Source organism: Marmota monax, unplaced genomic scaffold (assembly GCF_021218885.2).
Source record: "Marmota monax isolate L192 unplaced genomic scaffold, Marmota_monax_Labrador192_F-V1.1 WCK01_AAM20220418_F8-fsc00031, whole genome shotgun sequence".
Taxonomy (NCBI): domain Eukaryota; kingdom Metazoa; phylum Chordata; class Mammalia; order Rodentia; family Sciuridae; genus Marmota; species Marmota monax.
This window is the reverse complement of record NW_026695197.1, coordinates 3611306-3755484: the sequence shown is the minus strand read 5'-3', so window position 1 is coordinate 3755484 and position 144179 is coordinate 3611306. Positions and strand designations below refer to the sequence as shown.

Below are 144179 nucleotides of genomic sequence, written 5' to 3'. Positions count from 1 at the left end.
GTCCAACCTGTAGGCAGCATGAAATGAACAAAAGGGATATCTGTCTTCCAAGATTTGCCTAAACCAAGCCACACCCTGGCACACGGGCTTCATGTCTCCTTTTCCTGCTCTGTGTCTATTTCTGTTGACCTGCATCCCCATCCCCAAAACCAGTTCACTGTAGTTTCTCTCTTCCCTTTTGACTCAGTGCATTTGAACTGGGCACATATGAATCAGTCTCTGGCTTCACCTCCCGAAGTCTTCTGGACCAGAGCTCACAGGTAACTCAAAATCTACAGACCAGGAGACCCATGCCTGCCACATTCCCAAGGTGGGTTGAATATCAATTTCCTTCCTTCCTTCCTTCCCTCCTTCCTTCCTTCCATCCTTTATTTCTTTTTGTGGTACTGGAGATTGAACTCAGGGGCACTCGACCACGGAACTGCATCCCCAGCCTTGTTTTGTATTTTAATTAGAGATAGCCTCTCAACTGGGTTGCTTAGGGCCTCACTAAATTGCTGAGGCTGGCTTTGAACTCATGATCCTCCTGTCTCATCCTCCTAAGCCACTGGGGTTACAGGTGTGCCCACCACACCCGGCTAAATATCAATTCTTGATTATGATGGTAATCACTTACAAATTAGATGTGCAACAATATCAAAGAACATCAGCAAATAGTACTTGAGCAATGATGAAGGCAGACACAGAGAGAAATAAATGTTCCATCAAGAAATCCCAGGTTTAGAATAATGTAGACACAAACTATGTTGATTTCATCTAAATATGTCCAACACAAGATTAAGTGATGTGATGCCTCAAAGGCAATTCTAAACTGTTTTAAAATAAATAGATCCTTTCCTGTATTACAATTTTTACAAACCTCAAATCAGTTTGCCTCCTCATCATATTAGGACACATCACATAATAATCACCATGGTATTTATCAGGAATATGCAAGAAAGAAGACTTACAAATACAATCTTCACTTTGATGTAGACATGTTTGCACTGAGGAGTCTCACTCATGACATCACGGGCCTTCAATAAGCACTAGCCACTCAGTATTTAGGACAATGGATTGTGATCAAACTTCTAATTTTTTGGTGAAAGGAATACTTTCAGGACTACAAATGTCCTCCCCAATAAAAACTTCTAGCTCTATTGAAATAGTACACCCATCACTAGACAACATTCTATATGTAGTCCCTTTTGATAAAGCATCTACAATAGACCTCTTTTTCCAAAGATAGTGCACACTCTGGAAATTAACAGTGAGAATCATGTAGCCTGATAAAATTCTAAAATATCTGAATTGTAAGCAATTAAAAAAGGAATCAGCAATTAAAGGATCCAGGATATATTCACTAAGTCAAATTGAACTCGATACACTTCCTATTTTTAATATATTTAATGTGATAGAAGACTAAGAATTGTCAGTTCTGTGAACAACATGCTGGAGCCCAGAATATTTAAGCATAAATATAAGCAACAGTTCATCAAATAGATGGATGTCAGCCTAAAGCAGCACACAACGGTTTATTACTAGGTTGTCCTGACCCTCTACAATAAGATGAAGGTCTTTCTCATAAATCTAAAAATGAATCGTGGAGTGGTAGTTAATATGTTATAAACCAAAATCAAAATTCAAATGTCTTCATAAGGTGGGGACGAAAGATGAGAGTCATAATGTAATACCTTAAATTGAGGCTGGCCTCAAACTTGTGATTCTCCTGTCTTAGCCTCCCAAATCACTGGCATTACAGGTAGGCACCACCACCCCCTTCTAAAAACATGGTTTCTAATACATATGTACATAATGGTACCAAATTATTCTTTGCTTATCAGAAAAAAAATTTAAACCACTGGATTGGGATCAAGGAGCCAACAATTTAGTGCATTAATAAAATTAGAGACCAGATAATGAAGACCAGATAAATGACTCTAAAATCAGGCCATAAGAAGTAATCACAGAAAAAGGATTTTTTCACTGAAAATGAAGTAAAATTTTGCTGATATTGCAAAAGTCTCCTACAAATTCAAAAGCAAAGAAGATAATTATATATTATTTATATTTTAATCAAACTAGATTTGAAATTATGAAATCATTTTATGGAAATCATTTTGATGGGATGTCATCATGCTGCAGCATGAAAACATTCTGTAAAAGCTCACTAGCTCAGAAAGTACTTCTCTCAGCTCCATGGCTCCAGTTCCACAGACTTAATTACTGTTTTCTTTTTGCTAAGCCGTCATCTCTGCTCTGGTTAATTTTCTTCATAATCTGCTGGCATTCTTCAGCTTGCAAATTGAAAGCATAAATTTCAAAAGGCACAATTTAAACTTTTTTCTCCTAATAAAACTACTTCATTTAATATTACCACACTTTGTAATCTGTTTTAAAAAAAATTCAAACCTAAAGAAATTTTTCAAGACTGTTCCAATAAATTCTCTTATTATCTATTGTCTTCACGCATTAGAATTTTCTTACATTTGTTTATCTGTGTGTCTTTCCTATTAGCTTAACCATTTGAGAACAAATTGTAAATGTCATGACCTAGTATTTCTGATGCATCTCCTAGGAATAAGGACATTCGCTTGCCCGTCCACTATACATACTGGTGGAGAAATAGATACATAGATCGATGGAATGGAACAGAGAACCCCCAAAATGACACACAAATAAGTTTTTTTTACAAAACTGTAAAAGCAAATTCAATGCAGGATGGATAAATTTTTCAACAAATGGTGCTGTACCACATGGATACTCATAGGCCAAAAAGAAAATAAAAAAGAACTTCAGCCTAAATACCATCGTTTATACAAAAATTAACTCTATACAGAGTATAGATTTAAATGTAAAGCATACAATTTGGTGGGTATAGTGGTGCATGCCTGTAATGCCAGCTACTTAGGAGTCTGAAGCAGAAGGACCACAAGTTCAAGGCCAGCCTCAGCAATTTAGCAAGATCTTGACCCAATATAAAATAAAAATGGCTAGGGATATAGCTCAACAGTGGTGCCCTCCTAGACAATGCCCAGTGCCAAAAAAACAGTAAAGCAAACTATTTACAACTTTTAGAGGAAAATAATAGGAAAAAATTAGCAGGACATAAGGCTAGGTGAAGAGTTCGTACACACGACACCAAAAGTATAATCTATAAAAGAAAAAAAATTAATAAATTGGACTTCATCAAAATTAAAAACATCCCTCTGTGGAAAAAAAATCAGAACAGTGAGGAAAACTATAGCTAGGAAGAAAATATCTGCAAACAAAATACCTGACAAAGTACTTGGATGTAGCATATATGAAGAATATCTAAACTCAAGAGGAGAAAAATAAATAATCCAATTAAAATATGGGCAAAGGATATGAACAAACATTTCATTGAAGATAATATACAACATGTTAAATAAACATGTTAAAACATATTCAACATCATTAGACATTAAAGAAATACAAATTAAAACTACAATGAGATATCAATATATGCCTATTTAAACAGCTATAATTAAAAAGCTCATAATTCCAAATGCTGGCAAAGGTATGGAAAAACTGGAACTCATACATTGCTGGAAGAACTGGTATAGCCAATCTAAAAAATAGTTTGGCAGTTTGTTATAAAACTACATATACATACCTACAATATAACTACTAAATTCAAGAAATTTTAGTTTTGTCACACTATTATCTAATATCAATTGGCATTTGAATTTAACAGTTGTCTCAATTAATGTCCTTTTAAAGATAATCTTCCCCCATGAATTCATATGTTCTTAGCCAGTTAGAAACAAGTTGTTTTTACCATGTACACAGGGTTAATTTTAAATTGTATTTTGTTTTAGATACCTTAGTAATTTAATAATACAAAGATGACTAATAAGTAAGGTTTTTTTACAAAAGCTGAAAGAAGTAATGAGACCTGGCTTTCTGATTTTCAAGGGGAAAAGAAATAAAAGTAGATTGGAAATGACTGAAAGAGTGCTTGTTACATATTCATATTGTCTTAATTTATGAGGAAGGACATATCTACATTTTTTTTTTTTTGGTACCAAGTATTGAACCTAGGGCCACTTAACCACTGAGCCACATCCCCAGTCCTTTTTTTATTTTGAGACAGGATCTTGCTAAATTGCTTAGGACTTGACTAAGTTGCTGAGGCTGACTTTGAACTTGCAATCCTCTACCTCAGCCTCTGGAGCTGGTGGGATTATAGGAATGTGCCATCATTCCTGGCTCTATCTTCATTTTGTAAATAAAGAAATCTGGACTGTATTATAGAGATTAAATGACTTAGCCAAATCAACAGTAAATGGTGGAAGCTGGTTTCAAACCCAAGATCAAATGATTTAGAGCTTATGTTCAACTATTCTGCCTTTCAAAAATTCCATGAACTTACATTTTATGTTACTTTTGGAGGAACCTGAATCCCTTCAGTTAAGTTTTTTTTTTTTTCTGTTTAGAATGCTTTTCTAGCAGGCTTGGTTGTTTGCTTTCCAGATTAGTGGCTAGGTAGATAATAAGAGCAAGATCAATATAGAACCATTACAGACACATAATTTAAGAATTGAAAGCAATCAAAATGTGTAGTACACCAGTAGTACATCCATACATTGGAATGTATGAAACTAGCTGGGCATGGTGGTGCACACCTGCAATTCCAGCTACTGGTGAAACAGGCAGGAGAATCAAAAGTCCCAAGCCAGCCTGGGCAATTTAGCAGGTTCCTATCTCAAAATAAAATTTTAAAAGGGTGGGGGGTGTAGTTCAGTGGTAAAATTCCCCTTGGTTCAATCCCTAATACCACCAACACCACTAAATAAATAAATAAATAAATTAAAGAATACATAAAAAACTTAAAAGTATCACTGCCCATATACTGTGGGAAGTGGTGCATGCCTGTAATCCCAACTACTTAGGAGGCTGAGGCAGAAGGATCCCAAATTCAAGGCTAACCTGGACAACTTAGTGAGACTGTCTCAAAATAAAATAAAATAAAATAAAGGAGTAGAGGAAAATGGCGAACTAGAGGAACCCACTTGATAGAAGCAGTTCTCTGAAACTGAATCAAAACAACAGTCCCGGTGTTACATTGAAGTAGAAAGGCTGTGGGAAAGCACCTGGAGGCAAACAACCAGATGAAAAACAGAAATATTGATTTTTAGGGGCTGGGGGTATAGCTCAGTGATAAGGCGCTTGCCCAGCTTGCATGAGACCATGGGATCAATCCCCGGTAACACACACACACACACACACACACACACACAAAATGTTGGTTCTTGGAATAGAAAAAACACTGAGATTGTTGGGACTGGCCCCAAATGGCAGTTAGACTCCCTCTCCGAAGCCTCTGTGTTATGTTTTATGTGTGTGACCAAGGCCATGAATCAGATGTTATGGTAGTGTGTAGTCAAGGTCAGAAACACTCTGATTCAGTGCATATACTCAAGGTCATTAACATTTGCTTGTGGGGATGCATCTGCTCATGTAACCTATTGGCAGTGGGCCTTCTTTGTTTGGCCTGCATGTAAAGAAGGCCTATATAAATGGCTTGGGGGGCTGGCTAGGGGCTTTTGACACCTCCAAATAAAGGATGACCAATATTCCCACCATGCCTCACATCTTCTTTCAACTGCTAGATATTGTTTCTAGGGGCTGGGATGTAGCTCAGTGAAGTAGACCTGCTTCTCGGGTCTGACAAAGATACTATCAAGAGAGCCAGCACATGAGAGTCAGCACTCCTCAGCAGTGTTAATTTAAGAGGGGAAGCAGGACCAATTCAAAAAGACTCTGGTTGGACTTTCTAGTTGAGATTAGAAATCCTTTCAATTTTCCATTTTTCTGTCCCTGTTTCTTATTCCTTTTTTTTTTTTTATCTTGTTCGTGGTATTTGTTCTTTTTGATGCAGGATCCAACAGCCACTTGTGCTTTGCTTTTCACTGGATAGGTACATGCCCAAGCCATAATTCCATCTGGACACAGAAGTGAAACTATGGCATGGACTTAGGGGAAGTTCTGGGGAGCAAAAGGGGAAATGGCTGTCAGTCTTCAGAATGGAGAATGAAGGATACTTTCATTTCAATCTGACAGTCTGAACTCTAATGATAAAGGAGTGAGGCTGACAGGCTGTAGAACTGGGATGGATCAAGGTCAGGTGAAAAGAAGTGACCTGCTATATCTTAATATGGACCCCACCACTTCCTCTTATGCCCAGAAGGATCTAGAGGATCTGCTGATGCAACCTGAACACTCTCCACCCACCTCCCCCAAGCATATGGATAGAGATTCAGAATGAGGGGTATGGTACAATTGAGATTGGCCCACAGACTGGTGCAATCCAAATTGCTTCACAGGCTTTCTAGGTGAGGAGGATGGCTAGAAGTGCCCACCAGAGCTGCACTCCCATCTCTGGTTGAAATAATAGCCATTTGAAAGCAAATTCTTCTCTGAAACAGTCTACATTCCCCCAATACTTGCTGCCAAGCAAAGAGGGGATGGAGGTAAGGATATGGACTTTCTTAAATTTGATGGGTTTGGGTCAGAGCTGTACCAATAGTACAAAAATTGTGTCACACCTCATCCCATAGCTGAAGGATTCTAAAATCAAAACCTCTAGAAAGGGTTAGGGTTGTGGCTCAGTGGAAAAGTGATCACCTAGCAAGTGTCTCACACTGGATTCAATCCTCAATACCACATAAAATTAAATAAAGGTATTGTGTTCCATCTACAACTAAAAAAATGTATTTTTTAAAAAACCCCCTAGAAAGATGTCAACCTTTTTATGATCGTTGTTGTATTAGCTGCTTTATGTAAAGTGATTTCAAGTGGCTTCTGGTTATTTTTTGTTTTTTTCAGACTTCTACCTAATTTTATCTACTTGGTCTATTAAATGGTTCCTTTTCAATACCTCTTTTCTTCTTTCTCATCTTCTTTCCTTTCTCCTTTTTCTTTTCTTATTTTATCTGTCTCCCTTCTCTTCACTACCCTTTATCCCTCCCTCTATTTTTTTCCATTCTTCCAGTACAATTTAGTATCAATAAGTATATTACTATATTTAATGCTTAACTTTTCAGTCTATTCTATATTATTTATCATTCAATTTTCTCATTGGTTAATAGATTGTAGAAGACATTAGTAGAAAGTTTATAAATATATATTGATATATGGTTTAATAGTAAGTTACCACTGTTACTGGCAATTACTCTGTCCTTGAAAGTGGTACTAGTGGTTGAATTAAGCACCTTGATTATAACTACTGGATGTTTTGAAGCTCAGATATATCCCCCAGCTCAGGAAAGATTTAAAAACTGCTCACTAAAAGACCCTCACATAATAGAAGAGGAATCCAACACAACAGATGCTCAAACAATGTGGAATTACTGAAAATATGAAGAAACAAGCCAACAAAATGATCCAAATGTTGAAAACAACCAATATCTGAATCCACAGATATAAAAATGAATGAAATCCCAACAAATTCAAAAACTTGATTGTGAAAATGATTAATGAATTTAAAGAAGGTCTAAGGAATGAACTAAAGAAGAAATACAAGATATGAAAGAAGATCTCAATAAAGAGAGAGATTCAGAAAAACAAACAGCTTAGAAATGAAAGGCTTAACAAATCAAATAAAAATTCAGTTGAAAAATCTCTCCAATAGTTTGTATCAAGTAGAAGACAGACTATCAGAGATCGATGACAAGGTAGCTGAAGGCTCACCTTGAACATTCAGATAGTATTAAAAAAAAAAAAAAGAAAGAAAAATAATGATTATTGGCATATGCAATATATTCTGGGACGTTAAGGGACCAAAATTAAGACTCACAGGGATTCAGGAAGGAGCAGAAATACAAGTTAATGCATTGATAATCTATGCAGTGAAATAATAACATAGAATTTTTCAAACCTTGGGAATGAGTTGGACATTCAAATGCTGATGAGCCAAAAATAGGTAGGAGAAGAAAAGAACCTCTCCATGACACAAGTACAAAATGAAGATCAAACAAAGAATTTTCAAGGCTACAAGAGATGGCAGGTCACATTTAGAGGAAAGCCAATCATAATAACATCAAATTTCCAAATAGAAACTCTGAAGTCTAGGACTTGGAACAATGTATTACAATCTCTGAAAGAAACTAACTGCCGACCATGATTGGTATATTCAGCAAACCAATCCTTCAGAATTGAAGAAATTAACCTCTACTAAAGGAATTCATTGACTAATCAGAATTGCAGAAGATATTCAAGGGAAGCTCCCACCGGGCGCCAAGCCATCCCGAACTAGGAAGGCTCCCACCACGCGCCAAGCCAGACCGGAGGAGGAAGTCTGGCCTCGCCCCGTGTGCTGGTGTGGAGGAAGCCCATCAACCCTTAAAGCCCATCAAAGGGGGTGTGGCTTCCAACACCTTCTGCAGCTGATCCAGGTACCCGGTTTCCAACTCCCCCACCCTTAGCTGCGATAACTCAAAATATTTCCCACAAGTTTTTGGGGGTTGTAGCTATCAACGCAAAACAACAGCTGTACAGGCACCTGGTTTCTACCTCAGAGACTAGAGTAGGGAAGATACAGGTGGAAGCTCATGTCCTTTCACACTGGCTATACCCACCACCCGGAATACAGAGGCTCAAGCTAGGAATAGACAACGTCATCTACTGGAAGCCAAGGAAAACAGAGTTCTGAGAGACTTTTTTTTTTCTTTTTTTTTCATCTTTCTTTCTCTATTTTCTTCTCTCTCTTCCACAACTTCAACATATGTGAAACCAAGAACTGTGCATGAACAACCGAATTACCAAGTAATATAATATAGAGGAAATTCATATACCCCACCTTCCCCCCCTTTTTTTTCTTTATTTCTATCTTACTTTCCTTTTCCTTCTCTTATTTCTCTTTTCTTCCTTGTTATTTTTTTATCTCTTCTCTTTCGTATTCTCTCTATCCCACTTTCAATCTCCTAACTTTTGCTATCTATACGTAGGGTAACTATCTAAATACAGATAGGAGGTTGAATCTAAACATTCTTCCATAAATTACCAGCCTATTGGTTAGAATTCTCCAAAGATGCTAAGTTAGTTTAACCTCATACCCTCACTCCTTTCCCTCTAAGTATAACATCCTTCGTCTGAAATTAAGTTTTCTATATGCCACCAGATATGGTACGCCTTTTATGAAACTAATGAATATATTCTTAAGTAATAATTAAAACCAATATCTATAGACTTAGAATCTAACTATAAATGTATTAAGAATGAAAATTTGTGCTTAGATAATGTGCTGTTGATATTGGGAACTGTTAATATTGTCTTTCTCCGCAAAAGAGGGATTTTGGAGCTAAACAAGAACAATACAAATATATAAGGGGAAAAACATTAACACAACAGTTTCACAAAACTAGAAAGAATCATGAGCAGTATGAAAAGACAAGGAAAGAAAGGACCACAAACAATACAGGTCAATTCAACAATAGACGAGGTAATATCTGCAGCAGATGGAATGTCAGACAAAGAGTTCAGAAAATACATGCTTCAGATGATCTGGAATTTCAAGGAAGACATTATACAGCAAATTCAGACAATGAAAAATCACTTTGACAATGAACTACATAAACAAATCCAAGAAGCAAAAGATCAACTCTATAGGGAGATAGAGGATATAAAAAACACACAGAAATCCTGGAAATGCAGGAAACAATAAACCAAATTAAAAACTCAAACGAGAGTATTACCAGCAGAGTAGAACACTTACAAGATAGAACTTCAGACAATGAAGACAAAGTTTTTCAACTTGAAAAGAACATAGACAGCTCAGCGAGAATGTTAAGAAATCATGAGCAGAACATCCAAGAATTATGGGATAACATCAAGAAACCAAACCTAAGAGTTATTGGGATACAAGAGGGTATAGAGGTCCAAACCAAGGGAATGAGCAATCTATTCAATGAAATAATACTAGAAAACTTCCCAGGCTTAAAGAATGAAAAAGAAATCCAAATACCAGAAGCCTACAGGACACCGAATGTACAAAATCGTAAGAGATCCACACCAAGACATATAATAATGAAGATGCCCAACATACAGAATAAGGAGAGAATCTTAAAAGCCACAAGAGAGAGGAAGCAGATTACATTTGGGGGTAAACCAATCAGGATAACTGCTGATCTTTCAACACAAACTCTGAAAGCTAGAAGATCCTGGAACAACATATTTCAAACGCTGAAAGAAAATGGGTTCCAACCAAGAATCATGTATCCAGCGAAATTAAGCTTCAGGATTGAAGATGAAATAAAAATCTTCCACGATAAACAAAAGGTAAAAGAATTTGCAGCTAGAAAACCAGCTCTTCAAAACATCCTTGGCAAAACATTACAGGAAGAGGAAATGAAAAATAACAAACAAAACCAACAGCAGGAGGTAGTACAGTAAAGGAAAAACTAAGCATAGAGGAAAAACAAATCATGTTAAACAACTTACATAATCAAATATGGCTGGAAATACAAACCATATCTCAATAGTAACCCTAAATGTTAATGGCTTAAATGCACCAATCAAAAGACATAGGCTACTAGAATGGATAAAAAAAAAAAAGATCCAACAATATGCTGCCTACAGGAGACTCATCTGATAGGAAAAGACATACACAGACTGAAGGTGAAAGGTTGGGAAAAATCATATCACGCATACGGACCACGGAAGCAGGCAGGGGTGTCCATACTTGTATCAAATAAAATAGACTTCAAGCCAAAGTTAATCAAAAGGGATGAACAAGGACACTACATACTGCTCAAGGGAACCATACACCAACAAGACTTGACGATCATTAATATATATGCCCCAAACAATAGTGCAGCTACGTTCATCAAACAAACTCTTCTCAAGTTCAAGAGTCAAATAGACCACAACACAATAATCATGGGAGATTGTAACACACCTCTCTCACCACTGGACAGATCTTCTAAACAAAAGAAGAATAAAGAAACCATAGAGCTCAATAATACAATTAATAATTTAAACTTCATTGATATATACAGAATATACCACCCAACATCAAGCGGATACACTTTCTTCTCAGCAGCACATGGATCCTTCTCAAAAATAGACCATATATTATGTCACAGGGCAAATCTTAGCAACTACAAAGGAGTTGAGATACTACCATGCACTTTATCTGATCATAATGGAATGAAATTGGAAATCAATAATAAAATGAGAAAGGACAAATCCTACATCACACGGAGATTAAACAATATGCTACTAAATGAACAAAGGGTTACAGAAGACATAAAGGAGGAGATAAAAAAATTCTTAGAGGTAAATGAAAACTCAGACACAACATATCGAAATCTCTGGGACACTATGAAAACAGTACTAAGAAGAAAATTCATTTCATGGAGTTCATTCCTTAAAAGAAGGAAAAGACAACAAATAAATGACCTCACACTACACCTCAAAGCCTTAGAAAAAGAACAAATCAGCAGCAAATACAGTAGAAGGCAAGAAATAATTAAAATTAGAGCTGAAATCAATGAAATCGAAACAAAAGAAACAATCGAAAAAATTGACAAAACTAAAAGCTGGTTCTTTGAAAAAATAAATAAGATTGATAGACCACTAGCCATGCTAACAAAGAGAAGAAGAGAGAGAACCCAAATTACTAGCTTACGGGATGAAAAAGGCAACATCACAACAGACAATTCAGAAATACAGGAGATAATTAGAAATTATTTTGAAACCCTATACTCTAATAAAATAGAAGATAGTGAAGGCATCGATAAATTCATTAAGACATATGAACTACCCAGATTGAGTCAGGAAGATATAAACAACCTAAATAGACCAATATCAAATGAGGAAATACAAGAAGCCATCAAAAGACTACCAACCAAGAAAAGCCCAGGACCTGATGGATATACAGCAGAGTTTTACAAGAACTTTAAAGAAGAACTAATACCAATACTCCACAATCTATTTCGGGAGATAGAAAAAGAGGGAGAACTTCCAAATTCATTCTATGAGGCCAATATCACCCTGATTCTCAAACCAGATAAAGACACCTCAAAGAAAGAAAACTGCAGACCAATATCCCTAATGAATTTAGATGCAAAAATCCTCAATAAAATTCTGGCAAATCGGATACAAAAATATATCAAAAAGATCGTGCACCATGGTCAAGTAGGATTCATCCCTGGGATGCAAGGATGGTTCAATATACGGAAATCAATAAACGTTATTCACCACATCAATAGACTTAAAGATAAGAACCATATGATCATCTCGATAGACGCAGAAAAAGCATTCGACAAAGTACAGCATCCCTTTATGTTCAAAACACTAGAAAAACTAGGGATAACAGGAACTTACCTCAACATTGTAAAAGCTATATATGCTAAGCCTCAGCCTAGCATCATTCTAAATGGAGAAAAACTGAAGGCATTCCCTCTAAAATCTGGAACAAGACAGGGATGCCCTCTCTCACCACTTCTATTCAATATAGTTCTCAAAATACTGGCCAGAGCAATTAGACAGACAAAAGAAATTAAAGGCATTAAGATAGGAAAAGAAGAACTTAAATTATCACTATTTGCGAATGATATGATCCTATACCTAGAAGACACAAAAAGGTCTACAAAGAAACTACTAGAGCTAATAAATGAATTCAGCAAAGTGGCAGGATATAAAATCAACACGCATAAATCAAAGGCATTCCTGTATATCAGTGACAAATCTTCTGAACTGGAAATGAGGAAAACCACCCCATTCACAATATCCAAAAAAAATAAAATAAAATACTTGGGAATCAACCTAACAAAAGAGGTGAAAGATTTATACAATGAAAACTACAGAACCCTAAAGAGAGAAATAGAAGAAGATCTTAGAAGATGGAAAAATATACCCTGTTCATGGATAGGCAGAACTAACATCATCAAAATGGCGATATTACCAAAAGTTCTCTATAGGTTCAATGCAATACCAATCAAAATCCCAACGGCATTTCTTGTAGAAATAGATAAAGCAATCATGAAATTCATATGGAAGAATAAAAGACCTAGAATAGCAAAAGCAATTCTAAGCAGGAAGTGTGATTCAGGAGGTATAGCGATACCAGATTTCAAACTGTACTACAAAGCAATAGTAACAAAACAGCATGGTACTGGTACCAAAATAGGCAGGTGGACCAATGGTATAGAATAGAGGACACAGAAACCAATCCACAAAACTACAACTATCTTATATTCGATAAAGGGGCTAAAAGCATGCAATGAAGGAAGGATAGCATCTTCAACAAATGGTGCTGGGAAAACTGGAAATCCATATGCAACAAAATGAAACTGAGTCCCTTTCTCTCACCATGCACAAAAGTTAACTCAAAATGGATCAAGGAGCTTGATATCAAATCAGAGACTCTGCGTCAGATAGAAGAAAAAGTTGGCTCCGATCTACATATTGTGGGGTCGGGCTCCAAATTCCTTAATAGGACGCCCATAGCACAAGAGTTAAAAACAAGAATCAACAAATGGGACTTACTCAAACTAAAAAGGTTTTTCTCAGCAAGAGAAACAATAAGAGAGGTAAATAGGGAGCCGACCTCCTGGGAACAAATCTTTACTCCTCACACTTCAGATAGAGCCCTAATATCCAGAGTATACAAAGAACTCAAAAAATTAAGCAATAAGAAAACAAATAACCCAATCAACAAATGGGCCAAGGACCTGAACAGACACTTCTCAGAGGAGGATATACAATCAATCAACAAGTACATGAAAAAATGCTCACCATCTCTAGCAGTCAGAGAAATGCAAATCAAAACCACCCTAAGATACCATCTCACTCCAGTAAGATTGGCAGCCATTATGAAGTCAAACAACAACAAGTGCTGGCGAGGATGTGGGGAAAAGGGTACACTTGTACATTGCTGGTGGGACTGCAAATTGGTGCGGCCAATTTGGAAAGCAGTATGGACATTCCTTGGAAAGCTGGGAAAAGAACCACCATTTAACCCAGCTATTGCCCTTCTCGGACTATTCCCTGAAGTCCTTAAAAGAGCGTACTATAGGGATACTGCTACATCGATGTTCATAGCAGCACAATTCACAATAGCTAGACTGTGGAACCAACTTAGATGCCCTTCAATAGATGAATGGATTAAAAAATGTGGCATTTATACACAATGGAGTATTACTCAGCACTAAAAAACGACAAAATCATGGAATTTGCAGGGAAATGGATGGCATTAGAGCAGATTATGCTAAGTGAAGCTAGCCAATCCCTAAAAAACAAATGCTAAATGTCTTCTTTGATATAAGGAGAGCAACTAAAAACAGAGCAGGGAGGAAGAGCATGAGAAAAAGACTAACATTAAACAGGGACGAGAGGTGGGAGGGGAAGGGAGAGAGAAGGGAAATTCCATGGAAATGGAAGGTGACCCTCATTGTTATACAAAATTACATATAAGAGGATGTGAGGGGAAAGGGGAATAAATATCAAGGGAGAGAAATGAATTACAGTAGAAGGGGTAGAGATAGAAGATGGGAGGGGAGGGGAGGGGGGATAGTAGAGAATAGGAAAGATAGCAGAATACAACAGTCACTAGTATGGCAATATGTAAAAACGTGGATGTGTAACCAATGTGATTCTGCAATCTGCATACGGGGTAAAAATGGGAGTTCATAACCCACTTGAATCAAATGTATGAAATATGATATGTCAAGAGCTTTGCAATGTTTTGAACAACCAATAAATATATATATATAAAAAGAACATATTCAAGGAACTCATACACACAGAAATAGAAGATAACAGCAACGAGAGAGGCTGGGAAAGAAAGGAATAAAGTTCATTAAGAGTAAACAAGCAAATAAGAATCAGGATCAAATTAAACATTAGAATAAATCAAAATGGCAGGAAACAATAAAAACCTCTATAATAACACTGAATATAAATGGTCTCAATTCTCCAATTAAAATACAGACTGACAGATTGGATTAAAAAATAAAGCTCAACTATATCTTGCCTACAAGAAACACACTTCACAGAAAAGACATCCAAAGACTGAAGTAACAGGATGGAAATTTATATTCCATGCAAATGAAACCTGAAAGCAAGCATCAGTAGTTACTCTCATATCTAATAAAGCACACTAGAATTAGAACCAGAATTAGTCTGAAGAGACCATAAAGGCCACTACATTCTGGTAAAGGGAATAGTCCATCAAGATTTCAATCCTAATTATATAAAATAAAGATTTCAAGAAAATGATCCTTCTTATATAAAACAAACACAACTCCACTTAAGGCTCAGATGGATCCTAATACAATAACACTAAGTGACTTCCATACACCTCTCTCACAAATATAGGACATCTAGACATAAAATCAGCAAAGATGTTTTAGACTTAAAACATGCTATAAATCAAAACAGACTTAACAGACAACTACAGAATATTTCATCTGACAGGTGAATACACTTTCTTCTCAACTGCTACATGAAACTTTTTTCCAAAATAGTTCATGGTTTAGTCCACAAAGTAAACAAAATATTTTAAAAATGTAATTCCTTGCATCTTACCACGTTCTAATGAAATAAAATTAGAAATCAAAAGCATCAAAAACTAGAAAACAATTTAAACACATGGAATTAAACAATATATTTTTTAAGGTGTCACTGAAATAATCAGGAAAGAAACTTAAAGATTCTTAGAATTAAATGAGACTAGAGATGCCAAGATAACAATCTCTGGAACACCTACAAAAGTGGTTCTGAAAGGAAAGTTTATAGCTTTGAGTGCCTACATAAGAAAATGAGTCTTAAGTAACTTACTGAGACCCTGTCTCAAAATAAAATATTAAAAAAGGGCTGGGGATATTGGCTCAGTGGTTGAGCAGCCCCTGGGCTCAATCCCTGGTACAAAAAAAGAAGAAAGAGAAAGAAAGAAAATCAGAAAACAAAATAAACAACCTAAATTGATTTGGAAAAATAACAGTAAACCAATTCCAAAGCTAATAGAAGAAAGGAAATAATAAAGATCAGAGCCAAAATTAATGAAATAAAGAATAAAAATTATAAAGATCAATTGAACAAAGATTTGGTTCTTTTAAACACTAAACAAGATTGATACACCCTTAACCAAACTCACCAAGAGAGAGAAAAGAAAAATCAATAAAAATAGAGATAAAACAAAGATATCACAACAGACATCACTGAAATCCAGTTGAGCACGAGGGACTATTTTGAAAATGTGTATCCCAATAAATTAGAAAATCTAGAAGCAATGAACAAATTTCTAGACACGTATAAACCTTCTAAAATCAGCCCAAGAACATATAGAAAACTCAGGCCAATAATAATAATATTGAAGGAATAATAAAAAGCTTCCCAACAAAGAAAAGCCTAGGACCTGATGGGTTTTCAGCTGAAATCTACCAGACCTAATGCCAATGTTTCTCAAAATATTCCATAAAACATAAAGAAAGGGAACACTTCCAAATTTTCTTTCCATGAAGCTAGTATCACAGTGATATCGAAACCAGAGGCTATGTCAAAGAAAGAAAACTAGACAAATATCCCTGATGAACACAGATGTAAAAATCCTTAATAAAGTATTAGCAAATAGAATATAATACCACATTACTATGATCAAGAGTTTCATTTAAGGAATGCAAGAATAGTTCAATATACACAAATTAATAAATATATCACATAATATAACCAAGGACAAAATCACGTCATCTCAATATATGCAGCACCCATTCACGATAAAAACATTGAAGAAACTATATAAAAGGAACTTATCTCAACATCGCAAAGGCCATATACAACAAACACAAAGCCAAGGCGATACTGATTAGGGAAAAACTAAAAGCATTTAAAATCAGGAACAAGATAATGATGTCCACCCTCAGCACTCCTTCCCAATATAGTACTTGAAACTTCAGCCACAGCAACTAGACAAAAGAAGAATATTAAAGGGATACAAATAAAAAAGAAGTAAAATTATCACTGTTTGCATATGACATGATCCTATACTTAGAAGATCCTAAAAGCTCTACCAGTAGACTTCTAAAGCTCATAAGCAAATGCAGCAAAGTAGCAGGATACAAAAATCAAATACTAAAATCAACAGCTTTTCTATACAACAATAATGAAATCATTGAGAAACAAATCAGTAAAACAATCCCATTCACAATAGCCTTTAAAACAAACAAAACTTAGGAATAAATCTAATCAAAGGTGAAAGACCTCTACAATGAAAATTACAGAACACTAAAAAGAGAGGAAGACACTAGAAGATGAAAACTACTTTCATGTTCATGGCTAAGCAGAATTAATATTATTAAAATGGCCATATTACCGAAAGCCCTATACAGATTCAATGCAATCCCCATCAAATTATCAATGACATTCTTCAAAAAACTACAAAAAAAAAAGTGCTACCAGGTGTAGTAATGCACGCCTGTAATTCCACTGGCTAGGGAGGTTGAGGCAGGAGGATCTCGAGTTCAATCCTCAGCAACTTAGTGAGGTCCTAAGCAACTTGGCAAGACCCTGTCTCTAAATACAAAAAAAAAAAAAAACGGCTAAGGATTGTGGCTCAGTGGCTAAGCGCCCCTGAGTTCAATCCTTGTTACAAAAAAAAAAAAAAAGGGGGTACTAAAATTCATTTAGAAGAAAAAAATGACCCAGAATAGTCAAAGCAATTCTGAGAAAGAGACATTATAATACCAGATTTCAAACTATGCTACAAATGATTATACAAAATTATATTAAAATAGCATGGTACCAGCATAAATAGCCACACAGACCAATAGAATAGAAGACACAAAGACAAACCCATGAAGATACAGTCAACTGATTCTTGACAAAAATACCAAATAAATACACTGAAGAAAAGAAGGGCTTTTTAAAACAAATGGTACTGGGAAAACTGGATATCCATATATAGAAGAATGAAACTAGATCCTTTTACCCTGCACAAAAGTCAATTCAAAATGGTGAGAGCGCTTCTAAGTATAGGATCATGTCATATGCAAACAGTGATAATTTTACTTCTTCTTTTCTATTGGTGAGAGTGCTAGAAATTAAAGCAGAAACTTTACAACTGCTAGAAGAAAACATAAAATCACCTTTCAGCATATAGGTCATATAGGTGGAGGCAACGATTTCTTCAATAGGACCCTAAAGCTCAGGAAATAATACTAACAATTAATAAATGACATAGCATTAAATTTAAAAGCTTCTGCACAACAAAGTAATCAATAGTGTAGACAGCCTACAGAAGGGGAGAAACTCTCTGCCAGATACTCTTTCAACAGAGGATTAATATCCAAAATATACAAAGAACTAAAAAAAAAAAAAAAAACTTCCCACCAAAAATAATAACCCAATCAATAAATTGTCAAAATGAACTAAATTGACATTAAAAGAAATGCAACATAAATGAAAAAATATTCAACATCTTTAGCAATTATGGAAATGTAAATCAACACTACCCTGAGATTTCATCTCATTCCAGAGAAAATGCCAACCATCGAGAATTTAAGCAACAATCAATTCTGGCGAGAATACAGGGAAAAATAAACTGTTATACACTATTGATGGGAAAGTAAATTAGTATAATCACTGTGGAAATTAGTATGGAGTTTCCTCAAAAGACTAGGAATGAAACCACCATACCAGCTATACCTTATATTGTATCAGTTGATGGTATTATCCAACGATTTAAAGTCAGCATCAGCATATTATAAGGGATACATGCATATCCACATGTATAGCAACTCAACTCACAATAACCAAGTTGTGGAATAGCATGATACCAGCATAAATAGCCACACAGATGAACAGAAGACACAGAGACCAGCCTAGGTATCCATAGAAAGTATACACACACATCATGGAGTTCTATTCAGCTACAAAGAATGAAATGTCATTTGCAAGAAAATGAATGGAATGAGAGATCATCATGTTAAGCAAAATAAGCTAGACTCTCAAGGGTTGGGCTGAGGATGTAGCTCAGTGGTAGAGTGCTTGCCTAGCACGTGTGAGGCTCTGGGTTCGATCCTCAGCACCACATAAAAATAAAAAAACATATTGTGCCCAACTACAACTAAAATAAATATTTTAAAAATAAAGTCAATGGTTGTTATGTTTTCTCATATGTGGGAACTAGAGAGAAAAAAAGGGGGGAACTGAGGAAGATCTCATGGAAGGGAAACCAGTAGAGCAGGGGAAGGGACTCAGGGGAGAGAGGGAGGGAGGGAGGGCAAGGGGAGGGACTGGGGAATAAAATGTCAAATTATCTGCACATACAAATATAGCACAATGAACCTATTTTGAGTAACTTATGCACTAATAAAAAATTGCACTGCTGAATGGATCAAGTCAGAGGCATCAAATTTACTATCAGTCTTCACCAACAAGTATAAAAGCATCTACACTTAAAAATGCCCTTGATGAAACAATGATGTCTTTATATCAAAATCTGACCCTTAAGTAGGTAAATATCCCATGACAAAATGGGATGTACAACAAAGCATGTTTCCTGCTCTGCGAGATGTCTATCTCAAGGAAGTGTACTTATTCAACTGTTTTGAGTTGTGAGCTCAACCACCTTTTTTCATGGCATGGTCATTTTTACTTAAGAGTTTGACAATCATGTTTATTTAGATTTGAGATTTAAAAGCAATGAGTCTGCTGTGCAAGGAAACAACCTTTTTTTTTTTTAACCAATGATAACATTCGAAATTAAGGAAAAATCAGAATTTTAGTTTTCAACTACTCAATTTTTAAAAACTGATAAGATCAGTGGTGATACGATATAGTATAAAAAGTGTTAACATTTGGGAGATGCACATAACTCGGTGCACTATTTTCTGAGGGGCCATTACAGAGTTATAAAATCATGCATAGGTAAAAGATTCACAGCATGTGTGTTAAATTCCAGGCTCTGAAAAAAGAAAAAGATTAGAAAAATTAAAATTAAAATACCAATGGTAATGCAAGGAGCTATTTTAAATCAACAAAGATTTTCATCTTCTTAATTTCAAATACAACAAGTATACCCACAAAAATAAAACCTCTATGAAGTTCTCAATGATTTCTAAGTGTAAAGGATTCCTGAGACCAAGAAATTCTAGTTCTAAGTGAACATAAAACTACTTCAAAAACATTTTAAAAAATGACTGTGGTGTAATATATCAATTCTATCAGGAAACAGAAAAATGCAGTTGGTATAAAGTAGCAGGCTCTTTGTACATTACTCAACCCTCAGAAAACATAAATGGCGAGAAAGTTGTCCAAAACCACACAAATATCCACAAGTTGAATCAGCAAAACCAGCCTGGCCCAAGAAATTAGGCTCTGTGTTCTAATCGCCCAACAAAGCTCTTTTCGTTCTTTTCTACTGCAGTCCCTTTAGTTTTTACTTGCTTTGGCTTCTATTCCTAAAAAATTTAGTCCTTATACACTTAAAATCACATTCCACTGGGTAGAACACATGCCTAGATTGTACCAAGGGTCTGCATTCAAACTCCAGCACTGCAAATGAATAAATCCTATCCCTAAAAAAATGCCTTCATAACATATAAAAACAGCTTATGGAAAAGGTCAGGTTAGAGCAGTGTAAGGTCATTTGGTTAATAAGACTCTCCGCTTGCCTTTCCTGAGATTATAAGGGGAAGATCAGTTTTCAATTTTTACCTACTTTGGCAACCCCAGAGTCAACAAGATGAACTATTATTGGATGGAATACAATTTTCACAAACATTGAAACCTAACTTCAGAAAAACCGTTTTTCTATTCTGGACAGTTACTGCAGGTAGCTGTAAGGAAGGAAAAAACTGAGAAAAATCTCAAAAAACAATCTTGAGCAAAAAGTAGCTAGATTAAAAATACTTTGTACTTCTACTTATAGAAAGCATAAAAGGAGGAAAAACCATCTGAGCTATTACAGATTGTGTACTGACAGTGGAAGTTGTGACCAGAAATAGGAAGGGGACTCAAGGGATTCCAGTAGTGATTTTCCTTAATGAGTGATTACTCAGGTTACTGTTCACTTTACTACACTTTCAGAATCCCTCACATCCTGTGTTTTTCCTCTCCATATCCTCTGGTGAATGGCTATCTCATCTATCAGTGTCCCATACTCCATACTCACTCCCTTGCCCTGATCATATTAAATCCTGCACAATAGGACTTTTCATTATCAGACTCTTAAAAACTCCTGTTATAAAGTGGGCACGAGGGCACACACCTGTAATCCTGCAACTCTGAAGGCTGATGGAGGAGTATCACAAGTTCAAAGCCATCCCTAAGCAACTTAACAAGATACTGTCTCAAAAATTATAAAAGGCTGGGGATGTAGCTCAATAGTAAAACTCTTCCAGGGTTCAATCCCTGGTACCAAAAAAAAAAAAAAAAAATCCTGTTCAAGCTAGGCAGAGTGGTACACACCTGAAATCCCAGCAGTTTGGGAGGCTGAGGCAAGAGAATCACAAGTTCAAGACCAACCTATTCAACTTAGCAAGAACCTGTCTTAAAATAAAGGGCTAAGAGGATAGCTTGGTATAGAGTACCCCTGGGACCAAACCCCAGGACCAGGGTGGTGGGGAGAATTTCTGTTATATAGGGGTTAGGGATGCAGTTCTGTGATGAGTACATGCTTAGTATGCAGAAAGCCCAGCATCAAAGAAGAAAAAAATATTATCAAGAAAGCTGCATAATCTAATGCAAGTTAATAAGTACACAATAAAATACAGCCATTTAAAAAAAAATACTGCCATTTATCTTTCTCATTTCACCAGTGGGACAGAGTGTAATGTCTATCTTCTCTGTTCCCTAAGATTTAACTTGGTGTTGGGGTAAGATCATGTGGCATGTGCGCTGCAACATGGTTTCCCATTCCCTGTAATCCCCCTTTAATCACATAATTTTCTAATATAACTTCCTCATATGCTTCATTTTCTGCAACTGTGTTGCAGAATTAAAAAAAATATATATTGTACACTAGGTGGCATGGAGTGCATGCTTTATTTCTATCATGAATTTCACACACGTTTTCTGGGTCATACCATTTCTACACAGACTAAAATAGCACCCCATTCTAAAAAGGATTTAGTAGTAGACTTAAGGGGTTTCCATAGAAGTTATAGTTTACTAAAGGTAGTACTTACCAAGCAGCCCAATAGGCATATGACATTGTACCTGCAATAGATTCTTATAGCCCTGGTATCTTGAGAGTAATTACTCCAAATAAAGGTATTTAATTAACCAATTAACTAGCTTTCTGCCTATCAGGGCTTAAAAAATCTTGCTAGATGACCTAGACACTTCATAAAATAGCTTTATAATGTGTTTATCAACATTTAAAATAGATGAAAGGTTTATAAAGTTAAATTCAACAGTATGAGCATGTGATAACTTTTGCCTACTCACTTTTTTAAAACGTACAAAATGGGTTATCATCTATGTGTCTTTCAGGGTGAGTTACGAGAGTTAGATGTTATATTTGCCTCTGGATAAAATTTTCATTAGACACACAGTAGGAGAAAACCACTTTTAATTGAAAAATAAAGCAATACATCTCAAATAAGACTCTGTTTAAACGAACAACATAAACTGTAATTTGTTTAAAGAAAAGGCTTTCCTAAGTGGTATTGTGAAATTTAGGTATCAGTATTAATAGCTTCCCTCCTTTACCCTGACAAATTATTTAAAATAAGAACCTTTTCCCATGAATTTAATTTCCATGAATTAAATGTGTACAGGTTTATCCCTACTTCAAACCCAGTGACAAATGGAGGGGCTATTTTAAACAATTATTTCTATACTTGAACTCCCAGAGAAAAGCAAATACCAAAGTCAATATTTTCCTTATGAAAAAGCTTATATGTAAAACACACAAGACTACTAATATTTAACTCATTCACAAAACTTCAAAATACAATTTCATCAAGATGATCTCTACCAACAATTTTCCTTTAAAGAAGTTTGCAAATTTCAGAATGGTTTAAGTTGACATACACCGGACCCGTTAAACTTTGAAAGAAACTACTAAATTATTGCTTTAAACTGGAAAAAAACTATGGTCGAAAGTATCTTTAAAAAGAACTCATCCTGCTGTTCCTAAAATTACACTCATGTTAGCTGCAGAAAAAAATGTTAAAGCATACAGTAAACATTACTCTTAGAATAACAGAACAAAGGCATTAAGATGTATGGCTTTCTGTGTGATTGTTATTACTATCTATAAATAAAGTCATTGCTGTTTGACTGAAAAAGGTTTTTACAAAACTTCACTTCTAAAATTAACATTTTTATTAAATCAAGTTTAAAAAAATGTTCACTGTAGAAAAGTCAACAAGGGTTTTAAGAAAACCAAAATATACCTTTTTATACAATATATGTATATATTAGCAGCAAACTACTTCTGAGATTTTGATCTTTTAGTAATTTTAAAGAAAGCATAAACATTGTGTATTAGTATGGAATGTCAGTGAATTCACTTTATCCTTTTTTTCTGTGATTTGGCCCTTCTACAAAATACTTTATGATTCTCAATATTAAGAAAAAAACTTAGTTTTGACTTTGAAGTAGTGAAACTGTGGCTGGTAAAATCTATTTTCACTACCCTCATAGTCACGAATTATTTTTGAGAATAACAAATGAGCACCATATAAATAGGTAATTGTGTGTAAACTCAATTTTTAAGGTGTAATAGCAACCAACTTATATCACTTAGCATTTGTTACTTTTTAAAAAAATTTGGTGATATACAAAATTTTAATCAAATCAGATAATTCAATCCTATATTGCTTGTTCATTTTTAAATCCTTAATAAAAGTTCTGTATAACCTGACAAACTGCATGCAAAGATATATATGTGTATGTATGTTATGTATATACATACAAAAGTATATGTACATATATATCTTTAGCTTTGAATTTCTTTAAATTTCTCATTTAAGTATATCTGTAGAATATATCACCAACTGAAAGTTTCTAGTAAGTTTCATCTCAGCTAATGAGAAACACTGGCTATTGAAAATTCTGTGGCAAAACAATTGTTATTCAGCTTGGTATTTCAGCTTACAAATTGGTCAAACACACAAAATTGAATTACCAATTGCTCCAAAGAAATAAATTTTTTTCTTGATATTTCCTTCTAATAGCAAAAAGGAAATGTCTTTGCAATGAACTTTTACTTTTAAAGAGTTAAAATTATTAAAGAAATCTCACTAGTTTTCAAAAATACTAAATGTTATATAAATACAATTTTCTTATAGTTGAATACTTCAGCTATAATCTGTGTTTAAAAAATTTCCTTTGGATTCTTCCATTTAGCACTTCAAGTTTTCATTCTGCAACTCTGACAACTGGCTCAGATTTGTTACGTTTATATCAATCACGTCTTTCAGAATTTGCTACTGTGTGTTACCTGTGTACAATAAATAGGAAAAACTGCACCAAAATTTCAAAAGCAACATAATAATAATGAAAAATTCAAAAATATGTAATATAAAAAAAGATAAGAGTACAACAGGGATTCCCTTTTCACTACATTACTGAGATATAATCCTTTTTATGCTTTTAAAGTAATGTTAACTTTCATTTTTTAACTTGTCAAGAAGATGAAGTTTTTAGGTGGCCCAACCTTTACTTTTCAATTAAAAAATTTAAAACAATAGACTGAATTACTTTTATTAATATACACATCAAGTTACTGAAACTGTGACTTCGTGTAGTTTTCCCCTTAAAGATGGCACTTGCAGGTACAAAGATGTAGAGATGTCTACAGGCTTCAGATGTTTACTTGAAAAGATTCTTCAACAGCAGTTTGATATTGGGTTTCCTCATCTAGCTGAAGATTCTAGAACACACACATACACATACACACACACACACACACACAAAAAAAAAAAAACAACAAAACATTAAGTAGTCAATAAGAAAATACTCAACTATTCCACATTTATCCAGTATATTACTGATCTTGATGTACATTACATTCAGGACAATTTATGTACAACACATAGTATACTTTAAAATATAAGATTAAGATGGATTTAATGGCACCTATCTGTAATCTCAGCAACTCAGGAGGCTGAGGTGGGGAGATCACAAGCTTGAAGCTAGCCTGGGCAACTTAGTGAGATACTATCTCAAAATAAAAGCAAAATATAAAAAGGGCTGTGCATGTAGCTCAGTGGTAGAGCACCCCCAAGTTCAAATTCCAGTGTGAAAAAAATAAATAGATAAAAGATTAAAAGATCTAAATACTTAAGCTTTAATTAAAATTAAGTTCAACTGTAAATTATTTAGGACTAATAAGATCAACAGAGAATGAAATATATATTTCCAATCATTAATCAAAACTATGCTTAATTGTAACCTACAATCATAATCGATAAATTTGCCCAAAGAAATAACAGCATCGAATAATTAAAATCATAGTTTTCAATAGCAAGGTAAAACAATACAACAATTAGACCAAAAGTAGCTCAGTAAACAGATTTTCATTTTTCCAAATAGTCTTCCAGACATAGTAACCTTTCCTAGGATGAGAATAATAATCTACAAGTACTTCATAAAATTGCTAATGAAACAGTGATTTTTATGTATATCTGAATTGTTTTGAAAGGGCCACCAAAAATGCCAGTTCCTCAAAAACACAACAAAAAACCCATTTATCAAGAATGCAATTTCAGCTGGATGCAGTGGCTCACACCTAGAGACTCAGCAGTCTGAAGCAGGAGGATCACATTTTCAATATCAGCCTGAGCAACTTAGCAGAACCCTCTCAAATTAAAAATGAAGAGGGAATGGAGCTCATTAGTACAGCACCCTTGGTTTCAATCTCTAATACTGAAGATATGGGGGCAGCAGGGCTGGGGGTGGGGGATGACGGAGGGGTTATATAATTTCAAAACTGGAGAGAAAAGAAAAATGTAAATTTTGTTCACACCCCCTGTGAGAACGGTACATGTCTGGTTTTATTACCTAAACTAGAAAATAGTCATTTTTTTGTCAGGATTAATGCTGAATTAAATAACGTCTCAATTACACTGGAGATGAATAAAATGTAATGTCACATTTAACACAGAAGTCATTAACTAATTTTAAAAAACTATGACACATTCAGGAAAGAGAAATTAACCCCACAGTTTTGCTTTAAGGAGCCATTTTTAAATTATGTAACTTCATTGCTCACTTTCCTAAGTAATCAACCTGGCTTTGCCTAATACTTAAGCTCCTCCATTAAAAAAAAAAGTTTCATGTGCTAGATGTGGAGAAATCTCTAATAGTAGGTTTAACAACAACTTATAGTATATGATAAATATATCCTTTCATATGTTGTACCAATTGTACCTCAAGTAGTATATCTATAATCTAAAAGTTTGCCAATGTTGTCAGCAAAAATAAAAGAACTTGCTATATATCTAACCAATATGGTATAACAGCTTGATTCAAATTCAAGTCTAGCCAGGCATGGAGATGCATGTTTAAAATTCCAGCAACACAGGCGGAATTCAAGTTTGAGACCAGCCTTGGCAACTTTTAGTGAGACCATCTCAAAACAAAAACTAAAAAGGGCTGGAAATGTAGTTCAGTGGTAGAATGTCTTGTGTTCCATCCCTAGTACAAAACAAACAAAGAAAACCCCAAGTCTAGATTGAAAAAATAATTTAACTTGAATATTTAAATAGTACTTTATTAAAAGAATTTACTTACCACAAATTCTCCATAATCAAACTGATGTCTTTGATTTAGATGACTAACGAAATTTCTAGTAATCTGGCTAGGATCTCCCCAAGGAAGAGACACACAAATAGGACATGTCTATGAAAAACAGATTGTTTTATATAAAAAAATTATGAAAACAATCAAACTTTATATAATGGAAGGTTTAAGCAACTTTTATTGGCACCATTTTTCCAAAAGTTCAAATAATATCTGCTTACACTTTTTTTGCAAAAAAAGATTTTTAAACTAAGCTATGCACATTGTTTTTTATTTTGACACAGTAAACACATAATAATAAGCTTTTATATACAATGGAAAATCAAATATTTTGTGTGACTTGTTTTATTGCAATATTTGCTGTACTTCAGTGCTCTAAAAAAAAACAAAACAAAACTGAAATATCTGAAAAGTATTTCCTTTTATTTTAATGATGCTGGTATCCAACCTAGGGCTTCAAGCCTGCTAGGGAAGCCTTCTACCACCAAGCTACACTTCTAGCCCTTGAAGAAAAACATTTCTAAAGGCCAGATTTCATAACTAGATTATTTCCCAAAGTACCTTAAAAAACGCACTAATAAGAGACCTTTTATATTCTATTACTTAATTTCCAATTACACAATTATTTCAATAGAAACAGAGTCTATAAAAACACCAACAGTAATGATAGTTATCATTAATTGCCTATGTAGTAAATAATCTCATTCGATCTACATAATACCATGATATTATTAGCTTCATTTACATGTAAAATGAAAATTATGTGAATTATGAAATTTAAATTGCATTCTTAAAATTTTAATGAAGTACATCTTTAAAAGCAAATGGATGACATACTAAATAATATAAAAAGGAACTTTTGTAACTGGACTCTAGTCAAAGCTTACAATAGAGTGACTATTAAGCAGAAATGAATAAAAATTGCTAATTCAATATAAAACTAAGTGTAATTTCTTATATATGAGATTTCCTGAAGACTTCTTGGCATTATTATTTAACAGAAACTGATCCCCTTCTAAAAAAGCAAAGTAGGTATGCAAGAGTTGGAAGGAATTCTCGATAGTTATTGGGGCATGCTTTTTTCACAAATTTTTCTAGTAATCCACTAAGCTTAAAAATATCTACAAGTTTTTACTGATAAATTTTCCTCCTATTCTTATTTCTGAAGAGAATGTTTACGTATCAAAATGCTTATGGGCAGGGATATATATATAGTTCAGTTAGCAGAGTGCTTGCCTCGCATGCACAAAGCCCTGGGTTTAATCCCCAGGACCACACACACACACACACACACACAAAGCTTAGCTAAAAAAGAAATATCTCTTCCAGTTCTGTTCATTCTATTCCATTAGCCACAGTTAAAATCACTTATTAACTGTGTTCAAAATAAGCTGTTCTGAGACCATTAACACAATGTTGGAATCCTGCACACTGCTACTCTTTTATTTTCTTCATTCACTGAAAAGGTCTCATCACTTTCTAACTCACCCTCAAAATGACATCAAAATGATTTGTCTGCATCAAAAAGAAAGTATGGTTCTTTTCCTTCCTTGCTTTATGCATTCATGTATCAGATTCTGCAAAGCTTTAGAATTTAAAATACCTGCTGGGGGGCTGAGGTTGTAGCTTAGCAGTAGAGCGCTCGCCTAGCACATGCGAGGCCCTGGGTTCGATCCTCAGCACCACATAAAAAAAATAAATAAAGATACTGAGTTCAACTACAATTAAAAAATAAATATTTGTTAAAAAATACCTGTTGGGTTTATTCTTTCAACAAATCCACCTGATTGGACCCTGTCATCTACATCCTATAGAGAAAAAAACTGAAAGGACCCAACAGATTTAGGTTCTGTCACTGTTTAACAATGAATTTCCTGTTCACCTCATTCATCACTTTACTCTTCTCCAGGCTGTCCTATCCTATCTCATAATAAGCATATCCCTTGGATTTCTAAACATTTCATTTTGGCTCAAATAAAATTTGATTTATCAATCATTTATTGACAAAAATCTACCTTACTGATAATGCTCTATATCCCAATTTATATCAATGGCCTTCCCTTTTGCATATATAAAGTAAAATAAATGGAGCAGCATACTTTAAGCAGAAGACTATCTTAAACATGTACTTACCACAGGAACTATCTGAAATAGGTGGTTACTGTTACAGTGATCAAGTAAACGCTGTCTAGTAAAATTTGACTCTTGACACAAGGGACACTTAAAGGTGGGATTCCCAGAACTACAAAACAATTGTAAATGAAGCATATTTAATTCAATACCGTAACAAAAAAATTAGCTCTACTATATTTTGACTAATGTGAGCTTATTTTTTTAAAGTTATAATCATTAGACTATTGAAGGATTCTCACATTTTCAAAATGTTTTCAATAAATGATCTAGAACAGAACTTCTCAAACAAACTCAGTTAACAGAAATAGTATTAAATTTTTTTCATGGACTCTGCCTAGATCAAAACAATAACAACAAAAAGACTTAGCTTTTTTTAAGTAGTTAAGTCCAAATTTTTAGAATCAAGCATTAATATGAAGCTAATAGATGTCACTCTTGTGTTCCTTGAAAATTTTTTTAGGGCCTCACTAAGCTGCAGAGGTTGGCTTTGAACTTGTGATCCTCCCTCAGCCTCCTGAGTCACTGGGATTATAGGCATGCACCAGTGTCTGATGCTAAAATTTAAAACTTCTAAGATTTCTACCAAAATTATACCTTTAGCCAGGCACAAAGGCCCATGCCTGTAATCACATTAACTCAGAAGGTTGAAGCAGTAGAATCTCATCTTTGAGACCAGCCATGAGCAACTTAGAAAAAACCCTGTTTTCAAAATAAAAAATAAAAAGAAGTGGGCTAGGGCTCAGTGGTAAAGCATGCCAGGGTTAAATCCTCAGTAGAAATAATAATAAATTATATCTTTAATATAATCCAGGTCCTAGGAATTAAACATACAAAATTTACAGATAAAGCAAAAAGACACATTGATCACTAGAATAAAGCACTTCAAAACAATCTGAGGATCAAGCATTATTAGGTTTTGATACCTCTCAAAGTCATCAAGGAACAATTCAACATTGAAAACTCTATATGAATCATGCTTGGAAGAAATTTAACCACAGTCAAAGAGAATAGCTAAACTTTCTAAATTTAATGAAATTATTAAAAACAAAAATTATACTGTTTATTTCTTAAACTAACAACTTCTAGTTGTTAAGTTGATTTAAGCAAATAAAAATTTATTTTACAAATTTATTATTTAATAAATAATAGATATTACCTGCTAAATTAGCAAAATTTTTAAAAAGCTTACCTTGTATTCTCTTGGTAAGTTTCTGTGTTATCAGATGTGGATGTTTCACTCCTATTACTTAATAAGCACAGGGGGGAAATGGTTAAAACCTCAAGTAATGAAACCATCAGGGATTTGTTAACTTGAACTGTTAATAAATTTCAAATGTTCTGAACATACAATAATTATGGTAATTACTTTTCAAACAAATTAAGACAGAACTGCTTATTAGGTTCTTATTCATGTCTTTTAATATTAGTATGCAGTCACAAAAGTACAGATTAGACAATTTTGCAATTACCTTAAATCCTACTCCTCTACCTCTACCAGTAAGATTTTAAACATGGATAGACTTCAAAAATTCATCAACTTTTTGACATGTGGTAGGATACTGTTTAAGGTTGTGGCCTCCAAAACGGAGTAGGCTTAAGAAAATACTTATTTACTACACTTATATTTGACTCCCAAACTTCACTAATATTTAACATATACAACATCTTGATATATTCTCTTCACTTGTCAGTCATGTGTCGTATAAAATATTAGAGAAACCGTAAAGGAAGAATGGACATGCCATATGGGAATTGCCACTTATGTGAGAGAGAATTTCACCCATTTGGTCAATTTTATAAAAGCAAGGTCCTTCAAACGTAGAAATCTTAAATAGTAAAGAGATAGGTAGCAGTCCTAAAGAGGTTTGCTCTATATCTCAACCCTAAACTTAAGGGTTGTTGAACTTAAACAAACAAACAAAAAAACCTTACTATTCAATTTTCTTTTATAAAAAGACAAACAATAGTGTATCACCTACCTAACAGATGGTCTTTTTTAAATTTTTCAAAATAAAGTTGCATTTAACAATATATACTCAATGAAAAGGCACCCTCTGTGAAGATAACCACCTCTCCACACGCAGTTGAATTACATACCCAAATAGAAGACTTTTTAAAAAATATATTTATTTTTTAGTTGTAGTTGGACACAATACCTGTATTTTGTTTATTTATTTTTATGTGATGCTGAGGATCAAATCCAGGTCTTGCAAGCACCCTACTGTTGCTCCACAACCCCAGCCCAATAAAAAACTTTTAAGAGTATTTTGCATATATTTGACAGATATTAATCTGTCTGTTCCAGTAAAGGTGGCATTTTAACAACAAAAACACTAAAAAAAAAATTGCTCTTTAAAATAAACTCAAACTATGAAGAATACAATTATTAAGGAAACACTGTATGATTTTTGTGACCAAAATCAGTATGTGACACCTATTTTTTAAAAATCTCAAGTGGGGCACACTTGTAGTTCTAGTTACTCAGGAGGCTGAAGAAGAAGAACTGCTTGGACCCAAGAGCTGGAAGCCAGTGTGGGCAATACAGGGAGACTCTACCTCTGTATTGTTTAAAAAACACTCAAACTCAACTTGGTAACAGGTCTTTCTAATCAGTTAAAAAATCTCCTACATAAATAAAATCAATGAATTTTGAATGTTCCCCTTGAAAATATAACAATTTCTGGTTGATTTTTAACAGTTTTTATCAGGGAAGATGAAAATGTCAATAAAAGCCCTTTTGATATTTAGTGAACAGAACTAAAAATTTTAGTAATTTGAACTTATGTGACATATCTCCATTTGAAATCTACATTTTTTATAGGAAGGTATCTTTTCCAGTCACAATAATCATCAAAACAAAGTGAACCTGCATCTAAGCTTTGAATACTGTATCAGTAGCATTTAAAAAAAAAAACAAAAAAAAGTTTTTAATTTTAAAGTATTGCTTCTAGCCCGATTTTGGAGGTTGAGGCAGTAGGACTCAAGTTTGATACCAGTCCCAGCAATTTATTAAGACCCTGTCTCAAAATAAAAAACTGGTATATAGCTCAGTGGTAGAGTGCCCCTGAGTTCAATCCCCAGTTCAAAATTAAAAAAAAAAAAAAAAAAAAAAAAAAAAACACCAAAATTTAAATATTTTATATCACCAAAATAAAACTTACTTTTCAAATAACTTTTTCATTTTTATCAAAAATTTTGAAGGAAAATGTTTTAATAGTATATTTTACTTTAAAAATACAAATGATAAAAAAAAAATCCTAGTTCCCCAAACAATTCCCATTTCAATTATAAAAATTATACTTTTAACAACAAAGGTTGCTTACCTATTCCCTACTGAATCTTGAGATATCTGAAAGTTTGGAATAATAGAAGAAACACCATATTCATCCTGATACTTCTTACAAGATTTATAATGATGTCTCATACGATAGAATTTAATCTGTAAATAGATTAAAATGTTTTTAGTTAAAAAAAAACAACATTTGATACTCTCAACGAGAAAAAAGATTAAAATAAATGATGAAATTAAACAAGATTAAATTCATTTAAATAAACAGTATATGAAAACATATTTTTTAAAAATATTATTTAATTCTTAAGCAAGAGTTGAAAATAGGTAATACCTTTCTATTAGGTGCTGACCTTACTTCTATAAAGTCACAGCAAAAAATATCAACAAATAATTTTATACTTGAGATGATGATACTACTAATATTAAAAAAGTCAAAAGTACTAAGAAGTTGTCTCATTCTATTAGGCATTTCTTTATTTAACTACTTATAGCACAAATAGAAAGCATTTTTTTAAAAAATTAAGTTCCCAGGTCAATATATGAAACATTTTTCAGTTTCTCACTGAGGAGTAAAGCCAGAATCTCTCAAGTATGTTTTCTAGCTTCACTCCATTGCTCTATCACCTTCTTTAAAGTCATAGAAAAACAGATCTGATTTATGTGCATGCATGAAATGGTAACAGTTTTGTTTACTGACTATTAGTTTTCAGAAAAAAATCCATAGACACATAAATCTACTCAAAGTCTAGCTACTCCACATCATTTTACACCTTCTCTGAATAATAGAACAATACATTACAGATAAGAAAATAAATGCCAGGGCTGGGGATGTGGCTCAAGCGGTAGCGCGCTTGCCTGGCATGCATGCGGCCCGGGTTCGATCCTCAGCACCACATACAAAAAAAGATGTAGTGTCTGCCGAAAGCTAAAAAATAAATATTAAAATTCTCTCTCTCTCTCTGTTAAAAAGAAAAGAAAAGAAATGCCAGTTATTTGCCAACACCTGATTTTTCTACCTGTTACTTAAAAATTAACCAAAGTCTTCTGCCAAATACTTTGTGATTTCTTAGATAAATACATAAATAAAGCAGGACCCTAGAGAATTTGTTGACTTCAATTTGGCCGAATGATTAACATTTCTATGTACAAAGCTGCAATACTGATGCTATTGTCAGAAAAACTATTTAAACATTAAATCCACCACAATGGGTATAAATGAACTAAGTGCTCAATTAATTTTGCAAGTAATTAATGAGCTATTTGCAAGAAATACCATGCTAAAAAGTATGACAATTCAGAGATTTTATCTTTCAATCTCTGTTCTCAATAAGCTTATAATCTAGTAAAATCTACAGCCACAACTTTTTTTGGTCTTTTCTACTCAATTCCAAAACTAAATAATATCTTTCTCTTTAAAACAGTGTAAGCACCCACCAAGAGCACTCAAATGAAAACTTCAGAGTAGAATTTTTAACTTTCAAAGAGCATTTACTCTACCTGTTTTGCACAGCATCTACAGCTACCAGAAAACTTCCTCATGATATTTTCAAGATCTAAGGCCCGTTCTGGACACGCTCTTTCTCTTCTAGTCACATTTCCACGACACAGGGGACAATGTATTCCACTTTCTCTCATTGCAGTCAGGAAACATTTTCTACAGAAACTAAATCAAACATTTGTGACATGTTAATTACAGAAAAAAAGTACTCTTTTTATTTCTATGATTAAATAAGTGACTCTGGACAAATATTTATGCTAAGTACATTAAGCTATTCATAAGTACATCTCAGGATTTTAAGAACTATATATGTTATTTCTCAGAGAATAAGACTAATAACTAGATTAGATGAGAACATAAAAGCAGCTACAGATCTACTTTACAATTGTTTAATAGTATATGAAAACATAAATATTACTATGTAACATTATCACAGGAAGCATGGTACAAAGGAAGAACTGAGTCTTATCCTGGCGCTGCCATTTAGCAGGTGTGTGAAACACACCTATACTGGATCTCCATTTTCTCCCCTTACAAACTGAAAGGATGGACCATATCATCTTTTGCCTCAAACTGATATAATATCAAGATGTTCCCACAAAATATGATTAGGTCTATTAAACAAGACTGCATAGGGTTAGAAGTAGAAAGTACAGTGATAGAACACTTGCCTAGCATGAGTGAGGCAGTGAGTTTGATCCCCAGCACCACCAAAATAAGAATACATAGATTAATTAGCAAAGCTGGAAGAACAGACTGTTTCCTCTGCTAAGGAAAAACATAATGGTTGCCCAAACTTATGTGGTCAGGAAATATAAAAATTTCCCACAATGATATACAAAGGAATACAATTTAAGAAATATTTAAGAACACTTCTAGCATTAACATCCACAGCCAACATTCTAAGTGGAACCAAACTAACTAAATAAAATTTTAATTTATTGTCCTCTGATCACACTAATTACCACATTTGATCATTTTGCTTTTAAGAGAGCCAGATAAATCACAGGCTCTTATCCTGGCTCTGCCATATAGGTGTCTATATTTGGGATCAAATGTATCAACATTACTAATTTATACCAATAAAAGTGAGGGAACAATGAAATAAAAAATGAGAATCTGAGTTCCCTAACTATGTAGTACTGAACAATCATTTTTCCCCTCTAAAATCAGTTTCCTAATCCATAAAATAGTAAAAATATTTACAATTGAGTTATTCACATGATTTCAATACTGAGTCAGGAAAGTGCAAACAGTAGAACAGTAGCTAATATCATTAAAGACATTAGAAGTGATTATCAATTAAGACCATAAATTAAAACACTAATAATATTCACCAGAACAAGGAATCAAAATAATGCAAAGCAAATAAGACCAAGACATCAGTTTTCACTTGTTAAACTAGAAACTAGTCTTAAAAATTATAAAAATAAGCATCTAATTATAGCCCATAATTATGCATAATTATAAAATGTCAATAAATTAACCAATATAACTGAGTGTGTTAAGTCAACTTTTTGTCACTGTGACCTCAACTCACAACAACTTAGAGGAAGAAAAGTTTATTTTGGGCTCAGTTTCAGAGATTTGGTCCATGGTTAGCAGGCTCCAAGACAAAACACCATAGTGGAGGGGCATGATGGAGGAAAGCTGTTCAATTCATAGCAGCCAGGAAGCAGAGAGGAATGGGCCAAGGAAAGACATAGTCCCCAAGACTGCACCCCCAAGTGGCTACCTCCTCCAGGCAAACTCCACCTACCCAGTTACCAACACATTCAAAATATTATACATCAAGTAGATTTAAGTCAGAACTCCATAATCCACTCTTTCCAACTTAGAACACTGCTGCATTGTCCAACCAATGAGCTTTTAGGGATATATCCCAGATAAAAACTGTAACAGTGAAGATATTGGAAAATGACTATTCAACATTTCAGATCACGATATATCAATACTTACCAAAGTTCCTAGGGTACCCCAAAAGTCTTAAGTGCCATTTGAGCTTTGATAACTCTAGAAGCATAAATGCTCAAATTATAAAATAATGTTACAAATTTGTTTAAACTAAAAATTTTAAATTTATTATCTGTATGATTTATAATTTTTAAATAAGTTTTTTATTTAAATACTTTGTTTGCTCAGTATTTGTATTCTTCAACCTGAGGGACTATAAAGAAAAAAAGAGGGGCTGGGGTTGTGGCTCAGTGGTAGAGCGCTTGCCTAGTGTGTGTGAAGCTCTGGGTTCGATCCTTAGCACTTCATAAATAAAATAAATATAAAAATAAATAAATAAAATAAAGATATTGTGTCAAACTACAACTAAAAAATAAATATTAAAAAAAAAGAGGGAAGGAAGCATCAGATAGCTCCCTCACTTAAATAAGCAATAATTAGAAACAACAGTCTAAACTACAATAAGGTCTTCACTAAAACAGGTTTTAAAAGGGAGGAACACAAATAGCTCTGTTTTAGAGAAACACTTCTTCTTTTTTTTTTAACTAGCTCTTTTACCTAACTATAGGACTCATTTTGACATAATTATAAAAGCATTGAAATAATTTGGTCTAATTCAGTTCCCAGTACTTCCCTGCCCTCCTCCCTCCCCCGTTCCTTTCCCTCTATACTCTATTGATATTTCTGCTATTTATTTTTTTAATTAGTGTATGATAGATGTACATGATGGTGAAATTCACTGTGATATATTCATATACATAAAGTTAGGTTAGATTCATTCCACTGTCTTTCCCTATCCCAAGCCTCCTTTCCCTTCATTCCCCCCTTTGTCTATCCCACTATCTTAATGTTTTTGCCTGCATTTGGATAGAGCTTCCTGTTTAAAAAAAAAAAAAAAAAAAAGCCAGGCACTGAGGTGCATGCCTGTAATCCCAGGGATTCTGGAGGCTGAGATAAGAGGATCACAAGTTCAAGGACAGTCTCAGAAACTCTGTGTGACCCTATCTCAAAAGAAAAAAAAGTAAAAAGGTCTGCAAATGTAGCTCAGTGGCCCCTGGGTTCAATTCCAGGTACAAAAAAAAAAAAAAAAAAAAAAATTATAATTAGTTGTAGGAGAGAAAGGTAGGATTTCTAACTTGGAAGACTGAGTAAAAGGTGACTGTATTCACCAAGTTAATAAATATTGGAAGAATTATCTAGCATAGAAAGTATAAGTGTTAATTTCAAAGTACCACAAAAATAATCTCAATGCACAATATCCAGTAAACAATTAGAAATATGATCTTGAAATTGGAGGGAATATGAAGAGCAGACAAGGTGGAAGAGTACTAAAGAAATAATTTAAACATATACAATTCAAAGGAGTTTAAGAGTAAGAGAAAAGGAACCAAGACTTAAGTACTGTTGTGGAAGCTACGTCTACCAAAGCTATAAAAGAGAGATAATATTTAGAGATGAAGGTAAAACTATCACTAAGCTAAACCTTCCTCTTTAAATTCAGAATCGAAGCTGTTAACAAAGTCCATATCAGCAAAACTCACTGCTAAGAGAGAATTGTGCATAAAAAAGATGGAATCAAATGCAAGAAATAAAGTGAAATAGCAATTAAAAATAGTTAATTAGTAAGCTGGATAACTTAATACTTCCATAAATAGAATATTTAAAAATTTTAATATGTACAAATAAAAGTTATTATTTAGGAAGAGGAAAGATATCAAAATTTCAAAATCCACTTATTCAACAAGACTAAAAAAGAAATAACTTCACTAAAAATGAAAAGGGAGGTGTAAACCAACATTTATTTGATGGTAGAGAGTGTAAACTGATACAACCATTTGAGAAACCAGTTGGCAGTATCTACTACAGCCCAGAAATTCTACTCCAAAATACATACCAAATAGCATTGTATATGTAATAAAAAAAAAAAAATTCCCAGAATGTTTGCAGCCCACTATATGCAATAGCTTAAAACTAAAAACTATATAAATGTTATCAATAGAAGAATAAATTGTGGCTTATTTACAAAATGAATTACAGTTCCTATAATGAGAATGAAAATATAAAAAGTAGGTAGGGCCCAGTGGCACACACCTTGTGGTACTGAGGATTGAACTCAGGGTCCTGTGCTGGGCAAGTGTTTTGCTTGTTTGTTTGTTTGTTTGTTTTAAGCATTTTTTTAAAGCCCAATCAGAAGATAAACTTAATTTTTCTATTTTATAACAATTAAATATAATTCTTAATTAAGATGTAAAGGATACCTCTAATTAAGACCTTAAGTGTAATACGCATATGAAAAAGGGCCCCTATTATAAATGTCCAGCTCAATGAATTTTGGGGAGGCTGAGGCAGGAAGATCACAAGTTCAAAGCCAGCCTCAGCAACTTATTGAGGCCATAAACAACTCAGCAAGACCCTGTCTCTAAATAAAATTAAAAAAAAAAAACAAAAAAAGGCGCCTCCCCTACCCCACACTGGGGATGTGCAGAGGTACTGGGTTCAATTCTCAGCATCACCTATAAATAAATAAAATAAAGGAACACTGACAACTAAAAAAAATATTTTCAAAGTCATCATTGGGGTATCTTGGAGAATGTGAGATTTTCCTTGGAGAAAGATACACTGGGAAATTTTCAGTGTGCTCTCAATGTTCTTTTGTTTGATGACTATACAGATATACTCAGTTTGGAAAAAATTCATTGAGCTAGACATTTACAATAGGGACCTTTTTTCATATGTGCATTACACTTACGTTAAGGTCTTAATTAGGTCTTAATTAAGAGTTATATTAAATTGTTAAAAAACAGAAAAATTAAAATTATCTTCTAATTGGGTTTAAAAACAAACAAACAAAAAAAACACTTGCCTAGCACAGGGCCCTAAATTCAATCCCCAGTACCACAAAAAAATTAAAAAATAAATAAATAAATAAAGCTAGAAAGAAAATAAATTTCTTTAGAAATAAACCATAAGATTCCCTAATTCTGTAGCCCAACAACCACCAAACAGAAGACAGACAATGGAAAATTATTTTGGGAAAAAAAAAAAGGGGGGGGGGGCTGGGGATGTGGCTCAATCGGTAGCGCGCTCGCCTGGCATGCGTGCGGCCCGGGTTCAATCCTCAGCACCACATACAAACAAAGATGTTATGTCCGCCAAAAACTAAAAAATAAATATTAAAATTCTCTCTCTTAAAAAAAAAAAAAAAAGAATGTCAGAGTCCAGCAGTAAGCAAACATGTCTGCAGAATAAGAGACAACTGGGAGCTGTGGTTGTGGCTTCACGGTAGAGCATTCACCTAGCATGTGTGAGGCCCTGGGTTCAATCTTTAGCACCACATAAAAATAAATAAATAAAATAAAGGCATTGAGTCCAACTACTACTAAAAAATAAATATTTTTTTAAAATAAAAAAAGAATAAGAGACAAGTGAATAACCTGTACAATGAATTTTAAAAGACTCACACCTACACAGATCACTGGAAACTTTTAAATAATCTTTTTTCAACTTCCAATAGCTTTCCAAGAGGGAGTAAAAGATAGACCATTTACCAAGGAATGAAAATTAGATCAGCATCATACTTCATGAGCAATTACAGATGACAAAAGAATGGAATGATGCTCAAAGTTCTGACAGAAAATGATCAACAACCTAGAATCCCAAATTAAAATCATTTGCTGTACATACTTTAGACATTTCTGATATTACACAACATATGAAATACTGAAAATATGTGCATTCTGTATAGCTCCACACTAAAGCTTTATAAAGTACTACATTCCTAATAAACACTTTACCCTGAACTTTAAAAAGGGGCAGAGGAATAAATAGTTAGAGCTAATAAATTATGAAAGCAGAGTAAAATGCACAAAGGAAAGGCAAAAATGCAATAGGTATTCCAAGAACTCAAGACCAACTGAACCAAGAAGATAGTTGTTGCGCATTCTGTGTGGCTTGTTACATTCAATTACTTTTAGTATACTTTGCTTCCAATGCCTTTTGATGATGGGATAAAACATTAACGTTGAGTGGGGGGGAAAAAAAAACATGTAAAAACCTATCTGATACAATCTGTTGTACTTGAACAGACCACATCACTATTCTATCATTTGTCTTTAACATTGTCTGTGATCCTCTGATATAAAAAATTTTTAAATGTTACTATAGTCTAAATTCATCACTCTTCCCTAAAATTTCAGTTCGTGATTTAGCTTTCTTAAGGACTTTGCTATTTCAAGATAAGACATTCCCCGCATTTCTTACTAAAAAGTTAAAGCTTTGCCCTTCATTTTTTAATCCATCTGAAAAACATGTATGCAGTGGTTTCATGCAAAGCTGCCCCCAAACTATCTTAATTAGTCATTTTTTTTCATTAATTTGTGATCCTATGCCTATCAAAAAATAAAAGTTCCCAGGCACCCCTCTTGTCATTCACTACCCTCAGTGGCCTTGGAACTATCTCCACCAGCAAGAAGACCCTCATAATATGCAGCCCTGCCATCTTGTGCTAAGAGCCATAGCCAAGTAGTAATGATGCATGGCATTTTTGGTTGAAAGGTGATGCCAACAAGCCATTGAGATGATATGATTATGTTAAGATCTGCATTCAAATGGATATTAGACCCCTGCTGTCCACCTCTGCCTGCTATGGGACTCCTGGAGAGTTCCCATTGGTTGGGGAAGTGCGGTAGGAGGGAATTCCGGGGGAGTTTCAAAAATAAAATTTGTTCCTGTTTGAGTGGCTCGTGATTTTTGTGCCCAGCCAGACTGCGGCAATCTTGGACCTCACAATCTCCAGAATGAGATTTATACTTCATATTGACAGAACTGTAAAAATCATCAGTTTCACCAATATAACCGAATTCACTCTTTTGGAATTAATTAACCATTAGGAATGATCCTAGGATGACATGTTTCAATTTTAAGAAAACAAACTGCTGGTCGTGGTGGTACACACCTATGATCCCAGAAGCTTGGGAGGCTGAGGCAGAGGATCTCAAATTCAAAGCCAGCCTCAGCAATGGCGAGGCACAAGGCAACTCAGTTAAGACCCTGTCTCTAAATAAAAATACAAAAAAGGGTTGGGGATGGGGATGTGGATGTGGATGTGGCCAGTGGTCAAGTGCCCCTGAGTTTAATCCCTGGTACCAAAAAAAAAAGAGACAAGACTGTGCAGTTTGCACATGCCCCTGCCACTGACTTCAGTTTGACTAAAGAGTGAATATAAAGTTCATGGTTGTTTTTTTATCCACATGAAAATACCTCTCATAAGGTTACTTTAACTAAATGTCTATACCAACTTTCTTTTGAATGACACAGAAATGTAGATTCGTAGACTTGGAAAAGTGAACACATACAGACTCTGAAAGATCTATTACAAGATTTATTATAACACAATTCTATTATCACCCAACGTATGTATTCCTAAAAATCACCACACCATGCAAAATCAGATAACCACAGACCTATAGAAAAAGTGGAATTGAGGCAGCCTCCAAATATCACATACCCAAAACAATAGCTTATATTGGTTATAAACACATTCATGTTAAAAAGTTTAAGCTAGGGCTGGAGATGTGGCTCAAGCGGTAGCGCGCTCACCTGGCATGCACGGGGTACTAGGTTCTATCCTCAGCCCACATAAAAATAAAATAAAGATGTTGTGTCCCCTGAAAACTAAAAAATAAATATTAAAAAATTACCTCTCTCTCTCTCAAAAAAAAAAAGTTTAAGCTAGGCACTTGCACTCTCCCTTGCCCCCCAAAATTTCCAGGCTATGAGGTAAACTATTCCCCCAAGCCTTTGTGCCTTTCTGCCATGATATGCAGGCTTACCACAGGCCCATTAACAATGGACTGAAATCATGAACCTAATTAAATCTTTCCTCCTTTAAAAACAACAAAATTTAAAATGTTTAAGCTGGGTAAGCCAGACACAGTGGCACAAGCCTATCATGCCAGTTACTTAGGAGGCTGAAGCAGGAGAATCACAAGTTTGAGGTCAGCCTGGACAACTTAGCAAGACCCTGTTTCAAAATTAAAAATTAAAAAAGGGCTGGGGGATGTAGATCAGTGGTAAAGTGCCTCTGGGTTCAGTTTCCAGTATTAAAAGTGAAAAAAAAAATTCTGATTTAATCCCACAAAATTATGTAATAAATTAGTTGAACAATTTATAACACTTCAAATATTAATCGCATTACTAAAAACTGGAAATTTCACCCAAAACACAATGAAAACATTCATATAAGAAATAAAGCAGGTGTCAACATACTTCATATACAACCAGAGATATGAAAAACTGTGCTGTATACGTGTAATAAGAAATGTAATGCATTCTGCTGTCATTTATTTTTTTTTAATCAAAAAAAAAAAAAAAGAAAGAAAGCAATAGGTTTAAAATTAACTTAGGACTAATTAAAAATACAAAGACATAAAGGAAAAAATATCAACATTTCCAATTGAAATAAACTATATAATAAAATAATTAATGCAAAACTAATTTAAAAGTCTCTAAAAATGGTCCTGGGCTCAATCCCTAGCACCACCAAAAACAAAAGGTCCCTAAAAAGCAGCTGCTCTGTAAGTCTCTATAAAGTAGATACTCTAACTTTCAAAGAAGATTCTAGAGGCTGGCAAAAATATATCTTAGTTGCAAAATTGATTAACAAAGAAGTAAAAGCAGTTCAATGAAAGACACTTTTCATAAATAATGCTGGAACAACCAGACATCATAGGCAAAAAAATGAACCTCAATTTGTTTCCAACCTTAAACAAAACTAACTCAAGGGCTGGTGATGCAGTTTAATGGCAGAGCACTTGCCTAGCACACTGGAGGGCCTGAATTTGATCGCCAGCACTGCAAACAAAACAAAAACCTCAAAACAGATCACAGATAGTATTAAAGTCAATAATAGCCATCCGAAGATACATGCGCTTTCTAACTCGCCAGAAAAGGCAATGTTATGGTTAAGAGATTTGATTCAACTGAGAACTTTGAGATGAGGTAATTAGCCAGGTTTATCCAAATGAGCCCTAACTGCTATCCTAAATATATTTATAAATGAGAAGCAAAGGGAGATGTGACATAGACACACAGAACTCATGCGAACGTGAAAACAGAGATCTGGAGTGTTATCAGAGCCTCAGAAGGGAAGAGGGCCCTACTACCACCTTGATTTTGGCACACTGAGGTTGATTTGAGATTTTTAGCTTCTTAGACTTTTTAAACTTTTGTTCTATGAACAAAACCATAATCTGAGAAAATATATTTGTAAATCCATTTATCTGATGAAGGACTAATATCTAGAACATATAAAGAAGTTTCAAAGCAACAGTTAAAAACCAAACAATCCAACTAAAACAAGAACAAAAGACATGAAGACATTTTTACCTAAGGTAAAGAGATGGCAAATAAGCATATCAAATAATGTTTGACATCATTTGTCATTACAGAAACACAAATTAAAACCAGAAGATATCATTAAAACCTATCAAAATGGCCAAAATTTAAAATAACACCAAAAAATGTTGGTGAGGCTGCAGAGGAAACTGCAATATAGGTGCAGACACTATGGAAAACAACTTAGCATTTTCTTGAAAAACTAAACATGCAACTACCATATAACCAACAATTATACTATTGGGCATTTACCCCAAAGAAACAAAGGTTTATGCTCACATAAAAACCTATACACAAATATTTACAGCAGAATTTACTTATAAATAGTAAAAAATTGGCCATTTCAGACTTACTCAATGGGTAAATAGCTTAGCAAACTGTGTTACATCCAAACCATGTAATATTACTCAGCAATAAAAGCAAATAACTACTGATACACACAAGAAACAACTTGAATCTCTACAGAACTATGTTCAGTGAAAAAATAAATTCTAAGATTTGTTTAACTCAATTTATAACATTAATATAATATAGTTAGCAGTAATAACATTCTATTTTCTAACAGCTAGACTGAGATACAATTTGTATCATCATAAAATTTCTGTATAATTAAATGGGGACTGGGGTAGTGGCTCAGTGGTAGTGTGCTTGCCTAGCATGTGTGAGGCACTGGGTTCGATTCTCAGCACCACAAATAAATAAAATAAAGGTCCATCAACTAAAAAATATTTTTAAAAAAATAATTAAATGGGTTGTATTACATTTACACAGAGGAGTAATATATAAGATTTTGTTCCTGTTGCAATGGTGGAGAGATCAAACTCAGAAACTATGTTGAGCTACACCCCAGCTATTTAAGCCTTTTTTTTTTTTGAGAGACAGAGAATTTTTTTAATATTTATTTATTTTTTTAGTTTTCGGCGGACAGAACATCTTTGTTTGTATGTGGTGCTGAGGATCGAACCCGTGCCGCACGCATGCCAGGCGAGCGCACTACTGCTTGAGCCATATCCCCAGCCCCCATTTAAGATTCTTAAAATGACAAAATTACAGAATCATAACAAAAAGAACATTAATGTTTGCCAAGGGTTAAGAAGGAAGTTACAGGTACAGGAAGGAGGGAAGCTGGGGATGGCTACTAACAGGCAAAGTTATTTATCTTTTTGGTGGGGTGGGGGCTCTGGATTGAACCTGGGGCACTTAACAACGAAACTACATCTGCAGCCCCCTTTATTTTTGAGACAGGACCTCCCTAAGTTGCTGAGGCTAGCTGTGAACTTGTCATCCTCCTGTCTCAGCCTCCCAAGTCACTGGGAATACAGTCATGTACCTCTGTGCCCACCAATGTGAAATATCTTTATGATGGAAATGTTTTGTATCTTTATCAATTTAATATTCTGGTTCTGATATTTACAAGATATTATCAGTGGAGAAAACGGGTTCAGAATACAGAGATTCTCTGTATTATTTCTTAAAATTGCACAGGAGCCAGGAACAGTATCATCCTCCTATAATCAGCTGCACATGTAATCCCAGCTACTAAAGAGGCTAAGGCGGGAAGATTCCATTTTGGGGACAGCCTTGGGCAATTTAGGGAGCCCCTGTCTTCAAAGGAAAAAAAAAAAAAGCTGGGGATGTAGGTCAGTGGTAGAGTAAATGACTACCATACAAGCATGCAAGAGGCACTGGGTTCAATCCAAGTACCACAGAACAACACACATACTAATAAAAATAAAAATAAAGTTGCACACACACACAAAATCTGCAGATCTAAAAAGATCCCAAAACATTTAATTTTTAAAAGATTATACAAAAAAAGGCAAAATTATGAGCTTAACTCACCAGATTTTTAAAAAAATTATGTCCATATACTGTAATGCACGTTCATTTGAAAAATATGTGTTCAGTACTTACTACATAACAGATAGTAGGTAAACAACTGACAACAAAAGTGACAAAAATTCCTGCAAACTGGATGTGCAAGCACACCAATGTACAAATTTGTGTGTATATTATTAAGTCATATTAAACTGTGCTAAAACAGTAAAATCACCAAGTGAGATTCAAGAATCCCTAAAGAATCAAGTTTTTTAATAATTCAAATATACTAAAAAGATACATAAAACAATGGCAAAGGAATCCCCTCTAATAAACATGAGATTAACTGAATAAGAATGGCAAATTATCTAAAATTCAAATGGAAATGTAGTATAATTCAATTGCAGATGGTCCAAAAACAAGATCATTTTTTAAAATATTTAACAAACAGAATTAAACAGCACAATAACTTACTTCATCTAAATACTCAATCATCTCAAATCTGATCATAGGAAATGTAATAATATACAAAAGGAAAGTAAATGAATAGAAAAATAACCTAAGTTCAAAAAACAAGCTATCACAATAATCATCACTTCAGACATATCTTAGAGGTATCTATGATTTGAATGGAAAAATAATTATGTAACAATTTAATAAGAAATACTAGACAAAGCTTTGCTAGCAAGTAAAGAAATGGATTTTAAAATGATTTCTAGTCCAGCTTGGTGGTGGTGCACGCCTGTAATCTGGCAGCTCAGGGGGCTGAGGGAGGAAGATCACAAGTTCAAAACCAACCTTAGCAAACTTAAAGAGGCCCTAAGGACTTAGTGAGACCCTATCTCAAAATAAAAAAAAAAATTTTTAAAGGGTTGTGGCTCAAGTGCTCTGGGTTCAATCACTGGTACCAAAAAAAAAAAAAAAAAGATTTCTAGGCACCATTATCAACTTTATTAAACTAAACAAAAATGATTTGTCAAAGACAATGGAATGTGGATATCTTCCATAAAAATACCAGTTACCTTTTACTGAGTGCTTCATGTGTACCACGCAGGGTCCCCAAAACTTTACATATGTTAAGTTCAAGTCTTAAAAATAAGAAAATATTTTTCAAAAATTCCTTTAGTCATGGCACGGGTCTACAATCCCAACTAGACAAGAAGCTAAGGCAGGAGGATCTTAAATTCAAGGACAGCCTGGGCAACTCAGCAAGACCCCACCTGAAAGTAAAAATTTTAAAAGTGATGAGGATATAGCACAATAGTGGAGTACTTTTTAGCATAAGAAAGGCCCTGGGTTCAATTTCCAGTTATCTTAAAAATAAAAAATAAATCCTTTGTTTTATAATGAGGAAACTAAGGCTTAAAAACAAAAAATTAAGAAGCCTATAAAAGGTTTCTATAAAAGCCTAGAAGATACTTCTATCATTAAAATACAAAGTCCTGCATATTCCTTTCTACCTCAGGGTTTATGCCCAGAATGCTTCCTCTTCACAGAATGTTCTATACACAAAGCACTCCACAAATTAACACCCACACATCACTTAGATTTGAACAACAATATCATTTCTCCAAGAAAGGGACTTTGACTGTCCACTCATTAACACACCAACCCACACTAGGTCTGTTCCCCATCTTATACTTTTGCTCTTTCTCTCCCTCCTACCATGGATGCATTTGTAATTACACCCTGAGTGCTTATTTTAATCAAAATGTATCTCACCAACACCCAGCTCCAAGAGGGAAGGGATCATACCTATTTTTTCACCACAGCACTATAATAGTACCAAGTACCTAACAGACATTTGTTAATATTTGCTAAAGCAATAAATGTCAATTTATCTTATTCTAATCCAAAACTTATTAAATCCTTTAACCCAAAGATACATAATCCACAGTCCTCAAATCAAAACTATAAGCATTTTTCATATAATACACTTCACTAGAGCTATTATCATATATGACAAAGCTGACAAATTCCTTTGTATTTATCCTTTTTGACCCAGCAACTGAACCTATCAGGATTTACCTTACAATAAAAATTTTCTATAGAGTAAAATGATATATATATAGTATTCCCCACCACCACCTTATCCATGGTTGCAGGTTCTGCCATTTCAATTACTCATAGTCAACTGCAGTACAAAAATATTAAATGCAAAGTTCCAGAAATAAACAAATCTTAAATTTTAAATTTTGCATTGTTTATTCTGCAGCGAGATCCAACCATACACACAAACTGTCTACCACTAAGCCACATCCCCAGCCTGATCACAATGTTCTGAACAGTATGATGCAATCTCATCCTAGCCCACCCAGTATAATACTATATACACTATTAGTTACTTTACAGCCACCTTGGTTATGAGATCAGTTATTGAATATGGTAGTGTTTGTGTTCAAATAACATTATTTTACTTAATAACAGCCCCAAAACACAAAATAGTGATGCTGGCAATTTACATATGCCAAAGAGAAGCCATAAAGTGCTTCTATTAAGTGAAAAGGTAAAGTTCTCAACCTAATAAGAAAAAAAAAAAAGTATATGTTAATGCTGAAGATCTAAGAAACTTCTATCCCTAAAACTGTGATGGAAAAGAAATTGGTGCTAATTTTGCTATTACATCTCAAATTATAAAAATTATGGCCTCAATACATTACTTAGTTAAGATGAAAAATACATTAAATTTATGGATGGAAGACATACACAGAAAAGATGTTCCAACTAATGGCAATGTGTCACAACAGGAAGTACAGGGCTCAAGCCTGGCAAGGTGTTGAACACCTGTGATCCCAGCTACTGGGAGGCTAAGGCAGAAGGATCCCAAGTTTGAGGCCAGCCTAGGCAACTTAGCAAGACTGAAAATAAAATTTTAAAAGGGGCTAGCTAGTGGCACAGTTCAGTGGTGGGAGTGCTTACTAGCATATTCAAAGCCCTGGGTTCAATCCCTGGTACTGGAGGGGTGGTGGGGGGGAGAAAGTACTGGGCTCAATATTATCTGCTGTTTCAGGTAATGACTAGAGATTTTGAAAGGCATCCCCCTCAGATGTGGGGGACTATTGTACAATTTTACTTGTTGCAGCATTTCTTTTAGAAACAACCTAATGTTCATAATAAGATTGAATAAATAAGCAATGATGACGTATCAAACAATGAGATATTAGAAGACTAAATAAATATATTCCATAAGGTACTTTCATTTGGTTTGTCGATCACTATATAGTGTTGGTAAATTGAATGAATATTACATACCCACCAAAAAAAAAAAAAAAAAATGTGAGACCTTCTTTTCTGTTGTTGGTATTAGGGATTTAACACAGGGACGCTCTACGACTGGGCTACATCCCTCAGCCCTTTTATTTTTATTTTGAGACAGGGTCTCATTAAGTTGCCAAGCCTAGCCTTAGACTTACAATTCTCCTGCCTCAGCCCCCAAGTCCTTTTATTATTACAGGCATGTGCCCCCATGCCTGGCAAAGGTAGCCCCTTTTATGTATTAATAGGAATAATCTCTAGGATAGTATATGAAAATATTAAGGCACAGAGAATATATACAGATTGCTGTCCTTTGTATGAAAAACCGGAAAATAAAACATCTACAATCTTGTTTATGTACATATCTCTGGAAAATATGTAAGGTTAACGGTGATTATTGAAAAGTCGTATTTCCCCTAATCCTTTAAAACCATCAATTCTCTATTCATGATTCACTTTGGCTTTAAATATCCAAGTCAAAAAACAAAAGATTTCTTTTGATTTTCAAAAGCAACCTAACTTTTGATATTAGATGTTACAGTTTTTAAATAGTAATTTATTTGTTTTGAAAAATATAAAACACAGGGGCTGGGGTTGTGGCTCAGCGGTAGAGCGCTTGCCTAGCACATGTGAGACCCTGGGTTCCATCCTCAGCGCCACATAAAAATAAATAAATATCTCCCATCTATGTATGTTATATCAAAGTATATAAGTGTATTCTACTGTCATGTATAACTAATTAAACAAATAGAAAATTTAAAAATAAACAAATAAACAAAGTATTGTATCCAACTACAACTAAAAAATATTTAAAAATAAAGAAAAATATAAAACACAAATATAAGATTAGTATAAATAAACATTACCTCATTTTGTCTGTGCAAAACCCCAGTGAAAACAGGTGATTTGTAATCTTTTATATGCAAGAAAAGCTGAATGGGGTTAACTGACTTAGCCAACTGATACAGCTATAGTTAAACTGTGTTGTGTCCCAACACAAACCAATTCATTCCTTTACCCAATAAATACTGAAATGTATTTATACTGAAATTTTTTAAAAGTATGCCACTCTATATGTCAAGAGAATTTAGATAGTCTTAAAAATCTTAAAAAAAAAGGATAGATTAAAGCAACAACTTATTAAATCAATAAGAACCTATATAAGCTTGACTTTCAAAATTTTAACATATCTATAGGAAAGAATAAATTTTAAAAGTACCTATTTAGAGCATAACTATTCCAATAAGATACCAATAAAGCCGCTCAAATTTTTAAAAAATATAAACTGAAAATTCAGGGACTGGATAACCTAAGCAGGTCAATGTAGGGAATCATACAACTCTGTGCTGAATGAGAAGTGGAAGCTAATTTATATTAACTTATTTTAAAAGATGCTCCTTACAGAAATGCCCCAAAGCAAACACTAATTAGATTTCCATTTCACTAGGTCCAATGGCACCTGTAATCCCAGTCCCTCTGGAGAATCAAGCAGGTGGACCAGAAGTTCAAGGCTAGAAGATCCTGTCTCAAAATAAAAGTAAAATAGACTAGGAATGGAAAGCTCCTGGGTTTAACCCCCCGTACGTACTGCAAAAAGAGAAAAGTTTTGCAAGAAATCAAAATTTCTTGTTAAATGTAATTTTCTTGGGATTGCATTTTACTTCTAAATGGTGTATGAGAGGTACTTCCTTGACTATTCAGAACAGTGTAAATAGAGGTTCAAAAAACCTTTAGTTTTAATGATGCTTTAATGGAAAACATCAAGAGATAAACATCTTACCACTTCAACATTGTGAACCTTCGTCTGAAGCCTTATTTTGAATATCTGTTTGATGTTAATATTCTTAATTTGTCTTTACATGTTTTTCAAAATATTTTATCTGACCATTCTAAGGCACCTGATGCTGCTGGTTTCTTAATAGTATTTATATCTCAGTCTCCACTGTCACATTCAATCCTAGTTTTCTTCCTATGATTCTGTCCATTCCTTCTCAGAATGTACTTTTCTCTACTTGACATTTAAGTATTCTCTAACACTTTGTTTTTATCTATCCAGGCCTCCTTCTTTCAATTCATATACCTCCCTCAGTGACTACATCCACACCCATAACTTTAGTTCCATTTATTCCAGATCTATACACAGTATATACATCTAGTACTGAACATCAGACTTTATATTATAAAGACCTTAAAATATCAGGAGTCTCTTCTTTCCATTTCCATTATCACTGCCTTAGTTCCTGTTCTAATCACTTCTCTCCCTCACACGCCAAAGTGTCATCAACATCTTCATGGGTCACCATTGCCAAGCTGAACCCTGACACTAATATAAACTTTCTAAAATGGAATTGTAATCATGCTGCTCCCCTGCCAAAAATTATTTAATAGGTCTCTCTGGTTTTCAGGAAAACATTCAAATTAGCTTACAAAGGAAGTTCCTGCCAAAATCTCTAAGCTCAATCTCTATTACACTCATTCTCTGGCTCCAAACTATGAAGTCAGGATACAGAGTCATCCTCTGTAGACCTAATCAGGGTATTTCCCAAGAAAATTGTCCTTATATTAACAAGTTTATTTAGCTATGTGCTCTCTATGCTCACATAAAAATTTCCACTGAAATCTCTTCCATACCATAGTCATTTAACAGTCTTCTCCATTAGACTATTAACAGTCTCCAGGGAAAGAGCATTTAGTATTTCTTGAACAAGGCAAATAAAAACATTAACAATGTTTGTTTGAAGGAACAAGTGGAGATTAAATACTTTAGTAAAATTATTCTCAATAGTATCCCTTTTTCTCTACATATACATACACACATATAGATAGGTGTGTGTATGTATATATATTTTCAATACTGGGGACTGAACCCAGGCCCTTGAAGCATGCTAGGCAAATGTTCTACCACTAAGCTGTATATCTCCAGCCCTTAGTAAAATTATTCTAATAGAAATGAATTTGCTTCTTTGACTAGAAAACTCAATGGAAAAATCCTTTCCTCTCACTGGCAATGAAAATTTGTTTTTATTTTCTAACAGACCCAGACTGACCCAAAGTTCTTATCTCATCCCTTTCTAGCTCTGAATCAAAATCTGATTTGGGGGGCTGGGATTATAGCTCAGTGGTAGAGTGCTTGCCTAGCACATGTGAGTCACTGGGTGTGATCTTCAGCACCACATAAAAATAAATGAATAAAATAAAAAAATAAAAGCATGTGTCCATCTACAACTAAAAATATTGTTTTAAAAAAACCCTGATGGGAGGCTGGGGATGTGGCTCAAGCTGTAGCGCGCTCGCCTGGCATGCGTGCGGCCCGGGTTCGATCCTCAGCACCACATACAAACAAAAATGTTGTGTCCCCCGAAAACTAAAAAAAAATAAATATTAAAATTCTCTCTCTCTCTCTCTCTCTTTAAAAAAAAAAACCCTGATTGGAGGGGGTTGTGGCTCAGCAGTAGAGCACTTGCCTAGCACGTGCAAGGTACTGGGTTCAATCCTCAGCACCACATAAAAAATAAATAAATAAAAGTATTATGTCTAACTACAACTAAAAAAAAAAAAAAAAATTAAAAAAAAAACCAAACACCTGATTCGAGGAGCTGGGAATGTTCACGCATGAGGCCTGGGGTTCTATCCCCAGAACAACAAAAAAAAACAACTGAATTTGTAGCAAAATATAAATTTGATTAAAGGCACAGCTCTGTCCTTTGGGTGAAAAAAGGGAAATGACACAGTAAACTTATTACTTAAAAAATAATTCTAGGACTGGCAATGTAGCTCAGCAGTAGAATGGTTGCTGGGCATATGCAATGGCCTGAATTTAATATCCAATAACTCTCCCCCCAATCTTATTTCCCAGAAAATTCCTTCCAGCCAATCAAGACCCTGGTTCCACAAATACCACCCCTGCCAAATAAAACTTTGGCTCACTCTGTCTATTTTTAATTAATTGTTCAGTCAGAACTATAAAGCAACTGTGGGGGACAGTAGAGATAAGGAGCTACTTTGATCACACTGAAGCCTCAAAGTCCAATGAATTGATTTGAGAATGGTCTTGAATTTAAAAACATCCACTCTTTTCTATAGCTTTGAAGTCAAAGTCAAATTATAGTTCTTGATTTCAAATGCACCATAAAGGAAATAGACTAGAATGATCTACATGGAATTTTGAGGGAAGCTAAAAATTACAATGAGTTCTGTGAGGACAATGATCCAAAGAATAGTTGAAATGATTCTGTCCATGATATCTACCATGCATATATAAACTTAGCAATTATTATAACTCCTCATCTTGCCTGCTCTCCTCCTTTTATTTCCCCTCTTTGTCATCACAGAACTACTTTTTCTTAAATATAGGAAAGGTTCAAGTTATAATAATGAATAATGACCATTAAAGACAGAAAGTGTATTCTGTGTCCTAGACATCTTAAAATACTTTTTCAACAACCTGCATTTGTTGCAACAAATGATGAGAGAATTTAAGACACAAAAATCATAACTGATGTTTCAATCCTGAAAAACTACATGGTCGTTTCACACAACTAGCACAATCAAGGGATAAAATAGTAGAGTTAATAAGGTACAGGGAAGATTACCAAAAGTTATCTGTAGTAACATTTGTGATTAGGGACCCAAAATTCTACCAATTATTCACAAAATTATAGAACCCCGACTCTCAAAAAAAAAAAAAAAAGTGAATGGAGAAATATGTCCAGAAACTTGTTCAATTCTGTGTCTGCAAGCTCAGAACTTAAGCCCGATTCAATTTTTTTAAATATAAAAATACTTCCAGCTCCCACCTGCCAGAAATTCTTTTGCAAGTTTGGAATGGAGCCTGGGAATTGGTATGTTTACTTAAAAACTCCCCAGGCACTCTGGTCATCAGCCAGGTTGGTCAGTTTACTGTATACCTTTTCAAGAAGGTCTCCTTTCAATCCTTGCCGACAGTCTGGTAGTCTACAAAATGATGGAGGTTGTTCCTATAAATAAGCCTAGTTAAACAGCACCATGTGACCTCACCTAATTCCTTTGTGTTCTCCCTCACCCCTAGAGTTAGTACCTCATCTTCAGTCCATTCCTCATAACAGAACTCTTCTTTTCTTACCTCCACTCTTGTAGTAACCGAGTCATAATGAACAGAAGATAACACAAAGGGAAACTACCACTTCAATATCCGGAAACCCTGTCAGTTCTAACATAAGAGAAGAAAATTCATTTTAGACCATCCTAGTAGATTCTTGGAATTTTAAATGAAACAAAACCGATCCAAAAGTGGTCTGTGAAGCAGGGCTGAAGTTAGATTAAAAGCTCTTGGATCAAGGAGGACCAGGCCAAGGTTCTGAAAGAGGAAGAAAAAAAACTTGAAAGCGAAGCAGGAGGCCGGCGGGCGGCCAGTGCCGGCACTAGCGGGTTTGACACTCGACACCCCCGCCTGCACTCGGGTTGCTAGGAAACAAAAAGGCTCCACGTTCCCTGCAATTCCTCCCGGGCCTGCCAGGAGGACAGGGGCCTCTCGGCCTATGGAAGCCACCGGAGGGCCCGACCCCTGCCCCGGGGTGCTAAGCCCAGGAAAACCGGGGCGGGGAGCTCCGGCGGAGGGGCGCGGCGAGCGGGCCCTGGTCTCAGGCGGAGGGCTGCCCCGGGCTCTGACGCGCCGGGACCAGGCCCCCGAGGCGGGCGGCGCTCCGGCAGGCCTCGGGGGCTCGACTCCCTCCAGGCCTCAGTCGCAGGTCCGGGTCCAGACGAGGAACCCAAACGACCACCCGGCTCCGCGCGGGGGAGGGGTCGTCTACTCACACGTGCTGACAGGCCGCGGTCCGCACTGGCGTTTTGAGCACTTCCTGACAGACCGGGCAGTAGAAATCATCTTCTGTGTAGGCCGTGGCCGCGGACAGCTCCTCGGCCATGACGGGGGTAGAGGAACAAGGCGATGGCGGCAGCAGCGGTCGAGGTGGCGGTGGCGGTCCGGAGCCCGACTCCCTGCGCGGACCCGGGGGGAGGGGAATAGCGTCAGGAAGAAGCTCGCGCCAGGAAGGGGGCGGGGACCTAGGCAGGACTCCGAGCAGGGTGGGGCGGGACTCCGAGCGGGGTGGGGCGGGACTCCGAGCGGGGTGGGGCGGGGCCGAACACAGCGGCGCTCCGGCCGCACGCGCCGGGCGAGGGGCCGCCCCCCTCGCCCCCGGAACTCGGAGGCGGTGCTCCTCAGGAGGCCGGGCGCAGGAAACAGCGATTGGTTTCGCAGGCACCGTGGGCTGGGCGCAAGTCTAAGGCCAGCCCCATTCAGTGGCCACGGCACTACGTCCCGCCCCCAAGCCGTCCTCCCACTGGAGGCCACCGCCTACGGAGCTTGGGGCCCGGCCGCGGTTCTGCCTAGTCCCTCGTTCGCCGTTCGTGGCCTCGCTCTTCCCAGCTGTCCGCCAGCTCCCCACGCCCGCCCCTCGCTTCTTTAACCTCTCCGGCCGCAACCCACCCTTTTGCACTGCTCTTCCTGCTCCCAGCCTCGCTCCACCGCATCCCTGCCCCGCCTTCGTGGGCGAAGACCCTTACTTCCGAGCCCCGGAGCGGCACTGTAGGCTGAACTGCTTCTTTGTCGCGGGTTCGTAGAAAGGTGACCTTTCGTCGCCGTCGGGCTTCTGGTCCCGCCGCTGCTGCCCTCGCAACCGAGGCCCCACGGCAAAAGGAGAACGGAGTGCGCAGTGCTCATCGGCCCAAGAAAGGGCGGGACCCAAGGCTCATGGTGCACCGGGATCCCATCGCCCCCGCCAGCAGCTCTCCCGTGGCATAGCGCTGCCTGCAGCCTGCCCAGCCGGTCACCGAACACAGTAGGGTTTCGCGTTGCAGGCCCAGAGCGGAGGGGCGGGGTGAGGAGAGCAGCCTCCATAGCAACTGGCGCTGGGCGCCTTCGGCAGGTTGTGACGTCAACGGCTGGGTGCGGGCCTACGTACCTGCACACACCCCCAGCATCTTGGTAGGGGGACCCCGTTTTATCGCCTTTATTAAATTCTTAGGTTTCCCAGGAATTTTTCCTTAAAATATATTTCTAACGTTGAAGATTTAATCTTAATTGTTTGCCGTTGCTAGACTGTTTTGACCTTGCAAAAATGTGTCATGAAACAATATTATGTGGTTTTAATCCTGGGGTTAGTTAAAAATAAGATTCCTTGCGCTGTATAGAGATTCAATTTTTTGGCTTAAATGCAATGTGATTGATTCTTAAATGGTGACCGTTCATGTTCACAGTCTTACAACCAACACCATAAGAGTTTGTTGGGGGGAGGAGGTTGGTTTTTGATATCTTGGAAGAAAAGGAGGTAGGAGCCCCTACCTCTAATCTCACTACGTTTGTTTTTATTTTTGTGCTCACTTAGGCAGCATTTATACAAAAATATTTTTATTTTTTAAATGAGCCCTTAATTTGCAGATAAATCTCACAAGTGGTAAGTCTTTGAGAATGTAACAGAACTATGTGAAAAAGAAGTAAGGGAAATCTTCAGATAGCTTCAGGGAAAAAAAGATTTCATTACCATCCTTTGTTAAAGTCCTTAATTTGGGCTGGGGTTCTGGCTCAGTGGTAGAGCACTTGCCTATCATGCATGAGGCACTGAGCTCAATTTGGAGTACCACATAAAAATAAATAAAATAAAGGTCTATCAACAACAACAACAACAAATTTTTTTTTAAATGCTGTTTACCACCTACATTGTCCTTGGCATGGTTAACTAAAATGTATAGGAGCTGGGCATAGTGGCACACACCTGTAAGAAAAGCAGTTTGGGATCACAAGTTAAAAGCCAGCCTCAACAACTTAGCAAGGCCCTAAGCAATTTAAGGAGACACTGTCTCTAAAGGCTGAGGATGTGGCTCAGTAGTTAAATGCCCCTGTGTTCCATCCCCAGTACCCCCCCCCCCAAAAAAAAAGTAAAGGAGATGGTTTGGACTGAGCGCATTCACTAGGTCCATGAGAGGAGCCCAAAATGGAGTCACTCATGCCAAGTTCCCCACCACTGTGCTGAAACCAAGGTGTTTATTTGAATTTGGAAGAAATAAGAAGAGACATAATTGCCAGATTTCTGAACAATCTAATTCTAGCCTATATAATAAGGAAAGCTCTGCTTTAATCTTTAGGAGAAAAGGCCAATCCCCTTTTCTGTTTCAGTTTTCCACTGTCTTTTTCTGTCTATGAAACCTAATTCCTCTGCTAAATTCTTTGGAATACTCCTATTTTATGGAACAAGGTGTTGCCCAATTATCAAATAGCAAGTAAAAGCTATTTAAGATTTTAAAATTTGCTATAGTTTTTACCGCTCTTGGTTAGGCATTATAGAGATATGAGTTTTGCAGTCAACTAATTTACATTTTAAATATATATTAAAATGTGAGAACAAAAAGATGGTATTTGCCAAAGTGCTAAATTTTCTCTTAACAGTGACTATAATGAGGATAGAAAACCGGATGTTTGAAATTCTGTTGGATTTAGAGAATCCACATGATTCTGGAGGAGATGGATTTTAATATGCATCTTAAAACAAGAGTTTCCACGATAACCATTATTTGTCTGATGAATAGCTAGTTACACTGCCAGACTACAAGATTTTGCAGCAAGCACGGTGGAAGCTGGTCAGGGAAGCTAATTTTAGCTTCAGATTTCCTAGGAGGAGGAAGAACACATTGTGTGGGAGGGGCAACTGATCTTGGTATTCCAGGTGCTTTTCAAATTCCCTTATAAAATGGTTCTCAGATTCCAAATTTCACCATTTTGATAATATTTCAATTCATATTTCACTCATTCTGACTATTTTAGTAAATAAAGTGTATTTTTTGTGTGATAATCTTTCCCTTTATTCACTGGGAATTCCTATCCACAACATTAACGTTGTGACTTTTACTTTGTTTGCTTTATTGTTTGTAACATTAGCTTCACTCATGCCTAATCCAAACATTTGTATTACTTCTTCATATATTCTAAGTCATTTGGTGTACCTATAAGCATGGTAATATGTGAAAATCCATCAGCAATTTGAGTGTAAGGGAAATTTAGTTATCCTCTGAGAATTAAGCTTAAAAAACAAAATCATAATTACCAAATGACACAATTTTCTGTCTTGGCAGCATTTCATATGAAAAAGTACTTGATATTCTACTAGGAATGTGACAGATTTACTCAGAATACAGTCAGCTGTGAAAATAAAATGTCCTCAGCCTCTAGGCAGTAGAGGGGGATGTCCTAAATGTGTGACCAATTTGATAAACTGTTGCAATTATTTATTTGTTAATTTGTTTTTGCAGTATAGAGATTGAACCCAAGGGCACATTACCACTAAGCTACATTCCCAGCCCTTTTTTGTTTGTAGTGGGGATTTTTTGTTTGTTTTGTTTTGTTTTATTGTACTGGGGGATTGAACCCAGGAGCTTTTAACCACTGAGCCACATCCTTTTTTAAAATTTATTTATTTATTTATTTATTTTTGAGAGGGCCTCACCAAGTTGCTAAGGGCCTTGCTAAATTGCTGAGGCTGACCTTGAACTTACAGTTCTCCTTCCTCAGCCTCCTGAGTTTCTGGAATCACAGGCATGTGCCATGTTGCAAAAATTAAAGCCTTTAAATTTAGGTTAAAGCACCCAAACCCTTTCAGCCTTCTTCCCTCAAAATGGCATCTGAGGGACAGAAGGGTGAGAGATGGCTGACATGAACTTGAGACACTGATGGGTCTTCTGGGTCCTGAAATCTGTATGTTTTCTTTTGGATTCTTGCTAGATTTTTCTTTCAAGATGGCCAATTTTGACTGCTCCTTAAAGTACAATGAGTGCTCCTTAAAGTGCATACCTGTAATCCCAGCAAATCAGGAGGCTGAAGCAGGAGGATTAATATTCAAGACTAGCTTTGACAACTTAATGATACTCTATCTCAAAAAATGAAAAGGGTTGAGGATGTTACTCAGTGCCTCTGGGTTCAATTCCTAGCACCAAAAAATAAATGAGAGAGAGAAAGAAAGATATAATGAGTCTTGGGCATTCCATTGCTGGCACTTGCTGGTGAAGACGGCTCCAACCTGTCTCAGCTGCATCTGGGGCCATGGTCCTATTGTCTGACCTAGTTGATTCAACTTCACCAACACTGTGAAACCTCCTGAATCTCTGCCCCAATTATCTCAGAGTTCCTTAACTGTCGACACAGCAGGCCCTTTAGCAGACCTTCTGGCTCTTGGGATGTCTCTACACAGGACAAGTGGGGTTCTGGGCATATGTTACAGAAAAGATTTCAGCATGTGTCAGAGACAGACAAAACTTTATTTAGGAAAGCAAAGATACATTTAAGGGAGAATATGGGCTATCTCAAGAGTGAGAAGTTTTTGGAATAAAGCAAGGAATACACATTCAAGGGGGAAGGCAGGCCATCTCCAGATAAACAGACAGAAATCTATTGGTGTGGGGTGTTAATTTTTATAGAGAGATGGTTGCTAGGGGCTGGACTAAAGGTGGAGCCAGAGCAGCGTTACATAAGTTGGTACCAGTTTTCTCAGCACTTGTGCATTGCTCTCCTGTTGCCTTTTGCCGGAAAGGTCACTGGCTGAGAACAAGGGCTGGGGTGCTCATCAATGCTTGTTTTGCTTTTCAATAGTTTGTGGATGTTTTCTGCATGTTAGTGGTTCATGAGTGCTTCTTTTGAGATTCAGTCTAACTTTAATTTTCTGCATCCCCAAATTCTTAAGCACAGCTCTATATAGTCCATGACATCTCTTAGTACTTTCCCTCTAATACTGTGAAGGGAGATTTATCCTGCACCATTGAATTTACATGAAGTGTTTACTCCTAGGTTGGGTCTGAACAGCCCATAATGCCATGTGCTTCCAGTTCTGCCCTCAGCATACCCTTAAACCTATCACATCTTGTCCTTCCAAATTGAAGTCCCTATTTTGTCTGTTCTACCATCTCAGGGAATAAATAGAATGAATAGACTTTTCCTCTTGACCTGTATCACTGATTGGGCACTCTCCTATGTAAAACTCTTCATTAAAGTTTACTAAGTTAAGTAATTAATATACTAAAGAGGGAAATTAAAAAATTTAGAAAATTAATTTCTTTCTTGACAAAGTCTGGCTTTGTCCTATTTAAAAGCCTGGTGAGTTTGCTTTTGAGGAATTATACTGGGAAGCTGAAGGGTAAAATGGAAGGGAAACTCCAGTTTCACTGTCTACTCTTCAGTATCTTTTTAAACTCGTACCATGTGCAATGTGACATTCAACTAGTTTATACCAGTACAGATGTACTAGTTCTTTTCAGCCTGTTCATTCTGATTGGCTAATAGTACCTAAGTGATGAGTGTCAGTAATATTTTAGTATTACTCATGACTATGCATAACTAACTAATGAAGCCATGTGGTTTGATTGTTTAAGTGTGTTTTGGAAATATTCCTTTTTAAAAATATATAGCAATATTCTTTTCATTTCTATTGAATTAATCCTAATTTCTTCCCTTTTTTCACCTCACCTCAGTGCACACAGAGGAGAGCAATGCTGCAGGCCGAGTAAGAAGGAGGTCAAGTGGCTAAGAATGTGAAAGAGAAACTGTAACATACCATCTTCCTATCAAGAATTTGTAACCCCATTCCTATCTCCCACTCTAACAAATCATGATTTTTTCAATTACTTCTTTTTCCCAGTCACATGCTTCAGGAGGCAATGACCATTCTCAGCTCAAGGGGGGAAACCATGATTGATATGAACCCACCTGAATGGGGCCCTGTCTTCTTTCTGGGGTTTAGTCATGAGCAGGTGACTCATATGTGACCAAGGGAGCATGGAGGGGAATTATTCTGGGGGACTTTGGCAAGTGCTTTTCTTTGTGGAACAGAAAACAGATAAATAACTGAGCATGATGGCATAAACCTGTAATCCCAGTGACTCAGGAGGCTGAGGCAGGAGGACCATAACTTTAAGGCCAGACTCAGCAACTTAGCAAGATCCTGTCTCAAAAATATAAGAAAGACTAGAAATGTAACAGTCCTAGGTTCAATCCCTAGTACCAAAAACAAATATAGATAAATAGGGCTGGGGATATGGCTCAGTGGTAGTGCATTTACCTAGCATGTGCAAGGTCTTGGGTTCAAACTTCAACTCTGAAAAAAAAAAAAAAAAACTGAGAATAAAAACAATCGCACAACCATATCCATATGTTTCTGTATCTATATGTGCTGCCTGAAATTGCTGCAAGCATCATGAAAATACAGGAAGAATGAGCCAATGTACACAAGATGGCAGAGCTAAGGGATAGAAAGATGTAGTTGAGCCATTCCATTAATCTAATCAGGAACTGGCCTACCTCCTTTCTGTTAAACTAAATAATAAACATTCTCTCATTTAAGCCATTCTCAGTTGGTTCTACTTTCGTTTGTTGCCGAACATATCTGAGTTAGGCATTTGTTCAGTAACAATCAGATACATGTTCCTACCCTTTTCCTTGTTCTGCTCTGTGTTGCTGGAACTGACCCTGTTTCCCAGTTTCCCTTGTGAACTGACCTCTGGCTACATTGAGCCAATGGGAAGCACTGATGAGAGATCTGAAGGAAGGAAGACCAATGTATTTCTCCCTCTCCCTTTGCTTCTGGCCGTGGCTCCATTTCTTCTGTAGTTTTGGCTTCCCAAGATGGTGCTTTCCTTGATGGTCCCACTTCCTGCTAGGCAGTCCCTGATTGTTCTCAGTAACTTGGTGTTTACCTTACTGTCACTCTTAGACTTTTAGCTCTTGTAGGTTCTTTTTAATTAGTTTTAATTAAACGTTCTTTACTGAACTATCAGTTGTGAACTCCACTTCCTGATTGGACCCTGTTCCCTCTGCCTAACTGAATCAATACTTAAGAAGGGCTGGGGATGTGGCTCAAGCGGTAGCACGCTCGCCTGGCATGTGTGTGGCCTGGGTTCGATCCTCAGCACCACATACAAACAAAGATGTTGTGTCCTCCGAAAACTAAAAAATAAATATTAAAATTCTCTCTCTAAAAAAAAAAAAAAAAAACTTAAGAAGGAGACAGGAGGCAAGTGAGAAATGCTGCAAAAGTGGTTCCTGTTCCCCAGAGAGAAGTAACTGAGTCACTTTCCAATGCAAGTTTAAATTCTCTTCTCATACTTCTGTGAATTAGCATAAATGGAAATTCAAAAGTGAGATTAAATTATAGAAAATAAAAGAATCTACCCTTCTTTATCACACTCTAGTGTGGGACAGTTAAATTTCAATTAATTCATAAATATCATTACTGATATGCATTTTCATGCCATTTAACTTTCTCTACTGGAAATTGATCCCTGGAGTACTATACCACTGACCTAAACTCCAAGATGCTGGCCATTCAATTTCATATCAGCAGTATTTTTACATACTGTTGTACAGCTGCCATTTTTAATAATATTCATATTAGTAGCTCCAGTGGCCCTGTTTATCCCGTGAAACCCAGCTTTTATGGTACAGTTAACTAGAATACATCTGTATATAGTCTCAACCCATGCCAACCCCACTCTCTCTCCAAGAAAGTGGAACTGAGATTCCAATATTCAATTCAGTTTTTATTAACTGCCTTAACTTCTAAGGTAGATTAAACCAGGAGCTGTGAGACAAGGCAGCCACCTTCTGCCTTGCCCAAACACAGAGATCAATCGCTAGAAAGACAGCAAACCAGCAATAAAACAGGCATTCTTAATACTGCCCTTGGAAGCAAAACTCTAAAGACCAATGATGGCAGACATTTCAACAAGTTAATTCATGTTTTATCTCCAGCCCTTTTTTTATATTTTATTTAGAGACAGGGTCTCACTAAATTGTTGAGGGCCTTGCTAAATTGCTAAGGCTGGCTTGGAACTCCCAATCCTCCTGCCTCAGTCTCCTGAATCACTGGGATAGCAGGCATGCACCATGGCGCCCAGCTTTTTTTAATTTTTGAGAGAAAGAATGTAAAGTTGAAGCTAAAAGATCTGTCTCTCCCCCCTCCTCTATTTCTCTCCTCTCTTCTCCCACTCTAATCTTTTTCCTTTTTATCTTTCCCTTGCTTCAAACATTTATTGATTTTTTTTTTTTTAACATCCTCAGGCATTGTTCTGTGCTGTCCTCATATCCATGACAGAGGCAAAGATAACAAGATTAGTTCTGGTGTAACAGTGGAAGCAAAGCCTAACACTAGTTTCATTGCTGCTGTTTTGTTAGGCTGGGGATAGAATCCAGAGGTGCTTTACCACTGAATTACATGCCCAGTCCTCTTTACTTTTTGTTTTGAGACAGGGCCTCACTAAGTTGCTGATGATGCCCTCAATGTTGTGATCCTCCTGCCTCAGCCTCCTGAGACTGGAATTATAGGCATGTGCTACTGCAACCAGCCTACACCAGTTTTAAAAATCAAAATCTTAAGTTTTAAAGAAACCAGAAAAACCCTTCTTCAGTAACATAAGTAACTCTCTTTCTGTACATAAAGTTTAATTATTTCAGCCTTCACACTCACTAAATAGGCATGTACTATCTTTGCAAAAGGAAATAATCCAAAGTCCCTTCCAACCATTTTTCTAGAGACAATGTCATAAGACCACTATTTTCCCAGTCCAGTATTTCCAAATATTTCCTTTACTTGAGTCTTAATCTGATCCAGTTTTGACATTTCATGATCTTGCAATCTTAGACTAATTCATAAATGTAATCCCTGTTAACCACCTCTGGTACCACAATGAAGAACAAATACAACTACAATGGAATTTTCCATTTAGAACATGGGGAAATGGGAAGAAACCGCAGGACATGTACCATATGTGGTTGGACAGTTAACAAAGCAAAACAGAGAACTGCCTAGTCTGTGGACTTCATTGGGAAGATGGCAGTAGTGAGAATTCTGCTGTCAACTGGATCCTCCAATATTGCCAGCTGGTAACATTTCTATTGGCAGGAAAACATCTAAAAAGACATTAGAAGTTCTGAGGGTATGGCTCACTAGTAGAGAGGTAACATGCTCAAAGCCCTGGGTTCAATTCCCAGAACCACAAAAAATTAATTAATTAACTAAGAAAGAAAGAAAAGGACATTACGTGAACTATTTTATTTGGGGAGAGGCAATGATGGTAGTAAGCTTTCTGTTCCTTTAACAATATATCTTAGGTAATCAACTTAAAAAGAGGAAAGGCTCACAGTTTTAAAGGTTCCAGTTCATGCGGTTGACCCTATTGCTTTTGGGCCAATCAGTCTTGGTGAAACAGCACATCACAGAGAGGGTACATGGTAGAACAAGCCACTCACCTTGTTACAGCTGGGAAGCAGAAGAGAGAAAAAGAAAGGGGCATGGTTCCACCACTTGCTTCAAGGTCAGGTCCCCAAAGATCAGAAGATTTCCCAATAGACCCCACTTTTAAAAGATTCCTCCCAATAGTGCCAAATTGAGGACTAAGCATTTAATACATGGTTTTGGGGGAACATTTTAGATTTAAATTTAAATTGTAGCAGGAGGGGTATATTTCATATGTAACCCTTTTCTTTCTTTCTTTTTTTTTTTTTTTTTTTGTGTGTGTGTGTGTGTGTGTGGCTGAGGATCCAAGCCCAAGGCCTTGCACACACTAGGCATATGCTCTCTCTCCCATTTAAGTTATACCCCTAGCCCTGCATTTCCATTTCCTTTTTTTTTTTTTTAAGGTATCAGAGTTTGGAAATGAGGACCTGAGGTACTCTAAGGAATATTAGTTTTTATGAATCACAGCCCTATTATAAATAAAACTATCAGTTTCATTTTAGTGGAACTTCCCAAAAACAAATACCAAAAACTTTGTCAGGCCTGAAGGACTACTAAACTAAATATTGAAGGCTAACCAACACCAAGGGGATTTCTGTGTTTTAGCAATTATTCTGGGGAAGCACAGGGTACTCTGCTGGACAAAGTTTATCTCAGGAAATGAAGATGTGGATGAAGAAAGCTGATGGGCTGGCAGAGAGCTCTTCTTTGCTAAACTCTAAAGGATCACCATTGCCCTCAAACTGGATTCCAGTCCAATGTACTTTAATAAAATGGCAGTGATGTATCCTTTGTCAGGAAGAAAGCCAATATGAGTCACTCTGGAATGGCTCAGAGAATTGGGATTCCCCAAGCCCTCTGTTGCACTAGTTCTTTCCTCTTGCAGATGCCAGCCAGGCTCTTACACTTTCCTAGTCAGCATTTCTAACTTACGAAACAGAAACGGAAGTAAATCGAAAAAACTGACTTCTGTCCTTCAGTCCAACAAATAATTACCTTCTTGACCTGAACCTCAGCATTCTCTATGCACTTCCAAGAAAATCTCAGTAGGAGAGTATACAGTTCTTATTGCATTTTATTTAAGGTAATTGGGAAAAAGCAACACAAATTGATTTATCAGTCTGGTGTAATCATGAGAGACAGTCCATGGAATAATTTGAACAGAGAAAATACAAAGAATTTTAGCCAGGAGCAATGCTATGCATCTAATCTGGGCTATTCAGGAGGGTGAGGCAGGAGGATTGCTGGAGCTCAGGAGTTCAAGGTTGGTCTGGGCAACATAGCAAGACCCTGTCTCAAAATAAAATAAAATTAAGAAAAAATAATAATTTTAAAATAGGGCTGGGAATGTAATTCAGTGGTGTAAAGAATGGTGGAAAAGCTCTGTAAACTCAACAAGCCAAAACAACCGTTTACCTGTCTGAGATTTTATTAGCAGGACTGTAGAGGCCAGTCGCAGAAGCGAAGTGGGGGAGAGAGAGAAGAGAGAGGGGGAGAGAGAGAGGAGAAGGGGAAGAGAGAGAGAGGAGGGGGAGAGAGAGAGAGGAGGGGGGAGAGAGAGGGGAGAGTAAGAGAGAGGGAGAGCAAGAGAGTGAACATGAACAGGGTGTTGATATTTATGGGCTTAACTCAGGATGAGGAGGAGCAAGGAGAGTGGGCTGCTACTTCTTCATTAGCTGAGAGTTGGCGCCACTTCAGGGATCGGAGGTGCGCCATTCAAAGTTCATGCCATTCACAGGGACTGGAGGTGATGGTTCGCGCACCATTCAGTGCATCATGGACCTAAGCTCCCGGAAGAGAAGCGCTCTGGGCGCCATCTTTACCAACATGTGGTTCATTGCTTACTTAGCACATGTAAGGCCCCAGGTTTGATTCCCATCACCACAAAAAAAAAAAAAAATCAATAAATATATACAAATTTTAACTATAATAGAAATTGTAGGCTGTATAGTGCCTGCACCTGTCAATTCACATGGCAAAACCCTAACTCCCAGGACCTTAGAATCTGACTCTATCGGTGAAAGGGCCCGAAAGATGTACTTAAGTTAAATTGGAGGTGACACTACCCTGACTGGCAGCTCAAACCAGTAAATACCCAAAGACAGCACAACCCCTTAAAATGGGAGAGGGAAGAAAGCAAACAAGGCTGTGTATTTTGAGCTTTATCAGAAAGTCTTAAGGGAGGGAAAGGGGGAATGCTATTGGCCAAGTTAAATTGTTATATTGTGTGCATGTCTGAGTATGTAACAATGAATCTCATCATTATGTATATTTATAATACTCCAATTTCAAAAAGAGAAAAAAAAAATCAGCCTATGGTTAAAAAGAAAAAAAGTCTGAAGAGAACAGTGGGTGAAAAACTAGAAACAGGGAGTAGTGTTCCTCAGTTTCTATATTTAAGTCTTTATTTTTAAAACCTCAAGATCTTTGCCAGTAAGATGACATTTATTCTTTCCTAAATTTCACTGACAATTATAATTTCCAAAACTGGGTATCACTGAAATGTACATATATACCAAGGTATTTGGCCTAAGATATTTTTTATTTGTAGTTTTTTTTTTTTTTAATTGTGGTTAAAAAGCCACATAATATGAAATTTACCATTTTGGTCATTTTTAAGTGCACAGCACAGTAGCATTATTGTAAGGATGGCCTTAGGCCTGAGCCTAAGCAACTCCATTTTAACAACTCCAGTTTGAAACCTGCAGTCTTACCAGGCACACCTAAGGGGCCCTCCAGTATGGCCCTCAGGCACAAACAAATCACTTCTCCCCACCCTGATAAACTTCAGACCAGATGTTTTAACCCCAGGATAAATGATGTCACTGAGAAATCTGGTGGCATTGAAAGGGGGGTCAAAAGCCCCAAAATTTGGTATAAATAATAGAGCAAAAGAACAGACATTCAGCCAGCGATACTGGTGCTCTCACGCTGAGAACCTGATGAGGACCTGGACTGACATCCCAACACTGTTCATCATTTGCTGATCCTCTGCATCTACCTCATCACTCTCAAACTCTACAGCCACATCTTGACCTTAGTGACAGCCGCAATTTTTCCCTATGACCCTCTCCTCCACCAGCCATCACCTCCACCCCAGGAGAAGCCTGCCTTGGTTCCTTATCTGATCACCATGGTCTGAATGAATGTGCATCTGCTGGACTTAAAGCTTAAGGCTCGAGACTTTTGATCTGACACTTGAACTTAGCATGCAGAGGGAATGTCTGTCACTAGCCTGTCATGATTAAGTGTGCTCAAAGTGCTTAGAATTAATTAATCTAGAATTGTTTGTTTGTTGTGAATTGATTATATCAATTACAGTGCCTAGCATTAAGGATTGTTGTTTTCTTGATTAAGAACCTATAGAGTGAAATTATATTGAGGGATTTGAGTGAATAAACCATTGAGTAGGGCAGAAGCGTGTGGACATTCTTTATTTCTCTCCCTGGACTCTATAAGTCGCACCTTTTGCCCAACATGGCAATTATTTACATTCACCTTGTGGTACAACAAGCTCTAGAACCTTCTCATGTTACTGAACTGAAACTCTATACCTATTAGACAACAATCTGCTTTCCTTCCTTGTAGCAGCTCTGGCAACCACAATTCAACCTTCTGTTTCTAAGAATTTGATAACTTTGTTGTTTTTTTTAATTAGAAAGTAATTTTTTTTCTTTTTAATGTAGTTAAAAAACAGCATGCTGCAAGACCAAATTTTCTGGAAAACCTACCTTTGAAATATTCTCAAAAGGCACTATAACTCTGCATATAAGACTTTAATCTGGGGCTGGGCTTGTAGCTCAGTGGTAGATCGCTTGCCTAGCACACGTGAGGCACTGGGGTTTGATCCAAAAAAAACCCAAACCTTTAACCTTCTTGCATACATTATTAAGAATGTTTTGACAGAAACAGTGGAACATGCAGCAAATTGGGAGACTAAAGCAGGAGTATCACAAATTTGATTCCTGCCTCAGCACATAGCCTGACCCCTAGCATTTAAACTCTCTCAAAATAAAAAAATTACCACTTGATTCAGTGGTAATATACCCCTGGGTTCAATCTTCAGTATCCCCCCAAAAATATATATATGTATGTATAGTATATATTATATTTTTTTAATATATGTTTCAAAGGGATAAGAGTTAAATATGCTTAGAAGTATATCCAAACATACTGGATATAAGAATTAAACAATTTCTTCATTTTACCTGGTTACCTGGTTTAGCCAATTTTATTTGGTTATCTAGGATGACTCTGTGGCAGAATACATTATATAATCTAGAGCAAATTAATACAGAAATTATAATGTACATTGTCATTTGAAATTAGCACCATATCTCCAATATTGAAGCCAAGGGGAAAATCTGAATAAATCCTCCACTTTCATTTACTTTCAGTTACTTGCTTTTACCACCAATCTTAAGGGGTCACGTACCCATAGTTTTACTATAGATAACACCTCTGAAATATGGGTAATGAAGGTAACAATCACCTGATACATTTTTCAGGACCTTGAAGGCTGCAAAAGTCTATCTCAACCCAAATGAAACCACTGACCCTTTGTTTGGGTCTGTGCAGGTAAATATATGATGGGTGATCTCTTTACATTAGAGGGCTGAAAACTCCACCATGCTAACACCACCATTCTCTGAACAAGATTCCTATGAATAGCCACGAAGTTTGATTATGCATGCACAGACCACCGATTTCTTTGCTTCCTGTGTTAGTCAGCTTTTTGTCACTGTGACTAAAATATCTGACAAGGACAATTTAAAGGAAGAAAAGTTTATTTTGGGTTTATGATTTTAGAGGTTTCAGTTCATGTTCAGTGATCCCATTATTGTGGACCCAAGATGAGGAAGAAATAATGGAAGAAGAGCATGGTGGAAGAAAGCTGTTAGTTCATGGCAGAGAAGAAAGAGAAAGAGGTGGAGGAGGAGGAGGAGGAGGAAGAGGGGGAGGAGGGGGAGGAGGAGGAAGAGGGGGAAGAAGGGGAGGAGGGGGAGGAAAAGGGGAAGGAGGAGGAAGAGGGGGAAGAAGGGGAGGAGGGGGAGGAGGAGGAAGAGGGGGAAGAAGGGGAGGAGGAGGAAAAGGGGAAGGAGGGGGAAGAGGGGGAGGAGGGGAGGAGGAAGAAGAGGAGGAGGAGGGGAAGGAGGGGGAGGAGGAAAAGGGGGAAGAGGGGGAGGAGGAAGAAGAGGAGGAGGAGGGGAAGGAGGGGGAGAAGGAGGAAGAGGGGGAGGAGGAGGAAGAGGAGGAGGAGGAGGAAGAGGGGGAGGAGGGGAAGAGGGGGAGGAGGAGGAAGAGGGGAAGGAGGGGGAAGAGGGAGAGGAGGAGGAAGAGGGGAAGGAGGGGGAGGAGGAGGAAGAGGGGAAGGAGGGGAAGAGGAGGAGGAGGAAGAGGAAGAGGAGGAAGAGGAGGAGGAGGAAGAGGGGGAGGATGAGGAAGAAGGGGAGGAGGATGAGGAAGAGGGTTCAATGACTGGTTTAAAAAAAAAAAAAAACAGTCCCCACACACAACACACAAAGCAAATTTAACAAAGAAGCCCTAACCCACAATGTAATTGTACTGGAGATTGAGGCTTTGGGTGGGTTATCTTAGGTCGGTGGTGGCAACTTGGTGGTAACTTGGTGGTGACTTGGTGGTGACTTAGAACAAAGCATCCCTCATGGTAAAAGAACACCAATCAGATGCCACAGAATCGCCTGTCAATCAGCAAGATCTCCTGACTAACCCCTGTCAATCAGCAGGACCCCCTGGCCAATCCTGGAGTTCAGCCAACTCCCCTGACCAACTCCAAGGGGACAAGGGAACCTAAAAACACCTTTTCCTGTCCCAAGCCCTTCCCTTCCTGCTGTAAGCCCCATAAAAGTCCAGTACGGTTGAGCTTCCACGCGGTTTCTCCTCAGACCCTTCTCCTGTCCACTCTGTAGGTCTGATGAGGTCCATACGGGAGTGATATCTCAGTAAAGCCTCGTTCAGCGGCCCTTTTAAATCTGCCTCCCTTGGTCGCTGCCCGCCTCGCCTGATCTGACAGGTTAGATGAATTTATGAGAGTGGGGCCTTCATGATGGGATTTGTGCTCCTATATGAATAGATCCCACACAGCTTCTCTCTTCCTTTTTCTCTCTATCCCTCTCTCCCCACTGTAAGATGACACAATGAGAAGCTGGACTCTTCAATTCTTTTTTTTTTTTTAAACACACTCTTATATTTTATTTTTTTGGTACCAGCGATTGAACCCAGGGGCACTTAACCACATCCCTCCTTTTTTATATTTTATTTAGAGACAGGGTCTTGCTGAGTTGCTTAGGGCCTCACTGAATTGTTGAGGTTGGCTTTGAACTTGTGATCCCTCAGCCTCACAAGCTGCTGGGATTATAAGCGTATGCTACTGCACTCAGCAAACACACTCTTATTTATTTATTTCACAGAATTGGGGATTGAATCCAAGGCTTCACACATGCTAGGCAAGCTCTCTACCACTGAGCTATGCTTCCTTCCCTGATCCACAAGTCTTGAAAGAGAAAAACAGTATATCACACAGTGTGCAAGTTAATATCTGATTACTGGCAATTGGATATTTTATTTGTGTGGATTTGGCCAGCTGTTTCTCCATTGTTAACCATGTCTTTATATTCATTGCTTATTTATCCACTGAGGTATTTTTACCAACTTGTACTTCCACTTTGTTTCGTAAAGAAATTCAGCTCCACTAGGTTTGGAGGCCCACACCTATAATTCCAGCTATTTGAGAGGTTGATGCAGGTAGACCACAAATTTGAGCCAGCCTGGGCAATTTAGTGGGCCCCTATCTCAAATTAAAATAAAAAGGGGTAGGGACTTAGCTACCTTGTGAAGAATAAAAAGGAGGAGGAGGAGGATGGTGGGGAGAAGGGGCAGGGAATGGGGAAAAGAAGAGATTAAGCAGGAATACTGAGGTTTTAGAATTTTTAATAACTTTTATGACCTCTATATAATAAAATTACTATTATTATTATTATTATTATTATTATTATTATTATTATTATTATTATTATTTGGTGTTGTTAATGATGCTTTGTTTTTCTGCTACTGGAAATTAAAGCCAGATGTGTTTTAACACTAATCTACAACCCCAGCCCTTTTTATTTTACTTTGAGACAGCATCTCACTGAGTTGCTGAGACTGGCCTCAAACTTGTGATCCTCCCACCTTAGCCTCCCTAGTTACTGGGATCACAGGCATGTACCACTGCATCTGGTGCATTATGCTTTTTTTTTTTTTTAATCACTTTTATTCATGATAGAGGAGGGAAGGTTGGGGAGACATTGATCAATCATTGGGGGCAAAGTTATGTTTTCATCATAAAGGAATGATAAATTTTTGAAGAGATAAATATTATTTTCTTTTTTGTATGGGGGACTGATGTGGCCTTTAACCACTGAGCCACATCAATAGCCCCACACCACCACCTTTTTTTTTTTTTCCGCCTAGAAAGGGTCTCACTGAGTTATTGAGGCCTTCGACTTGTGATCCTCCTGCCTGAGCTTTCTGAATTGCTGGAATTACAGGCATTTGCCACCATGCCCAGCTCTGGGGAGAGTTTTTTAAATAGAAGAAAAAGAAAGTGCCAAGATGCAGGGTCTATCTCCTGGGTGTGTTTAATAAACCTAAAGTCCACAATGGCTGAACCATAGGGATTAGTGGGGAGAGCAGACTAAGATGAAGTTGGTGAGGTAGGCAAAAACCAGATCATGAAGCATTTCTGAAAGCCATGGAAAAGCCATTAGATTTTATTCTAGTAACAACAGGAAGCCCTGGGAACATTTCAGCAGTGGAGAGGGGAATGCGACACAATCCAATTTATGCTTTTGAAGATTTTATTGCTGTATAAAAATGGACCATAATATCATAAAGTGAAGGCAGAGAGATGAACTAGATGACTGTAAGGATCCAGGCAAGAGAGAAGACAATGACTACGAATAGAATTGTAGAAATGACTGGGTGCAGTGGCACTCACCTATAATCCCAGCAACTTGGGAGGCTGAGGCAGGAGAATCATGAGTTCAAAGCCAGCCTCAGCAAATTAGTGAGGCCTTAGGCAACTCAGCAAGATCCTGTTTCTAAATACAATATTAAAAAGGGCTGGGGATGTGGCTCAGTGGTTAAACACCCCTGGGTTCAATTCCTAGTAAGCACCCCCATTGCCAAAATAAACAAAAAAAGAATTGTAGAAATGGTGGTCATGAGAAATGAAAAAAAAAATCAAATATTTTTTTGATGCCTTGTTGATGAATTCATCAGAACTTAAAAATTCTAATTCTGTACATCTGAGAATCCTTAAAATGAAACATTATTATAACAAGTACCCCAAGTAGTTCTGATGGAGATACACAAACAGTATAATGAGAAAATACATTTGTAAGATATAGGGAATACACTTGACATTACTTATTAATGAATACTAAAGTATGATTTGCAAAAAAGTTATTATCTGTTTGAGAAACTGATGGATCTATCATTTAGTAAAATGATCCCAAAGTTGGGGGAAAATTAATTTAAAAATTATCATGGCAAAAATGAATATCACTTCATGCCGCATTCGGTGGCACACGCCTGTGATCCCCATGGCTTGGGAGGCTGAGACAGGAGGATTTTGAATGCAAAGCCAGCCTTAGCAAAAGCAAGGTGCTAAGCAACTCAATGAGACCCTGTCTCTAAATAAAATTCAAAATAGAGCTGGGGATGTGGCTCAGTGGTCTCACCCTGAGTTCAATTCTGAGTACACCCCCCCAAAAATGAATATCACTTTGTGATAAAAATCTAGTTTTATTTTGACGTTTCACCCTCTCTTTTCCACACATACTTTTTAAAAGTATTTTTAGTTGTAGATGGACACAATACTTTTATTTATTTATGCTTATGTGGTGCTGAGGATCAAACCCAGTGCCACATATGTACGAGGCAAGCACTCGACCATCCACACATATTTTTAATATTTTTGCCATGCTGACCTCTGCATCTTCTCTAACAACTCTACTTGACCTGTATGTCCATGGCTGGCATTTCTATGATAACTCAACATCCAGTTCTCTTCTCCATGAGAAGATTGCATTTCCCCAAATGCCTTGACATTATTCATGGTCACGAGTCTCACTTTGGCAAGTGGGATGGGCAGAAATGACCTGTGTAACTGTGTTAGTCAACTTTTCATTGCTGTGACCAAAATATCCGACAAGGACAAACTTAGAGAAGTTTATATAGTCTCAGAGGTTCAGTCCTTTGTTCACCAACTCCAGAATTCTGGTGAGTAGCAGAAGGGCATGGCAGTGGGAAACCACTCCTTTCATGAAGGCCAGGAAGGGTAGAGGAACGAAATCTTCCAGGAAGCCCCCAGTGACCTACCTCCCTAAGCTACACACCCCTCTTACAGTTATCACTCAGCCCATTCTAGTGTGACTGATTCTCACAATCCAATCATTTTACCTCTGAATATTTCTGCATTATGATCGGAGCTTTGGGGGATGCCTCATATACAAACCTAATAATAACTCTCCAGTGTTCTGTAGTGAAAGGTGACTGAGGAAACACATTGTGATGTACCACTACCATGATACGAAAGCAGCCTGGAATTCTGAAGCGAGGGAAAGGCTGCCTTAGAGAAGGAATAGCCAGGATTCACAGTAGAATCTGGCAGAATGTGAGATTTGAAGGTTGTTGTGACTTGGATATGAGGTGTCCCCCAAAAGCTCCTGTAAATGTAGGAATGTTCAGAGGTGAAATGATTAGATCATGAGAGCTATATCCTAGTCAGTCCCTCTTAGTTTGTATGGATTAACTGTGGGGTAACTGCAGGCAGGTGGGGCAGGGCTGGAGGAGATCAATCACTGGGGACATGCCCTGGAAGGTGCATCTTCCCTGTGGTCCTTCCCCTCACTCTTGGCTTCCTTGCCACCATAAACAGAGTAGTACTCCTCTGCCACACCCTTCCACCATGATGTTCTGCTTCACCTTAGGAAATTATGAGCCAAAGTAAACTTTTCTTCCTTTAAATTATTCTCTTTTGGGGGGTGAGGGGTACTGGGGATTGAACTCAGGGCACTTGACCACTGAGCCACAAACCTAGCCCTATTTTGTATTTTATTAGAGACAGGGTCTCACTGAGTTGGTTAGTGTCTTACTAAATTGCTGAGACTGGCTTTGAACTTGCAATCCTCCTGCCTCCGAGCCCCCCACCCCCAGTCACTGGGATTACAGGTATGTACCACCGCTCCCAGCTTACTTTTTTTTAAGTAGTAAATATTTCTTTTTAATATTTTGTTTCTTTACTAAGTATCTCAGACACAGGTATTCCTCTGTAAGGTTTTTGTCAATAAAGATAATCTGCCTGGTTTAACGGCATACACCTGTAATATCAGTGACTTAGGAGGCTGAGGCAGAAAGATCACAAGTTTGAGGTCAGCCTGAACAACTGAGCAAGACCCTGTATAAAAAAGGTGTGTGTGTGGGGGGGGGGGGGGTGAGAACTGGGTTTTATTCCTAGTACCACCAAAAATCATCATCAAATCATCATCATCATCATCATCATCTAAGTGATATAAGTTAAGTCTTGTCAAGTGATCCTGGGTTCTCTACCTTTTAGGATGTCAGCAAAAAGTTACCACTGGTTAGGGGCTAGGGTTGTGGCTCAGCAGTAGAGCACTCGCCTCGCACTTGTGAGGCCCTGGGCTCAAGCCTCAGCACCACATAAAATAAATAAATAAAATAAAGGTATTGTGTCAACTAAAAAAATAAATTTATTATTTAAAATAATAATTAATAATAAAAGTTACTACAGGTTATATGAATAACACGTTTGTTCTGGTGTGTACTCTCAAAATCTAAAAAGTTTCCATGTATCATGAAACAAATGTAACATGACAACTAGAGCCAACTAAAGCTTAGTATTTATTTAGCAGGTAGTGTAATATTTGCATTTTCTTGTTACTATTATTAGTAGTATTTGTGTATGTATGCACAAGGAGCTTGGAACACAGCCCAAGGTCTCATGCATGCTGGCAAGTGCTCTACCACAAAGCTCAATCCCCAGCCCTTCTATCTTACCTTTTAAATTTCAATGAAGTCCTTGGCTAGCAGAACCAATAGTAACTGCATGGTGCTCAGCATCACCTTAGCCAAGTCTGGGTTTTTAAGCCTTGGCATTGTTGATATTTTGGGCAGATTCTTTGTTGGGAGAGGCTAACCTGTAAACTGTAGAGTGTTGAGCTGTATCTGAAAGGCGAGTGACTCACCCGAGATGGAGATTCAACCAAGAGATTTATTGGAGGGCTGCCCGAAAAGGAGAGGCAGAGGGCAGAGAGAGGAGAGGAGGAGGGCAGAGAGAAAGATAAAGAGAGCAGAGAGAGGAGAGAAAGAAGAAGAGAGGAAGAGGGGAAGAAGGCAGAGGGAGAGAGCTTGCAACCTTGGGCTTAAGAAGGGGTGCGTAGTTGACGTGGCAGGTGCTGATTGGCAGGGTGACTCAGGACCAGCGAGCGGACACTGTGTCCTGCAGGGATTAGTTGAGAAAACCTTTGAATTTGGGAGGGCTAAGGGATGCCGTGATGTTCTCACGAGTGGGAAACTTAACTTCAGCAGGGAGTCTCACACATACCCAACAGTATCCACATCTCAGGCCAATAGAACATCTGCCCCAGTTATGACAACCAAACATGTCTCTAGACATTGCCAATGTCTGCTGGGACAAAAAAATAGCTGCAGTTGATAACTAATGGCATAAATGAATGTATATTCTTGGGATTGATACTGCCGAATGTTGATAATTTAAAAAGCCTCTGAAAGCTGGGCATGGTGGTTCACCCTTGTAATTCTCCCAGAGGCTTGGGAGACGGAAGCAGGAGGACTGCAAGTTAAAAGCCAGCCTCAGCAAAAGCAAGGCACTAAGCAACTAAGTGAGATCCTGTCTCTAAATAAAATACAAAATAAGGCTGGGGATGTGGCTCAGTGGTCGAGTGACCCTGAGTTGAATCCCTGGTACCAAAAACAAAAAATCCAAAACAAACAAACAAACAAACCTGTGAAGGCTGGGGGTGAAGCTCAATGCAGAGCACTCACCTAGTGTTCATGAGGTCCTGGGTTTAATCCCCAGCACACACACACACACACACACACACACAAAAAAAAAAAAGGAAAAAGAAGGAAGAGGAGAAGGAGGAGGAAGAGACAGGGAAGAAGAAAAATGCATATTAGATTTGTCTAAAAAAATTATCAAGATCAATATTTAAGAATGGACACAGTAGGGCTGAGGATATGGCTCAATGGTTCAATCCCCTGTACAAAAAGAAAGAAAGAATAGACACAGTAGATATTTTAATGAAAACAATGGTCCTGCCATTCTTTATTTCCCATAATAATACAATTTTCAAAAGAAAAAGAATTGTACATTTTAAATTCTGACCATTATACAGATGTTTTTTACAGTTGAATAATAAAAGAATGAATTCCTTAGTACTTTTTAAAATACCATCAGTGTTTGAGAATACAATTATGACATGATAAACATTTAAAAACTGGAATAAGCTCACTTCATAATGGAAGACATTTAGCACCCCGTAACAATAACCAAACAACATCACTGGAGATAGAATCTCCTAGAAGATCTGACATGGAGCTCTGTCTTTACCATGTATGTACAATTAGTCCAGGTGTTCCACCTACATTTTAGAAATCTGAGTGAAAAAAACATACGAAAAAGAAATCCCATAGGCTTTCATAGGTTAGAATTTAGCTCTGGAAGAATAACATGTGAATCAGTTTTTCCCTTATACAACCTTGAAAAAGCTGTAGCCTGAGGCACTTTTAAAAAGCAAGTGAAATTTTGTTGGTAGTCAGCAACTTCAAATATTGGTTATTTTAAAACAATGAATGATGCACTCCTCTTAAAAAAGACCAAAGGCACAGTGAAACAATGAATATTTGCACTTCAACATTTTAAAACTCAAAATAATTCAGAACACAGAATAATGCAGGTGGCCAGCACCTAATCTGTCCTGTAGGTGGCAAGAGAATCAATAGAGGAATTCAGGGTCAGGATTCAGAATTGCACTGAGGTTAATAGTGGGAGAGGACTTAAAGCTTTACTTAAAAGACAGATTTTTTAAAGTTTATGTTTTTTAAAATCAAATTTTACAGATATAAATATGACTTTTGTACTGCTCTGAATTAACAAAGTTATTGTCTGGATATTAGTTACTAATGCTCAGAAATATGTTCTACTTTTCAAGGGCTAGATTTTCAGTTCAATGATTATTTCTAAGTAATTCCTCTCTTCTTGTTCTTGTTGTCCAACAGGTTTTGCTTTATTATGTGAACCATCCAAATTAGAGGAAGAGAGGTTGTGAAACTAAAAATCTGTTGTTACTTGCTAGCAACTGTGAAAGAAAGTTTGAAATCATTATCTAAAATGCAGGATGTGGCTGGGTACAGTTCCAGTGGCAGAGCACGTGATTAGGTGCATGAGGCCCTGGGTTTGACCCCTAGCACTATCAAAAAAATAAAAAGTAAAATGAGGACATGAAGCCCTATAGACTTTATTTGGCTTTACATTTTTCCAATTACCTTGTACTAATTGGAAAAACAGTAGCAAGACTTAGTGAGTTAGGGGTAACTTGCTATAGAAAATTTGGGGTACCATGAGTATGATTATATTTATGTCCAAGGAGAAAAGTAAATTTATCAGTGACTATAATTAAATTAAGTGATTATAATTACAAGCTAACTCTAAGTCAAATAACATTTTATCTTCAGGAGTTGATACCACTAATCTTTATTTGCATCTTTTCTTCCTTTCAAGATTGGAATATTAATCTACGTCCTAGAAGTGTCACTAAAAGAGCCAGATATGAAAAATAGTACATTGAATGAAAAATGGTAGCAAATGTTAAATATATCATTACTTGAAGAGGCAAGACTAAATTGGAGATAAAAGGGAGAAACTAAAATATATATACCAATGTTATAAAAATGTTGACATAATACAACTTTTTAAGAGGGAAAATGGGGAGAGCAAATACATTTTTTGTTGTTGTGGTTATGATATTGGTTATGATTGCATTAGTATTGTTATTCTGACACAGTTGCATGTAAAAGGTAAATAAAGAAGTAGGTAATCATGGTTTATTCTATCATGTTCTGTGTCCTTGAAAACCAAGATTTTTTTAATATTTATTTTTTAGTTTTAGGTGGACACAACAACTTTATTTTTTTTATGTGGTGCTGAGGATCAAACCCAGTGCCTCATGTGTGCTAGGTGAGTACTCTACCATTTGAGCCACAACCCCAGCCCAGAAAAACAAGATTTTTAGTAGGGAAGTACAGAATATTCTTGGAATAGAAAATTTAGGTAAAAACCCTATACTACCAAATTTTATTTGGAAGTAGCAAAGAAACTTATCAAGTGTTTTATCTTTAAAAACATACAGATAATTCCTAGCTCTCTCCTTGAAACAATGACCAATCTAGTAGCAAGGAGCATCCTTAGAGTTCACAGTATGGTTTGAAATACCATTTCTCACAGCAAAAAAACAGGCCCTTAAAGAAATGACTGATTCAAAGTCTGGAGCAGGAAACATACAAGTTCACATACATGTTCACCCTGAAGTATCTTGTCATATAGGACAGCAAAGAATCCATTAAAGTGTCAAAAGGTCTCAGAACTGTCTTGACTAGGCTCTTAATGGCCAAAAATTAAACAACCAGAGTCTCTATACAGTTATATTTGTAATGCACTGAAGCCCATCAAATATGTTTAAATATATTACTCCATAATACTTTTTTTAAAAAGTGATTTCTGGAAGATAATAAACACCTTTATCATCTCGAAAACTGGTACATAAAAGGGGAAAAAAAAGCCAAGTATGTGGTGCATGCCTGTAATCCAAGCTACTTGGGAGTTTGAGGCAGGAGGATTGCAAGCTTGAGGTCGGCTGGGCAACTTAGCAAGACCCTGACTTGAAATAAGATCTAAAAATAGATCTGGGGATATAGTTCAGTGGTAGAACACTTGAATAGCATTCATGAGGCCCTGGGTTCAATCCTCAGTCTGCAACATATATGAATAAATAAAGGGGGAAAAAGCAGGTGCCGTCTGATGAAAGAACGTACCATGACTCAAAATCTTGCAAAAAAGAGCAAACTTGAGTCTAATCAAAACTCTGGATCCATGTGCCAATATTCAGAGGCATCTATTGAGTTGTGTCATGAATATTCAATCAGTAAAATACAAATTGTGGGAATCTCTCTAAGTCAGGTTCTTCATCAAGGAAACTTTAAGGAAAAAAAAAAGGAATGAAGGAGGAACCTACAGATCAAAGAGAAGTATGAAACATATATCTTGTTTTTGTTTGTTTACAGTGCTGAGGATTGAACTCAGGGCCTTTAGCAAGCTAGGCAAGTGTTCCACTGCTGAGCTATGGCTCCAGTCCCTGTGAAATATAAATCAAATGAAACAATTTTAAATGAATAAGATTAAAATAGAAAGATATGCCCTAGGTGATTAAATTATTCAAAATGCAGGAAAGTCATTATTGTAAAAATCAGTGTAGTGGCTGCTTTTACGGGATTGCAATTGTGATACAAGAGGACAAATGGGTTGACTAGCAGAGTTCTAAAAGAATATTTCTTACAATAATGCATTAGCTATAAATTTTGTGTCTGTTTTTCAGCATTGGTGTTTTATTTTATAATTTTAAAAGGTTAAAATTTAAAATAAAGCCCTTAGGGTTTCTATTAAAAATGATGGGTATAAATCCTTTTACTGTAAATATCAACTGATGATTCTTAAGAAATTATCTATATTATAGAAATTTCTAAATAATAAGCTACAAATATTTAAAAAATATAATAATAAATTCTTATGTGTTCAGATATAACAAGTCAAGGAATTACATACGTTTCTAACACAGAATTTATTGTTATAGTATTATGTAATATCTGTTATAGAATATCTGTTAAATGGACTGCTGACACCAAAATTTCCTTTCCTACTCCCATACAAGATTATCATGTTATTTTATTAAAGATTAGAAAAAAAATCATTGGAACAGATTTCATATTTCTTGAGTGTCTACACTTTGTTCCACTCTTCCTCTTTTTACATAGAACAAAGATCAGTTGTCTTGCCTAACTATGAATGTCGCATTCCAAATGATGTCATCCCTTTCACAAATAGAGATCCTCCACCTACATACTCAGCCTGTATTTCTTCCATAATTAATGACGGACAGAGACTATTTCTTGTTAAATGTCTGAGAAACTCAAGAATGAAAAACAGACTTAAACCATCAAAATGAAAGCAGTTTTTGAATGCACTATAACAATAAGAATGGACAAACATATAACTGGGTTATACATTTTTCTCCATCAAACCTTGACAACTTCCCTCCAATTGTTCAAGCAGCATTTTAAATGTTGCTATTGAGTGGTCCCTTTCCCCTTCCTCTTAATAAAATTATGTGGTGTTCGAGTGATTCACATATTCAAGAAGTGACCGGTCTAAGACTCTTCGGATAAGAGCTTCCTCAATTATATTAAAATCCTACAATAAAGAAAAATAATTAGAAATATGCAGAATTAACAGTGTATCAGAAATTGGAGGATATTGCAGTGGCGCATGCCTGTAATCTTAGCAATTTGGAAGGCTAAGGCAGGAGGATCACAAGTTCAAAGCTAGCCTCAGCAACTTAGTGAGCCCCTAAACAACTTAAGGAGACCCTCCCTCTAAATAAAATATAAAAAGGGCTGGGAATGTGGCTCCGTGGTTAAGTATCCCCGGATTCAATCCTGGTACCAAAAAGAGAAATGGACAATGTTGGTCAATGCAAAGACCTCATTTTTCAGGAAATTAAAATCCTGAGCTACCTGACTTGTTCAAGGTTTCACAAAGCCTGGCACTAAGCCCGGGACTTTAGCTTTAGAGCTAGAACATTTTCTATTTCCCTTTACTGGACTAGCAATTAACTAGTTCCTGTCATAATAAAATAGTCTTGATTTGGAATTTCAAGTTTTATCTGACCTAATTAACAATTTTACAGACAATGCTAAAAATTCTGGGCAGACTTCTATACTTCACATAACATATAACACATAAATGGAGTAAATTAAAACATCCCTTAAGGGACTGGGGGCATAGCTCGATGGTAGAACACCTGCCTAGCATGTGCAAGACCCTGGGTTCTATCCCTAGTGCTGCAGGGAAACAAGCAGATAGATATATAGAGATGTAGATATATCTCCCCCTAGTATTCACAATGCCAACAGTACTACTAAATATCTATTTATTAAAAAAAAAACAAAACCAGGGGCTGGGGATGTGGCTCAAGCGGTAGCCCGCTCGACTGACATGCGTGCGGCCCAGGTTGGATCCTGAGCACCACATACAAACAAAGATGTTGTGTCTGCCGAAAACTAAAAAATAAATATTAAAATTCTCAAAAAAAAAAACAAAAAATGTCTTTTATTGTCTCTCCATGAGTCAAATGGAATTCAAAACTTGATACTAACACATTCTGTTAATAAAATATAAAGTATTATGAGCCCCATCCTCTGCAATCTCTCTCCTCTTCTACAATAAACAACCAACAAAAAGTGAAATCTCCTGGAAGACCACTTTAAAACACAGAAGCAAAATCCAAAGCACAGTGGAGCACCAGTCTGGTCTCATTACTGGCTTACTCTTAGGCAATTTTCTTAGCCTTTGAGCTTCAGATATTTCACAGTTAAATGAGGATAAAAATACAATTTCACCTTAAGAGAGTTTCTGGAAGCAGTAAAATAATATGCATAAAGTACATACATGGTTTATCTAGTAGCTTAAAAAACAGAAATCAAAATAACATCAATTCAAGTTCACTTCCATACCCATAAAGATGGTTTTGAGTAGTGAGAAAGTATTCTCAAAGTGACCAGTCATACTTTCTCTAAAGATCTTGATAAAGATGGACTGAACATTACTGGCCAGAAAGGCATACAACCAATCTGGCTTTTAGAACATCTTAAAGAGCTTAGATAAAGAGGAATCCCTTTGTATTACTGACAAGAACACAGGACCAGAACCAGGTTATGCTGAGGACTTGTGTACCACATGAGGCCAGTAAAGACTATTAGAGAAGCTGAGCAGAGAATATTTAGCCTCTGTCACGTGCCTTGTGCAATTCTTTAAGTGGTCCTAATAATCCCACTTATTCCTTGCTAGTCTTCAACTTGCCTATCATCTGTGCCTGAACTGTGCAAATAAACAACTTTCTATGCACTCTCATTTAATCCTCACAAGAGCTTTTTAGAGTAGGTGCTTTTACTCTTCTACTTTGCAAATAAACAAACTGAAATTCAGAGGTTAAATACATTCCCCAAGGTTGCTCAGCCTGAGAGTTATTACTTAGACCTAACTCAGAACCTAGCTCCTTGGGTCCAATGTGGATAACCACAATGAATAAGAAAGCAGGGAGAAAATTTTCAAACAATAGTCCTCAACAATGATTAAATGGTATCTTGAAATTGTATAAAAAGAAAACAATCAAAAACATTCGAAAATTATGTGCAAATCCAAACTTGACTCCATTACAATAAAATATTTTATTTCAGAATAAAATACTAGTAATAACTCCCCCCACTACATTAATAAATGTTAACACTTTTTTGCTGAAACTTAGGAGACAATGCATTCTCCACACATGACAACACATGGACCAAAGTAAAACCATTTGCTTGCTATTATCATTTCTGACAATGAGAAATATATTTAAAAATATTAAAACTATTCATACTACATGTAACTATACCTCCATCTTCAAAATATTCAACATGACAGGATTGGCCATGGTTTGGTAATTGAGGCTAGGTGATGAGTATATCAAGTTTCATTATATTTTTCTGTCTAATTTCATGTTTAAAATTTTTTGTAATAAATTTTAAGTTTAAAAATTTCAGCCGGGAAGCTTGATACAGGAGGATTGCAAGTTCAAAGCCAGCCTCAGCACATTAGCAAGATCCTGTCTCAAAATAAAAAAAATAAAGGGGGCTGGGATGTGACTCAGTGGTAATTGGGTCCAATTCTGAGTACAATTTTTTTTTTTTTTTTTATGGTGCTAGGGATTGAACCCAGGGCTTTGTGCATGTGAGGCAATTGAGCTATATCCCCAGCCCCAAAAATGTTTAAAATAAACAATAGTTTTATGTTTTATCAAATTTAAATAAAAAATGAGAAGGCTAGTGTTACTAGCCTGATAATATCATATCTGTTATAGATATTCAATGTACTCAGAAAAGTAATTGGATATAGAACTCTGAGCATCTCTGCTATGTAAGTCCACAATGTCACAAAAATAAAAACTATGTAAAAGGAGGGACTACAATAAAAATTAAAATAATTTAAAAATTAAATCTGAATATATTTACAATGCATGATTACCTAGATCACAAAGAAAATAATTTTGTCCAGGATAGAAAACCACTTTAATATCAATAGTCAAATTTATAAAATACTTGAATTTCATGTTTTCATTCTTAATGCTGATACTTAACCCATTAGCTACAAACACATTTTTCCTTCTATAATTTTATTCACTTGGATTTAAAAGGTAAGTTTAACATACACAGCATAAAAATATCATGTGAAAGTTAGAAAATATACTTACTATGAAATCGTCATAGAACAAAGTGTGGCTAACTTGCAGGTGTCTTATTAAACTGCCATTGAAGCTGCTTGGATTCTCATTGGGTATCAAACGGCAAAGTGGACAGAACTGGAAAGAACCAACACCAAGAGTTCAAGAAAGAATTTTAATTAATAGCATTATAATTAAAAAAAAATAAGTAACTATTCAAAGTAAATTTTAACTTTTATAATTCCATTCACTCTATCTTAATATTGTAGGGTTAAACTGCATAACTATTAAAAACAATATTAAACAAACAAAATTGCATTCATTTCTTCAAATTATTCCTTGTCTGTTTGCATATATAAAGTTAAACTGCTTCATAATTTAATCAATCTTTTTTTTTTTTTTGGCAGTGCTGGGGATTGAACCCAGGTCTTTGCATGTGCTAGGCAAGTGCTCTACAACTATAGTACATCCTCAGCCCTTTCTAAATTTCATTTTGAGACATGTTCTTGCTAGTTGTCCAGCTGGCCTTTAATGTGCAATCCTCCTGCCTTGGCCTCCCAAGTTGCTAGGATTACAGGTGTGTACCACTATGCCTGGCCATAGGCATAATTTTTTTATTTAAACAATATTAGTTAGTAGATGGACCATAACTTACTGAATTAGTTGCCTACCTCTTGAAATACTTAGTTTTTTTGGTATGTGGATAAGTTGATGTTACAAATGACATTTTCTATGGTGTGCACCTTTTAGGGGATTATTTAGGCCAGAAATGGAGATACTTACGACAAAACTGCTGAACATTTACAGTTTATAATATCTATTGCTCTGTAGTTTTTTGTATTGCCAATAGCAATACAGGTTACAAAATACCAGAATTAGTTATTAATATTTACACATATTTTTCTAATTTAATAGCCATTTAGGGCTCTTAAAGAAATATGTTTCTGTGGGTACCATGATACATGCCTGTAACCCCAGGACTCAGGAGGTTGAGGAGGAGGATTATAAGTTCAAGATCAGCCTCAGTAACTTAGGAAAACCCTGTACCAAAATAAATAAATAAATAAATAAATAATAGACTAAGCTGTAGCTCAGTGGTAAAGTAACCCTGGATTCAAACCCCAGTATCATTTTTTTTTTCATTTTGACATATTTATAAACTTGCAAGAAATTATAAAGGTAGTGCAGAGGTCCCATGTCCTTATCATCCAGCTTCCCCAAATAGTAACATCTGACATCAGCATAGTGCATTGTTGAAACTAGGAAACTGGCAATTAACTAGGCTCAGACCTTACATTATTTTTATCTTTTAATTTTTTTATTTTTTCTTTTTAATTATGCATGACAGTAGAATGTATTTTGACATATTACACATACATGGAGTGTAACTTCCCATTCTTGTGGTTGTACATGATGTGAAATTAAACTGGTCAGACCTTACATTCTGCCAGTTTTTGCACATATTCAATTTTTAAATGTATATGTGCAGTTTTATGAAATCGTATCACATGTAGAGATTCGTATAACCACTGTCACATCAAAACACAAAATCTTCCTGCCACTACAAAGGAACTGCACTGTGCTGCTATCTTTTTACTTCCTCTTCCCTCCATAAGTCCTGCCACCCACTGATCTGTCCTCCACCTCTATAATCTCATCGTTTTGAGAATGCTGTATGAATAGAACTAGACAGTATTTAACTGTTTGAGATTGTCTTCTTCCACTGAGTACAACGACCATGAGGGCCGTCTAAGTTGTTCCTTCCTTGTCATTTCTAAGAAATAGCCCATGGTATGGACATCCCAATTTATTTATCCACTTACCTTTTAGAGGACATATGGATCGTTTCCAATTTGGGATTGTTACTAGTGAAAATGCAACGGATATTTGTATACAGATGTTTGTATAAAAGTAAGTTTTCATTTCTCTAAGATAAATTTCTAGAAGTTTGAAATCTTGGTCATATGGTAAGTGTATGTCTAACTTAAAAAAAAAAATAACAACAACAACAAAAACCCACTGCCAAACTGTTTTCCAGAGTGGCTATACTGTCTTACATCATGGCAGCAATGTGTGAATTACTCAGTTTTTCCTCATTCTCACCAGTATTTGATGTTGTCAAAATTTTTTAGCCATTTTGATAGGTGTGTAGTGGTGTCTCGCTATGGTTTTAATTTGCATTTCCCTAATGACTAAAATAACTCTTTTGAAAAAAAAATAATAAAAAAAAATAAAATAACTCTTTTGTTTTTATTAGTGCATAATAACTATACATGATAGTGGGGTTCACTGTGACATATTCACACATGCACAAAACATAGTTTGGTCCATTTCATTCACTAGTACTTCCCCTTTCCCTACCTAGGATCCCCTTCCTCTACTCTCACCTCCTATGTATTTATTTTTAAAATTGGTGCAATATAATTATACCACCCTTGGCTTACAACATAGTTTTCTGAAGTCCAGACAACTTTAGATTCAAACCATACTGGATGTGTGACCTTGGGCATATTATTTCCTCTTCTATGAGATGGGGAAACTACTACACACCTTGCAAGGTAGCTGTTGTATTTAGAGACAATGTCCTTAATGAACCATATCTGTACTAGGAACTCAACAATTGTCATACATTTACTTCTATATGATTCCTGTCCTCAATGAGTTGGGGCTCCCTGCAGAAAGAAACCACATTTGTTGTATTGACCCCAGTATTTCCAGTATCCAGAAGATAGTTTCCAATTTCATCTCAACTTCCCACTAAAATATCCTTGGCAAATAATTAATCTTAATCTGCAAATGAGTATATTCCTATGCTCCAGGGCTATTGATAAGTTTAAAATAATATATTGTGTAATATTATGAAGTCCAGTCCTTGGCATAGTAATAAAAGGTTGCCATTATGGGTTAAGCAGATACTTTCAATACAGCACAGCAGGTACTACATTCAAGATATAAACAGACAACAACTCAAGACCTTGGACAAGGGACCTGAAAAGGGAATCACTGATTTTGCCTAGGCAGTCGGGACAGGCTCACCAGAACTGCTGGTCACAGAGGTGAGTTTTAAAGAATAAGCTAACCAGGCCAGTGGGGGAAACCATCACAGGCAGAGGAAAGGATGTAGACAAAGCAGGAACTCCTAAAAGGACAGGGCCAACTTAAGCAATGGCAAAAACTCAACGTAGCTGAAGGTAGGGTATGTTGGTGGAAGTAGTTGGAGATGACTTTGGGAGAATAAGTTGGGACCAGTTTTGCTCAATATTTACTTGAGCAGGGCTGGGGATGTGGCTCAAGCAGTAAGGGGCTCACCTTGCATGCGCAGGGCACTGGGTTTGATCCTCAGCACCACATAAAAATAAAATAAAGATGTTGTATCCACCAAAAACTAAAAAATAAATATAAAAAAAATATATTTACTTGAGCAGCTAACATGGTTTCTGTATTCCCTGTGCCAAGAGCCAGAAGTCAGAAATGACTACTGAGCCCTGGTCCCAACCATGAAGGAGCTTGTTAGAATCTGGTGGAGGACAGAGATAATGAAAACCTGGAACTTTAAGCAAAGGGGTTTGAGAATTATTTCTAAAATTACCCCAGAGGGCAGGTCCTCAGTAGATGAGCTCACAGTCCATTTGCCACGTAGGCCAACCCACAGCAGATGAGGACATCTGCTGGTACAGAATAGTGAGCTGATAGTTTAGGGAAGAGCCTCATCCTTTCCTACTGGTGCCTTCAGTTGACCTCTCATAGTCCTGGGGTTTATATTTTCTGGTCCTGGGCCTGTTGATTACAAATTGTCCCTTTGCATGTAATAAATCTTCATTATTTGTTCTCTTCTCTTGAGAAACTAAAATGCCCAAAATAACCAGCATCCACATCACCTGAGAGAACTTATTAGAAATGCAAATGTGGGGGCTGGGGGTGTAGCTCTATGGTAGATCGCTAGTATGAGGCCCTGGGTTTAATGTCCAGCTTTGGGAAAAAAAATAAGTAGAAAGAAAGAAAGAAATGCAAATTCTTTATTCTTTGACAGCAGCCCAGACTGACTAAATCAGACACTCTAGTGGGCAGGACCCAGGCATCTCTGCCTAAGCAAGCCCTCTGGGTGATTCTGATGCAGAATGGTTGAGAAACATTGCCTTAAAGAAAATGTGATTTCCTTTAAAAAAAAAAAAAGATGAAATAGAAGGAAATAAGTTTGAAATTCTGGCTGTAATACCTAGGTTGTGGTTAGGATCACCTTTCTTTCTTTTTTTTTTTAAGAGAGAATTTTAATATTTATTTTTTAGTTTTCGGCGGTCACAACATCTTTGTTTGTATGTGGTGCTGAGGATCGAACCCAGGCCGCACGCATGCCAGGCGAGCGCACTACCGCTTGAGCCACATCCCAGCCCGAGGATCACCTTTCTTAATTCCAGTACCTACAGAGAAAAGTCTCTCAAGGATTTTATTTTACTGAGAATCATTATCAAACCAGAGTATGTCTTAATCTTTTTTTAAAAAAAACTAGTAAAATGCTAAATAATGAATAGCTCTGATAGCATTCAATTATCTAAAATAATTGTTAATTTTTTTCCCCCAGTAATGGGGATTGAACCCAGGGGTGCTTTACCATTGAACTATATCCCCACCCTTTTAAACTGCTTTTTTTTTTTTTTTTAAACACACTTTTGCTATGTTGCCCAGACTGACCTCCAACTTGCAACCCTCCTACCTCAGCCTCCTGAGTTACAGATGTGCACCATTGCTTGATCCTTCCCTGAACCTAAACATTCTTGGAGCACTGTATTTTATTTTAACTGTTGGGTAAGAGAAACATCAATAGATACAGATGGAAAGTTAAGATGTTGAGAGGTCTGAAAACAAAGCCTTTTTTCATTTTGGAAAACTTTATAAAGCAGTTACCATCTTTAGAACAGTCTAGATTCACAAGGAATTAGTACTCAAGGACTGTATGCTTTACAGAGAGCCTATTAAAAAACGCTTCTTCTTTTGTGGTCCACTTGGTCTCCTTTTCTGGAATGTCAAAGAGAGTGAGAGTCCTTGGAAATGTCAGGAGAAAATATCCCTGTCTGATATAAAAAATAAAAGTACTTCAGAGAGAAAGACAGAATAACAGAATGTCTTAGGCTTCTTAAAATTAACAACGTTTCTTAAATGAAAAAAAAATTCTTACCCCTGCTCTTAACTTTGTAAGACACTTAAAAACTTACATTTATGATGGGGGTATTGTGCTTCAAAATGGGCAAGTTTTTTCTTCCTGGAGGAATTTTAAATGTTTTCTTAAAAGGATTCAATATTATTTGTTTATTGCTAGACTTCCCTTACTAGGGAACCATGTGTGAGAACAGTGAAAGCAGAGTAAGAACGAATGAGTCTAAAATTCTAGGGCTGAAGATGTAGCTCAGTGGTACAGTAGTTGCCTAGCCTGCATGAGGCCCTGGGTTCAGTCTTCAAACACATACATACACATAAAAACAAGAAAGAGAGGGAGAGGGAGAAGTTAAAAGAAGAAACTAAATCTATTAAATGGATTTTCTAATGCATCTTAAATTGAAACACTGCTAAAAGACATGGTCATAAAAGTCCTTACCACCGGTCTCCTTTCTGATCTGTGATGAGTAATACAATGATCCAACAAACTGTCTTCATCCAGTTCCCTCTGACAAAACGGACATACACACCTGGAAATTGCAAACATGAGTAGAATTCCAAACATTACTAAAACCGTGGGCAGCTAGAGAGTAATCAATCACTTAGGTGGAAATGAAGGAGGAGAAGTTAGGTAGATTATCTAATTCTAGTTCTTTTCTGATTTAATACTATTTTTCTGATAATGTTGCTGGTGCCTAGGTTTTTCCCTGTGAGAAATGTAAATGTGTGTGCTAACAGGGACAGGGCAGAGAGTTATATAGAAGCTCTTTATTCCTTTTGGGAGAGAAGTGCAATCCAGCACCCATTAACTGAGAAACTGATGATCACAGCACCCAGCTCTCAGTTACCTTTTTCTTCTTTTCTTTCCTAATTCAAGTACCATATGATATGAGTGTTATTTGTTCTCCAATTCCACGAGCATCACTAAGGGGTATCCATTACACATTCTTAGTTTCCAATGAAGAATGAAAATTCATCTGCAGCTGTCCTCAGGAGTTCTTAGTAACTATCCCTTACATCTGTGCTGTCCAATATGTCTATTAAGCATATGAAATCCGGTTAGTCCAAGTTGTCATATGCTGGAAGTATAAAATACACACTGATCAATCCAAGGCTTACGTGCTGAGCACGTTGAGCAAGTTCTCATCCACTGAGTTTACGTATTGAAATTTCAAAGCCTAATGTAATAAAGGGTATGTGAACTATCTCAATAATTTTTATACTGATTACATGTCTGAATGATACTTTGACTATATTATATTAAAAGAAAATATATTAAAAGTTAGTTTCTTTTCTATTATTTTTTTTTGGGGGGGTATCTGGGGATTGAACCCAGGGGTGTTCTACCAAACTCCTCAGCCCTTAATATGTGTCATTTTGAGGTAGGGTCTCACTAAGCTGTTGAGATTGGCCTTAAACTTGGCGGTCCTCCTGCCTCAGCCTCCCAAGTGGCTGGGATTGTAGGCATGCCCCACCACACAGGGCTTCACTAGTTTCTTTTAATCTTTTGAATGTGGCTACTAGAAAATTTTTAAATTAAATGTGATCAACATCATTTCTATTAGACAACATTGCCTTAATTTCTTAGCAACAGTACGGAAGCTTGAAGCTTTTGCTCCTTTTCCATTATACATGTCATTTCCTGTTTCCCGAGACTGTTACTCTGGAAAAATTTCCTGTATAAGAGCTGTCAAGGGGCTGGGGATGTGGCTCAGGTGGTAGCGCGCTCGCCTGGTGTGCGTGCGGTCTGGGTTCTATCCTCAGCACCACATACAAAGATGTTGTGTCCGCCAAATATTAAAAAAAAAAAAAAATTCAAAAAAAAAAAAAAGAGCTGTCAATATTTGAATCATGCAGTTAATTCTTCTATAAAGCAAAGATTTCGATCATAAATGAAAATATAAATCTGGCCTATAAAACTAATTGACAAGCTCCTCATTTTCTTTTCTTTCTTTTTCTTTTTTCAGTGCTGGGGATAAAACTCAGGGCCTCCCAGACACTCCACCGATGAGCTACGACTCCACTTCCATCTATTTTAAAAATTCTTTACTATGTAATTATAACCAGCAAAAGAAATTAGGATTTAAATTAGCTTTCATATATTTTTAAATTTTCACAAAGCCCATCTACCTTGCAATCAAACCCACACACTTTCTTAACCCACTTATTATCCTTCTTTCTCAAGGGTCCTTGTGGTCAGTCTTGCAGAAGCCAAAGTCTGCTTATAGCTACAGTGCTCATTTAAGATGTATAACATCATAGTGTGAAACTAATCTGTAAGAACAGGTACATCTGCAAGGCAGTGTCTAGTAGAACAAAAGGAAAGGGGTGATCACTTAGACTTTAGGTTACGATGTTTACTACTTTGAGTATATTTCTTAAAATACATAGAACTAAAATTTCAGGAAAGAGAAAGAAATTATACTTATACTGAATACCAGTGGCGGGAAACTGTGCATAAGTAGATTTAATGGTTTCAAAGCCATGACCTAAGCAAGAGATTACAAATCACTTCTTAATTTTGTTAACAGGGACATATGTCAAATTTTCTAATTACTCTGATACAACTAAACTATCCTTCCCATCAGGGATTTGTTTCTTTCTCCTTTTTAAAGAAAAAAAATAGTTAATAATCAATGTCCTCCGTTACACTGACTACCACCTCCACCCTTCCTCAGCCCCACATAGGGATCACCCAACCAAAAAGGCAAAGGAATCATGATACCTGTCCCAGGCCTGTTCTTCCCTTGTTAGAAGATACACTGAGATGCCACTTCCTTCTAAAGGAAACTAGCAAAATGAGAGAGAAGGAGCTGGGAAACCAAGCAGTGGTGATGGAAAGGTGATGAGCCAGGTGTGGTGGTACACACCTATAATCTGAGCAGCTCGGGAGGCTGGAGCAGGAGGATTGCAAGTTTGAGGCCGCCAGTGCAACTTAGTGAGACCCTGTCTCAAAATAAAAAATAAAAAGGCTGGAGATATAGGTCAGTAATAGAACTCCCCTAGGTTAACTCCTTAGTACCACAAAATAAAAAAAGAATAAAGATGAGTTGGGCATGGTGATGCAGGCCTGAATCCCAGTGACTTGGGAGGCTAAGGCAGGAGAATTGCAGTTTCAAGACCAGCCTTAGCAACTTAGCAAGGCCCTAAGCAACTTCGTGAGATCTTGTCTCAAAAAATAAAAGGCCTGGGGATGTGGTTCAATGGGTGGTTCAATGGTGAAGCACACCTGTGTTCAATCCCTGGTGCAAAAAAAAAAAAAAGAGTTACAACTCACATGTAAAGAAATAAAATAGTATTTTAAGAAAGATTAAAGATGAGCCGGGTGCAGTGGTGCACAGCTGTAATCCCAAGCAGCTCAGGAGGCTGAGATAGGAGGATCCCAAGTTCAAAGCCAGCCTCAGCAATGGCGAGGTGCTAAGCATCTCAGTGAAACCCTGTCTGTAAATTAAATACAAAATAGGGCTGGGGATGTGGCTCAGTGGTTGAGTGCCCCTGAGTTCAATTCCTGGTACCCACCCCCCCCCAAAAAAAAAAAAAAAAGAAAAAAAAAAGAGTAAAGGTGAATAATCTTTTCATCACAAACTACTTCAGGAATCTATTAGAGAACAGAGCTTAGCATAAATTTAAGTTCTGCATTCTATTTTTGGTCTTCCTTAATACAAACTCATTTGAGGAAGTTACCCCAATGTCTCCAGTTGGTTTCCCCTATGCAACTTTTAAAATAGAGCAAAATTCTTTGAAAATGATCACTATTAACAAACAATCACCTGCACCAGGTATTACGGTGACGAACCTAATCATAACCCCATATTTTCATAATAAAAAATGTCAAACTTTCCAGATCATAAATTCTTTATAGATATATCAAATTTAGCCCTAAATTATGCTGTATTAAAACAAACCTTGTTGCTGTCTCTCCAAGTTCTTGTAGTGGTCCATACTTATCGATATACTTCTGACAAGTCCTTATGTGAGCCCTCATTTCACTGAGGCAAACCTATGGAAAAGCAAATTCAAAATAAGCTCATTGTTGAAAAGGAGTTTTGTGTGACCCAACTTTATAACTTTCAAGTTAAACCATACCAAGGGGTCAGCTGAATAAATGGATGCATTCATGAAACAGTACCACAGAGTGAGGCATGATGAAGAATAATGCTATTTTTAAGTCTCTCCAATACTTAGAGGACTTACATATTTAGTAAAAAGCATTATTCTTTTAAAGTGAAAAGAAGTATAGTAACTGAAAATTGTTTTTTGCATGCCATTATATAAATAGATTGGGGGGGGGAGAAGAGAAAGAAAACTGGTAAAGAAAAAGAGAAAGGAGGAAGGAAGGAAAAAAATTAAGAAGGAAGAAGAAACAGAAAAGAAGTAAAGAGAGGCGAGAAAAATAAATATATGAATTTTAGAGATGAACCCAGGTTTAGGAGGCTGAGACAGGAGAATTGCAAGAGTTCAAAGCCAGCCTCAGCAAAAGCGAGGCGCTAAGCAACTCAGTGAGATCCTGTCTCTAAGTAAAATACAAAACAGGGCTGGGGATGTGGCTCAGTAGTCAAGTCTCCCTGAGTTCAATCCCTGGTACCCGAAGGAAAAAAAAATGGTAAGAAACCCTGTGCCTTAGTAAAGGTATAAATACCATGGATTTATAACATACCCAGTAGCACTATATGAATTCACAATGCATAGCATACTTAATGGTCCCATGAAGAGCAAACATAAAAAACAGCTCTTGCAGTGCATTTTTATTAATGCAGAATAAAGAGCCCTTGTTCCTACAGACATACATTCAGAGATGCTAACCATGAGGCATCTGTTGCTAACATAACACACATTCTACCAAAGGTTTCATTAGAACTCTGATAAGATCTTGTACTAAAGGAAGCTTTGTACAGCTGTGGTACAGTAGTAAACCCACTGTGCTTCATTTTACCCAAGCTGCGGAAGTTCAGCCTCAAATGTGAAATTTACTGTGTCAAGGAAACAGTTATCATTGTTGAACAAAAGGCAAAATAAAAGGTAGTAAAAAAGTAAAACCATAAGCCTTGCTTTACAATATCTGTTTAAAACATAAAAACAAGGGCTGACATAGTTGGTTGTTTTACAGATGTGTTTACAACCTTTAACATCCAGCTTTATACATTAAAGTCCTCTAATCTCCTTACTACTTCTGTTAACAAACATGTCTTTTTCTTTGAACTCTTTGTTCAAAAAGATAAGCATTCCTCAGGAAAATTGCTGATCTGGGAACTGTATACGAATAGATGAATTGATAAGCTCGTGGTCTACATGCAAAATTATCTAAGACACTGTACATTGCCATGGCAAAAGAAACATAAATCACATGCCTGCTCTAAAGGTGCTGGTAATCTAACAGAGGAAGAAGGCTGCACAGATACACAGGAAATTAATAGGGCACAGTGAGATACCATGGCCAGGCCTTGAGAAGTGGCAGTCTGACCCAGACTCTGAAGAATAAGCCAAGTCTAAAATGGCCATAGAAAGATGCAGCATACCTGGCAACAGGAATAGCATAGAAAAGAAGAGATATATGCAATAAGTTCCTCAAAGATAAATCAAAATCCGTGTGACTAATCATATACGGGGGTGGTGGTTGAAAAAAGGAAGAAGATTTCTACCAGGATAATGCAGAGAATGCTGTTGTTCCTGACAGATGTCAATGGTGAGGGAAGGAAGTGGGTGATGGAATACCATGAGCTTGACTTTGTACATGCTAAATTTTATATGATGACAAAATAAGTGAAAATAAGCGATAATCTCTTCTCCAAAATGTAAAAAGCTTTTGATTTTTACTTTACTATATTCCAGATATTATGCTAAAAGACATATATAATATACCTTCACAACAACTCTGTAGCAACATTATCTTCCCCCTTATTTTACAAAAAGGTAAACTAAAACTTAGACTCATAACTTGCCCAAAATCATACTGAGTGCATTGAGAGAATTAAGTGTTTGATCTCAGGGTGTCTGAACCCCAAAGACCATGCATAAATTCTAGTCAGGTAGCCATGAACAGATTACATAAATAGTCAAAAAGCTTTATATTAACATATAAAATGCATTTCCCTGACTATGAGCCAATTTGCAGGTGGTGGTACAGTGTTGGAGGAGGTGCTATGCTACCCAGGCCCCAGCTGTGGCTGACACATGAAGGTAAGCCACCTAGGTTTCTGGGGCAACAAGGCAGAAGGAAATGGCCTAATCGAAGAGGATGAGGGCCCCACCCAACAGGAAGGCCAAGCAAAAAGAATCAGGGGGTCTGTCCTCCTCAAGAGCTAAAGAGCTAAGATGCCAGCACTCTGGCTCCGGGGGCTTCCTGCCTCCACAGTAAGAATTAATTTGGGGCTGGGGTTGTGGCTCAGCAGTAGAGTACTTGCCTAGCACGTTCGAGGCCCTGGGTTTGATCCTCAGTGCCACATAAAACTAAATAAATAAAATAAAGGTATTATGTCCAACTACAACTAAAAAATAAATAAATAGTTTTTAAAAGAAAGAATTAATTTGTCAGGAGCTCGTGGCTGAAGAAATGTGCTCCATCTTTATTAACCCCTCAGCTGGCCCCCAATCTGTCTGAGTCAGAGAAGCAAGGAACAGTCCTGTATATAGACTCCTGAAATTAGATTTCATTTGCTTTATGTTTTTCTAAAATTCCATTTTGATAATTTTATCTTCCTATTCTGGATGATGGGGGCAAAATTCCAGTTTCAAGGACTGGGCACAGGTACCATCAGCAAAATAGCCAACATCTTTACCCTAATGGAACTCAAAAAAAAAAAAAAAAAACCCACAAAAGAGTGGTAAGTAGTATAAAGGGAGAGCACAGGGTTCTAAGGAAAAGTGGGACAGGGCTCCAGTTTACATTTAGCAGTCAAGAGCTGGGTGCAATGAACCACACCTATAATCCCAGGACTCGGGGAGGCTGATGCAGGAAGATCTCAAGTTTGAGGCCAGCAATTAGTGAAACTCTGTCTCAAAGTAAAAAATAAAAAGGTCTGGAATACAGCTCAGTGGTAAAACACCACTGGGTTCAATCTCTAGTACAAAAAAAAAAAAAAAAAGATTTAACCATCAAGAGAGGTTCCCTAAAGAAATCTCTTGATCTCTGGACTGGGATGTCTATACACCCTCCCAGCATCTCCCCTGGGCAGCTCAAGCTTAACATATCCAAACATATCTCTGTGGATTCCTCTTCAAATTTGCTACCTTATTAGCACCTTCATTTATTCATGTCATTTAATTATTTAATTATTAATGTCACCTCTCTCATTTAATGACACCAGTCAAATACCATTTTCCTTCAATTCTATCTCCTAACTATACCTTGAAACAATCTCTTTTTCCATACCTGAATGCATCATCCTGATCCAGCTTCCTTACCTGACCTAGCATAATAGCCACCTAATTGATTCCAAGGTTCCCTTTTCATCCTCTCCAAACTCATTCCTTATGCACATACTAGAGGACTATCTTTAAAATATAAGCTCCATTTTGGCATTCAAATGCTCACATTCTTTCTATGGCTTACTATTGCCTTTAGAGCAAAATCTAGAATCTTTTACATGAACTCCAAGACTCCATGTTATCTGATCAGACTAGTATAGTGCCAAAGGTGGAGAATTACAACCAGGAGGAAGTGATCAATAAAGACGAAAGGATCAGAATAATATAGGTGGAAATATGCCCAGCTACTCAGGAGGTTGGGCTGGAGGATAGCAAATTCAAGGTCAGTCTGGGCAACTTTGCAAGACCCTGTCTCAAAATGAAAAATAAAAAAGGCTGAGGATGGGGATATAGCTCAGTGGTAGAGAGCCTGCCTGGCATGTGCAAGACCCTGGGTTCAATCCCCAGCACCACCAAAAAAAAAAAAGAAAAAAACGGGCTGGGGATGTAGTTCAGTGGTAGAATGTCCCTGGATTCAACCCCAAGTAGTTTTTGGTGAAAAAAAAAATTATTTGAAAAGTTAGGCAAACATAGTACAGGGGTCTGTTTCATCTGCTGCCTATACATATGAAATTGGAGAGATGCCAGTAAAAAGGCTGAGATAAAGCACTTAGAAAAGCTGAGTAGAATGGGATCAAAAGCAAAGGCAAAGTCAGGCACAGTGGTGCTTGCCTATAATCCCAGCAGCTCAGGAGGCTGAGGCAGGAGGATCGCAACTTCAAAGTCAACAATTTATCAAGATCCTAAGTAACATTTTGAGACCCTGTCTCAAAATAAAAAATAAAAAGAGCTGGGGATGTGGCTCAGTGGTTAATCACTCCTGGGGGTTCAATCTCTGGTACCAAAACAAAACAACCACAAAAAAGCACAGGTGGGCTGGGGCTGTGGTTCAGTGGCAGAGCACCTACCTCAAACATGTGAGGCACTGGGTTCAATCCTCAGCACTACACAAAAATAAATAAACAAAATGAAGATAATGTGTCCATCTATGACTAAAAAATATTTGAAAAGAAAAGAAAAGCACAGGAAAAGTGGTAATTTTTTCAGTCACCTAAGCCAGTAACCGTGAACATGTGCATGTCACATACCAGGGTGTCACACTCAGTGCAATTCTGGTACTCTGATTTCATTCTTTTGGCCACATCAGTTGCTGGAACTCCTTCTGAAGGAAGATATGCCCGGCAATATGGACAGGTCCACTTGTTGTTCTTTAAACTGGTAGCAATACAGGAACGGCAGAATCTACCCAAAACAAACCAAGAATATGTCACTTTCCTTGAATGACATAAAAGAGCCACCACCATGTGTTTGTGTAAATTGTAATTTAATGTGCACTATCAACCATGCTACCCCAAAATATATGTCCACTTGCATCCTACACCTCCCAGAGAATGGCTCACCTTCCTGGTGAGACTTCTTTGAGATCACATGCTCTCACCGCAAGTACTTGCATTTATGTAAACAAAAGTAAGAGTACAGAGTGAGCGAAAGAGCATTAAAACTAACTCAAGGCCGGATGCAGTTGTGCAAGCCCATAATCCCAGCACCTCAGGAGGCTAAGGCAGGAAGTTTGCAAGCTCAAAGACAACCTCAGCAAAAGCAAGGTGCTAAGCAACTCCCTGGGACCTTGTTTCTATCAAATACAAAATAGGGCTGGGGATGTGGCTCAGTGGTGGAGTGCCCCCAAGTTCAATCCCCAGTAGCAAAAACAAAAAAAACAAACAACAACAACAAAAAACAAACAAACAAACAAAAAAAACCCCACTAACCCAAAGAAAGGGGCTGGTAGCATTTACCTGTAATCCTACCAACTCGGGAGGCTAAGGCAGGAGGAGCATAAGTTCAAGGTCAGTCTCAGCAATTTAGTGAGGCCCTAAGCAACTTAATGAGATTCTATCTTAAAATTAAAAATTAAAAAAAGACTGGAGATATGGCTCAGTGGTTAAGAATCCCTGGGCTCAATCCCTGTTACCCAAATTAATTAACTATTTAATGAATTTTAAAAATTGAAAAATAAGTGATTTTTAAAAACTAACTAAAAAATAACTATTGTTTTTCCTTTTCCCTAATCTTACTTTACCTCAAATTGTTGGAAAATTGGTCTTTGGTCTGTGGTTTTTTTTTTTTTGTGTGTGTGTGTGTGCATTGGATAAGAAAATAGCAGAGGGTTGGAGGGATGTAGCTCAGTACTTGAAGACTTTATCTAGTATGTGCCAGGACTTGGGTGTAATTCCCAGCACCAAAAAAAAAAAAAAAAAAAGAAGAAGAAGAAAAAGAAATAGCAGCAAGTCAAAGAAGTAAAAATACCAGGCATGGGTTTTTTTGTTTGTTTGTTTGTTTGTTTGAGACAGGGTCTCACTATGTTGTTAAGGATAGCCTTGAAATAAAAATCCTTCTGCCTTAGCCTCCCAATTAGCAAGGACTACAAGCAGGTGCCACTAGCTGACTATAATTCTCTTGAAAATAATTTTAATGTCATTCCTTGATATTGAAAATTAACTAATCAAAGTCACCACTTTAGGAATGACCTCTGAGTCAAGAAATATATTCTCTGACTTATTTAGAGGTATTCTATTAAAATCGTAATAGAATTCACAGAAAATCCTGACTTATTTATAGGAGCTGTTGAAGGCTAAGTGTACATGAAATTGAAATGAATATTTTAGAATAGTTATATACATTAGCATGATCAGGTACCTCATAAACTATTCAGTACTTAATATCTATCTGGGAGTATTAGTACATATTAAAATTTTAACTTGCCGAGCCTGGTGTTGCACACCAGTAATCCCAGCAGTTTGGGAGACTGAGGCAGGAAGATTGAGAGTTCAAAGCCAGCCTCAGCAAAAGCAAGGCCCTTAGCAACTCAGTGAGACTCTGTCTCTAAATAAGATACATAACAGGGCTTGTGTCTCTAAATAAGATACATAACAGGGCTTGTGTCTCTAAATAAGATATAAGCCCTGTTTTGTATCTTATTTAGGGGATGTGGCTCAGTGGTCAAGCGCCCCTGAGTTCAATCCCCGGTAACAAAAAAAAAAAAAACTTAAAACTTTTCAAGGGTGTAGCTCACTGGTGGGGTTCTACCTACCATGCCCAAAGCCCTGAGTTTGATTTCCAACACCACCAAATACAAAAGGTTAATATATCATACATATTGAAAAGTTTACATATTGTAGCTATATAGTTCAATGAAATGTGACCCACCAATAGAACATATCCATACAAGTAGAGCATGACCACACCCCAGAATCTCCCCTCTTGCTACTTTACAGTCACAATTCTGATCTTTCCCATGTAATCACTGAGTTAAAAAAAAAAATTAAGCAGGGCACAGTGGCCCAAGCCTGTAATCCCAGTATCTGAGGAGGCTGAGGCAGGAGGATCCCAAGTTCAAGGCCAGCCTTAGCAACTTAGCAAGACCCTAAGCAACTTAGTGAGACCCTGTCTTAAAATAAAAAAATAAAAAGACTTTGGGGATGTGGCTCAGTGGTAAAGCACTCTGGTACCAAACAACAACAACAACAACAATAAAAAAACAGTATCTATACTTTAATATTCAAAATGTTATAATATATTTATTAAATGTACTAATCTTCAGACTTAACAGCTTTGCCATTCTTGCTTATGATCCTTTGTGGCTATAATCACTGAATCCTAACAGCAAAACTTATTTTTGCTATTTTGTACCTTGTATGAATGGAATCATTTGGTATGTAGTCTTCTGATCTGCCTTCTTCAATTCGATACTGTGATTAAGGGATGTATCCATATTGCTGTGCATAATTGAGATTGTCCATTCTAATTTGGTAAAGACTGTTGTGTGAATATAACAAAATTTCTTTCCCATTGTATTGCCAATGGGCATTTGGGTAACATTTCAATGTGTTCTGATGATCAATTTTAGTAATGGACAAGCACAGATAGCTTCTAAACTCTTCTTGCTCTTTGGTTTCCCTTGAACTCCCAGTTATATTAGCCATTAGTGATTCTTAAAAGTACTCTCTTCTGAGTCTGTTGTTAAATTATTTTAAACCACAAGGGATACTTAAAGTTGCTTAGTGCTTGAATGATCCTGATGCTTCTGTCAACCCCGCATCCACTCCCTTCCAATAGTGTCTTATTTTTCTCCCAATAGCGTCTTGTGCTGCAGAAGCAATCCCACTTCCATTAGATGCAACCTCAGTGGAACCTTAATCAAGGTGCCAACTGCGGCCTGCTGAAGATGTGAGCACTGGATGCAGGCCAGGCTGCATTAACCCTTTCTGGAAGTTGAGTACTGGACAGTGACACAAAGTCTCAGCAGCAGCAAATTAATGGGACTGCCCTGCTCTTTACCTAGAATCCCAGATCAGCCTAGGTTTCTACTCTTCTTTCTGTTTTTAATTCTTGTTTGGTAACAATTTTGATATCATTTCAAACTGGATTCACTGACTCCTTTTCAAAACGTTAACACATTCACATACTTTAATTCATTTAACCATAAGAAAACCCTGAGAAAGATCACAATTTCCATTTATAGACAAAGAAACTGAGGTACACAGAGTTACTTCTGTAAGATCATGTAAATAGAAAGTACCTGGCTTCAACTGGTCGTGAGCTGGGGTTTTCTGATCCAAAGAACAGTAATCATTCATTCCACCACAACAGCTGCTCCAGTTAGGAATCATGAGACCTGAGTCTCTACCACCTTTTACTTCTCTCAACATTAGCTAATTGTAAACTCTAAGGAACAGTCTGCCCTTGAATATTTCTGGGTCTCTAAGAATTGGTTCTCAAAATGTAGTCTTAAAGGGTATTTAATACAGGGCTGAGGATATAGCTCAGCTGGTAGAGGGCTTGTCTTGCATGCACAAGTCCCAGCACAAAAAAAAAAAAAAAATACACACACACACAAATGGTTTAAATGTTAACTCAAATATATTTTTTCTTCTGAGGTGCTAAGGATAGAACCCAGAGCCTTGAGCATGCTAGGCAAACACTGTACCACTGAGCTGTATATGTTTTTGTTTTTTGGGTTTTTTGGCAGTGCTGGGCATGGAACCCAGCGCCTCATGCATGCTAGGCAAGGGCTCTACCACTGAGCTACATCCCCAACCCTTCAACTCAACATTAATATTTCAAATTCAAGACCTATAAGTCTGACATGAATTATTTAGGAGCAAGCAGATAACATTTCGGTTTTCTCAACTACAAGTGTCCACCTTTTTTTTCTCAACTGATTTAAGTTTTAGGCCAATCCAAGCAGAAGACAAATACCGGTGCAACCCTGTGGCAGGCACTTGTACACTTTACCCATTTCTCCTATAATAATTGTAAACGGATGCTGGGCTTTCTCATTTTGCTGATGTTTATGAAAGTGGGGATGTTAGTGCAAAATAGTAACCTTGAGGCATTTTTTTCCTTAGAGTTCCTAATATTAACACCCTAACCTCTATACAAAGGTGTTATCTGTAGGATGAAACACACATGTGCATTATATAGATGCTACTGCATCATATGAAAATTTAGTTGCAAATAATCACTCAATAAAAGTGGCTATTAAATGGAGAAAACAGCCAGGTGCAGTGGTGCACGCCTGTAATCCCCACAGTTCGCGAGGCTGAGGCAGGAGGATCTAGAGTTCAAAGCCAGCCTCAGCAACTTAGCAATGCACTAAGCAACTCAGGGAGACCTGGTCTCTAAATAAAATATAAAAAAGGGCTGGGGATGTGGCTCAGTGGTTGAGTGCTCCTGAGTTCAATCTCCAATACCAAAAAACAAAACAAAACAAAACAAACAAACAAACAAAAAACCCAGAAAGCCATGGAGTTTAAGAAGAGACCACAGGTATTAATTCTTAAAAATATTGCTATGAAAAACCATGGAATGCCCGCAGCTCTGTCCTCCTTTGTGGCATGTAGAAACAAGACTACATGCAGAACTACTTAGTTCAAAAAGACTTGAGGTTAAAATTTTCTCCTTAAAAACAATCAAGAACATAAAGAGAGAGCCTACAGAATGAGAGAAAAATCATTGCCACCTTCACCTCAGATAGAGCATTAATCTCCAGTATTTAGAGAGAATTCAAAAAGCTTAACACCACAACAAATAAATAAGCCAATCAATAAATGGGCAAAGGGATTGAATAGGTACTTCATGGAAGAAGAAATGCCATTGGTCAATAAATATATGTGAAAAAGTTCAACATTTTAGCAATTAGAGAAATACAAATTAAAACTAGACTGAGATTTCATCTCACTCTAATCAGAATGGCAATTATCAAGAATATAAGTAACAATAAATGTTGGTGAAGATGTGGGGGAAGAGTCACTCCTACATTGCTGGTGGGATTGCAAATTTGTGCAACCACTCTGGAAAGCAGTATGGAGTTTCCTCAGAAAACTTGAAGTGGACCATCATTTGATCCAGTTATCTCACTCCTCAGCAAGTTCCCAGAGAACTTAAAATTAGTATATTATAGTGATTCGGCCACATCAATGTTTATAGCAGCTCAATTCACAATAGCTAAGCTGTGGAACCAACCTAGATGCCCTTCAACAGATGAATGGATAAAAAAAATGTGGTATATATGCACAATGCAATATTACTCAGCCATAAAGAAGAATGAAATTATGTCATTTGCTGATAAATGGATAGAACTGGAGACGATCCTACTGAGATAAGCCAATCCCCAAAAAACAAAGCCTGAATGTTCCCTCTGACCTACAGATGCTAACACACATTACAGAAGCAGGGGGAGAATAGAAGTTCATTGGATTAAAGGTGAATAAAGGGAAAGGAGGGGAAATGGGAATAAGAAAGATAGTAGAATGAATCAGAGATAACTTTCCTATGTTCACATAGGAATACACAGCTATTTGTAACTCCACATCATGGACAACCACAAGAAGTTATATTCCATGTATATATACTCAAAATATACTCTATTGTCATGTATATCTGACAAAAACAAATTTTTTTTAAAAGCACACAATTTTTTTTTCTCCTTAAAATTAGTATAGTAATCAAATTCAGCTTATGAGAGCTAGAGAATTGAATTCAACATCCTCACCCTAATGTACAGGTGTAGTCAGGCACAGTGACACTAGCCTACATTCCCATCAACTCAGGAGACTGAGGCAGGAGGATCACAAGTTCAAGTCCAGCCTCAGCAATTTAGCAAGGTCCTGAGCAACTTAGTGAGACTCTTCCTCAAAATAAAAAAGAAAAAGGGCTGAGGATGTAGCTCATTGATAAAGCAGTGTTGGGTTCAATCCCCTGAACAACAACAACAAAAAAGTGTACAGGTGTAAAATTTTAAAAGCCAGGTGTGATGATATACACCTGTAATCCCAGCTACTCAGGAGGCTAAGGCACCAGCATAGCAACTTTGGGATCAGCCTGGGCAATTTAGCAATACTTTGAATAGCAAAATAAAATAAAATCTAAAACAATGAAAAAAATAAAATAAAAAGAGCTGGTGCTATAGCTCAGTGATAAAGTGCTTGCCTAGTATGTGCAAGACCCTGAGTTTCATCTTCAGTCCTCCTAAAAAATAATTTTTTTAAAAAAGGAAAGATGTAAAGAAGAAAGATAAAAAAGGAAGAGGCCTGGTGTGGTGGCAAGCGCCCTAATCCCAGTGGCTTGGGAGGCTCAGGCAGGAGGATCTTGAGTTCAAAGCCAGCCTCAGCAACAGCAAGGTGCTAAGCAACTCAGGGAGATCCTGTCTGTAAATAAAATACAAAAGGGCTGGGGAAGTAAATAAATAAAAAGGGCTGGGGATATGGCTCAGTGGCAGTGTACCTGAGTTCAATCCTTGGTACACTCCGCCCTCTGCAAAAAAAAAAAAAAGATGGATTACAGATTTACAAGAGCATAGCAAGGAGTGGTGTTTTAGGTCTGTTTTAAGAGGCAGTTCTAGAGAGGATGGTGGTTTATGCCAGCAAAGTAGCAGTTGACAGTAGTAAATCGGCAGATTTAGGATTTAATTTGGAAGCATAGGCAAACGGGTTCCAACATCAAATGACATAAAATACTTTTATGCAAAGTGAAAGACGTCAAACACAAAAGACTACTGACTGCACGATTCTAAAACTGGATGACAGAAGCAGATGGGGTTCTTTGGGGCTGGTGGTTGGTAGAAGGAATCGACTACAAAGGCTAGGAGGGAATTTTTTAGAGTCAAGAAACAAAATGTTCCTGATCTTGTTTGTGGTGGTGGTTCATCAGATTTCACACAAAGCCAATTTTCTGGCTGCTCTTGCTAAGCTAGTCTCACTAGACTCTGTGACTCTGGAATCTCATCCCTGGGAAGCCACATGGGTTGGTGCCCCTTCCAGAGGGTACTATTGGCCCTTGCCACTCATTTGCAGCACGAATCTCACCCCTGTGAAACTGTAGCTAGCTATCCATGAGGAAATCAATGAGGAACTAGATAACGACTCAACTCAGAAACCAGATGGAAAGTTAATTACCTCATTCCTATTTGTTATTTTATGAACCCTTTTCTGTTTCCCTAAATTAAATGGTTGGCCAAAAATCCCCTACAACCAAGAGGTCAGTAAAGCATTGGAAGGAAACAGGAAAAGACAGCTGAGGATGCTGGGTAGATTTATGGGCTCCATCTGATGAGGTAAAACTAAATCCTAAATGGATTTTAAAAGGAAAGGGATGCCATTAGGGAGTCCCTGGAGTCTAGAGCAAGAAAAACAAAATAAGGACCCAGAGCTGATTTCGAATGTGGTTCTGGAAGACATTGTTGGCAACCCGTGGCAGGTCTAATCTTCTATATAAAGCTTTCTCACTGTGGGTATGCTAATGTGAAGCTGAATTAAAATCTTGGCCTGTCTTGGTAAACATGAACATGGAAATACAATAAAGGGAGTTGTTATTGTTATTCAAAGCGACGAAGTCTCGGCTAGAATATTCCATTCTAGGGCAATAAACACCCGGGGAATAAACACTTCACTCCCTCTTCATTAATGGATGACACTGGACAGGCCCAAGTACAGCAATTCTTGGAGCTGAGCCCCCCTAACCTTGAACGGCCTCCAGATTCCCTCTGATGTGTTGTTATATTTGAGTAGGTCATAGTCAAAGTCCAGCCTGGGAATTGGTCTTTCAGTCTCCAAAATTTGCCTCTGCAGTTCTCTGCATATCACTGTGTATTGATTTTAAATTTCATTTAAATTTAAATTTTATTCTTTACCCTAAAATCTTAGAGGAGGCCCCTTCATAACCCTCAAACACTGTCTCATCTTACTGTAAATGAAATTAAGATTATGTAGGCTGCGTTTTCTCAAACATTAAAGAAGATAAAACCACCTGGGGATCTTTTTTTAAATGCATGTTCCTATTCAGTAGATCTGATGTAAGCCCCAAATTCTGCAGTGCTGCTGGTCTAAAGACCAGAAACCAGAACCTAAGAGGAATCTCTGTGTAAAACTCAATCTGCCACGTTATTTAGGTTGTTTGTGAGAACATACATAATTCAATAGGTCAGTAATATTTAATTCATCTATGACAATACTAATGCTGCTAAGTAAACACAGAGCAGTCTAACTACCGGGGGGAGGCAAATTGTGGACCAGCTTAATTACATCTTTCTGAAATTCTCATCACTACAGGCACAGATGAATAACCCTATAGGAGTGGTGGATGAGGTTCAAAACTATCACAAAACTACTATTACCCAAACTGCAAGCCTAAAATACATACATAACTACATGGCATATGGTGACTGACACCTGGGGAGTGATGGTCCCCTCTTAAGGGGCATTCACCCAAATTATATCAACCATCTTTTGTTTTGGAGTCACTCACTAATTCAGCAATAAGTTGCCAGATCTTCAAGAAGTGGCAATGTGGAAAGTAGCATTCTTTTATTAGAACAATGGCTCTGAAGAGTTTTTAGATCAATATAGTAGAAAAGACCTCGCTCATCTAATTTTAAGTAACATCCCAGTACATTGGGAGGAAAGGGTGTTCTATGCACTTTTTTGTTCTAGCATCAGGGCATGGATGTTTTATGTTTAAGCTGCAGTTTCATCTTAAAGTCATTTATTGGAAAATCATAGATCAAATATTTTGAGCGATTATCCCATTTTTTCTCCTTCCCTTTACCTTCCAACTCCATGAAAGGAATTTTTTTTGTGGGGGTGGGGAGGGAGGAGGTTACTGGGGATTGAACTCAGAGGCACTTGACCACTGAGCCACATCCCCAGCCCTATTTTGTATTTTATTTAGAGACAGGGTCTCACTGAGTTGCTTAGCACCTCTCTTTTGTTGAGGTTGGCTTTAAACTCGTGATCCTCCTGTCTCAGCTTCCCAAGCTGCTGGAATTACAAGCATGTGCCAGGGTGCCCAGCTCATGAAGACTTTCTGTATCCCCTGTCTCTGATTCTGTCCTCTGGGCACTCATGAATTCACTCTAGTTAGGCTTTAGAGCCCGCTATTCACCAAAACTGCTCAAGATGACAGTGGTCTCCATGTTGCTAATCCAATGAAAGGTCAAGTCTATCTTCATCTTCTTGACCTTTAAGCAGCAGTAGATAGTGAATCTTTCTTTCCTTCTGGAATATTTTTATCACTCACTTGGCCTCCAGAATCCAATCTGGTTTCCTCCTAACTCTTGACTGGTCCTTTGTAGTTTCCATGTCTGTCTCTGAACGTTGATGAGCACCACTATGCAGGCTTAGACCTCTATGCTTTACTAACCACGTCTACTCCTTGATAAATTCACCCTGTCTCATGGATTAGATCAAGTATATGCCATGACCAAAAATTTTATATTTTATAATCTATAATCTATAATCCATGTCTTCCTCTGAACTTCAGACTCAGAGATTCAATCTACTGCTCACTGTCTCCACTTGGTTATCCCCAACTTTGACGTCATCTTGCTTCCTCACTTTCCCTGACACACCACATTAAATCCATCTTGTAGCAGCACCTTTAAATACTCATAAAATTCCACCATTCTCACCCCATCCACTCTTCACATCTGGTTCTAATCTCTCCCTTGGATTATCACAGTGGCCTCCTAACTCGCTCTCCTGGTCCTAGCCACCTCCCTATAGTCTATTCTATTCTATTAAGTCAATTCATGCCACATTTCTGGCCAAAACCCTTACTTGGGTGAAGTGACATAAGCAGGCACAGGGTGGCCTGGCCTGGACCTGGCTTTAGCATTTTGGCTCTGACCTAGCTGGTGCCTTTTATTGATTGATGTCAGAGGTCACTTGTTCAGAGGCTGCCACACAGGTGGCTGGAGACAGGAGTTCTCATCCTGGTGTTAATGCGCACGCTAATCTCCTGTGTAGCCACTTTCCCCAGTTGACCAGACCAGATCCCAGGTGATCCAGGCTGAGGTCTCCAGGGCAACCATGTAGTTCTGTGTTCTCTGAGGCTTTTCCCATGACTCAGATTCTATGTTGGGTCAATTTCCATATCCAGACTTTTCCCAGTGGACGGACAGAGGATGAATGAGGTCCCTTCCCTAATGATAAAGACTGAAAGTGCAGATTCAGCTCTAATTGCCAGATGAGAATTTTGAGAAATTGCAGACTTCATGCTGTACATTAAAATTACAGACTCGAGTGGTTTGGAAAAAAAAAAAGGAAAAAAAAAATATTCAGAGAAAAAGGCCAGCTTTTTATAAATGCCCCCAACCCCACTCCACCCTACCACTCCCCTCATTCACTTAGCTGCAGCCAAACTAGCTTCCTCACCTCCTTCCTTCCTCTAGACCACGCCTGTACAAAATGAGGCCCCATTTTTTTAAATAGTTCATGTTTAATTAAGTATGGAAATTAAGAGAGGTACTTAAAAACTCATCTGGCAATCTGATAATTTTACTTGTGTTGAATCTAAAGATTATTAAAGTTTTTTTGATTAAAAACATTTTTTTTAGTATTGGAGATGGAACCCAGCGGCACTGAGCAACATCCCCAATCCTCTTTTACTTTTGAGAAAGGGTCTAAGTTGCTGAGGCTGACCTCAAATTTGTGGTCATCCTGCCTCTGCCTCTTGAGTTTCTGAGATTTCAGTCCTGAGCCAGAACCTAACAATTTTTAAAATGAGCGCTTGTATTATATATATATATATAATACACACACACACACACACACACACAATTCGTGTTTTAAGATTTAATTTTTCTTTTTCTTTCTTTTTTTTATTTATTTAACTTTTTTTTAGACAGAATCTTGATATGTTGCCCCAGCTGGCCTCAAACTGCTGGACTCAAGTGATCCTTTGTCTCAACCTAGTGAGTATCTGGGAGTATTGATGCACCATCACACCTGGCTTAGATTTTCACTTTCCTATAAGACTTGTATTTATTTTACAAAATTAGTGATGGGCTGGAAATTAACAAAAAAAAAAAAAAAAAACACTTTGTGTGTATGTGTGCGTGCTGGGAATTGAACCACTCGCTCCTAGTCTTTACAGTAAACAATTTGAGAAACACTTCTTTATATCCTAAAATTGCAACTCTCCCTGTACTTTCCATTTTGTTTCTTTGCCTTCTCTCTCTCCTTCTTTTTTTCCTCCCCAACCCTTAACATCCATCAATATACAGTCATCTCTTCGTATCTGTTGGGGAACAAAATTCACATCAGGCTGGGGATGTGGCTCGGTGGTATAGTGGTAGTCTCAACATGCATGAGGCCCTGTGTTAGATTCCCAGCACTGCAAAAAATAAATAAATAAAATGGTATGTGGTATTTGCCTATAACCTAGGCCCATCCTGCTGTATATGTTAAATCATCTCTAAACTAGGTGTGGTGGTACACACCCCTATAATTCCAGCACTAAATTCCAGGATGAGGCAGGAAGACCATGATTTTGAGGCTAGGAGGGACAACATAGTGAGACCCTATCTCAAAATAAAGAAATCATCACTGGGGCTGGGGATATAGCTCAGTTGGTAGAGTGCTTGCCTCACATGCACAAGGCCCTGGGTTCAATCCCCAGCACCACCAAAAAGAAAGAAAGAAATCATCTCTTGATGAATTATAATACCTAATACAATAAAATGCTACACACAAATAATATATTGTTTAGAGAATGAGGACAAGAAAAAAAAAAAGCCCATATGTATTCAGTACAAACAATTTTTTCTGAATATTTTCATGCCGCAGTCTGGCTGGGCACAAATCACCGAGCCGCCACAAAGCACTTGTATCTACAAACAGGAAATTTTATTGCCTGAACTCCAACAGCACACTCCACACATGCTCGCCACGCGGCTCCTCCAGGAACACACCACACACCAACCGGAACTCCCTTCACCGGAACTTCACCAACCAACGTGAACTCTCCAGGAATCCCCGCAAGAGCTCAACCGGAACTTAACGGGAACTCAGCGAGAACTCAAAAGTCATCATCTTAATGGCTCGCTGGCGTCACCTCTCAACCACTACTTCTGGCAAAAATGCCATGCGTCATTCCAACTCAGCTATGGCTCTCAGCATTTTCAGAAATAACAGTTGTTTTGAAACCCAGGATGCAAAATCTGTGGATAAGGAGGGCCAACTGTGTACTGCATGCTTAACACTATTACCTTATTTGTTGTCCATTTTCCCTGGAAGAACATCTACTGGATCAATAAATTAATCTACTCCATACAATTACAGATGTAACTAAATAACCCATGGCAAACCAAAGTGATAATGATAAAACTCGATGAACCCTTATTATTATTTTTTGGAGGGTACCAGGGATTGAACTCAGGGGCAATTGACAACTGAGCCACATCCCCAGGCCTATTTTTTGTATTTTATTTACAGACAGGGTTTCACTTTTTGCTGAGGCTGACTTTGAACTAGTAATTCTCCTGCCTTGGCCTCCCAAGCCACCAAGATTACAGGCATGTGCCATAGTACCCGGCTGATGAACACTTATTTTTTGAGATGGGATCTCACTATGTTGCTAAGACTGATCTGCAACTGTTCAGCTCCAGATGTTCCTGTCTCAGTCTCCAGAGTGCTGGGATTACAGGTGTGCACCACCACTCACCAGCTATAAACAAAGATTTTTAAATTTAAAGAACAGTGTGTAAGGGGGCTGGGGATGTGGCTCAAGCTGTAGCCCGCTCGCCTGGCATGCGTGCGGCCTGGGTTCGATCCTCAGCACCACATACAAACAAAGATGTTGTGTCCGCCAAGAACTAAAAAATAAATATTAAAAAAAAAAAAAAGAACAGTTCCTACCAGCCACACAGGGTTATGTGCATTGTTGTGCATTGTTAACAGACAGCCAAGTTGCCTGGTAGCATGCTGAAATGTACTCAGGTAAAGACCAATAATGATCTAATTTTTGTTTTTAGTAACCAGATTTTACTAACCCTGGAAAACTTAATACTTGGACAAAGTGGTGCACATCTGTAATTCCAGCTACTAGTGAGGCTGAGGCAGGAGTATTTCAAGTTTGAGGCCAGGCTCAGCAACTTAGCAAGACCCTCAGTAACTCAGAGAGATCCTGTCTCAAAATAAAAAATAAAAGGGACTGGTGATGTAGAGCACTTCTGGGTTCAATCTCTAGTACCAATAAATAAATAAATTTAAAAAGGGCTGGGGACATGGCTCAGTGGTAGATACCCCTGGGTTCAATTCCCCAGTACCATAATCATGTGTGCGCGCACACACACAACTCATTTAATAAATGTGATGGTCAATCGTATATGTTAACTTCATAATAGTACTCTGTTTAGTCAAAACATTTACCTGGATGTTGCTCTAAAGGTATTTTGTAGATGTGTGTTAACATCTATAATCAGTTGACTGTAAGAGATTACCCTTGATAATATATACCAGTTCCTTAAAAATATCCTTCCTTTCCTTCTCCCACGTATATATAAGATTTTAAGGAATCAGTGTCTATTTATACTTACATATTTATATATATTTTTCTCTATATATAAATGAATATATGTAATAATATAGAATATGTAAATATTTCTTAGTTTGAGCTTCAACTACATATGAAATATATAAATACAAATACATATAACTATAAAAATATATATTTGAATAAAAATGTCTATATGCCCCAAAGTATAATTCTTTGATATACTGAGTTCTTTGAACTGAAGAAGCAGTCTGAAAACTAGTCTGACTCCCCACTCTTCTTTTCCTTCTGAAACAGAGAGGAACTTTCTCTGAAGTCCTCTTATCTACCTAAAGGCCAGATCCTCTAGATTAACTCACTAGAAAGAAACCTAGAGTTGGCTGGGTGGTGGCACACACCTGTAATCCCAGTGGCTAGGGAGGCTGAGACAGGAGGGTTCAAAGCCAGCCTCAGCAAAAGCGAGGTGCTAAGCAACTCACTGGGACCCTGTCTCTAAATAAAATAAAAAATAGGGCTGGGGATGTGGCTCAATGGTTGAATGCCCCTGAGTTCAATCGCTGTTACCTGTTACCCGCCCCCCCCCCCACAAAAAAAAAGGAAACCTAGAGTTGACACCATACCCAGAAATGAGAAAAACTTTGTTCTTTAAGCTCATTCATCTCCTCTAAAAATATTTTATAGCCTTCTAGATATGCTTACAGGTCTCCCTTCTCTCTCCCCTATGAAGAAAGTGTGTAAGTTTCTGAATCTCACTGGGTTGTTGGGTGTTCACTCTGTGATGTCTCTGGGCCTTTATTTATTTATATTTATTTATTTATTTATTTATTATTTTTGGTACTAGGGATTGAATCCAGGGACGCTTAACCACTGAGCCTCATCCCCAGCCCTTTCAAATATTTTATTTAGAGACATGGTCTCGCTGAGTTACTTAGGGCCTCACTAAATTGTTGAGGCTGGCTGTGAATTTGCCATCCCTCTGCCTCAGCCTCTGGGATTATAGGTGTGCTCCACAGTGCCCAGCACCTTTGGATCTTTAATGAACTGTGTGCCTTTTCTCCTGTTAATTTACTGTCACTTTTTTCCAACAGATTCAATGATACTGCCAGGAAATTAACATGTACACCCTTCCTTATTGGCTGTTTCTCTAGAGAAACTCCACTAACAGGTACTACATAAGTAGATTTAAAAAAATCTATAATAAATAATAGGATAAAATCTTTAATCTCAGATTAAACAAGAAGTCTTTGGGATTAATATCTCCTGTAAGAATGAAAGCTCTGGGTGGGGTTGGTAGAGCACTTGCCTAGCATGCTTGGGGTCCTGGGTTTGATCCCCAGCACAGCAAAAAAAAAAAAGAAATGTAATGGAATGAAAGCACTGATGTATATTTCTAGATCAGTCTAGAACTCACCAGGAAGACACTCAGACTCTACTTAGAGAACCAGCAATTTGGGGCAGGATTTTCTGCTCATACTTGACCACAAATGGAATGTTTTAATCCATATACCTGAAAGCACTTCAGAATTATCCTTGACAGTTTCACTGAAGCAAAATTAGTCACCTTCTGTGACACAGACCAGTCATATCCATTGAGTTCACTGGAGATGTGGCTCTTTCAACCTTACCATATGCCCAGTTAGTGCTCAGCCGTCTTGGGCTCATTCTCAATCTCTATATTCTACTCAGATAACTCCCTCCAGTTCTTTCTCTAATCCTACTCTCTCAGGATCTTTGGACTATTTCCACTTAGATATTTTCATATGGGACTACTCTATCTTCAACAGGCCCATTTGGAAGTTCATTAACTTCCTCCTGAATCAAACTCTCCTCCTCTCTTTATCACTGGGCTTAAAATCTGGGAGTTGTCTTTGATATATTTCTCTGTATATCCAATCTGACAGCAATTGAATATTTTGAATATTTCTTTTATCTGTAAATCAAATTCCTTTTGAGCTCAATTCATACAACTTCAATTTATCTATCCTCTCTTTTCCCAGCTCTGATAATAGAAGATTCAGAGTTAAGAAGCCCTTTCCCCCAAATGTTTTTATGACTAATATAGTAATATGAACAAAGCCAATTTAAAAAGATAAAATATATATATAAAAAAAAGCTTCTTCAAGTCTCCTACAGGAAAAAGAAAAAAGCTAAAAGTAAGACTATCTGAGACATCTTGGAAATGTTATAGATTTACGTTTTGCGGCCCAGTTTGCTTCCAAAAAACAAAAAAATTCAGAAATAACAAACAATAACTGTTCATGGGTGTTTTGCTCATTGAATGACTGAAGGAAATAGAAACCATATTTTGAACTTTCTTTTTTCTGTGCTGGAAATCAAATCTAGGGCCTCGTGCAAAAGAAGCTGGTGCTCTACCACAGAGCTATAGCCCCAGCCCTTAATCTTTAATATGGAATTTCTTTATATTCTAAATGTTTACAAAATTGCACTGTTCACCTCACTTTACAAATAAAAAACAACTGAGAGCAGGGTATGGTGGTGCATACCTGTAATCCCAGAAGCTTGGGAGGCTGAGGCAGGAGGATTATAAATTCAAAGCCAGTCTCAGCAACTTAGTGAGGCCCTAAGCAACTTAATGAGACCATGTCTCCAAATACAATAATGGACTAGGGATGTGATTCAGTGATTGAGCACCTCTGATTTCAATCCCTGGTACAAGAAAAAGAAAAGAAACAGATTCAAAAAGATTCAACAGTTTAATGGTTGCATAGCTGGCTAGTGGCAGAGTTGAATTAAGTCTAGTGCTCTGTAATGCCCAGTTTCTACTGTTACAATACAATTTATAAAGTACTCTATACATATTCAGAGTATCATTTCATTATTATACTTGTTTGACTTGAAATAGGTTTGTAAACAGAAACCAGAATAAAAAGACTTAGTTCAATAAGTTTGGAAATCTAATTTCAATATGGAATAATAAAATAGAGATTCCGTTTGCATTTCTTTATTTTCTATATTCATTGGAAAATATTAATTCATTTAGTGTGCACAAATGGTGTTAACACACAGTCTCCAGTGTAAAAGGGACTCTGGTTAACATTTATAAAGTGGAAGGAGCCCAAGTAAATTTGCCAAAAGGAGGAATATGGAAATTCTGCCCACAGCCAGAACAATGGACATCGATTTGTCCAAACAAAGAACAGTAAAGTTAGGGAAGACAGTTTGTCCAGCCTTTGTTATGCTATTTTATGACTATTTTTCCAGTCCCTGGCTTCCTGTTCACTTTAACAAAGAAAAAGATTAAACTAAAAATTTGACATTTTGCAAATTTATATTACCCTTTAGTAGAAGCCAGAACACTGTAAACAATAAATTATAGTGTCCAAATTCCAAACTCAAAAAACAACCTCCAGATGCCCATTCCAGTTTTACAGAAGGAACTAAAGACTCTCTGTTCATCTTTGGCACAACTTTAGTCTTAATGCTAATAAAGATTAAATTAATGTAGTTATCTTCAGGTTATTATTATCCTGATCTCATCAACATACTTTATCCTGTTACACAACAGCATTTTTTGCTTTCATACTGGCCTTTGGATATTGTGTCAATGAGCTATGTCTGGATGACTGGGAAACATCAATAAGTAGAAAGGGGGTAAATTTAAGCCATGAGTTTAAAGTACAAAGCTTAAAAAAAAAAAAAAAAAAAAAAAGGCCCTGAAAATACAGTCACAAAATAATGCCCAGAGCACTCTACTTAAATATGTGTGGGCAGCACACTTTTCTCCCTGGCTCACTGATGAGCAATGGTGCAAACTGCTTCTCAAGGACCGCTTAAATTCTTTCAAAAGCACTTTGTACGTTTGCATTTTTAATATGCCTTTTCTTCTTTCTTGGTAAGCCAAAAGCCCATTTAAGCAACTGAGGTTTTGCTCCTGTGCTTCATCTACCAGGTGACATTAAGTGGCTTCACTCCTGATCTGTGCATCATGTACACACAACAACAACAACAACAACCACACTCACACCCATATAAGGGGGCAGTTCTCCTAAGTGAACAGTGAACACGAATTACAGATCCAATTTCCACCACATTACTACTCAAGCTCTCGCTAAAGACCCGCAGATTTTATATAGGAACTTTTAAACCCTTCTTAAAAACGACCGTGCTTTGCACCAACTGAGTTTCAAGTAAATAGTACCGTGGCTTTTAAGAAAGTTATTTTAATCATACTTTCAGTTTGGAGAGGCGAGCATAAAGCAGGTAATCTTCAGCCTCCTGTCACTTTGTGGCTGGGTTTTAAATGGCTTACAATCATTGGTTTGGTTCTAACTTCAAGTCTCATGCCCCATGTTGTTGTCCAACGACTTCAGAAAAGTCACTCAGATGCTCCAGTTGGACTTGAAGATCTTTGAGGGGTGTGTGTGTGTTTGTGTGTGTGTGTGTGTGTGTGTGTGTGTAAACAGATGCGGGATTGGGATGGAAGGGCAGTTTTCACAGACCCCCGATTGCTCAAGACACCCAGCTTCCGTGAGGGTTCTGCAGCACGTGCACACATAGGGCAAAACAAAACCACTCGAGGTCTCGTGGGGAGAGAGAAGCTACAGCCGGTTCAACCAAGTCCAGCGGGAAAACTGCTTTGTGGGAGCCCTGTGGCCAGCGCTTGTTTCCTTTCTGTGCCAGGACGTGCGCTGGTTCTCCACCAGCTGGCAAGCCCTGGCTCTCCGCTGGCCAGCGCCTGGATCCCTATCTCTGGAGCAGGCACCTGGGTTCCAGGGGGAGGCAGCTTTAGGGTGCTGCGTAGCCCGATTGTTTGTTTTCCCCTACCGAAATTCTGTGCAACCCTCCGATGAGGCATTTTCCCCGTGGCCCGCCCCCAGCGGTTTGAGGTTTATCCTTGCAGCAGTTTTCTAACGCGCTGGCTTCTTTTAAAACACACACACACACACCATGCCTTCGGCTTCCCCAACATCGTCCTCCCCAGAGGGTAGGCGTGCAAGCCGAGCTCCCCAGACACTTACACGTGTCCACAGCGGGTCCGGACGGGTTGGTGCAACACCTCAAGGCACACGGAGCAGTCGAAGGACGTAACGGGCAGTTCGGGGTCCCCCTTGCGCTCCACCGCCCGTGGGGTGGCAGAGGCTGGCGAGGATTTGTTGCTGTCGCTGCTCAGCAGGGAGCCCATCGCTGCGAGTCTCGCTCAGACAGCTGCCAAGAGCTCAGTGCCGGCTCTCGGTTGTTTTGTTGTCCTGCGGTGGAGGAAGGAAGTCCCAGCCCAGCTGTGATCGCCGCCTCCTAGCTCGCCCAGCTAGCACAGCCTGGAAGCCGTCTCCGCCGCCGCGTTCAACCTCGGTCGAGGGCGGGCCAAGTGCGCAGCCCTGGGTTTGAAATTGTCTTTCGCTAGCTGCCTTGATTGGGGTGCAGAGGCGGAGTCGACAGCCGCACCTCACAAGCTGCGATGTCTTGAGGTCCTGGGAGAATTGAAACCTGAAACCTCTTTCGCAGAGAAGACTTGGGCAGACAGTGAACCTGCCAGGCTAAGGCACACGCCTTCTTCTCTCTGGTCACAAATTAAGGAGAGTGATATCCTGGTCATGCTTTATGGTAATTAGAAAACACCTACCTGAGAGATGATGATCCTATCAGTCCTCCACATTGAAATCATAATAAACTGCAAAGATGACCTAAAACAGCTGGTTGTGGTGGCTTAGGCTAGTAATTCCAGGGTCTCAGGAGGCTGAGACCCTAGGATCACAAACTCGAAACCAGCCTCAGCAATTTAGTAAGACCCTCAAGCAATTTGGCAAAGACCTAGTCTCAAAATAAAAACTAAAAAGGCCTGGGGATATGACTCTGTGATTAAGTACTCCTGAGATTAATCTCCAGTACCAAAAACAAAAATATAAACCCTCAAGGTTGAGTGTCTCTTAAGACACAGACTATCACAGATGATCACTAGTAGATTAGTCATCTACTCAGTGCTCCATAAATGGAGAAGTGGGATGGGGTTTTGAAAGAGATCTGAATTCAAATCTTGGTTCTAGGACAGGGATTCTGGTTTCCTCAACTAAGGATTTCTTTCTACTGTTTGTATACTCTCCCCACCCCACCTATCATTTTTTAACATGACCAAGACTGGATATCACTCACTGACTTAATGCATTTTCTTTTCTTTTTTTTTTTTTAAATATTTATTTATTTATTTTTAGTTTTCAGCGGACACAACATCTTTGTATGTGGTGCTGAGGATCGAACCCGGGCCGCACGCATGCCAGGCGAGCACACTACCGCTTGAGCCACATCCCCAGCCCCGACTTAATGCATTCTCAAAAAAAGGTATTTAGTGCTTACTGCATGCCAGACACTATCTGTGATAAGTTTTCAACAAACAAATAAAAAGTCAAATCTCACAGAATCACATAATTTAGTTTAAAAAGACAAAAATCTTGAGCAAGTTTTAAATTCTCATGTAGTTTTACAGAACAACATTCAAAACACACATATAAGGTATATCATACCTCTAATACATAATGATCCCTTAAGCTTCATCTTGTTTCCCCAAGAAAATATAAGTGATGATCACATAAATGAATAAATCATCTCAAACAAGAACCAGCAAGAAATAGGGCATTATGGCCTGGGCCTGTGATCCCAGAAACTCTGGAGGCTGAGGCAGGAGGATCACAAGTTTTGGGCCAGCCTCAGAAATTTAGGTAGGCCCTAAGCATTTTAGTGAGACTCTGTCTCAAAATAAAAAAATACATAGACTAGAGGTATAAGTCAGTGGTAAAAAGCCTGTGGGTTCAATCCCTAGTATCAAACAAACAAACAAACAAACAAACAAAAAACTACAACAACAAAAATAAAGAAGATAAACACAAAGAATAAGGATGGGGAAAAAAATAAGGTCAGGCATGATGGTACACACCTATAATCCCAGCTACTCCTGAGGGCAAGGCAGTAAAATCGTAAGTTTCAGACCAGCAATGAGCAACTTATTGTCTCACATAAAATAAGAAAAGGACTAGGGATGTAGCTCAGGGATAGAGTGCCTGTGTGAGGCCCTGGGTTTAACCTTTATCATGGCAAAAAAAAGGAAGAATAAGAAAGAGAAAACTTTTTGAATTAAGTAACAATTGAGCAGTCATGAATAATAAAAAGGAGTCAGCCATTCACAAATTTAGAGAAGCACTGGAAAAGCACTGGGAACTGTGAGTGGGATAGGAACAAAGACCAGAGAAGATGTGTGGAGCTGGACCAGCAGGGGAAGATTGGTAGATGAAAAATAAAGAGTTACTCTTATCTCTAAAAGAAAAGAAAAAAAAAACCCTTCCTGATTCTACTTGTCCCTCAGCTTGTCCCCTAAATCTTTTCAAAATCAAATCTCTAGAGCTAATTTTCTACTTTTATGTCTCCATTTCTTAATTTTCCACTCTTTGTCCTGTCCAGTCTGGGTTCTGTAAGGACCTCTCTACCTCTATATGTCCCCAAATGGTTCCATCATCAATGTCACTGGTGGCTTTCATGTAGCTAACTCAAGTAGACTTATTTCTTTGCAGAAAAGATGAAGTGAATTTGTAACTTCAAGAAGCATTGAGGGAATGAGAAAGACATTTCTAGATTCATTGGAGCTTATTTTTATTAGCAAAATCAGAGGAAGCTGAATGTCTATCATAGGAAAATGTAAAGTTTGATAAGTTTGGTAAAGTGTGATAAATTGACTCAACAAATAGATAAAGTAATGTTAAAAATAGCGGCTTATCATTTATAGGTCCATTTGGCAGTATTTCATAAAATTTTAGAAGTATATAGGCATTATGGCCTGTGCCTGTATTCCCAGTGACTTGGGAGGCTGAGACAGGAGGATCACCAATTCAAGGTCAGCATTAGTAATTTAGCAAGACCCTTAGCAACTTAGCAAGACACTGTCTCAAATAAAAATAAAATAAAAGGGATGGGGATGTTAACTCATTTAATCTTCGTAATAACCCTATGAGATAGGAAATTAACATTATCATACTGATTTCCAGAAAATAGAGGTGAAGACAGGTTCAAATTTGACTAAGATCACATTTATGGTAAAAAGTAAAGCTGGAAGGGGGCTGGAGTTGTGGCTCAGTGGTAGAACCCTTGCCCAGCATGTTTGATTCTCAGCACCACATATAAATAAATAAAATAAAGGTCCATTGACAACTAAAAAATATTTAAAAAAAAAAAAAAAGTAAAGCTGGAAGTTGAGCTCGTGAAATCTGGCTCTTCTTATCAGTGTGCTTAACCACTATGAAATATTGGCTTTCCTTCATTTGGGTTAGCATGGAAGTGTTTCAAAGACACTAAAAAAAATAAATAAATAAAAAGGGATGTTACCAAAGAATAAAAAAATCAATATAAGATATATATTTTATGGGCAAAAAGCATTATATATTTACTAATGGGGGAAACTAGTGTGGACATGTTCAAAGTCACAGCTCCTTTTCTTGCAACCTGAATGACCTTGGCAGTTTTCTTCTTGGTCATTAGTTTCTTCATATGAAAAACAACAGATAATGTTTACCTGCAGAATTATTGTCAGAGGTTAAATGCAAGAACAATGAAACCCTTGACTTATTGCCTGGCAGGTGGTATTAAGTAAGTGTTTGTTCTCTCTCTGACTTCATTCACTCTGCAAGCATTCAATGAGAACCTACTTTGTGTTAAGTACCTCAATAGATGTTAGGGGCACAATCAGATGTCAAGGCCCAAAATGACCAGCTGAATGGCCATCTATTTATTTTACTTTATTTTTATGCTGCTGAGCAACTATCTCTTCATCTTGTTCTTCTGTAACTACACATACACTTCTGTTGGAGGAATTGTCCCAGAATTTAACTAAGTTGATTGATTACTATGAATCATGCATAATATTAAATGCAATTGTATATTTATGTATGTGTATATGTTTTACTGTTATAACAATGACTTTGATGGGACTGTCACCTATAGTCTCCACTTTTTATTCTCAAGGCCCTTTCCTTTCATACATAGAAGTTCCTGTCACTGAAATCTGAAATCTGCCCCTCTGAAGTATAGTTGCTAAATCTTTTTCGCCTTGTTCTTCTTCTTCTTTTTTAATACTAGAGTTTGAGTCCAGCAGTGCTCTACCACTGAACCACATCCTCAGCCCCTTTAATTTTTTTTTTATTTTGAGACAGGGTCTTCCTGAGTTTTCCAGGCTGACCTCAAACTTGTGATTCTCTAGGATCAGCCTCCCAAGTCTATTGGATTACAAGCATGTGTCACCAGGTCCAGTTTAAACTTTTGTTTTATCTTTGAGCTATAGAACACCTTGTTTCTTGCATAATTTATTCAGATTTGAGTTCTATTGTCTACAACCAAACCGACACACTTACCTTGTCTTCAGGCTTTCATGGTCTAGTTAATAAGATGAATAGGAAAAGAACACATTTATAATTCAATATGATAGGATCAGTGATAGGAATCTACATAAAGAAAGAGCAATGGTGCTAACTTAGCCTGGAAACACCTTGCTCTAGTTAGACAATTTGTAAACAATCCTTGTAGCTGGAATTTTCAGCACACAGTGATCAGTAGGGAGAGGGGAAAAAAAAAAAAAAAACAAGAGACCCAGCCAGAAACAAGGCCAGGAAGATGGCATTTGACAGGTTGGACATTTTCAATTGTTCTCTGTTTTGAGGAGCCAATTATGAGTACAGATAGGAGGGTGACATGGCCATAAGTGCAATTTTGACAAGTCACACTCTCTCTGTGTCAAGGGTTCTCAAACCCTATCTTTCATCAGAGTCACCTGAAGAGCTTATTAAAATGATCCCATTCTGAGATATTTCAATGTAATAGCTGGGGTGAACTATGAAAGCTGCATTTTTAACTGTCCCCCAGCTAGTTCTGATGCAGGTGTCAAAGGACCATTTTATGAGAAATACAGTTCTATGTTATGGGCAGCAACAGGCTTTTCAAGTTGCTTTGACAACAGCAGAGATGTCAAGTGCCAGGAGAGAATCCCTTATTTTGATTGTGTCATAATCTATCCATGATTTCATCCTCACTATGGAATGACATTACACTGGTCAAATAACTTGACACTGACACATAGACATTTCTGAATGACAAAGATAAAAAGAATTTTTTTTATCTATGCATGTATTGACAGTAATAAAGACTTTTAGTATTCCACAGAAATACAAACATACAAGATGGAATCTTGAATATTATTTAGCACAGCTCCACAATCTGAAGCACTATTTGAAGACAAAATGAGAGACTATTATCTTCACTCTACCTCTCTCTCTCTCTCTCTCTCTCTCTCTCTCGCTCTCTTTTTTTTTTTTTTTTTGGTACCAAGGATTGAACTGGGGGTGCTTAACCGCTGAGCCACATCCTCGGCTCTTTTTATTTAGAGACAGGATTTCACTGATTTGCTTAGGGCCTTGCTAAGTTGCTGAGGCTGGCTTTGAACTCACTATCCTCCTATCTCGGCCTCCCAAACCACTGGGATTACAGATGTGCACCACTGCGCCCAGTCACCATTCCCCTCTTCTCCTCCTCTTCCCCGTTCTCTTCCTCCTCTTTCTCCTCCTACTTCTTCTTCTTTTAATAAATGGATACAATACCTTTATTTTATTTGTTTATTTTTTATGTGGTGCTGATGATTGAACCCAGTGCCTCACAAGTGCGGGGCAAGTGCTCTACCACTGAGCCAGAACCCCTTGCTTCTTAAAGCAAGAAGGACACCATCATAAATGAAGTGAAGGGCTTAAGAATTTATCCAGATAAGCCAGCCAAGGACCTGGATCTTCTGCCTTGATTTCAGCATAACAGTTTTTTTCAATTTTGAATATTGTCCAGAGTTTTTCTGCTAGCCAGTCTTATTGCTCCCTGTGGCGAGGTTTGACAAATAGCAAGATGGAGGCAGTCATCCCCATTACTTTCTGAACATTGCAGTTTACTTCAACTATAGATAGTCAATACATTACAGCCTATCTTCCAAGCATACTGTTTTACTCCAGGAATAACTCAGTGAATATCTCAGTATCTGTCACTGGGTAACATTTGAATGGACTGTCCATTTGGGTATTCCAAGTCAATAAGCATGGAAACATGGCATGTCAGCATGGGAAGAATGTTCTTTTAACCTAATTCTGTCATTTTACAGATAAACTGATTTCCAATGAGGCAAAAACATTCCCATCACATTCTTCAACATTTCAGATTAATTTATTTAAAATAAAAATTAAGTTATTAAGTATTACTTGAAAAATACTAGCCTGTTTGTTTGTGTGTGTGTGTGTGTGTGTGTGTGGTGTGGGGGGACTGAATCCAGGGCTATATGTATGCTAGACAAGTACTACCACTGAGGTACATATCAATAGTCCAAGTAGTGTTCTATTTTTAAGAGATATAAATATTTGGGGAAGCAAGATCACAAAGGATAAAAATATTAATAAAAATAAAAATGCTATTGTTTCCTGTGCTAGCATTATCAATAAATTATAAGCTGGGCTTGGTGGCACATACCTATAGTCCCAGCCACTTGGGAGGCTGAGGCAAGTTTGCAAATTTGAGGCCAGTATCAGCAACTTAGGGAGACTCTGTCTCAAAGTTTAAAAAGATAAAATTAAAAAGGGCTGGGGATGTAGCTCAGAGGTAGAGCACCCCTGGTTCAAATAAATAAATTACAGTTCTGCAAAGAAACAAATGAACAACCTAGATAAATTCTATCTTTTGCCTAGGTAAATTAAAATATATTTTGTTGGTACATATAAGTGTATTTAATATGCTCCCATTTTGGAAGATTTAAGTAACAGATAACAATAAAAATTGAGCTGGGGTTGTGGCTCAGTGGCAAAGCAAACATGTGAGGCACTGGGTTCTATCCTCAGTACCGTATAAAAACAAAGAAACAAAATAGATATTGTGCCCATGTATAACTAAGAAAAATTTTTTAAAAATAAAATAAAAATACAAAATAGTACATGATTATTATTGGGCCATGTGCAATGTTAATGTAATGCTTGCATTACATTATGTGTATATGTGTATGTGCATATATATGTTAGTGTTATAACAAGTAAAGCATTGTGTGTATATATATATATATATTCACACACATACCTACATGCACAATTATATTATGTATATACATATATATATGTATAGTTTATATTGAAAACACCTATTTCTTTTTTACTTCTTTTTCAAAATTGAGGCTCAGAAAGTTTAAATAATTTGCCCATGCAATTCCCTTGTAATAGAAGAGTTTTGTTCTGTTCTGTGTGTGTGCTCACACACAAGCTAGATATTGAATTCAGGGCCTCACAAATACTAAGCATGCACTTTTCTACTGTTCTACATCCCGAAACCTAGAGCAGAGTCTGTAACATATGTTTCAGGCTCTTAAGTCTATATTTCTGACACTTATGCAAACATATAGGTCCTAGTATTATTTTCCCCATTATATCATCAAATATAAAGTTAGGACTGACTCTATTCTGTTTATGTGGCTTGTTTCCTTTAATGAATCAAAAGCTTAGTGTTTTTGAGCTGGGCACCGTGACACACACCTATAATCTCAGGAGGCTGAGGCAGAAAGATCAGAAGTTCAAAACTAGCCTCAGCAATTTAGCAAGGCCCTGAGCAACTTAAAAAGACCCTGTCTGGCTGGACAGGTGTCGTATGCCTGTAATCCCAGTGGCTGGGGAGGCTGAGACAGGAGGATTGCAAGTTCAAAGACAGCCTCAGCAAAAGCAAGGCGCTAAGCAACTCAGTGAAATCCTGTCTCTAAATAAAATACAAAACAGGGCTGGAAAGTGGCTCAGTGGTTGAGTACCCCTGCGTTCAAACCCTGGTACAAAAAAAAAAAAAAAAAGACCCTGTTTCAAAATAAAAAGTAAAAAAGATCTGGGGATGTGGTTCAGTGGTTAGGCACTCCTCAGTTCAATCCCTGGTACAAAAAAAAAAAAAAAAAGTTTAGCTCTCTGAATTCTCAAATTCAGAAAATAATATAGAATATGGGGAAAACAGGAAGTATTTATTTATTTACTTAGCAGTATGGGGATTGAACCCAAGGTCTAGTGAGCACTTTGTCACTGAGCTACATTCCTTAGCCTTTTTATTCTATTTTTAGACAAGATGTTGCTAAGGTGCCCAGGTCAGTCTTAAACTTTCAATCATCCTGCCTCAGCCTCCTGAGTATCTGGGAGTATCTGGGATTATAGGCTTCTACCACCATGCCAGTGGAAGTTTTTATTTTTTTAAGGCACTATATATGTAAGTTAAAATATAGCAAGGCTTGGGGTGTAGTTCAGTGGTACAGCGCACACTTAGCATGTATAACTTGCTGTATTTAATCTCCAGCACTGGGAAAAAAAAAACAACTCATGGTATTATAGATGTCCCTAGAATAAAAGCAGATATAAGCTTTACTATTTCTATGTCACAAATGGGAAACTTAAGTATATGAATAGTCCTAACACACCTTTTATTTCTAACCTATGCCCCTATAACTTGAAATGAAAAAGGTGATAAAAAATAATATATAGAAATTGTGGTAGCAGGTAAATTTTAATGATCTAAAAATGGTGACAGCAACCAATGTATGGATTTTATAGAAAAATTTCTGGGAAGACTAATGGTAAGGGCCATTCTGCTGTGCCTCAAAAAGAACAACTTTTCTTAAAAATAGCTTAGTTTTAAGAGTTCTGGATATCCATTGTTTGATATATCAAATTTTCAAATAATAGAACTAGGGATGTAGCTCAATGGTAGAGAGCTTACCTAGCGTGCATAATACTCTGGGTTCAATCCCAGCCCTGTCCCCCGCTCCCCCTGCCCCACCATGTGAAAGAGCTGTTTTATTCTCAGATGTTAAACAAGCATTGCTTATATGACAGTGATAGAGAAAGTACATTTTATGGAGTGCTTCTATTCCTCTTTTATTGCTTGTTTGTGTTTTTTTTTTTTCCCCTTCCTGTTAACATTCAATCTTTTGGTTCTTTGTATAAGCAATAGGAAAAGTGGGACAGAAAGGAGGAAGTGGAGAGACACAGTCTACTTGGAGATTGTGGGCCACGAATAAAAGTAGGTACATGCTCTTGGGACACGGAGGATGAAGACAGGCTGTGGCAATTCTCTAGATACCATGCTAGTTACACACAGCCATCTGACCACTGGTGCTTTGCCAGGTTAGGTGGCATGATAGCTGGATGTGTGGTCATTCCCTGCCCCTTTGCAATTGACAGCAGATGTTGAAGGAAGACATGTAGATCAAAGGGGACTGAAGTTAAGCTTCAACTGGAACTATCAAAAGCAAAGTGCAGCCTTTCTCTTCTTTAGTGCAATGTACAAAATATTTCATCACTAGTAATTAAAATGTATTAAAAGCACAATATTGAAGAGTATATAAAAGGGGCTAGGAATGTAGCTCAGTGATAGAGTACGTGTCTAGTGTATGTGAGGCCCAGTGTTCAATCCCCAGTATTGGGGAAGAAAAGTTAAAATGTTTGGGACTGGGATATAGCTCAATGATAGAGCACTTGCCTAACATGCACAGGGATCTGGGTTTGATTCCTATCACCACAAATAGAATAGAATAGAAAAGTAAAGTAAAGAGTATATTGTCATGAGATGCCCATGGGTTGCCCCCCCCCCCGCCCTTATTTATTTATTTATTTTTAGCTTATCTCTGTGTTTTCAAAGTGAATATAGATACAACAGTTTCTTCTAAGTCAGCAATTGCAGAAGTAAGAGGAGAATCATTGTTTTCTTTACTCTGAGGCCCTGCACATCCTCCCTCAGGAAGTTTAGTGGAAAAATCAATGCTAGATGGCTCTCAAGGAGACGCTGCTAATGCTTCTGCTATTGTCAAATCTCCTGTGAAGAACTTTCCTTCACAGTTAATCAATATAGCAATGCTGCTTTTCAGATTTTGTATCTTAGGGACCACAGACCTCTGTCATAGCAAATCACCTGACCCAGTCTTACCGCACAATCCTGAGTAAAGACTGTCACAGTCCAATGGTTTACGCCTTGTTTCAGACAAAGCAGCAGAAATGTACTTATTTTCCAATTTTTATTTGTTGTTAAAGTGGTATTTTAATTTTAGGGGGTGGGGAGATGCTGAGAATTGAACCCAGGATCTCATGCATGCTAAGAACTTTTATTTTTCAATTTTTAAATGGTGTTTCAGTCAATTAAAGAAAATTCATAAAGATTATCAACTATTTCTCATAAGGCACTTATTATGTACCAATATAATGCTAAGTATATTACATAGGTTAACTCATTTCATTCTAAACTCTTGGAGGTATTATTTTCACCATTTGAAGTTATAAGCAGTATGAAGCCCTGCAGCTTGTAAACAGTGTAGAATGCAGACAGGGGTCTGTTAACAACAAAATTTCAGTTTGTAAGTGTTGTACTATATTTTCTGTTCTAAAGTACAAAATTTAAAGCATAACTTCATAAACTCATAGCTTTGATAAATGCTTTCATTTTTCTCATATTCCCTTTCATTGTTGTTCATATGCATGTTGCTGGGAACTTCTTTTCTGTTTATTGTTCCCCTCACCCACTCTATCCTTTGGGTTCAGTAAGAGTAATCACTTGCCTAGAAATGGCCTTGAACCCAACCAACTTCCCTCCCCCAGCCACCAGCTCTGTTTACTGGCTCAGGGTGGCTACCTGACCCCTGCTGGCCTAAGGCTATTTTGTAGGAATTTTGAAATTCAGGAAGATGGATTTCATAAGACAGAGAAGAAGTGAGGGAAAGTGGGAGGGAGGGAAAAATAAATGAGCTTCTCTCCACATTAGCTGTAACATGTAGAATTCAAAAGCTTTGTGCACTTAATGTCCATTGTGAACTGAATAAAAGACTCTATTCTGGCAGTGAGAAAAAGGCAGGAGGCCTGGAGAAGGATGGAGAGTGAGGATCCTGAGATCCCCCACAAAGTTTCAGGCTTTGGCTTATTCTGAGGCCAAGCTGTGATTCTGTGCTTGGATTCTGTGAAATGTCCCAATTTTCCAAAACAATATTTTTTTTCCTTTGCTTACGATTACTAACATTAGCGCTTGTTACTTGCAACCACTAGATTCCAAATTCATACTTGAAGAAATAAAAGCCCTCGGTATTCCCAATTGTTGGTCTCATGAAAACGTGGATAGGTCTGGAGGGGGAGATGGTTTAAGTGACACCTGGAGCTGCTCCAGCCCTCGGCTTAAAGCGAAGACAATCCAACTCACATAGACCATGAAAATTACTGGCTCAGGTGGCTACCAGTCCAGAGGCAGTACAGGCTTCTGGGTACATGCTCCAGAGGCCCCAGCACAAGGTCCTGCTTTCTCTTCACTTCCTTGCTGCCTCCGGGTCAACTTCCTCCGTAGGCAAGTGGTAAGATCAGTGCCACATCCAAAGCAAGGACACTTCTGTAATGTTCCCCCAGCAAATTTACACTGGCTCTAATCCTTGTTGCAATACCAGTGGCAGAGGACAGGCACATGCTAAGTGAGTCCCAAGCTCCTGGACCAATCTCTTTTATGTGGGGGAGGAGTACCAGGGATTGAACTCAGGGGCACTTGACCACTGAGCCACATCCCCAGCCCTATTTTGTATTTTATTTAGAGACAGGGTCTCACTGAGTTGCTTAGTTGCTCACTGTTGCTGAGGCTGGTTTTGAACTCATAATCCTTCTGTTTCAGCCTCCGACCTGCTGGGATTACAGGCATGTGACACCATGCCCAGTCCTTTTAATTTTTTGAGACAGGGTCTTGCAGGCTTAGGGTCTTGCTAAATTGCTGAGACTGGCCTTGAATTTGTAATTCTCCTGTCTCAGCTCCCCACTTGTTACTGGGATTATAGGCATGCACCCATGGGCCAGCTGAGGATTGTCCTTTTTTAAAAAAATTTTTTAAAAATTTGTTTTAATTAGTTACACATGACAGTACAATGATCTTGACACATCATACATTTTAATCAGATGGGATATAAATTCTTATTTTTCTGAGTGTACAGGTTGCAGAATTACATTGGTCATGCAGTCATGTATATACCCACAGCAATAATAATGTCTATTTTTTTCTGCTGTCCTTCCATTCCCCCCTTCCCCTCCCCTCCCCTCCCATCGCTTCTCTCTACCCAATCTAATGTGACCCACTTCTCTCTTTTTTTTCCCCCTCATATCTTCATACCTGTATTCTGTATAACGAAGGGGGTCTCCTTCCCTCTTCCATGCAATTCTCATTGAGGATTGTCCTTTCTGATCTCCTCAGAAAGCCCTGGTTCTGTTTTCATGGAGGATCTCCTTTACCCTATGTTCTCCTTGGCCATATCTGGGGTGAGCATCAGCATACAGTCCTCTCCTAAGGGTTGTGTGTATCTATTAAGCAGTCTATTTCATGACGCTAGACTTTCTAGGTCATGAGGATCATCTAGGGATTGAATGGTCACAAGATATCCAATGCATAGCTTTCTTCTTTCCTTCCTTCCTTCCTTCCTTCCTTCCTTCCTTCCTTCCTTCCTTCCTCCCTCCCTCCCTCCCTCCTCTTCTTTTTCTTCCTATTCCTCCCTATCCTCTTCCCCTCTTCTTCTCCTTCTCAATTTTTTTTTGCGGGGGTTTTGAGGGACAGTACAGGGGATTGAATTCAAAGTACTTTACCCTCGAGCTACATTAGCAGTTCTTATTTTTTATTTTGAGATTCGCTAAGTTGCTGAGGCTGGCCTCAAAACTGCAATCTTCCTGCTTCAGTTTCCCTACTTGCTGGGATTATAGCTGTGCACCACAACACTAAGCAGAGAATACATTTTATAGAATCCTCAGTAGGGGGTGGAGAATATAGCTCTGTGGTCAAGTGCCTAGGTTTGATCCCCAGTACCAGAAAAAGAAAGAAAGAAAGATCCTCCACAAACTTCCCTTATCGGCCTAAATGGGTCATATCCACTCTGGAAATTAGATAGATCCTAAAGTAATCACTGGGGATGGAATGGGTCTATTGTGCTGGGGGATACCCCATAGCTGTTAATCGTTTCTCAACCATTTGACTAAACCAATGGTAAATGAAGTAATGGACATGGGAGAACAAATCATACATTGCTCCATTTGTAATTCAACTAGATCAATTGGTTTTATAGGGAATAAATATAAAATATGAATGAATTTGGAAAATTTCAGACTTTAACTCAAGAAGCCCAAGCTGAGCCAGGCAGGTGGCAACCTCTTCTAATCCCAGCAAAACTCAGAGGCTGTGGCAGGAGCATTCCAAATTTGAGGCCAGTCTCAGAAATTTAGCAAGACCCTGTCTCCGAATAAAAAGTACTGAAGGAACATAGCTCAGTGATTAAAGTGCCCCTGGGTTCAATCCCCAGTACCAAAAAAAAAAAAAAAGTGTATATACACACAAACATATCAATAATCATCATTTAAATTTCACTGATTCGCAGCTCCTCAAACACTGATGCAAGATCTCTTCTACCCATCTCCAGTTTAACCACAGTATTACTGGGGGTTATCATGAGGCATCCCATATATGGTTGTAAGAATTTCTTCTCACTGGGCACCAGCATTGAGGCACAGTAACTCTATACTTTTCTGGGTGCTCTAGTATAACTTTACAGAGCTCCCTTGGTTTTCTAACATGGGGTTGTCTTCATGATGCTGTTATCTACAGTTTTGATAGTCATTACTGTCTCTGTTAGTCACTGACAAGATATTCTTTCCATATTAATAAATATGATTATAGACTCCAGGCATGGTGGAACGTAACTGTAATCCCTATGATCCCAGAGGCTGAGGCAGGAGGATCACAAGTTCAAGGTCAGCCTCTGCAACTGAGGGAGACCAAGAAATTTAGAGAGACTGTCTCAAAATAAAAAATAAAGCATTGGTGCACACCTATAATCCCAGAGGCTCCGGAGGCTGAGACAAGAGGATCTTGAGTTCAAAATCAGCTTTAGCAACTTAGAGAGGCACTAAGCAACTCAGTGAGGCACTAAGCAACTCAATGAGGCATTTAGTAACTCAATGAGACCATGTTGCTAAATAAAATACAAAATAGGGCTGGGGATGTGGCTCAGTGGTGAGTGCCCCTAAGTTCAATTCCCAGTCCAAAAATAAATAAATAAATAGGGCTGGGGATATGGCTCAGTGATTAAGTACCCCTAGGTTCAATACCAGATTCCAAAATATAATGTATATGAACAAATATATATAATTAAATATCTATTAGCTCATAGTATTAATTATTTTAACATGTCAGAATCTGTAGAATTTTATATTTTTAAAGATTTTTTTTTGTGGTAGTTGTAGTTGGACAGAATGACTTTATTTTATTTGTTAATTTTTATGTGGTGCTGAGGATTGAACCCAGTGCCTCACGCATGCTAGGCAAGCGCTTTGCCACTGAGGTACAGCTCCGCCGTATCATATATATTAAATGACATTGTATGCAATAATCATCATTGATTTCACCAATTTCCTATTATTGAATATTTGGTTATTTTTCTTTGTTGTTATTATGAATGATACTGCAAGGAATATCCTTGTAGGCAAACCTTGCACATTTCCTTGATATTTGCTTTGGGGTCATAATTGCTAATTTAATCTATTTTACATACTTCTTAATAACAAGGAAATGATTTCATAAGTATTCAAGGACTAAATAGTTTTCAGAATTTAGAAAAGCAACTTGATAAAAATAGAAAACATTAACAATCATATTATGAATACTAGCTTAATTACCAGCTACAACAATTCAAGGAAGAGCCGAGCAAGGGCCTAGAGCAACCATCTTCCTGGCTACATTGGTTTTGTTTAGGAGCTGCTCAACATCAAGTAAACAATGTGGTTTGGGGACAATTTTCAGAAATTTTTGTTGTTTTGCTTTAGATATGTAATTAAGCCATTTTTATTTTTTAAGAGTACAATTAAATAAGAACTAAATAAGCTACTTCAATTTTACTACTTTTCACCTATTTATATAGTCCAGATATTTAAATAGAAGTATTTAAGTATTTAAAGTTTATGTAAGAGTACATTCCAGAGAAACTAGTAATGGGAGCTCTAACAAGAGCAAAGAAAGAACTTAAGGAAGTTTCTAAAGCATAGCTGACTGTTTGGCTCATTAGGATGATAGGCAAACCCCTAGATGCAAACTGGGAATAAGAAGAGAGAGTCCAGTGTATATTCTGTTCTATAGTCATTGACATTTATGTCAGTTCTGCTTGGTTTCGTCTGCTGGTCTTCTCCCTGTCCACCAGAGACTACACAGGTGCATCCCCCTGGGCTAGCTGGAAATTTCTCCTTCTCTTTCTCCTTTTTGTGGTGCTGGAGATGGAACCCAGGGCCACATACCGGCTAGGTAAGCACTCTGCCACTGAGCTATATTCTCAGCCCTGAAGTTTCTAATAGATAGGTCTCCCAGTCACAATTACTACCCGGGATTGACTTACAAATTAGACACCTGGGCTCAGTAAGGACAGTTCTTGATTAGCCTGAGCTAAGTGTGAGGCCTTGGTTTTATCCCCAAGACTACCCCCCCACCACCAAAAATAGCCACCTGCCTAAAATAATAATAGTGACCATTTGTGTATATCATGCACTGGACCAAGTCTTCAGTTGCTTGATTTTATCTTTACAATAACACTAATTTGCCATAATCTGAAAGTAAAAGAAACTTGATCCAATCTTGCCCCCCCTCTTTTTTTTTTTAAAGGAGACTGTATTGACTCATCGAACAGGAAGTACAATAGTATATTAGTTTCAGGCTTGGTTTGCTCAGGATTCTCTCTCCATTTCCCTGTGATTCTAGTTCTATATGTCACTCTTCTTCTGAAGCTGATTTCTTTGGTGGTATGGAACGGGTTCTGGTGACAGTTGGGACTATTTATCTATTTTTTGAAGTATGACTAAGAAACTTCTAATTGCAGCATGATGGTATATGCCTCCAATCCCAGTGACTTGGGATGCTGAGGCAGGAGGAGTTTGAGGCCAAACATGGAAACATACCAAGATCCTGTTTCAAAACAAAAATATATTTTAAAAAAATAGGGATTATAACTCAATGGTAGAGCACCTCTGAGTTCAATCTCCCATGCCACAAAAGAAAAAAAGAAAGAGATAAAAGAATAAAACTTTGTGATTCTCCTTTGGTAGGACAAGGAAAAACTTTCCAAAGCCTCCATTAAGCTCTTTCTATTACTAAGCTGAAGCTCCATAACAAAATACCATAGATTGGGTGGCTTCAACAACAGATATTTATTTTCTCACTGTTCTGGAACCTGGATGTCCAAGAGCAGGTGCCACCACAGTAGAGTTCTAGTGAGGACTCTCTCCTTGGTATGCAAAGGGGCCATCTGTTTACTGTATCAGAGAGGGGGGGGCAGAAAAAAGTAAGGGGAGAGAACAGAGAACAAATTCTTTATATCTGTTCTCATAAGAGCGTTAATCCTGGCAAGAAGGCCCAGCTCCATGAACCCACCTAAACCTAATTAACTCCAAAAGGTCTTATTTCCAAATTACCATCAACATACGAGTTTTGTAGAATCACAATTCAGTCCATAGCATATGTCATTAGCCATCCCCAAGACAATCATTAGCAGAAGAGAATGGGATTCCCACGATTAGCTTTGCTGGATCAGTGGAGGTATAAAGATTTGGGGGGGGGGTCAATGCAAAATGCACCATAAAGTCGACATATTTCATGAATAAGGAGACGTTAAGTGACCAGTCCAAGTTCACACATAATAGATGGGAAGGCCAACATTTAAACTCAACTAATTCTAAAGCTTTTCATGCATGTGCTACATGACTCCAACATCTCTTGTTTTCTTTTCTAGTTTGTGATTTATCTGTCAAATCTCGGTTAAGTTTTTTCCTTTCCAACTCCTCTTCCTCCATCTCTTCCTCCTCTCCTTCCTCTCCCTCCTCGCCTCACCCAGCTCCTTCCTCCAAATACTTGCCCTTGCAACCTGAGTGGGCACAACCCAGGACCCAGAGGTGCAGTCCATTCTGGGCACCAGGCATTCATGGTCCAGGCCCAAACAGTAACAGTCACCCCACTGCTCTTGGCACTGTTATTTCAAGACTTTCAACACTTCATTCTTTTTCTTTTTTGGTACTGAAGATTGCACCCAAGGGCACTCTACCACTAAGCTACATCCCTCTATTTTGAGACAGAGTTTAGCTAACTTGCTCAGGCTGGTCTCAAACTGTGATCCTCCTGCCTCAGCCTCCAGAGTCACCAGGATTACAGATGTGCACCACTGTACCAAGCTATTTCCAGCCTTTCACAAACTTTTCCCTACTTAATATTTTAGGTGGAATTCCACTTTTTCATTTTCCTGAAACCTCTACTCTTGTTAAATAGGACTGCCAGGGAACTCTAAACACACCTTCCATTAAGAGACCTTCCTGCATTTGTTCTCACTCTTCTGTCTTTCTGAAGACCACTGATTTTTTTTTATGTGCGTATGTGTGTGTGTGAATTTTTTTCCCCCTTAGAAAAAATAGAAACTTGGAAGATACATATGGGTCTTAGCCCTCTCTGCTGTTTACTGGCTGAGTGATAGAGGACAGATTGTTTAAACTCTCTCAGCCTTGTTTTCCTTCTTTGAAGACTATGGATATGAATACTAGTTTCATAGAGTTGTTCATAACTCAGTGGTAGAGCGCCTGCCTCGCACGTGTGAGGCACTGGGTTCAATCCTCAGTACCACATAAAAATAAATAAAGATATTGTGTCCATCTACAACTAAAAAAAAAATGTTAAAAAAAAAAGAATCCACATGTGAAAATGCCTCACAAGTAATAAGTACTTAATAAATGGGGAATCCTTCAAGACCTAAAGTCCCATTTTCTACATGAGATTTCTTTAATCTTCCCAACCTAAAGTGGTTATTCTTCCCCTTTAAACTCCCATAAATATTACAGTTAGCCAGGAGGCACTAACTGTAATAGCAGTTACTCAGGAGGTTGAGGTAGAGAATCTCCAGTTAAAGCCAGTCTTAACAATCTAAGGAGGCCCTGAGCAACTTAGTGAGACCCTGTCTCAAAATCAAAAGGGGGGTAGGGATGTAATTTTGAGTCAAGGTCTTATTAAGTTCTGGTCTTGAACTTGCAGTCCTCCTGCCTCCACCTCCTAATGATAGGCATGTACCTCTGCGCCTACCCAGACACCAATTTTTGATATTTCTTCTGTCGGAGTCTTGGACTGTTAAAAATTTTTGTAACTATTTAGCTTTCCAATTAGATTAGAAATAATTTATAACCTATGCATTATGTGGCACAGTGTTCATACATTTGAAAAGAATACGCCATGAAAGCCTTTGTCTTCTTCAAGGATACTTAATACTATGTTAACTGTTAGGTAAATCACAGTCGCTCTCAACTACAAGGCTGCAAATACAAAAACAGTTGTAAACCAGGCATGGTTGTGCAGTCTGTAATCCCAGCTGCTCAGGAGGCGGAGGAGGGAGCATGGCAAGTTTAAGGCCAACCTAGGCAACTTAGTGAGATCCTGCTTCAAAATAAAAAAATAAGAACTGGAGATGTAGCTCAGTGGTACCGAGAGGAGCGCAGGGGGATGTAGCACCCTTGGGTTCAATTAGCAATATTAAAAAAAAAAAAAAGGCCAGGTGTGGCGGTACGTGCCTGTAATCCCAGCAGCTCCCGGGAGGCTAAGGCAGGAGAATCGCAAGTTCAAAGCCAGCCTCAGCAATTTATCGAGATCCTAAGCAACTTGATGAGACCATGTCTCAAAATAAAATACTAATAAAAGGGTTGTGAATGTGATGTGGTTCAGTGGTTAAGCACCCCTGGGTTCAATCTCCAATACAAAAAAAGAAAGTAGAGACAAAAAAAAAAGAAATACCCATTTAAGAAGACCATAACCCTCTCTATTTCAGAGGGTTGCAAGGGTCATTGTGAATAAAAATAGACTCCTGTTTCTATCCATGGGATATGGTTAGAACTGTCTTCGAGATTTCCAGTAACTACAAGGGTAGCAGGCTTATCCCATCCAGTGTCCTGGGCCATTGTTCTCACCTTGATCCCCTCTTGCCCCAGTTTATAAAGCTGGCCTTTGCCTTGGTTCCTGTTACAAAAGTTGTCTGGTATCCTTCCAAGTGTTCCATGCCAAAAATGACATGATTTATTGTCCTAAGCAGGACCTGGTTGAAGATGAAAGGGAAAGATATTTATATCAAGACAAGTGCCACCCAGTACAGTTCCATGCCATCTACCAATACTGGATACAAGAGCTGGTATGAGAACTTTGCCTCACATTTGCCTATTCACTCTGTGGGGACTGAGAACTTGTCCCAGAAACCCAGGCTTTTTGGTGAGTAGAGGTCAACATCAAGCAAGAGCCCTCTCTAACACTGGTGGCCTCCCCCGGGGACCTTGTCCTCTGCTCTTCTGGCTGCATTTCTGTTGTTAGCTGAGTCACACTCTCCCACCCCCTTCCTACAGGAGCAAGTCCAGGGCCAAGTCCCAAGACTGGTGCCTGTTCCACTCTCAGAAAACAGTCATGCTTCCTGTAACAGGGCAAGTTCTGCTGTTAATTGGAGTATCTGGTTAAAGTACAAGCAGTCCTCAAACAAAGGCACGTGTTCATGAGGTGTTTTGCACTTACAAGAGTCTGCCAATCGCACTTTGCTGTCAACCACAGTCCTCCCACTTTCCAGGAATTAGGCCATTGGGTCTGAATCCTTTGGGGAGTTCCAGAAAACTGCAGTATCACCTTGGTTGTGACTCCCAGCTTCTCTCCCTCCCCAACTTTTCTCCTGGGGGTTTCTCTATTTCTTGGTCAAGTCAGGGACTTGAATTTCTCTGGCTCCTAGTTTTAAGTACTTACCATCAAAATAATTCCCAACGCATCTCTGCCTATCATTACAATTTCTCCTTTGTTTAAAAACACTTTCCCTAAAAGGATGTGTTTAAAATGCACAGTGACTTGGAGGGAAAGAATGCCAATGATGACACAGGCTGGGATGCTTTGGGGTTATCAGAACACTGATACTTTAAAAGGCAGAGATTTAGGGTTGGGGTTGTACTTGCCTGGCACGCATAAGGCCCTGGGTTGATCCCCAGCACTGCAAAAACAAATACATGAAAAAAAAAAAAGTTAAAAGACAAAGCTTTTACACTGGAGGTAGGAGGGTTCCTAGACATTTGCCAAATGGTTGTCAGGAGAATTTTTCATCTTCTTGATGGCATTTTTCATAAGCAGGAGGATAAGATTAGAAGGGTATATTAAAAATCTTCCTTGAAGTTAGTTCAATTCCTTTTTCCTAGTCTATATCTTTCTCTGGTGATCTTTCCATTTCTGAAAACTCAAGTAAATTCAATGCAACAAGCATTTATTGAAGCCAACTTTGGGCATAGTTTTGTACTAGGAACTGATGATACTGAGATGACTATAGGCCTTTGTCTTCAAGCCATTTAAAACCTCCTGGGTCACTTAAGGAAGAATTGGTGCAGTCCACAGCATCTGCTATCTGTCCTCACTCAGTCAAAATGTCAGCCTTTTATATTTTTATTTTATTTTAAAATTACAGAGAGCCGGGCATGGCGGTACATGCCTATAATCCTAGTGGCTTGGGAGGCTGAGGTAGAAGGATCTGAAGTTCAAAAGCCAGCCTCAGCTACTTGGCAAGTCCCTGTCTCAAAATAAAAAAAATAATAATAATAACAAAATAAAATAAAGGACTAAGGATGTGACTCAATGGTTAAGTGGCCCTGATGAATTCCTGGTACAAAAGAAAAAAAAGAAAGAAAAGAAAAGAAAAGAAAAGAAAAATACAGAGAGTGAGAGAAGCAAAAGAATCTCAGTAAAAATGATCTACCATCAACTGAAAAACAAAAATAATACAAAGTTAAAAAAAATTCCCAATAGGTTATAAGAACATTTCTAGTATGTTCTAGAAATTTTTTGTTGTTGCTGCTGAGTTTCTGTATATAAAGTGCATTAAATATAATTGGATTCACACTTAACAATAATTCACTCCAGTCTCTTTCCAAGCTATGCATATTGCATATGCATGGTTACCTCCCACCTCTTTCAGAAGCTAAAGAAGAAAAGATAAAAGAGTGGAGAATGGGTGTCAAGGCTGTCTGAATATAGCTGAAAGACTGCCACCTTATGAGAGATGCATTCCCTCAGCTTTTCTCTTTTTTTTTATTTCTTTTTTTTATTGGTTGTTCAAAACATTATAAAGCTCTTGTGGGCACAGGGCTCTAGGTAGCATAGATGGACGCAATTAGAAGGAACATAATAAGCAAAAGACTTGTAATTACCAACAGTTTTCTAAAAATAGAGTAACATGTTTTGAAAGGGATTAAATTCATCTTCATTAGCTTTAAACAAAGTAGAGTCTAGAAAATCTCTTAAAAAGGATATTCTAGGGTGGGGGATATAGCTCAATTGGTAGAGTGCTTGACTCACATCCATAAGGCCCTGGGTTCAATCTCCAACACCACACACACACACACACACACACACACACACACAAAGTGCAATGAAGATGCTGATCTTTTTTTGGAAACATTCTGGTCTGCACACAAGGAAGGGAGGACCCAGGAAAGAGGCTGAGCCTCTCTGAACAGCCCTGAACTTTTTGCAGACCTCCTTTTTTGCTGTTCTCTAAAATTTCAAGTATGGAATATTTACTGAATAGTTTTTCTCGTGGGAGTAGAGCAAACTTGATAAAATAAGATGTTACCCACGTGAGCACCTAGGTTTGGAAATTTTCAAGGAGGTTTAACACGTGGTTGCTCACTTGCCAACATAGAAACTCATCTGTTTGAGTCAGTTGAGTGACTGACTCACTTTAGGCTGAAAGTCTATGGCTTTAAAAAAGAGAGAGAATCTGGGTCATTATCCAAGCATTTAGAACAAAGTTGAAACCTAAACTGGGATCAGTGCTTGGGTGTTCATCAACTTAGCAAATGAAAACAAAATGAAATTGAAAACAATCTGTTGAGAGGAAGTAGAGAAAAGAAGTGTCATTAGGTAACCTTCATTTGTGAAGGTGAACTTTTAGCAATGTTGTCACTTGTACAGTGCCATTGATGACAACTTAGATACCAGTTTTAAACACATGAAACATTTTTGTTCCACAACTGTTTTAAACAGGACTGTATCACTAATGTCAAAAGCTGTGTGGAGGGCTGGGGATATAGCTCAGTGGAGTGCTTGCCTTGCATGCACAAGGCCCTGGGTTCAATCCTTATCACCACACACACAAAAGCTGTTTGGATACTGTATAGCCTCTTCACTATTTACTTGGCTCATGTTCAGACCCAGAACTTTAAGATATGAAGATAAACTCCCCATGATACAAGATCTTGCAACCCATCTCTGCATCATTTATAGCACTGATTCATCTACATAACAACTGTTCTCTTATGTATCCTAAAAAAAAATACAATAAATAGCTTATACTTACTGAACTCATACTGTGTGCCAGACATTGTTCTTTACACAGATTAACCCACTTAAGAAAATCTACTTTGCAGTTTAACAATCACAAGAAGAAAAGGCCTTGTTTCTATTTAAATAGTCTTCATGTCTGCAGATGAATAGCAGACATAATCCTTGGTTTTTTATTTATTTTTATTTTTTGGTACCAGGGATTGAACTCAAGGGCACTTGACTCCTGAGCCACATCCCCAGCCCTATTTTGTATTTTTATTTAGAGACAAGGTCTCACTGAGTTGCTTAATGCCTCACTTTTGATGAGGCTGGCTTTGAACTTGTGATCCTCCTGCCTTAACCTCCCAAGCCACTGGGATTACAGACATGTGTCAACATGCCTGGCTGCCTTGGTATTGTTGCTTTTGTTTTGTTCTGGTATTTTGTGTGTGTTTGTTCTTTTTTTTTTTTTTTTTTAGAGAGAGAGAGAGAGAGTGTGTGAGAGAGAGAGAGAAAGAGAGAGAATTTTTAATATTTATTCTTTAGTTTTTGGCGGACACAACATCTTTCTTTGTATGTGGTGCTGAGGATCGAACCTGGGCCGCACGCATGCCAGGTGAGCGCGCTACTGCTTGAGCCACATCCCCAGCCCGTGTGTGTTTGTTCTTAACAGGATTGTCACACTTCATTCAAATCTTGTCCTCAAAAGTTTTAGAAAATAGAATTTATAGCTGGGTGAGGTGGTCATGACTATAATCCCAGGGACTCAGCGGGGTGAGGCCGGAGGATCACAAATTCCAGGCTAGCCTGGACAATTTAGCAAGAATATCAGCAACTTAGTGAAATATTGACTCAAAATAAAAAAATAAGAAGGGTGGCTGGGGTCATGGCTCAGCGGAAGAGTAGTCGCCCCACACCTGTGAGGCACAGCATTCGACCCTCAGCACCACATAAAAGTAAATAAAAATAAAGGTATTGTGTCCATCTACAACTAAAAAAATTTAAAAAAAGAGTTGAGGATGTAGTTCAGTGATAAAGTGTCCCTGGGTTCACTACCCAGTACCAAAATAATAAGAATAAGAATAAATAAAATAAAGAAAATAGAATTTATCAGCTGGATGTGGTGGTGCACACCTGTAATCCTGTAACATTGGCCCACATTATGCTTTGAATATAGCCCTTGCTGCTCTGCCACTGCAACTGATTTGTGTGTTTGTGTCGGGGGGAGTATTGGGGATTGAACTCCAGGGCACTCACACACTTTGCCACATCAGCAAACCTATTTTGTGTTTTACTTAGCAACAGGATCTCACTGAGTTGCTTAGGGCCTTGCTTTTGCTGAGGCTGGCTTTGAACTCCCAATCCTCCTGCCTTAGCCTCTAGAGCTGCTGGGATTACAGGTGTGTGCCATCATGCCCGGCTCTGTAACTGATTTTTAAAAGGAACTTATTTTTTTCTCTTCCTCTTTCCCAGTTCCTCCCTATACTTTACCCCTCTCTAATCTCAGGGGAAACAAGATCACCTTCCTTCTCCATCCAAGGCAGAATTATCTGTCCCTGAGTACACACCCACCATAAGAAAGAAGTAATCTAGACATTGGGGATTGTGCCAAAAGATGTAAGAAATGACTATCTTCCAAATTAACAAGTGAGTTACAACTCCAACAGAAAACAGGTTTAATGTAGCCTTTGAATCACCTCTTTTCAAAAAATTTTTTTAAATATTTACTTTTTAGCTATAGGTGGACACAATATCTTTATTTTATTTTTATGTGGTGCTGAGGATCAAACCTGGTGCCTTGTGCATGGTAAGCGAGTGCTCCACCTCTGAACCACAACTGCAACCACTGAATCACCTCTTTAAAAGCCCCCTGTTCTTGCTGATGGGCAGAATCAAAGCCTTTGGGACAAGAGTCCCCTGTGTTTCTCCTTTGCTAGCAAAGCAATAAACCTTCTTTTTCCTTTTTCTCAAAACTTTGTCCTCATTATTGATTGGCATTGATAACAACAACTAAGTTTTCCACAACAATCCTAGCTACTCAGGAGGCTGAGGCAGGAGGACTGCAAGTTTGAAGCCATTCTGGGCAATTTAGTGAGCAATTTGTGTGTGTGTGTGTGTGTGTGTCCCAGGGATTGAACTAAAGCATGCTTTACCCCTGAACCACATCCCTAGCTTCTCACATTTTTAAATTTTTAAAAATTTTTTTTTATTTTTATTTTGAGACAGGGTCTTGCTAAACTGCTTAGAGCCTCACTAAATTGCCAAGGCTGGCCTTGAGTTTGTGAACCCCCTGAATCAGCCTCTCCAGCCACTGGGATTACAGGTGTGTACCTGGCTTAAAGTAAAAATAAATAATAATAATTAAAAAATGTTTTTAGTTGTAGATGGCGCAATACCTTTATTTTGTTTATTTAGTATTTTTGTGTGGTGCTAGTGAAGCCAGATTTAAAGTTAGGTAGTCAGTGTAGTTAGGTAAATCCGGTCTAATATCGAGTGAAATCTAAAATGGAGACCATGCGGAGAATGACTCAGGGAAAACACAGGACAACTCATGGAATGTTAATGAAGTCCTGAAAAGGCCCTAGGCCAAAGTCCACCTCAAAGAAATGTTAATGACAGCCCCCAGCAAAAAGGTGCTGACTCAGAAGTCCTTCCTGACCAGATTACTTCTTTGGCCCACCTGTGTCCCACCCCTCGGTCCTTCCCACCTACATTCCATCATTGAAAGAACTATAAAAAGGGGAGACAACATCCCTTCCACGGATTCCACCTCTTGGGTCCCCTTCTTCCTCCGGGAGAAGTCTTTTCTGCTGTCCTTTAATAAACTTCTAATTTCTACTCTGACCTTGCCTCGGCATGCTTCTTTGGTGTTATTCTTCAACATTGGGGAAGCAAGAACTCGTCACCGGTCAACAGCGGTAACATATTGGAGGTTCCACCGAGATTGTACACCGAGGTAAGTGCACGCACCCCATGTCTGTTTGAGGTGCATCTTTCTCTCTTTCTTTCTGGAGGGTAAGGTGGGCACCCGACAGCTACTTAAACGCAATTAGTGCAGCCACCACTCTTCAAGACTCAGGTGAGAGGTTTCCCGGCCTAGGCAGCTCTCAATCACCTGTTCAATACAGAGCAGGCATGTTGGGTTCTGCCAAAGCCGCTTCCAACTTTTCTGTCTGGGCCTGGAGAGCAATTGGCGTGAGTACACAGTGTCCCGAATCCCGATCTGGCTCAGATGCGTGGAGGTGGAGGAAGGAGTTTGGAACAACTGTGGAATTCCGGTCTGGGCTACACTCAGACGATTCCTAAGGTTCCTTTCTCTTGAGCCCCCTTCCGACAGCCCTCAGGGGTATCTAGGGTGATCGGTAGATGAATGGCACTGAGGGAAAGCCTCAATCACATTTGCCTCCTGGATGCTCCCCTTCCTTCGTGGGTCAAAAATGTTAGCAATTCAGGTTGTAGGACTGAGAGAAAGGCATGAGATAATTAGCAAAATCTGCCCAGGTTCCCTAAGATGCATAGGGAACTAGTCAGTTTTATCGCCCCAATGTTTAAAATGTGCTGTGGCAATTCCTTTAGTCTACAGAGCAAAGGCAATGAAAGAGCACATGATTCTCTTTTGCAATGGGTTTTTTAGTGGCCGGGAGGGTAAGCAGTAATGCCCTTAAGTCTGAATCCTCCCAGGGTCTGTGGCACAGGGCAAACTGAGATCCTAGCACTTTGCTAAAGGGGACAAGAAACCCCTTGGCAAAGCAAGGTGAGAGACGGGTTTTCTGGACCGTTTAGGAAGCTCACACTTAGGGAGACGTCCCTAATGAGAACAGTTTTCTCCGGCGCAGCATGGGCACCTGAATCCTGTTTTCTTCTCACTTAGATGGGAGCTTCTCTCTCTCCAATACACCAGGTGCACCACTAGCCTGCGTATTGAAAAATTGGGATAGATTTGAACCTCAGACGCTCAAGAAGAAGCGCCTCATTTTGGTGTTATTCTTCAACATTGGGGAAGCAAGAACTCGTCACCGGTCAACAGTGGTAACACTAGGGATCGAACCCAGTGCCTCATACATGCTAGGCTAGCGCTCTACTAGTGAGCTACAACCTCAGCCTAAAATAAAAAATCTTTTAAAGGTCTGGGTGTAGCTTGTGGCACACCACTTGCTGAGCCCTGATCTCAGTATTGCTGCTGCTACAAAGAAAGGATTTATGTACCCCGCTCTCTCAATACTGGAAATTGAACCCAGGGCTTCATACATGACAGGCAAGTGCTCTACTCCTGAGCTATATCCCCAGCAGAATTAACCTATTTTGTTTTTGTTTTTGTTTTTTTTTAATTAACCTATTTTAATATTAGTAATAGCAAACCTCAGATCCACTAAATCAGAATTTCTAGAGGCAGGCCCCAGGAAGACCACTGTGCTTTTTCATTTTTGTTTTTTCCTTCCTTTACTGGGAATTGAACCCAAAGATTCTCTACAACTAAGCTGTATCCCAGCCCTCTTTGTGTTTTTGAGACTGGCTAGACCGGAATTTGTGATCCTCTTATGGCCTCCTCAGTAGCTGAGATTACAGGCCTACACAACCATACCTGTCTGGGAAGCTCAATATTTAAAAGCAACCTTGATGATTCGTATGCAAACTAACTTTTAGAAAGAAGCGATGGAGCTCCTTTCTTTGCTCTTCCTTTTGAAGCCCAACCAGGTGAAGTCAGATTTAAGGACTGGTAGTTAGGGCTGGGATGTAGCTGAAGCAGTAGCACGCTCCCCTGGCATGCGTGCGGTCTGGGTTCGATCCTCAGCATCACGTACAAATAGTTGTGTCTGCAGAAAACTAAAAAAAATAAATATTAAAAATTCTAAAAAAAAAAAAAGGGGACTGTTAGTTAGTGTAGCTAGGTAAATGGTGTCTGCTGGAGAAAATGGAGGCCAGGAAATCGTAAACTGCCCCAGTGAGATTGAAATGTTAGTGTCCCCAAAGCCCCACTTACACTGCACAGCCTAAAGAATTGTTAATGAGCAGAATGGGAATTGCTAATTAATTCGTGCTGGACCCACTTCCTGCCAGGAGCACTCCTCTCAGACTCCTCCAGCCTTCCTGTTGTGCCCCTATTGCCCACCTTTTCACCATCCCAAGCATTTCCTAGGCCTAGTCACCTATGCAGGAAGGAGATAAGCAGGAAGGGAACAGAACAAAGGAAGCCTAAGTCATATAAAAAGGCTAATTGCCCTCACTTCAGGGGATACCAGGATATGAGAATACCAGGATACCAGTTATGGCCCCCTTCTTCCTCCCTGGAGAAATCTGTGTTGCCCCTTTTTATTTTATTTTATTTTTTGAATTTATTTTGTTATCCCTTTAAAAATAAACCTTGCTTTATATGCTACCTTGGTGTGCTTCTTTAATGTTATACTTCAACACAGGAGGGAGCAGAACTCGTCACCAGTAACTGGCAGTATCACAGGGAGAACCTCTTCAGTTTCTTCATTGTTCTTTGCTAACAGCCCATCTACTACAAGCAGGGGGAAGGGAAACCCACATCATTCTGTCACAGGAGAAAAGAGGTCTCTGGAGAAGGGTCCGAGAGTTCCCAGAGGAGAGAGGGAATTCAACTCAGGACCAATTGAGTTACTGGGAATTCATGATGGAAAAGAATTTCAGCAGGAGCCAGACAAATGCAGAGACAGAGGTTTATTTAGGAAGGTAGATAGACATTTGTAAGTATGGTCTTAGGCCTTAGCCTAAGCAACTCCATTTAAAACTCCAGTTTGAAACCTGCTGTTGATAGACCTGATTTTTAAAGGGGGACTCCAAACTGCTTGCCCAACATCGTCCCCTTTCAGCCTGAAGAAGCCAGAACGATCTTTGCCCCCTTTCCTTACAGCAGTAAGGAGTTCCCAAAATTAGAGGGGGGAATGAAGCCAGATTTAAAGTTAGGTTGTAGTTAGGTAAATCGGGTCTAATATCAAGTGAGATCTAAAATGGAGGCCATGTTGAAAATGAATTCTGGGAAAAGTTGAACAACTCTTGGAATTTTAATGAAGTCCAGGAAGAGCACAAGGCCAGAGCCCATCCCAAAGAAGTGTTAATGAACAGCCCCCAGCAAACTTGAAGATGCTGACTCAGAAGTCCTTCCTGCCCAGATTACTCCTTTGGCCCACCTGTGTCCCACCCCTTGGGCCTTCCCACCTACATGCCATCATTGAAAGAACTATAAAAAGGGGAAACAACCGCACTTCCACAGATTCCATCTATTGGGTCCCCTTCTTCCTCCAGGAGAAGTCTTTTCTGCTGTCCTATAATAAACTTCTAATTTCCACTCTGACCTTGCCTCGGCATGCTTCTCTGGTGTTATTCTTCAACATTGTGGAAGCAAGGATTCGTCACTGGTCAACAGCGGTAACACAGTCTCACCAGGCACACCTATGGAGCCCTCC

At 37.8% G+C, this 144179-nt stretch overlaps 2 protein-coding genes and 1 non-coding gene across 4 annotated transcripts; 1 reads left to right on the top strand and 2 right to left on the bottom strand.

Moving 5' to 3' along the window:
• Positions 1-22497: 22497 nt before the first annotated feature.
• Rnf138 (ring finger protein 138) lies at positions 22498-54710 on the bottom strand. 2 transcript variants are annotated; one of them, XM_046428399.2, is made up of 8 exons: positions 54588-54710; positions 53838-54020; positions 33623-33788; positions 32157-32272; positions 30023-30079; positions 28834-28942; positions 26692-26799; positions 22498-24829 (listed from the first exon to the last, which is right to left on the bottom strand). In XM_046428399.2, exons 2-8 carry the CDS (start codon positions 53945-53947, stop codon positions 24761-24763), a joined length of 735 nt encoding a protein of 244 aa, XP_046284355.1. In that variant the 5' UTR covers positions 53948-54020; positions 54588-54710; the 3' UTR covers positions 22498-24760. The 2 variants fall into 2 exon arrangements, with proteins under 2 accessions (XP_046284355.1, XP_046284357.1); XM_046428401.2 differs by lacking the exon at positions 26692-26799.
• A 20923-nt stretch (positions 54711-75633) lies between these two features.
• Rnf125 (ring finger protein 125) lies at positions 75634-115827 on the bottom strand. Its single transcript, XM_046428318.2, has 6 exons — positions 115356-115827; positions 96633-96786; positions 91986-92080; positions 88520-88610; positions 82960-83067; positions 75634-79862 (listed from the first exon to the last, which is right to left on the bottom strand). The coding sequence occupies exons 1-6, from the start codon at positions 115517-115519 to the stop codon at positions 79776-79778; spliced, it is 699 nt and encodes a 232-aa protein (XP_046284274.1). The 5' UTR covers positions 115520-115827; the 3' UTR covers positions 75634-79775.
• On the top strand, positions 108437-108509 carry Trnav-cac (transfer RNA valine (anticodon CAC)). Its single transcript has one exon. It is a non-coding gene; the product is annotated as a tRNA-Val (tRNA).
• Positions 115828-144179: the final 28352 nt, after the last annotated feature.

Coding starts and splice junctions, on each gene's coding strand:
- Rnf138 (XM_046428399.2), bottom strand. CDS start 53,947: ATGGCCGAGGAGCTGTCCGCGGCCACGGCCTACACAGAAGATGATTTC. Junction 32,273..33,622: donor GTAGATGCTGTGCAAAACAG/GTAGAGTAAATG, acceptor ATCTATTTACAG/ATTAAATTCTATCGTATGAG. Junction 24,830..26,691: donor TTGATTATGGAGAATTTGTG/GTAAGTAAATTC, acceptor TGTGTGTTCTAG/AATCTTCAGCTAGATGAGGA.
- Rnf125 (XM_046428318.2), bottom strand. CDS start 115,519: ATGGGCTCCCTGCTGAGCAGCGACAGCAACAAATCCTCGCCAGCCTCT. Junction 96,787..115,355: donor CGGACCCGCTGTGGACACGT/GTAAGTGTCTGG, acceptor TGTTTTGGGTAG/ATTCTGCCGTTCCTGTATTG. Junction 83,068..88,519: donor GATCAGAAAGGAGACCGGTG/GTAAGGACTTTT, acceptor GGTTCTTTCCAG/TTCTGTCCACTTTGCCGTTT.